Source organism: Parambassis ranga, chromosome 24, assembly GCF_900634625.1.
Source record: "Parambassis ranga chromosome 24, fParRan2.1, whole genome shotgun sequence".
NCBI classification, from domain to species: domain Eukaryota; kingdom Metazoa; phylum Chordata; class Actinopteri; family Ambassidae; genus Parambassis; species Parambassis ranga.
Window position 1 is genome coordinate 5,865,004 of NC_041043.1, and position 124,109 is coordinate 5,989,112.

At 42.7% G+C, this 124,109-nt stretch overlaps 3 protein-coding genes across 4 annotated transcripts; 2 read left to right on the forward strand and 1 right to left on the reverse strand.

The window, feature by feature from the left end:
* Positions 1 to 534: 534 nt before the first annotated feature.
* Positions 535 to 3,295, forward strand: dcph1 (damage control phosphatase 1). Its single transcript, XM_028396741.1, has 5 exons — positions 535 to 615; positions 1,018 to 1,123; positions 1,211 to 1,452; positions 1,575 to 1,740; positions 2,091 to 3,295. Exons 1-5 carry the CDS (start codon positions 554 to 556, stop codon positions 2,868 to 2,870), a joined length of 1,356 nt encoding a protein of 451 aa, XP_028252542.1. The 5' UTR covers positions 535 to 553; the 3' UTR covers positions 2,871 to 3,295.
* Positions 3,296 to 5,728: 2,433 nt separating this feature from the next.
* Positions 5,729 to 13,775, forward strand: esr1 (estrogen receptor 1). Of its 2 annotated transcripts, XM_028396738.1 has the most exons (10): positions 5,729 to 5,906; positions 6,028 to 6,453; positions 7,115 to 7,323; positions 7,837 to 7,953; positions 8,308 to 8,492; positions 8,576 to 8,729; positions 10,066 to 10,204; positions 11,092 to 11,225; positions 11,725 to 11,908; positions 12,058 to 13,775. In XM_028396738.1, exons 2-10 carry the CDS (start codon positions 6,158 to 6,160, stop codon positions 12,356 to 12,358), a joined length of 1,719 nt encoding a protein of 572 aa, XP_028252539.1. In that variant the 5' UTR covers positions 5,729 to 5,906; positions 6,028 to 6,157; the 3' UTR covers positions 12,359 to 13,775. The 2 variants fall into 2 exon arrangements, with proteins under 2 accessions (XP_028252539.1, XP_028252538.1); XM_028396737.1 differs by lacking the exon at positions 5,729 to 5,906 and having other exon boundaries at positions 5,917 to 6,453.
* Positions 13,776 to 14,250: 475 nt separating this feature from the next.
* On the reverse strand, positions 14,251 to 89,803 carry syne1a (spectrin repeat containing, nuclear envelope 1a). Its single transcript, XM_028397898.1, has 110 exons — positions 89,778 to 89,803; positions 89,540 to 89,693; positions 88,756 to 89,411; positions 88,328 to 88,507; positions 88,048 to 88,201; positions 87,791 to 87,949; positions 87,099 to 87,281; positions 86,887 to 86,988; positions 86,367 to 86,570; positions 85,859 to 86,066; positions 85,155 to 85,267; positions 84,753 to 84,958; positions 84,502 to 84,663; positions 84,137 to 84,416; positions 83,721 to 83,893; positions 82,570 to 82,879; positions 82,300 to 82,464; positions 80,967 to 81,326; positions 79,412 to 79,548; positions 75,424 to 75,601; positions 73,253 to 73,435; positions 72,995 to 73,138; positions 71,702 to 71,857; positions 70,643 to 70,807; positions 70,286 to 70,458; positions 69,966 to 70,119; positions 69,590 to 69,733; positions 69,097 to 69,261; positions 68,657 to 68,974; positions 67,660 to 67,815; positions 66,287 to 66,457; positions 63,088 to 63,414; positions 62,601 to 62,753; positions 62,316 to 62,483; positions 61,734 to 61,910; positions 60,504 to 60,650; positions 60,221 to 60,346; positions 59,918 to 60,094; positions 59,515 to 59,780; positions 59,245 to 59,401; positions 58,760 to 59,158; positions 57,024 to 58,628; positions 56,172 to 56,509; positions 55,934 to 56,078; positions 55,567 to 55,785; positions 53,859 to 54,148; positions 53,593 to 53,758; positions 53,314 to 53,469; positions 52,239 to 52,391; positions 51,525 to 51,707; positions 51,279 to 51,416; positions 50,826 to 51,011; positions 50,054 to 50,176; positions 49,782 to 49,964; positions 49,020 to 49,163; positions 46,808 to 47,038; positions 44,573 to 44,713; positions 43,518 to 43,631; positions 43,212 to 43,373; positions 42,600 to 42,794; positions 42,309 to 42,482; positions 40,270 to 40,461; positions 39,502 to 39,633; positions 39,019 to 39,119; positions 38,639 to 38,789; positions 38,402 to 38,530; positions 38,137 to 38,310; positions 37,834 to 38,049; positions 37,637 to 37,738; positions 37,432 to 37,551; positions 37,142 to 37,342; positions 36,878 to 37,051; positions 33,589 to 33,720; positions 33,308 to 33,504; positions 33,078 to 33,210; positions 32,812 to 32,994; positions 32,545 to 32,694; positions 32,289 to 32,465; positions 32,046 to 32,201; positions 31,820 to 31,975; positions 31,566 to 31,736; positions 31,335 to 31,468; positions 31,052 to 31,256; positions 30,166 to 30,348; positions 29,918 to 30,064; positions 29,647 to 29,801; positions 29,266 to 29,413; positions 29,102 to 29,196; positions 28,785 to 29,019; positions 28,425 to 28,619; positions 27,277 to 27,402; positions 26,091 to 26,246; positions 25,532 to 25,690; positions 25,227 to 25,393; positions 23,048 to 23,210; positions 22,465 to 22,652; positions 22,222 to 22,372; positions 21,674 to 21,856; positions 21,435 to 21,572; positions 21,129 to 21,320; positions 20,373 to 20,694; positions 19,373 to 19,506; positions 19,111 to 19,237; positions 18,811 to 19,022; positions 18,338 to 18,544; positions 17,981 to 18,109; positions 17,622 to 17,873; positions 17,442 to 17,531; positions 16,854 to 16,912; positions 14,251 to 15,262 (listed from the first exon to the last, which is right to left on the reverse strand). Exons 2-110 carry the CDS (start codon positions 89,642 to 89,644, stop codon positions 14,980 to 14,982), a joined length of 21,189 nt encoding a protein of 7,062 aa, XP_028253699.1. The 5' UTR covers positions 89,645 to 89,693; positions 89,778 to 89,803; the 3' UTR covers positions 14,251 to 14,979.
* Between the last annotated feature and the right edge of the window lie 34,306 nt (positions 89,804 to 124,109).

The following is a 124,109-nucleotide window of genomic DNA, read 5'->3' on the forward strand; positions in this document are numbered from 1 at the left end:
CCTCCTCCCCCTTTCCCGCCAAAACGCCTCAGGGGTTCGAATTCTGGCCTTTTCTAATAGGCTGAATCGATGTCTCCATGACAACTGTTGCCCCGGACAACAAGGGATGCTCGGGGTGCTGCCGCAACAGCTGAATGTCATGCGCATTGCGGCGACGCGCAGCACTGAGGAGTCAACCTCACACAAGAACCAATGTAAGACGTCAGTTATATGCAGTTAAGTAAGTTACAAGTAAAAAAAGCGACAAGATATAATTAAAATGCAATCACAGCAACATTCATGATAAATTTGCCAACATTGCACTTTACAGTTCAACCGCTAGATGGCAGCATCGTATCCTAAATTAAAATTCAACAGTAACAGAAAAAAATATTAAAACAAAATTATTTACTAGAAATAAAAGAAGCTTGAGGTATTCCGGGTAATTGCTTGTTGGTCTCCATAAAAACATACACGTCTATGTCGTTTTATCACGTCACGTTTTACCAAAAACCATTGTCCTCCTAGTTTTGTTAATAAAGTTTGAATATTTGAATCGTCTCCCACTGCTGTAATGATGGCGGCGGATCAAACTGTGCACGAAGTTCCCCCTTCACTGTCTGCCAAAGTAGTTGGGTATGTTGACATGTGCTTGAACGACTTTGTCTGTGTGTTAATTAAGATGTAAAACTACGGCGCTGCTTCAAAACGTCTAAATAACGTTAGCTTGGGCAGACTAGCAGTAGCATTAGCTGTTTGCTAGCTGTCGTTCACTTAAGTTGGTAACGACTGTGTATACACGCACAGGTGTGACGCTAACTCTTTGACGAGGCAAGCAATGACAAGTGTCTCATTAACAGCAAGTGTGTCCACATATCTACACCATTTAGTTCGGAATGATCGTTTTGTAGCGAAACATCCGCAAAGATAGCGATAAACTGTTGCTAGTAAGCTGGTTAGCTTCCTTGTCAGCCTATACTGTGCAGTTGCTACTACAAATTCAAAAGTACGAATTGTTGACTATCTTTTTCGCTACAGGTCATTTGCTTACTTGACTATAAGAGACCGATTGCCAACCATCCTAACTAAAGTTATTGACACCATACATCGCAACAAGAACAAGTTTTTTGAAGAATATGGAGAGGTAAGGACTGTTTCTGGTTAGCCGTATTCTGGAAATACAGGATTTATTTGAAATCTTGGTTGTGTCTTCTCGTTCTGTTTAATACAGGAAGGTATACATGCAGAAAAACAAGCGATATCTCTGTTGTCTAAACTGAGGAATGAGCTGCAAACAGATAAACCGGTGCTACCTCTGACAGACGACCAGCAAGACACAGAGTCTTGGAACCAGTACCTGCAGAGACAACAGAGACTGCAAGGGGACCAGGAGTCTGTCAGCTGGTTCAAGTCTCCCTGGCTATACGTGGAGTGCTACATGTACCGGAAGATTCAGGAGGCCCTCCTGCTCAAGTAGGAAGCATTTAGGTCTTTCAAGGAAATACAGTATTTGCTAAATGATTAAAATGAGTTACTGGAGAAGTTAATGCATATTTATTCTGTTGTGTTCTTCTTCTGTTCCCTTTTTACATCAGTCCCCCCATCAGTGATTTCGATGTCTTTAATGAGGGCAAGACTCAGAGCTATTTTGAGTCCCAGCGTGCTATAATGGCCTTGTGTACCTACTTAGAGGGCATCAAAAAGAACATGGAGGAGCTCTCCAAGAATCAACTGTTTGAGCATTTTAATAAATTTCTACAGGTCAGTATGTTGAGATGCCTGTATAAAATTGTGTTGTTTTTGTTGTTAGTACAGCATATTTTAGAGCTAGAAGGCTTTCTATAGAAATGTCAATGATTGTGACTATAACTAAGAGGAGGGATTCTTAATTCAATTAATTAGATGCTGTTATGTAAAGTAAAAAATAAGCTGGACACAGAATTCAGCTCTACAACTATAGAATTTGCTTCATATAAGCCATGAAGATCTATGCATAGGATGTCATGCAATGTATCTGATAGTTCAGTGATATCAAAGCTCCATATGTGTATTTAAATAAAAAATAGCATTTTGCATTGCTATGCAGTGACAATATTCATGTGCTTCTTCAGGCTTCTCTTTGGGGGAACAAGTGTGATTTGTCTATCTCTGCTGGCCAAGAGAACTCACAGAAGACCAGCCCGATAGAGTCCCTCAGCAGTTTGCAGCCCTTCGTCTTGGTGGATGACTCTAACTTGGTATGGTCAACTCTTATTTCTGCTCAGAGGCCTGGACAGACAGGGATGACCAGTGCCAGCAGAGTGGACATTGTACTAGACAATGCTGGTTTTGAGTTAGTCACTGACTTGGTCTTAGCAGACTTCCTGGTATCCTCTGGCCTTGCACGACAGATCCATTTTCACGGCAAATCTTTCCCCTGGTTTGTCTCTGATGTCACAGCTAATGATTTTCAGTGGACCATCAGACAGACCATGGCAGCCAATCACAAGTGGATGTCCAAGAGTGGTGTCCAGTGGCAGCACTTTGTGAAAGAGGGTGTGTGGTGCTATCATGACCATCCTTTCTGGACCCAGCCCCATGAGTTCTGTGACATGGCAGCTGATGCTCCTGACCTGTATGCCAGCCTGCAGGGGGCAGACCTGGCCCTGTTTAAAGGTGATCTCAACTACAGGAAGCTGACAGGTGACAGAGACTGGGACCACACAGTGAGCTTCAATGCGGCACTGCGAGGATTTGGGCCAGCGCCACTGTGTAGCCTCCGGACTCTCAAGGCCAATGTGCAGGTCGGTTTGCAGCCAGGTCAAGGAGAGAAGCTCACCTCCAATGATCCAAACTGGATGACCAGCGGCAAATACGCCATCATTCAGTTCTACAGCCAAAAGTCAGAATAGTAAGCCTGACCTGCAGATCCCATTGAGAAGATGTGGACTTTCAAGAACATTACCAGAAAAAGTACCATAAGCAAGAGCAGTGAAGTTATAGTTAAGGTGTGTTTTTGTTTTTCATTGTCAGTTAGCACTTAAGTTTGATAAGGAAGGGCACAGTAACAGAGGGACTGCTGTAGAATAATTATTTTCACATGTTTATTATCATGTTTAGTATGTCAGCACGTTCCATTTACGGTAAACCTGAAAAAACTAACAAATGCATCCTCAGAGCTAACATATCAATCTGTGTGCCACAGGCGTTTTGTAGGTCAATCCCAGAAATTAGCATCAGACCTATAAAAAAAAAAAAAAAATCACCTTTAGGATGTTTTTGTTAGCTTGTGGATTATTGCAGAGAATAAACCCTGTGATGAATGACTTCTATTACTGTCATGTTGTGTATAACAAAATAATCTACTTAACGCCAAAAGTAAAAAAAAGTTAATGTTCTGCTCTAAATAAATAGCACCATGGACGCATGGCTACAACATCACCACCACTGAGCTTTGCAGACTTGACCCATTTGACACAATGATAAAGAATGTCTTTGTAGTCTCATCTACTCACTTGTTGGACACTGCCAACCTTTTAAAGACACATAAAAGCCATGCATATCTGGAGTTTAGGACTCATTACAGCTGCACTTTAAAGCAGATCTCTCAGTGTTGAACACACTGAATTAAGTCGTAATGTTTACAGGTTATTGTAGATGGTGGTAATTTATGAGGAATACTGTATATTGATCTGTAGAGTGGTAAAACTTGCATGTAGCTGAATAGAAAAGTTACTGTTAATTCAGCTCAGCTTGTTTAATTCTTGCACTGGTTTTTAATTAATATGCATGGGTGAAAACCACTTTCAATTACGTCACTAATGCCACTTTAAACAATTCCCTGGAAGCAGCCGTGACATCATTTCAGGACTGCTTCCTCGGTTTGATAGGGGGTAAATTGTTATTGGAGCAGTGTAACAAAAACAGTGGTTGTTTTGTTTAAAATGCAAACCCCAGACATCTGTATCTGTGTAGACAAATGTTGGTGTCTTTGTGCTCACTGTTATGTCATATGAATCTTCATTGTCACAGTATTTTAGATATAATGCTTGTTGGATTCAAGCCAATGCTGCTAGAGAAAAATACATCTGTTTAAAAAAAAAAGAAGAATTTTAATAATTGACCGATCCTTTGCTTCCACTATACTTACTGTTAAATCACTTCAGTATCAGTACTCCATTTACACACACAGCCAAATGTAATGAATCACGTCTTCTACAACTGTAAACATGTGCCTGTATGAACCTAAAATCATCCATTAATACATATCTTAGATACTTTTAATAGTGTGATGTTTTGTCTTTATTTTATAGCAGTTGTTGTTTCCTTTGACCGTTCATTCGCGCACTCGGGTCAGGTTGGACCCCGAAAAACAGCCAACAGAACAGCTGGAAATGCTGCAACATGTGCATTACAATTCTCAGCTGGAAAACCTGAATGGCACAATTTTAGGCTGCTGTCATGCTTTGTGAATGTGGCTGCTGTTATGACAATGAAGTCAATTACTGCAAGAAGCACCCTATCTTCAACCATTTTCAGTCATTTAGCTGTTTCATTCGCTTATTTCCTAATGTGAACCATGTCTTTCATTTTATTTCAAGGGAAATGGAAAAAATAGAAAATTCATATGTTCAATGCTACTTGTTTTCCCCTTGACCTGACATGTCCTGAAAATTGGTGTGTTTACTTAGGAAAGATGTTGCACAGACAAGAGAAAATGAAGCTCTGTGCCATGTTTTTTTTCAGCTGTGGGGGTCGTCAGCAGCTGCATGTGAGCTTTTTTTTTCAAATTTGTAAATGACAATGACAAATTTAAAACTGTTTTTTTTTTTAAATAATTTGACTGGTTATGTTTATTTTTTATATATAATATTTTTTGTTAGAAGCATTTCAGCTCACAAGGTTGTTTTTTTTTTCACCTTGACTCCTGGTCCCAAAACATCCAAGGACAAAAAGGATCTCTGGCAATCACAAACCTGGAACCTCTGTGCTGTAAATATAAAAACACACATTCCTTGGATTATTTATTTCATTTATTTACGTCACTTAGTCTCTTTTGATCTGTTTACTTTATGTGTGGTTCTCTGTTTTATGTGAGACTTTGTGAAGCATTGGAAAAAAAATATAAAAAGGATTGTGTAATGACTGGCTGTCAGAATAAGATTTGACCTGCTTTGTTTGCTGTGTTGTGGTGACCTGGCACTTAAACACAGCACAGCTATCGATTTGGATACGTCTTTAATTTGTTTATCCTTTTTTAACCTTTCCACTGTTCCCATTGTGTCCAAAGAGCCCTGCCAGATGTCTGTGAGGCAAGCGGAGAGGAAGAGCGAGGAATCAAACAGCCTGTGTTTCCAAGCAGACACGAGGATGGCTCATGTGTGAGAGGTGAGTGGTGTATCATGGTAGATCTCCTTTTTGTTTAGGTTCGTTAAAAAATGGACTTGTATCTAATTTCCACAGATTTAATGCAGAGTCTCTGGTATGTTTGTCATTGTGGCTTCAAATAGAGAGGACATAAATCACACTTGTGTGTGTGTGTGTGCAGCTTAAATGAAGAATAAATACTCAAAGCCTTACAGCTGGTTTACAGCAGCCTTTTGCAAACCAGCTACAATGTTTTTGTTTATTATATTATATTTATTAAGACAAAGTTAAAGGGGAAAGACAGGAAAGTTGTTTGGAAATCACTATTTCTGTCCATGCTCTTTCCTGTGTCCCACCAGCACCCCCCCCCCCCCCCCCCCCACACACACACACACACACTTCAGTAAAGAGGTATTAAAGGAACAGAGGAAAATGCTCACCCGATGAAAAACTAAGGGAGGCAGGGAGGAGTCCTTTATTCTTTTGGCGCTTGGTGAGCTGAAGCTGGAGGCAGACAAAGCTTCAGGACTTGTTGGAAAGAAGACAGTCTCTGTTGTAAAGAAGGCACCCAGAGAGAAAGGGTGAGGAAAGAGTGAAGGCAGAGGGAGAGCAGCGTTCTCCTCCACTCCCCCTCTCAGCAAATGGGAGCGCAAGTCTAAATCATGTTGCTTATCACTGCTGTTGTGCTGTGATGTTGCTCAGGCAGAGCCCGGTGCAGAGCCGGCAGCCGTGCGGACCAGTACTCAGACCCAGGATTAGCCCAACCTCCTCAGAGCTGGAGACCCTCTCCCCACCGTGTGTCTCGCCTACACCCTGTGCCCCACTCAGTGACATGTACCCCGAAGAGAGCCGGGGATCTGGAGGGGTCGCCACTGTGGACTTCCTAGAAGGGACATACGACTATGCCTCCCCTACACCAGCCCCGACTCCTCTTTACAGCAACTCTACCAGTGGCTACTACTCTGCTCCTCTGGACGCCCATGGACCCCCCTCTGATGGCAGCATTCAGTCCACGGGCAATGGGCCGACCAGTCCTCTTGTGTTTGTGCCCTCCAGCCCACGGCTCAGCCCCTTTATGCACCCACCCAGCCACCACTATCTGGAAAGCACATCCACACCCGTCTACAGGTAAGGGAGCACAGTTTTTCTGTATATGGGGAGAAGCGACTGTTACTGCTCGACTCTCTCAGCAGGTATGATTCGCCCTTTGATTTCATGAATCAGTAAATAAACTTATATTAGTTATATTTTTTTATCCTCTGCTGACATTCAGAAATTAATTTCTCTGAATTGTTGGGGAGATTTTTTAAATTTGTTCAATTGTGATTTACAAAAGTAAAAGAAAAAGTGCCAAGAAAAGAAAAAAAACCTCTGTTTTCTGAATTATGGCAGTGCCTCTGCAGTAAAGCCCTAAAATGTTATCATAAAGAAACCATAATTATATAATGGCATCGCTTTTAATCTCTTGCTTTATACAAAACATGAGCATTATCTCTATAGAAAAGGATCAAGCCTTGTCCTGGTTTCTAATTCCAGAGATTAAGGTCTTTGTCCAGGACCTTGAGAAAGGAACAATACGTAAGAACAGAAGTGCATATTGTGTCCTTGCTCAGGTGGAAAATAGTACTCTGCTCTCGCAGTCAGCCCCTGTCAGATGAAAGTCTGGGCGCTGTTGGCTGTTAACATTTGCCAAAGTCTGCACAGACTATTGACTATCTAATTATTGTAACACAGTAGCCCATTATCTGTATGAAACCACAAAATGATCAGATTAAAATTCATGTTTTAGATCCAGTCACCAGCCGGTCTCCAGAGACGAGCAGTGTTGCACCCGTGACGAGGCGTACAGTGTGGGGGAGCTGGGAGCTGGAACCGGGGGCTTCGAGATGACCAAAGAGACGCGTTTCTGTGCCGTGTGCAGTGACTACGCCTCGGGGTACCACTACGGGGTGTGGTCCTGCGAGGGCTGCAAGGCCTTTTTCAAGAGGAGCATCCAGGGTAGGAAGTGTGGACAGTGGATGTAATCCTATGTGGATTGTTTTGTCACACTCTACAGTTTAATCAGAAATACTCAAATGTTTTAGTTTCTGTATTATCTTCTGAGACTTTTGAATTCAAAGAACATAGAGAGAAAATCAAAGTTTAGTATTTAAAATAATTTGATGTATCATGTTCTGCTTATAGGTGTTAATATGGAGATAAATAAGCCATTTTACTCGATTTATTTTTTCATATATGGTGGCTCTGTGTGCACACACACCTTAATCTTCTTGAAGGCTTAGTCATGCTTATAATATGCTGCTGTGGGATATTGATACAAAGTATGAAGAAAGACAGGTCATGAAGATCTCCATGGCGATGACAAAGCCAAGATGCCATGTTTTTAATTTTCTCCATCTCAGATTCATTTAAAATGGGAATAGAGTGTTCCTGCTACTAAATAATCTGAAACTGAACTGAATACCGGAGTGGAATAAGGGGGCTGAGAGTAATAGATTTTCTTCCTTTCAGGTCACAATGACTACATGTGCCCTGCGACCAATCAGTGTACTATCGACAGGAATCGGAGGAAGAGCTGCCAGGCCTGCCGTCTCAGGAAGTGTTACGAAGTGGGCATGATGAAAGGAGGCGAGTTACAAGATTTTACATTATTAAAAAAGGCTAATCCATCTTTTTTAATGCCAGTAAAATCATTGATGATGACCCTTTTTGTTTAAATTAGTCATTAATCAATCGTGTTTCAGAAAACATTGGCACAAATATGAGAGTGCTGGTGGATGCAGATAAGATTGAGACTAACTTTAACATGACCTTGAAGAGATTTCCTCTTAAGGAGTCCACCCACATTTTTGTTTTCATACTTCTTGAATCACTGCTCAGCTTCCACATGAACTTCACAGGACAGGATATGAAGTTATGAGGGAGTGATGTGTGTGTCTGTGGGCGTGTTTTGTTGTATTAAGCCTCTGCTGTGTGCTTTAGGTGTGCGTAAAGACCGCGGTCGTGTTTTGAGACGCGACAAGCGGCGGACTGGCATCAGCGACAAAGAGAAGGCTGCAAAAGACCTGGAGCAGAAAACGGCGCCCCCTCAGGATGGTAGGAAGCACAGCAGCAGCGCTGGTGGGGGTGTAGGAAAATCTTCAGTGACGCACATGTCTCCTGATCAGGTGCTGACCCACAGTGTTAGGATAGAATTTACTCTCTTACTTCCTGCTCTCTACATGGACTGACTTACCTTCCATGCCCTCAGGTCCTCCTCCTGCTCCAGGGCGCAGAGCCCCCCATCCTGTGCTCCCGTCAGAAGCTGAGCCGACCCTACACTGAGGTCACCATGATGACCCTGCTCACCAGCATGGCTGACAAGGAGCTGGTGCACATGATTGCGTGGGCCAAGAAGCTTCCAGGTTAGTGTGATTTAAAAAATAATAAAATTATTATTATTATTATTAATTATTATTAACATGGAGGCACAAGAATGAATAATCCTAGTCTTTAAATGATCCAAAATACAGTACAGTTAGAAGTAAAAAGACTGGAACTGATTTTACTAGCTCGGCCCTGTGCAGCCATATTAGACAGCAACTACAGACATACCACTGACATTGGTTTGCCACATGCTGCCTAAGCTTTGGCTGTATCCTGGTCAGAACTCAGTGCAGGTAGAACGCTTTTTATTGTCCTCAATGAACCAGATATAATATATATGATATGAGTTAATAATTCATCAGGAGGAATGTCTAACAGCTGTTCTACCCAACCCACCAACAATTCTGGTTTTAGAAACAGTCCTGACACACTGTCAATGTGTCATACAGTGTATGGACATGAACATTGATCCAGGGTAAACGGCTGTGTCACGGTTAAGCTTACATTAATAAATATATATTGATACATGTGTTGCTTTCATTTCTGGTACAATAAGTACATTAAGAAAGGAAGAGAACATAGGCTAACAGCTGTTTTTTCATGATGTTTGTTTGTAAAGGTGGAGCTCTAATCCTTTACTTGAACGTTGAATACTGAATACTTTGCACATGTCTGGCCTCCAGCTTGTGTGTGTAGCTACAGGTTGATGTTCTGATGCTTGTCAGACATAAAGCATGTGAGTCATTGGAGCATCATGACATCTGTTGTATGTTTGTCTAAAACGAAGATGCACTTTTAAAAGCTTGGAGTGAGTGTGACAGTGGCTGTTACTCTGTTTTGACTTCTTAGGCAACAGCAGAGATCGGAGACCTGTACAGTCAAAGCACACACACACACACACACACACACACATACACATCCATTACAATGGTAATTACAGTCATCACCTTTGAGAGCATTGTTTAGTCAATCTGCTGGCACCCCATCGAGCTTAAATGCACCATCAGTCACATCACCCGTTTGCTTTCTGTCACACAGAGCTGACAGCCTCTCTGTAAACCTGAGGTGTTATAACCTGCGTCACTAAAAGCCCAAAGGCACACAATTTTAATTACAAGGAGTCCCAAACAGGGGCACAATAGGAGTGAATTGGTAGTAATTACAGATGAAATGAGCCAGCTGAGTGCAATGATTGAAGGGTTTCACTGAATTTTGTGTTCAGAAGAAAACAACAGCATTAATGTTCTACATTCATGAGTGCCCTGAAGATAAGTAGAAATGACACTGACATGTCACCCCCTGTAGTTCCTCTGTCTGATGTGGTGTGGGTCACAGAGATGCTCCTCATCGTGCACCTGGCCTGTGTCTTTGTAGGTTTTCTGCAGCTCTCCCTCCACGATCAGGTGCAGCTGCTGGAGAGCTCGTGGCTGGAGGTGCTGATGATCGGTCTCATCTGGAGGTCAATCCACTGCCCCGGAAAACTCATCTTCGCACAGGATCTCATACTGGACAGGTAGTGAGGAGCACTCCTCTCCTTATTTTCTCCATCTTACCCTTAGGAGTGATACATCAGCATTGTAGATTTTCCATTTCACACCATGCCAGCCATTGTGCCATCCCAACACATCTGTCGCAGATTGAAAGACTAATTACATGTTCCCCATGGAGAGGAGAGCAGCCGCTCTCTACCTTGAAATACCCCTCATCATTACAGTGCTGAGCTGGCAACCAGGACTGAGATTTAATCAAGTCCTCAATGCGAGGAATGATGAAAAACGAAGAACTACGCAGGGAGAGATGACAGGGAGCGAGAGAGGACAAGAAAATAGAGGTAGTGGGAGACATGAGACGCGGCTGTTTTCTGCTCTGCAGGCACAGCCTGTTCCCTCCATTTCCCTGCGAGTAAACAAGCTGGCCAAACCACAGTATCTACCTCAGAGAAAGAGAGGAGGAGACAGTGAGAGGGGTGAGGGAGACATGCAGACAGACAGAGCTTTTACCCTCTGATGTGCTTGATGGTCCCATTTGATTCAGAAGTGTATTACAGAGTATTATCTCTGAAACCTGGCCCCTGTGTGAGTGTCCTCACCAATTGAACATGATGACTAAAATGCTGTGGGTCAGGGTTGATACATTCCCTTGGCTCTGTGCTGTCCAAGTTATCTTGCACTCCAACAACTGGATATTATCCGTCTTTCTATCATTTTTCAACTGTGCCGACAAATGGAATGTCGCAGTGATTTAGTCCATTAGTGGTTTATCTGGCCGCTCTGTGGACAGCCATGTCTGCAGATGAACTCCTGTTCCTCTGCTGCTGCAGTGCGGACCAGAGTCTGAAAAAGTTCTTGTGTGATTTTTTGTTTTGTTTGTCTGAAAGCCGTCTGTTCCTCTGCTTTCCAGGAACGAGGGCGACTGTGTGGAGGGCATGGCCGAGATCTTCGACATGCTGTTGGCCACTGCGTCCCACTTCCGCATGCTCAAACTCAAACCCGAGGAGTTCGTGTGTCTTAAAGCTATCATCTTACTCAACTCTGGTAAGACAACATGTGAGCTGTGCCTGCTGACCCCCTCCTCTGTTTTTACTGCTGCCTGGAAACGCTGTCGGCTTGCATCAGCGGCACTTCACTGCAAATAAAAAAAATAAAAGTTTTAATCACACAGTTTTGTTTGCATGGACATTGTGTCGCAGGTTTCCATCACAGTAAATATTGAAGAGTCAAACTACACCCACAGAGGTGTAGCTATGAGGGCGGCTCACACACAGATGAACAGAGTGTTCTGGAAAGGCCTGATAACTGTTCCCATGACAACATGAGACAGCACAGAGGGCTGGAAGTTGATACATTCTATATGGGAATCTGTAAAACCAGAAATAGGAGTAAGATGACGGCTGGTTCAGCTGATGAAGCCAGATAAACCTTTGATTATATAAACTCCATCTGTACTTAAAGCTTTATGTGAAGTAAGTCAGGTCTGTGTGTCACTCATTACTGAAGCTGAACGTGCGGTGAGCTGATGTTTTTTTTCGTTCAGGTGCCTTTTCTTTCTGCACCGGAACCATGGAGCCCCTTCACAACAGCGTGGCAGTGCAGAGCATGCTGGACACCATCACCGATGCTCTCATTCATCACATCAGCCAATCAGGATGCTCAGCTCAGCAGCAGTCGAGACGGCAGGCCCAGCTGCTCCTTCTACTCTCCCACATCAGGCACATGAGGTAAACTTAATGTGACCCGTGTGAGTCATTTGAATAATTCTGACTGGGTGCTTAGTAGGGAAACATAAATACTTCTGTTAATAAAAATTAAATAAAACAAAAATGGCAGCTAAAGGCTCTGAACGTTTGTCTGCTTCTGTTCCCTGCAGCAACAAAGGCATGGAGCACCTCTACAGCATGAAGTGCAAGAACAAAGTGCCTCTGTACGACCTGCTGCTGGAGATGCTGGACGCTCACCGCCTCCACCGGCCAGACAGACCGGCTCAGGCCTGGACCCAAGGCGACACAGACCCTCCCTCCTTCACCAGCAGCAGTGGTGGCAGCTCCTCGTCCTCAGCTGGCTCCAGTTCTGGACCTCGAGTCAGCCACGAGAGCCCAAGCAGAGCCTCCTCAGGTCCAGGCGTCCTGCAGTATGGAGGCTCCCGCTCTGACTGCACCCACATCCTATGAAGCGAAGCAACAGGTGAAGATCAGAATGAACAGGGTTCAGGGGGTTAAAGTTAAATGTGAATTTCAGGAGAGAATTATTTATAAATGAGGTGATTTTATAGCTGTTGAAGGAGATTTCCTCCTTTGAAAAGCTCCAACCTTCAATCTGAGCTTTATAATAGCCTTCATAATATCTGTGATTTTGAGTCAGACTCTAACAGCCTTTCAGCTTATTCCTTTATCAGCTTTGTTGGGTCATATTGTGTCGCTGTGTTAGTTATGGTGATTTAAAATGACAAGCAGCTAATTTTTCTGTTTGTGTCGACCAAAGTGCACTTCCTCTTGGGTTTATGGGGCTAATGGGCATTATTTTTACTTTTGCATTCAAGGGATGATTACAGACTTAAACACAAAATGACAGCGTCAAGCTATTTTGTGTTTTAATTCAAATGTTGTGAAAGACATCAGGTATGTTGTGTACACGTGCACAACAAAAATATTTTAGTGATCACATTATCAGCGGCTGAGGAGATAACTGTTAGGTTTTTGTGATCAAACTCTAGAGCACTGATTACCAAATGAAGGAAGCTTTATTGTCAGGTTAACTGTGCGTTATCCACAGCTTTTTGTGTACAGGAGGTTTGTTCTCTGTGTGTACTTGCACCTGTAACTTTTGTTTGGTTGGATTTACACACCTAAACAAAAGATATAAGAATGTAGATTTTCAGTTTTACAGTTTCTGGATTTGAGTGAAACTGAAGAAAGATCAGATGTTTTTTTTTTCTTAGTTTCTACACACTAAGTCTGATGCTTTGTCTATAAAACGTCTTCAGGGCCAAAGCAACATCACGTTTTATGTCCGACCAACAACACCAAAAACCACTTAACGGAATAAATATGGCTGACAGACCAGCTTAAATGTTTGCCTCCCTGAAGAATTAAATCAGCAGGCATCACTCAGTGTTACCATGGAAACATACCATTCTTAATGTTGGTTGACTTGGTGTCTTGTCTGACTAATAAGGCCAATCTGTTTGACTGCTACAGTGAAGGATAAAAAATGGCCCTTGACTCCATTTCATAATGTAGAATGGGTCGGGACATTATCTGGCTGAGACCACACCACCTGAGTAAACATCACGTTTTTTTGGCAGCATCTGGTTTGCAGCAGGACACAACCTTACCTTGTTTCACTGTGTGTCCTTCAGCCTCTCCTGGGTATTATGATTTACTGTTAACATAGTAAATTACTGGAATGATGTTCTGTGTGGTCTCTGTGACAAAATACGCTTTAACAAAAACATTCAACAAAAGGTCACAATTACAGTGTGGCTGGCTGTCACTTAAAATCTGAACAGAAATGTGTTTAAATCCAACCAAGCATGACTTGACTGTCATTTGTTTACTGTGCATATCAATAAAAACATCAATTGGGAAACCTCTTGTTCATCACTTTGTCTAGGCGCCAAAATCAAGCTCTGAATACAGAGGTAAACACTTCCTGTTTAATTATTTGCAAAGAGATTATTCGGCATTAGCAAACTGTACATACATAAATAACCATTTTCATATTTCATTTTTTTACAGGTTCTGTTTCAACAGCACTGTGACTCTCATCTCACCAGCGCAGAATAATTATCGCAGTTATTACAAAGCACACTGTTCTCGTGTCACAGCCGTCAACTTAAACACTGTCAGTGATTGTTTGGCTTTCATAAAAGGAGGGGACCTTCAAGTGCATGCTTAAACAGAAAAATAAAAAAATACCTGCCTAAATTCAAAGGCATTTCAAACAATAATATACAAATAAAAACAAGAGAGGAGAGCTCTTCCTCATATTTGTCCCACCTGATTAAATACTGAAATTAAAAACAAAGAAAACAGCCTTGGCTTTTTTTTTTTTTTAGGGGGGGTGGGGGGGTCGCCATCTTGGCTGGAGGGCTTCAGTGCAGTACCGTTGTCAGTGCTGTAAGTTCGGATTTTATCTTCATCATCATATGAAGACCTCATCTTTAAAATTCAGGTTCTTTTTAAAATGTGTCGCAAAAAAAAAAAAAAAAAAACATGAAGCTCATCCTTCAGAGAGAACTCCTGTTCAGTCATTTTGTCTGAGTAGATCTTCAAATGTGTCATTTTGGAATGAAACTCTTCACACCTAAGACTGTGAATGATTGCTACTCAAACTGCAGGCCTACTCTATAACATCCCACATTAAAGGTGGGGCTTTAGCTTACTCAATGCTAACAATCTATTAACACTAAATAAATAGTAGCAGCACTGGATAATATGGACAAAAGCACGGTTGACTTTGGCTCCCAACATACAGTATATAAATAGTGCTTTGTTTTTCAATGATTTCACAGGTTTCTTTAGAAACCTTAAAAAATAATATACACATTTAAGTTAAAATGACAGGAAGTATTTGGGGAAGAAGGCGGCGGGGCATGGGGGGGGGGGTCTCCAGATGAAGGTCCATTTTAGTCTGGAGAGTGCTGAGGTGAGAGAGTGGGGTGTGCAATGTTAGTGAGTCTTCATATCACCTCTGAGTCACTTCATAGTCTGATGCTTTAGGGCAAAGGTTGAGGAGGAAACATTCAGTAGAGTCCTTGGCAAAGCAGTAGGTAGACTGGGTCAGCTGCTCCTCATATGGGCGGAGGTCCATTGGTGTAGTGCAGCATGGGATGGAAGGAGCGGGCGAAGTTGTTGGCATGGTGGCAGCTGTAATCCTCCTCGGTCATGGGCACAAGGCAGGCCAGGCCGATGAGCAGCAGGAGCAGTAAGTGGACGGGGAGTGCGGCTCTGAGGACTCGCAGCAGGAAGGACTGGTTCTTGGGGGAGGGGGAGGGGGAGGGGGAGGTGGCGGCACTGTCTAGGAGGTCAGAACGGGAGGAAACGCATCCAGCGGCGCCTGGTGATCTGCTCCGGCTGCAGGAAAAGCCAGACAAAAGTTAAACTTGAAACTATTTGCACACAGCTGTGGTGAAACACCCCTTCATATCAAGCAGGTTCCTTAGTAAATGGTCACTTCACCAAAAAGACAAACATATCAATCATATTTTCCTGGAGAGCTTTTTGTTCATCTAGATCAAAACAAGACTGATAAAAAAACACTATGGACTACAGCTACATCTGAACATATGATTTTAGGGGGACTGTTCCTTTATGATCCAGCATTTCGGAGTTAAAACAGTCCAACTTAGGCTGTGGTTTAGCACAGGTCACTACACAAATGGAATCAGAGACAAGCTTATTGTTTGTGATAAAAGACAACATTTTATATTTATGATAATTTATAGACCACAGGATTTGTTCATCAGGTGTGATGTTGCTAATACTGTTTTACCCACATTTAGGAAAGTAAAAAGACTCAACAGACACCGAACAGGAAGTGAAAACACAATGTAGCAAAGAGACCCAAGTCTAACAGGGAGAAAGACACGTGCAGACACACACACACACAAAACAGACACACAAACAGGCCGCTAACCCCGAGCATTCACAGATATGGGGCTGAGGCTCATTTGAGGTGGTGTGTGTGTGTTGTGGGGGGGCGCTCTGGCTTAAGAGCGGACTATGTGAGAGTTCAATGCCACATCATTCAAAACAGAAGCAGGAGAAATGCTTCTCTGGAGAGTTCCAGTGTTGGTGCCAAGGCACGTGGAGAGGAACAGTATGTTCTTACTACAAGTCATCCTCACTGAGGCTTAAGGAGGGTCAGGCACACTGACATCCCTCCAGGCAGTTTCACTTAGTCCGCCATCCTACAAGACAGCTGCAGCTGTGAGGAGGCATATGCACTTCACATGTGTGTGTTCACGTTTTAAGGCTCACACAAGTGAGAGGTGAGCAAAGTGTGAAAAGTCTAGCTGAGTTTTCGGTAGGTCTGTGACAACAGAAATCACAGACATGAGTCAGAGGCAGGTGAGTTAAAGAAGTCTGGAAAGGAAACAGGAGAAAGTGGGAGTTAATGTAGAAGGAAGACCTGCAGGACCTAATGCATCATATCCTGCTGAAAAACTATGAAAGGAATGAAACGGAAAGGAAACGTGAGGAGGAAAAACAGACAACTGAGGTGGGGGGGCTCATAATGCCATCTAGTGGAATAGCAGAGTACTACAAAATTACTCTGGAAAAGGAGAAGCAAAACAAATGATGGGCCACAGTTCTTCATGAAGCCATTCAAAGCAGCAGGGCAAAGAGAAGCAGTGAAATCAAACATTTGAAGGAGGAAGGGAGCAGCCTGATGTAGGCGCTTCCACTCCGTTTAAGAGCTGAAAACATGGTCTCTAGAAGGAGGGATGATCATGGAACGCAGGGTTAAAGCCTTGAAGCAATCAAATAATTTTATTGAATTGAAATCAAAATTATCTAATAATTCCAATTATTTATCAATGAATAAAACATGGCTGATTATGATTGGCTGATTTGGGTTAAATGAATAGAAATCAGGCTTCTAGGCTGGTACAGCTGTGGTTCCATCATCATCCCGTGTTTCTAGAGTCCAGGAGAGAGGTACCTGTGGCGCGGGCCGCTCTCAGGGTGTCCTGGGTGGGCCTGACTACTTTTGCCTCGGGGCTGTACCGCATAATGAGCAGGGAGGGGTAAAAGAAAGAAAAGAATGTTTCAGTCAAGGGCAAATAAAGGCAAAGCCTCAGATGAGAGAAAAATAACAACATAAAGAGAGCCATAACATCGCTAGAGGAAAAATCATCAGCAACATAATCAGTGATGGTGACTGACTTTCAGAACCAAGAAATCTGGCTTCTCAAAGCTACACCCTGAACAGTTACCATTAAAAACAAAACATAAAAGATCTGTACATTAAAAAGTAGATTCTGTTCATGCATATTATAATATTCAACATCAAAAAGTCTGATCTCAGTGAAATGAAAAGCCAGGTTTTCTTGTGATATTTGGCAGATCCATATGATGTGGGGCAGCTCATACAGGGAAGGTGGGAGCAGTCAACAGATCAATTCAGACATGTTAACAAAAAAAAACATTCCTACTGCTAAAAACACAGGGGATGGGAATGGAGGATGGAGGATCAGAGGGGTGATGTTGCTTTGCTCCCCCTACTGGACACTATGAGGAGTAACATTACCAATCGTTTGCGACTTTGGACGGTCACTTCTGAACCAGAAGCAGCAGAGCCACACATTTCTGATTTTCCAACAGGTAGTAGTAAGAAATCCTAAAAAATAAATGGAAACAAACACAGTTAATGTAAAATTCATATCAAGTAAAACTGTCATTAAATAATCAAACTTATAGCCGGTCTGACCTGATGCCTATCCGTGGCCTCCAGTCGCCTCTCCAGCCCCTCCAGGTCTGAGCTGACCTCTCGCTGGAGCAGCCTCAGCCTGTTCCAGATCACATGGACCTTCTCCTGGGCCTCCAGGCACTCGCTGCCCTGAACCTGGATCTGTTCTGAGGTCTGCAGAGTCTGAGGTTTAGTGTTGACCAGCAGCTGAGCTGAAAGCTCCTGAAGAGACGACACTTTCTGCTGCGAGTCTTCCAGCTCACGCTTGATTTGCTGAGGGGTGATAAATCAGACAGAGGAGTCACCAACTGAGTTTGTGTTGTGATATACTGCACCTGCCTGTTAACACTGGAGACTTTAACCTAAGGCTGGAGGCATACCGTCAGAGTTTTGTGACAGGCCCGTAATGTTTCACGGTCAGCTTTTTGATGGACAGGAACCACTTCGTTCCTCCTGCGGTCGATGTTCTCCAACCACAGCAGCAGACCGTGACTCATCTCATGGAACTCCTGAAAACACACAATGTCTTTCTTACTTAGCTGAAAATCTATTTAGGCCTGTCATTTCTTGTAATGTAGGGGAATGTAAAGAAAGTATGTTTTATTTCAAACCTATGCTTGTTGCACTCATTGCGATGCTAAATGAAGCCTTTGTGGCAAACAAGTAAATTGTACATGTTGTTTTGGAGCCAATCCTCATCAGTAGCAGCCTGTCTCAGAGGTGTGTGTTTTCAGTACCTGGCACTGCATCAGCGCTCTCTGCAGCTCTTCTCTCCAGGCCTCTAGCGACACACTGAGCCGATCCCAACGAGAGTTTATCTCTTTCAGCCCGTCCCTCAGCTCCCACGCCTCCTCAGAATCAGGCTCTGATTGGAGGAAGTCTGCACTGCTCAGGTTGATGGACAGGACCTCTGATTTATGGGCATCCATCGCCTTCTGCAGCTCCTAAAGGGAAAAAAAATTATTCAAGATATTTACATTGAAACCAGGCCGAGGACAGAGGTGCTAACAGGCAGGAGAAATAGCTGAGGTAGATATGGAGTATTTATAGAGTAACATGAAAGATACTGAGGTGTGTGTGTGTAAAACGGTCAACACCTTGCACTCAGAGTCACTACAGATTAGATATAAAGAATGTCTTTCAGGCCTGTCCAGTTTCTTCGGCCCTTAAACAGTGCTGGAACTATCACACAGATATTTTGTACACCCACCTTGAGCTTCTTAATTCTCTGCTGGATGGTGTGTATGTCTGTGCTGAGATTGAGCCCTCGCAGCTGGCTGAGCTCGGTCTCCGACTGACCCAGCCAGGCCCTCATGGTCTGCAGATCAGCGATCAGCTGCTGCCACTGCTGCAGGTTCTGTTTGTGTCTGTGTTTGTCACTTAGAGACTGGGCCTGGATCAGCTCCCAGCGTTCGATCACACCTAGAGGAGGAATGATGTTAATACATCATGTGACCAGGCTCACATAGTGATATATATACATATACACAACGTATGAGTGCTGACCAACCTGCACTCTGTGTGTCTGTGGTGGTGGGGTTGGTGAGTCCTGGCATGTCGTCCTCATCTTCAGTTAGCTCTCCCTCTGCTCTCTTCACAGCATCTATGCTGCCGCGGCATTCTCCCATCAGACGCATCTGTGAGCACAATATGAGTATTTATTGTACATTTCTTATTTCAGACAAAACTGAGAACACATGCACAGAACAGATGTGATCCCGATGAGAGATTTAGTAATTTCACTACTGCTGATGAGCATGAGGAGGACTCACATAGCCCATGTACGTGGAGTCGATGTCAGGGCTGGAGCGGTTGGCGGTGGCTTCTCTTTGCTGGAGGTGATACCGTCCTGCATCCAAAGCCTGATCCAGCTGCCTCAGACTGGCCTCTAGCTGGCCTGGCTCACCTAAACACAAAGCATCAGCATGTCTTTACACAAGAGGAGTGTCCATGACAGTGCTTCTGTGTGCATGCAGCTGATGTAAAATGATGCTAAGGTGGCATGCATTCTGATGATGGCACTGAGGAGCAGAGCAGCAGAATCACACAGAAATGATATTAAATGTTACATGAATATGGAAGGAGTCGAACAAAAACAACATAACAATGTGATGGTTGCATTAAATGGTGGTGTCATATTCGCATGCAGATTTTTCTAGATTGTGGCACATCAGCGTGAATGATGCTGGTAGCAAAACATCTGTTAAAAAAAATCATGATTAAGCTGATGGCATGCTCTTCTGACTCATGCTGTTTCCTACCAGAGGACGATTTCAAAGTGTTCTCAGTCAGTTTTATATAGGCCTCTGGGCTCTCTGGAATAACTACATCTGGGAAGAGAGACATACAACATAAACTACAAATAATGTAGACTGAAAATGATCCTTTACCATGTGGTGGAACTGAAGCCAGAGCTCATTCTGCTTTTCATTTGAGAATCGGTTTTGAGTTTATTATTTGAAGATGTAGGTCAATATGAGACTAACTGGCACCTGTGTTCTAGAAACAACAGGACTTCGTTTAGGTGAGATAAAGATCAATTCTAACTTGTCTTATTTTAAAGTACTTTCTGTCTTATCATCTCTCCAGCATTAAAAAGTAATGCATATTTTTCTTGTCTGTAGAAACTCTTCACGTTTGCTCCTCTTATGTGCACCCAGTAACATTATTAGAACAGAAATTAAATATATCCACAGAATTATGTACCTAAATAAATAATGTGTTAGCAACAACATTAGCACATCATCCATCATGCAGTCAGTCATTACTAACCTGACAGTACTGTGGTTGCTGTCCTCAGATACTCATCTTCCTCCTTCTCTTGCCCTCGGCTCCTTTCCCTGTGAGCTCGTCCTCCAGGACTCTCCAGCCCTCTGCTGAGGTCATAGTCGTGGTCCCACTCCAACGGGATGGAGTCCACACTGGCCGGGGTGTCACGTCCCGAGCGGTCGGCTCGAACCAGGGTTGTTGTTCCAGAGGTCGATCGGCTGGACGTCCGGGGTAAAGAGGAGTCAGCGCCCCACTGCAGCTCCAGATCTCCGCCTTCCTCCATGTCCAGCTCTCTGTCTGAGCCATCAAGCTCATCGTCAGCCAGCTGGGAGAGGCAGCAAAGACAGTTTAAGGTCCTGTGTAGTGAGTGTGTGCAGTTTACTGGCTGTTAACACACTAACAGGGGTGTGAGTGTCTCCTATTCCTAACCATCTGTCAGTGTGAACATTTTCACTATGTCAGGGGTTGTTTAAAGCTTTGTAGAGCCTCAATTTACCCACAGTCAGTGAGGAATACAACTTCCAAATGCAACACAATTCTGTTTTCAAAATGTAACTTTATATGGAAAAACTACCTGTTTGTAAAGATTCTTAGTCATTCGGGTCATTTTTATTCAAGAGCTTAAAGCAGGGCACCTGGACTGGTTAGTTCCTTGAACCTCTTCTGAAGCTGCTTTGAGAAGCAGTCCAGTTACCCAGGTTCAAGATCTTGAATGCCTGTATTCTGTGTAGATTTCTGGTTGCAGTGATCTCTACTCACAGGCAGTCGTGTGAGTTTCTTGTAGTATCTGTCCACTCGTCCAAAGACCTCCTGACAGTATCTCTGCAGCTCCTCCAGCTCCTCCTCGATGACGGCAGCATCCAGAGGTTCGCTCTTCTCGATCAGAGCTTCGCCCTGCCTGAACACCAGCTCAATCTTTCCTGTGTTCAGGTAGATCTCCTGCTGGAATGCCTGCAAACACACATCATTTTATTTTTTTCAGAAAAACTCACTGCAGGGGACTTTCTGTCCTCACAGAAACAAATCTTGAGTGTTTAAGGTATTCAGTCATGGAATCTGTCTTACCCTGAGCTGTTTTATCTTGGCCTGAACATCACACTCTGAGAAGTGCTCTATGTTGGTGAGTTGGAGATCCATCTCAGTCAGCCACACCAGGATGCTGTCTCGAGCGGTCTCGAACTCCTCCCTCTGACTGATGAAGTGCTGTGTGAAGAAGTTTTCTTCTTAATACTTTGAGCGACCAACCTTGTTTAACACCTAGTTTAATGCATCGGTCACTATAGCAACATTTCAGACTTGTCTACCTTGAGTCTGCGTAGGATGGCAGCCACCCTCTTCTGCAGGTTATCCCATCGCCTGTTCCCATTGTGCACCATTTCTTTGAGGCGGCAAGAGGAGTCTGTGCGGTTCTCCCGGGCCAGGCGACGGTACTGCTTGTTGATGAGTTCCAGCTGAGTCAGGCACTCCTGCACCTGACGCTGGAAAGCCTGTCACAAAATGCACATATATATTTTGGTTTCAATTTTTTTTCACATGCATCCACAAAGAAAACAGATATTTGCTAATTTCAGTCCCTTAATAAAATCTACGTTTAGCAGGCAGGGAAACAAATGGCACTGGCTCAGGCCAGACAGTCAGCTAGCAGGAATGTGCACGTGCAAAGTGATGGACGGCAGCAGCTGAGCAGACCAGTGCAAACGAGTTTGAAGAAACATGACACTCATTTCTCTGTTTTCTCTACACTGCAGTGACTCTAGCTGTTCTATGATTTATAAATATCTGCATTAATGTAATCTCTGTGCAACTACAGCCCTAGTTTAACATTGTCTTAGTAAATGTTCAATAGACACACCTCAAACTTCTTAAGCTCCTCTTTAGCGATAGTATACAAAACTCCAGAAGAGTTAGGCATGGCTGCTGTTTTTTCTGATGTCTTTAGCCAATCCTCGAACCTGGAATAATCATCCAGGAACTTCTGCCACAACCTCCATGTCTCCTCAATCCTGTAAAGAAAAAAGGTTAAACATGGAGGGAGATATGACAAATATGTAATAAAATAAGACAAAATAAGACAAAGTAATCAGGCAGCACTGACTTAATCCTCCTCTCCATGGACATGGCACAGATGTTCCTCCAGCGTCTGTCCAGTCCTCTGGTGGCCTGCTGGATGGAGTCACACTCCGTTTCTGTAGAACAGGCATCACAGTCATGCAGCAGGACTTCACACAGGTTCAACACCGATGCCACACCTGTGCTGTGTTTTTCTATGTCCCTCTGCAGCTCCTGGAAAACATTCAGAGTTGTAGCATTTTGCATGTGTTTCTGTCAATGTGTTATATTAGAAAGCGAGAAATTTAATTCAGTAAATGCAACCTAATAGTGTACAGTCATCCGGCCAACTACAGTAAATCCATGTGCAAACTCTGCAGCTTTCTGCAGAGGAAAAGGGTCAGTGGGGTCTCAGAGTGTGGTCCAAATTTAGAGCAGCATCTTACAAGCAGGAAGTCAACCGATACCTACAGTAACACACAGCTAGCGATACATGTATGAGTCATGCTTTGACTTCCTCATATGCTTCAGTTACAGTCATTTTCCACCCACTGGGTCACATGGGGCTGATTTTATGTCGAAAGACACCTTACACGTGTTACCATGTGTGTGTATGTGTAGCCCCTTGCCTGCTGCTGGTTGAGCTTCCTCTGTATCTCCTGGTCACCACAGGTGTCATAGACAATGGGTCTGCACAGCTCGGTCTCAATGTGAGCAAGCCAAGAACGCAGGCTGCTCATGTTTTTGTCCAGCTGCTGCACTGCCACCAGGGTCTCCCTCAACTTCTTCACCCTGGAAAAAGGAAAAGGAAGTCAGTCTCAATACAGCAGTGAACAGCATGGGGCACTCACGCAGTCAATGTAAAGAAAATCCCATAAAACCATCTGTACACAAAAACATATAGCATATAAAAAAGTATGGTATCAGTGTGTTAAAGGTACAAGCTTTTGACCTGATAACACATGTTAGAGTGCGACAGGAGGACTTCTAAATAAAGGTCTGTATTTCAAAATAAAGGATGCACAGCTTAGTAATATGATATAGAAAAAGAAAATCTAAATCATTTTTAAAACAACAAACATGAACCATGAGCTGTGGAGTGAGGAGTGAGCAGGGAACACACAGCCTCACCTAGCATCTCTACATGCTTTGCTTTTTCAACGCTGTCCATAATAAATAATAAAATTAAAATTCACAAAGCAGCAGCTAATCTATTTCTATCTACAAACCTGAAGACCACTAAAAATATATGCATTCAGCAGATTTCATCAGCTCTTACTGCTTTTATAGCATTGGCGTGAAAAATATTTCCTCACATCTGCTGTGCATTACACACTACCTGCTATCAGCTCCACACAAGCTGTGCAAACTCCTAAATCTGATTTTAGACATCACACAGTGCAACCGATTGTAAGATACAGTAGACTGGCAGTTTAAATTAAAATTGGACAATATAATACGCACCCTGAAAGCATGCTCAGCTTTACAGGTTAGGTCAGAAATTCTCACACTAACTTTAACACTCCTGGTATTGTTTTGTGTTCTGGCTCTCCACTCTTTGCAAGTTAAACACTAGTAAGACCAGATCACTATTTAAACACAAAGCCCACTAAAATATATCTAAACAGAAACACAAAACAAAGCCGATGAGTCTAATGAAAAAAAAAAGCATCAAGTTAAATTTTCAAGATCATCCTGCCTATTGACATCGCAGTCACAGTCCGGCAGATCCTCTTCACTGGGGCATCCCGCCATATTATCAGTCCCTGAGTCCAAAAGCATGGGGGTGTGGAATTCCCAAAGACAACTTTAACGTCAGAAAGTAATAGCGTGTGGATCCAAACACTGGTCTCTTTCGTCTGGGAGCTCCACATGGGGACTTTCTCTAAACCCTGTCTCTACAGAGGGGGCAGGTTGTGGAGGGGTGGCACAAATGTGACTTATCAACTGTTGCTCTCCAAGGTTAAAAAAAGAGAAGCCCAAACAGGCATGTGTGTATGTGTGAGTGTCTGAGAGTGACAAGTGGTGCTGTTTCTAAAAGGAGACTTACAGTCAGAGGCATGTGCTGCAGAGCCGGGCTGTGTTGGAATATTAGAGTCCAAACACACACAGAGGGAGTGTCAAAGGCTTCAGGCTCCGTGCATGTATGCAAACTTTGATAGATGGTGCACAACGAGAACAAAAGTTTCCAGGAAAATAGTAGTAAATCCTTGTTCCAACAAAAAGTACTATTTACAGAAACCATTGATGAAATTGTCCAAAATTGCTTTAGAAAAGAACCCGTCCTTGTTGTTTTTCAGTTAAGGAAGGATATAAAAGACAAAGAGTGCAGCTGTCTGTATGAGGTCAGAAACAGCCCTGCTTTTTCCCTCCTCCGAGACAGTCCCACAGGGCAACAGCCGGAAGACAGCCGAGGAGGGGGAAAGGGCAGCTGGGGTAGTTAAGAGTCAAAGTTTGGGTCAGGTCACTTCACAACAAACACAAAAAGGGTTTAGCTTTTCCAAGTGAAGTCATCTAAAATACGAGAAATAATACAACATATGGAGAAAGAAAAGATGTGACTTTTAACTCTCAGCTTGGTCTGCTGAGAGACCAAAGAAGCGAAAAGTGAATCAGCAGCATTGTGGGAAAATTAATTTCCCATGGTTACCTGGCCTCACTGTGTGTGGTATGGCAGGGGTCAAGTGCATTACTTCGTTTTCTGTATTTGTCCAACTAAGGAACCACATTTTGGATTTGTGCAAGCCATGCAGCTTCCACCTGCAGAGACACCACACAAACACCCTTTCTCTTGTAATGCAAACCCACCTGGCTGCGATGAGGTCCAGCAGGTGCTGCCAGCGCTCGCTGACTTTGCTGAGTTTGTGCTGGATCTCAGCCGCCTTGCTGTCCTGGCTGGACTTGGCCAGACGCTCGCCCATTGCCTGCAGCTGCTGCTTGTTCTCCTGAGCTACACTGATCTCCTCCTGGTAGTCCTAGCAGCACAGATAATTTCCATCAACACACAATCCAAAACAGACAATCTAATAATACACATAATACATATGACTATACAGTTTACAGACATTATTTGTTTGCATTCAGGTATATATTTTTGTCGATCCTGATGTTACCTTGCGGAGCTTTTCAATCATCTCTTCAATGCCGATGTCCCCATTCTGAGAGACTTTGCTCTCCATCTGCGTGAGCCATTCACACAGCTCCTTGTTCTTCTCATTGAACACGGCCCACTCATTCAATTTCTCGCTCACCTGCTGCCTGCGCAGGGAAAGCTGAGGGGAGAAGTGGTCAAGAGAAAAAGACACAGTTAAGAGGACAAATATTAGAGGAATATGGCAGCAATGGACACACAAAGAGGAGGAGAATGGAAACAATTACTGGTCAGGAAAAGCTAAATAAAACATCACCAAAAACCACAATACAGCATAGTCGTCTCTCAGTTGTAACCAATCACATTAGCGCAGTTGGTGATGCCTGTCAAAAAGTACCATATCTATTTGCACTGACTATTATCACTACGAACTGGCTCTAATGTGTGTAATAAACATCCTTTATTACACACATTAGGTTTCTTTATTTTACATGTGGACGTATCACTTATTTTTAGGAGCAAAAAACAGTTAGATTAAATTACACACAGGAACAAAAACAGCTTGCATTGTGGGTATCTACCTGGTGGCACACCTCCTCCCACTGGCGCTGGAGCAGCTGGAGGCGTTCCTGTAGTACTGTGATGTCATCTGCGCTAACCACGCCCTCCAAGGATTCCCTCAGCAGGAACAAGGAAGTAAGATCATCGGTCCAGCCCTCCACACTGCTCTCCAGCTCCTGCATCCATGACATGACAGAAGATTATTTTTGACGAATCTAAAATTCAGAGCCTTAAAATGCAAAAGTCACAGAGAGAGCAGAGAGAGCATAGATCCATAAAGAGCAGCTGCCACAGTGTTAGAAACCATCAAACCGCAAACTGAAATTTCAGCAAGGTATGTGGCAAAAAGACAGATTCCTGCAATAGCATCAACACAACAGCAGCACATCACATCCAGTGAAAATAAAACATTCAAGGTTAAAAGCAGAAAAAAGGTAACGCATTCAACCTTGCATCTCCTCCTCCGTCACTGTGACGGTTTTGCTGTGGTACAATCATTTGTGGACCCAGAGAATGTCTCCATTACGCAACACACACAAAAGGAAGCACACACACCCCCATGGCTAACTCTCTCTCTTTCTCTCTCGTATGCGCATGCACTCTCTCTCTCTCTCTCTCTCTCTCCCCACCCCCTCTCTCCTCAGCTGATGCTATGTGCAGCTACTCACACAGCCCTTCTCTCCCCAAGGAGCTGAGGATGTGTCATGCATGAAACATGGCTGCATACTGCATGTCCAGTGGTAAATAGGAACAGAGGGGGATTATAATGTGTGCTTTCACACAAATATTTGAGCACTAAGGTTTAAGCATCACATCATCAGTCCTTAAAGGAGACTTTAAAAACATTACATGCAAAATAAAAAATAGCATTTATTCATTTTTAAATAAGAAAAACATCAGAAACATTATGTCATAACAGGGAAGCTAGCCTGCCTGACTACCAAACACACAAGGTCAAACAGCAGCTAGACAGATAGAGATGTTTTTTTTTCTCTTTTTTGTTGCCAGTCTGTCTGTTTATCTGTTTGTCCTCACAGCCAGATTAAAGAGGTAAAAGGAGGACATGTCTGGCTTTGTGGTGTGTCTATGTGAGAAAGAGAGAGGATCATGGTGTGTGTGTGTGTGTGTGATTACAGAAAAAAACAGTAAGATACTGAGTCAGGAAAATAATCTACAGGAAATGTGTGTGGACAGCATTCTCCTCACCTTGCATCTTATCTGCTCCGAGTGCAGCTCCTCGTGATAATCAGGCAGCGGCACAGACAGCTTTCTCTTGAAGGCCCTCAGCTTCTCCAGGGACACATCTATGCCCTTCTCACACCGCTCCCAGTTCTACACAGACACACCAATCACAGTTAGAGCGCACAACACACAAACACAGAACAGAACTTCTCATCCACAAAAGCTGCAATAAATTTTTCCTGCAGCTCAAACAGTGGTGTTACAATAAGGTGCTCAATCATCAACTGCTACACCTTCATACATCAGTTCAAGGTTCACGTTCACCACAGAGTACCTTATTATTCCAAAAATGGCCGACATAGCTCTGAACCTCTCAAGCAGCACAATGAGAATGACTCAGCAGAAATCCAACAGCTAAAGAAGAGAATTAACAAAGCTCCATAACAAAAGAGGGAGGTGCTGCTCTATTTTTAGAGTCTGAACAAGAGTTCAGCTCAGGATAAAACATATATGGTAAGAAACACAGCAAAGTAACATACCCGATGTAAAAGTCATGGCACAAGAACAGCCAGGGAAAGATTATCTACACTGGCTGTCTGTTATATTAACCAAAAAAACAGAGACAGCAAGTATGAAAACACCCTGAAAGCGTCTTTTAGACTGCGTCATTCAGTCCCCTTCAAAGCAGGTCACTATTGCAGCTAGCTGCTGTATCTGCAGTGTGTGCGTGTGTGTGTGTGTTTATATCACTGTGTGCCCTGGGCTGGCACTTGTGCCATTTTGCAAAGCTCAAGTGTGTGCAGAGATGCTTAGCTATTTATGTAAGGAGAGACGTCTGATCTGTCTCTGTGCTTCACTTCTTTTCAGGACTTAATGTGCAATGTTGCATAATTAATGTTAAAACCTGGCTTCACTGTCCTACATGGACAACCAGCCAGACTCCTTACACATCGGACTCAGATGGGCCAATGCCCTCCAGTGTAGCCTGCAACAACCTGTCCAGTCGATATGCAGCAATCTTTCAGCCAAAAAAATCAGAATGGTAATAGGCATGAGAAAAAGTAATTATGGCAAAAAAGGGACAATGGACACTGTGTATAGAAAAATGTGTTTAAAAAAACCACACAGAATAACAATAACATGCATCATCATTATCCTAGCTGGAATCTGACCTTGAGCAAGCCATGCAGCTCTCTCCTCTGCTGCTCCAGCCGGTGGTGGGCGTGTCTCCACCTCTCCTGAATCTCCATTAGCTCTGTCTGCAGGGTGGACTCAGCCTTGGCATCAGCTGACAGCAGTAGGCTTCTACCGGCTTCCACGGTAAGGATGTAGCCTCCTTGTTGCCTCTGCAGCACTCGCTCCCTCAGCTGGAGGAGCAGAGACATGGACAGAGGACAGAAGGGGTACAGGTTAACTAAGGGACTCTAATGTTGGAGACAGGGTGAGGGTTTATTAGAACAGGGTCTGGGGTATGTTTGTGTTGAGTGTGCATGATTGGTGGTAATAAGACAATAGTCCTGTATTCTGCTTACATGTATCTGATCTAATAGGGTTCTGGCCTGCTGCAGAGCCACTGGTTCGCCTGGCTGATGTACGTCTGGATCACGGGTCACTTCCTGAAGCCATCGCAGCAGCTTCTCTGCCCTCTCCCGGTAGTTCTGCCACTGCCGGACCAGACTATCAATGATACCTCTTCGCTGCTGGGCCCGCCTCACCACACCTTGCCACTGACTGCTCAGCAAGGCCAGCTTCACACTGAAGTCATCACTGTTAGTGGGACAATGAGAATGGATTGTTCTCTGCTCACAGTTTTTGTTTTCAAAAAGTCTGTATGTTTGTATGTGTTTACCTGTCGTCTACTTGTCCCTGGTCCAACATCTGATGTCCGTCACTGATGATGGAGTAAAGAATCTGCTGTCTGCTGAACATCTCTGCCTGGAACAACTGAAAGCATACACATATGAATGAAATACTGTGCACAATTTTTACAACCATCTATGAGCACACACTGACCTCATGGTCTCTCTGTTGATCCAGAAGACTTTGGTAGTTGCCTGAGATCTCAGCAGCAAGCTTCTTTTCAGTCTGAGACAGGAAGTCCATCCAGGTCTCACACTTCTGGAGGAAACTCTGCTGCTGGAGGACCATTGACTGCAGTTTACTGGGGAAAGACAGAGCCGCCATTAAAAACAACCACATTGGTGAAATACAGTTTAAAGGTAAAAAGACAGATCATACCTCACCACTACTGATTTATTAATGTTTGGTGGTTTATTATAAATGTATCTTCACAAATTCATCCGTTTGTAAAAACTAGCACATTTATAGTCTCTGATTCATCAGCGTTTGCAGTGCTGCTACAAACAAGTAAATCATGGTTTAGGTTTTAGTTACCTGAACCTCTCAGTGAGGTGAGCAGAATGGGTGGCCCAGGATCTGTTGAGGCTCTGCAGCTGCTGAACATCCCTGTCACTAACCGGAAGCCTGTACACCAACTCATTAACACGTTCCAGGTCTGGGGATAAACTACTCAGCTTCAACAGGTGAACCTGGTGAATATGACAGCACATTTTTAGAGGACATGCAGTCCAAATTAAAGAGAATCCAAAATATTCAATCAAAAAAACTTTTTTTTTTATTTTACACATAATGCAACAATGTGTACCTTCAGTTTTTCCATACGTGTCTGGACCACAGTGAGCTCTGGTGAACCCACTGGGTCAGACTCCTTCAGCACCTCCTCAGCCTCCTCAGCCTTACAGATCAGTGTGTCCAGCTGCTCTCTGAAGCCCTCACAGGCTTGAAACCCAGACTAGAAACAGTCAGACACACACAGAGCGTCAACACAAAAGTAATGGCCTATTTTTACATGGTTTTCTTCATATACTGGGGAGTATGTTTGTGTCCTTTCACCTGCAGTACTTCACGCTGCCGATGGAGGGCGTGCTCCAGGGTTGCCAGACGATGTGTGAGTGACAGGTGATCAGACTGGAGGGAAGCCCAAGAGGAGGCATCAACCTGACTCTTCAGCTGTTCCCCTAAGGCTTGCAGCTGCTGGAGGGACTGCTGCACTGAGTCCTGGTCACCAAGGCACTCCTGTCGTGACATCAGCAGAGGAGAACATGTTAGGAGATGCATGCCTGTGCAGCAGAAGGAATGCCTTTTCAAAAGTTGGTTTTAATCTTGTGGGTTTTGAAAGAGTTTCTATTTGTCAAAGCATGGCACATTTTTTCCAAACCCTATTCAATCCTTTTCCAAAAAGTCATGAGGATCAGTTTTTGTCTAATGCAATCACCATATGCACTGTGGGCTTTACTGACCAACTAAAATGGAGAGGTTTGCATCAGTGATTTAAAATATGAGACGGTTTGCTGTATTAGGCCTGTGTTTCTCTAGACATCGCCCAGTATGGTTCTATAAGCCCAGCATAATACTGGTGGAGCCCTGAGGGGTAAATCGGGGGGCTGTCTTTCCCTTTGCTGCCACTCTCTCTAAAGGCTTTTGTTAGATTCTGCTGTGAAACTACATTCAAGCAGACAAAAGGAAAGGGTGCAATTTGGTATTCAGCAGAGAGAACGAGGGCATGGAGGCTTTGTGAACCGTTACAGTGAGCTGACAAGCAGTTTAAGGACTAATTCCAAATTCCTTCAAAAAAAGAGACTAAGAGTGAGGAGGAAAAATCTCCATCTTATTATAAGCTGCACACAACGAGGATATAGTAATAATTTAACAAGAGACTTGGACTCTGGCAGATCACAACTACAGAAAAAACAAGCATGAAGCAAACATCTTTACTTACATCACAGTCCTTGATCCAGGCACTGCTCTCTTCCTCTGTGATTTCCCTATCAGTGGCACTCCTCAGCAAACGATCAGCACGTTCTTCCTGTTTCTGTACTGCTGCCACACACTGCCTGTACAATAACTTGTAGCGCTGCCATAATCCCAGCAGGGCCTTGCTGCTCCTTAGCTGCTCTGAGATTTGCTCTAGAAGCTGATTCCACCTAGAGCAAAGCATTCAAACACTGAGATCAACAAAGCATTTGCAGATTAAACCTAAAGATGCCTTTTATTATTATCACCTGCTGTTGACATCCTGAAGTGCCCTGTTGAGTGTTTCAGCCACAGAGGGATGACACTCAGTCAGCAGCTGATGAGTTACAGAGCCGAACTTCCTCAGACTACTTTCCTGTTTATCCATCTCCTCCTGCAGATTCTGAACAGCACAGACACATATAAAAATGTTTCAGGGATGTCCTACTTCCAGAATACAGAGGGCATATGAGGCAGAGTGTATTTTCTGCACTTCTCACCTCCAGATTTTCCACCTGCTGCTGTACTGCTTCTAGAGAACCATTAAGGAGGTGCAGCCTGGACACAGAATACCTCCCCTCCATCAGGTACCCATTAATCTCCTCTGAAGCTCGTCGGTACAGCGTCCATTGCTCCAGCACCGACCGCAGGCTTACCTTCATCTGACTTATCTGATACAGACAACAATGTGAGCATATATTTTAAAAAAAAAATCAGGCGAACAAAGGTCACATAATAAGTAAGTGGCGCTCACCATGTGGTCCAGATGGGCCCAGGACTGGTTCAGTCCTTTGAGGGTCTCCTTGACAACAGAGCAGGCTGCACCTTTCTTATCCTGTATGAGAGCATTTCCTCGTTCCTCAGCTTTCTCCAGATCCTTCTCTTTTTCCTTCACTAATTCTTCCAACTCCTGTTGGAAAAACATACTATGAGAAAGACTTTCTAAAACTGTGATGTACATGGGGTTGCTGTGCTCTTACCTGACAGTCTTTAAGTGCATTCTGCACTGATGCTACGTCCTCTATCCTGTGCCTCTTCTTCAGTTTCTCCTCCTGTAGTGTGAGCCAGGTTTTAAGAGCCTGGACTCCATTTTCATGCTCCAACCAACCTTCCACAAGTCCTTCCAATAGTTGAATCTAAAATACAAATACATTTTACAATGAAAAACACCTTAGAACACAACTAAGAAACAGAGTGACTTTTAACTTAAATTTGAACATCACCTTTTCACCAATGAGCCCCTGTAGTATCTGCCATCTTCTGTTCATAGCTCCTAGCTTCTCAGCAAAGTCTGTTTTGTCACTGCGTTTTCCCTCCACATCCTGACTGCTGATCTGAAGCACTGACTGGTTTACAAAGTCGACCGTCAACTGCTTACAGGTCAGATCGATGCGGAACCCCTGGGCAATAAACAAGAGACATCATGAGAATGTGATGACGAGTGGATGCAGGCTTTATACAGAAGACTCAGTTTTATACCTTGTACTTCTGTAGGAAGCTCTGGACCACTTCTGAGCCCACAGCACCCATAATCTTGTCCTGATCTTCCTCAAGGATATTCTCCATGAGAGAGATCCAGCTCATCAGTTCTGTAATGGCATGCCGTGATGCCAGCTTCTCCATCTGCAACTAAAAGACAACAGAAGACGAGTTATAACCAGACAGATCATTGTTCAATGGTGCTGCGTATCTTCTTAGAAGGAAAAAAAGCTAAGAGGTGATGTACAGCCTCTGCTGTTGTCCTACCTGGTGTAGCTTCTCTTGTACTACAGGGATGCGTGTCAGCAGCTCAGCCCACTGAGTGTCGATTTGGCCCAGTGCTGTCCTCAGACCAGCTGTGTCAACTCTCTTCAGTCGCAGAAGCTGGTTGCCTGTGCTTAGCACAGATGAACGCAAAGATGACTTAGCATCCACTTCTTTGGAAAACTCCTATGAGAAAGAACAGAAGTCAATGATAATAATAGAAGTGAAGTGCCATATTGCTGCTGAGGTAATCATCTACAGAAACTAACCAGGAAGGCACAGAGGTGGTCTCTAACAGTCTCAAGCTCCTGTGGTACTGTCACTGACTGTGTTGTCCAAAACTCTAGTCTGTCTAGAGCTGACTGCAACCAGTGGCTCAACTCTGCTGACTCGCTCCGGTACCTAGGATTTACAGACAGAACAGACAAGATATGCAAAGTGTTTTTACAAACTTTTTGCTAACTGACAGAGCCAAAGAAAAACTCAGAGAGGCCCTGACCTGCTCCAGTGTTTGAGTGTCGAGTCGAGCCGGTGCAGCTCCTTGTTGACCTTAGTGGTGGACGACAGCCAGTGTTCTCCCAGCTGTGTGAGCTGGTTCTCCAAGTCTGAACAGCCAACAGACAGAAGAAGCTTCTTACCCTCTTCCAAAACCTGGTAGAGTTGGGGCTGATGCTCTGTCAGGCTGGCCTTCAGACGCTACACAAAAGAGAGGTAGTGAGATTCTCTGTATTTATTTGAAGATATAAAGAACACGTGTCCAGCCTGAATAAAGAAGCTTACTTGGTATAGACTGATCCTTTCAACAAGTCTTTCTTCTGTCTCCTCTACCAGACCCACAGTGGGGATGCTACATTCCACTGCCTCCAGCTGTCTACACAGGGCCTGATAGTCTTCCACAAGCCTACTCCATGACTGTTAGAGGAAAAGGAAAAGACATAACGAGTTAGAAAAAAATAATTTGGTTGTACATTGGTATTTTCACGACCATAAGGCGCACCTAATAGCTGTTCCGTACTCCGCGAGACAGAGAACAGAAAACTCGCTCCACGGGTGGTAAGCGATAAAAAAAAAGTTCTTTTTGGCACGGAGGTACCATACTCTGCGAGACGTGTGTGTGTGCAGAACTCCTCATACGGCCCTCCTACGCAGCGCACCTCACACTAGGGTGACAATGCAGTTGTATTGTAAATTGTGAGCACAGTCGTGGTTACCTGGCCTAATGAGCTGATAATGTTCAGGGAAGAGGGCGCACAGCATGACAATAGATAGAAGATCAGTGTAGCTGACTGTAGCAGACCTCTGGTCTGTGTGAGTTTAACTCTGTGAACGTGTGGTTGACTGTCTGCAATAATACATTCCGTCTCCCGGTGTTTACTGTGTGCGAGCCACTGTAACACCGTGATCAATACTGGGATTAGTTTTTATATCACCACCTTTAGGACAGACACTCTGCTCTGTGCGCCATGTTTCTCCTTCCAGGAGCTGTTTGCCAGCAGCTCATCTAAACTGTCCATCCTCGTTGTACTTCCTCCTTCTGTCTGTGTGTTCTGCACCTGAAGCCCTTGCGCTTCTCGACATTCATCACGCCCACAATCAATTCCGACCAATCACAGCATGGTTGCCGCACAGCCTTGAAAGAAAAAGTTCTGCCCGGACCTTGTGCACAAGAGTGCGGAACAACGGGCGGTCCGAGACAAAAAATGACGTCATTTTGTGGGCGTAACGTCTGCATGGGGGAGGGAGTTCTCTGTTCTCGCGGAGTATGGATCCAATAGTCTAAAATTTTCTCAAAAGTTGGCCGTGCGCCTAATAATCCAGTGAGTCTAGTGTATGGGTTGAGTACCAGACAGATGAACCAATCAGATGGATAATACGTGATACGTACACTACGTATACTGGCAGCAATTCACCAATCAGCTGAACACTACGGTACACGCGCAGCAACTTCCAGCAGACTACAAAGAAAAACTGGCCAGCTTCCGCGCCTACTGCAGTGACAGGTCCCCCTTGTCCCAAACTGTGGAGAGAACGGGGACCAGCACGGTATCAATACGGACCACTGGGCACGAGAACTCAGCGTTTGAGGTTGTTCTCGGTTGCCATGGTAATGGACAGAAACTTCCGCATATGGAAGAGGAAGACGCTGCCTAAAGAAAAGTTTCCAGCAGGAGTCGTCGTTAAGGAGAAACGAGGAGACGAGGAGAAAATAGGAGATTGGGTCAGGGAGGTTTATGTGAAGAGACCGGATGGTTTTTTCACGCATCACCCTCGCTGCTGATCTGCGACTCCGCGTGCGCCCGTCTCACCGCTATCGTATATCGCAAGCCATTCATATCACATTCATATTTCGCCAGTACTTAAAACGCCGTTTTTACGTCGTACGCCGCAGAAAACGCCGAAATGTGATATGAATGGCTTGCGATACACCGCCGGTGTAAAAAAACCAGGTGAAGCAGATCAATTCAGAGCTTGCCGTAATCCCGGGAGGGTTAATAAACTCCAACCGCTGAACATCGGCGTAAACAGGGCGTTCAAAGTAAAGTTGCGAGCAGCGTGGGAGCGATGGATGGCAGACAGCGAGCACAGCTTGGCAGCGCCGGGAGAGTTACGCCAGCATATTATTTATTAATAACACACGCTGTTTCTCTGTCGCTGCCACCGTCGAGAGCAGTGGCGTAGGAAGCATTAAAAATGTGGGGGGGACACCTTCTGTGGGTGGGTGGTGAAAAAAAGTACATCAGTATATTATGAAATATAATATAATAATATGAAGTAGTTGCGATTTCCTGTGGATTTTAGCAGGTTGTTAAACTATTTTACCTACAGAAGTAAACACTTAATGACTATTTCAGAGACAGATTCAACAAAAACTCGGTGACAAACAGAAACTAATTCCAAGTGAAACAACAGTTTTGTCAAACATACTGGTGCTACTACACTAACAGCCTCCATATCTGAGGCCTTCTCTCATTTACAGAGACAAAAAACTGGAAAATCCCATAGAAAAATGAACCAAACTGCTTAATGCAGATAATACTGAAACACTAAAAATACTAACTTACAAAAAGTCTTTATCTTTATTTGCTTATAAATAAAGATACTTTTCTAAGTTGATTTAACATCAACCTAACATCACCTGGGGCCATGTGACAAAGCAGTAAGACTTCAGCATGAGCTGGACTTTGTGGGATGACACTGACGTCACCTCCTCCAGCTTCGACCAGCACTGACGGTTCTCTTTGCGGCGTTTTACGATCGCTCGAAGTAAACCACTGGCTTTGTTAGGTCCGTTACTATAGTAACGGTATTGCAGCGCTGTGGTAACCAGGAAAACATGGAGTGGATTTCAGCGGTGAGGTTATTCTCTTATGAACCAACTGGAACGGAGTTTTTCACGAGCAATCGAAACAGCATTAGGTGGAGTTTCCTACTCACTAAATGTGGGGGGGTCCAAACGGGCCGTTTTAAAATGTGGGGGGGGACACGTCCCCCTCTGATATAATGGTAGCGACGCCTATGGTCGAGAGAGAGGCTGCACCAGCTCTCCTCACTGATATCCAGCCGGTTTTTACTGAATCGCTGCTGATAGAGATGTCTTGCCCAGGCTTGCCCAGGATGCGGAGCGGTTTCCAGGGTTCGATCTCACATCACTGCAGCTCAGAGCACAACAAGAAAAACACCACACAGGCGCGGCAGCAAAACAGAAAATTGTACATACACATTTCAAATTGTTATGCAGAATAACGTGTCCAATCAGCTGCATCTGTATTATGTAATTGCAAGCTACAGCGCTATATGCAGCGAGTAATCAAACTACTAGGAACTATATACAAAGTCGTTCCTTCATAACAATAAAGTTCGACTTAACTCACTGTTTTGCTCCCGTTACCTTTTTATTTACGTACTGGTATGTTTTAGCATAGCATGCGCCTAATAATACAGAAATACAGAAATAGACCCTGTAATTGAGACTGCGTCTTATAATGCGGTGCGCCGTATGGTCGCGAAGATAAGGGTAAGTAAAATAAAAGTGCTTAGCATATTTCCCAATTAGCATTATTATTATCACCTCCAAAATGCCCTCCAGCTCCACTCCCCTCCTGTGGGCCTGTTTGAGCACACTGTGGGCTAAAGCCATGGTTTCCTCCAAGGCTTGGCTTTCCCTCTGTGCTACCAGACCAGACACTTTACTGTAAAATGTCTGAGTGAGGATCAGATGGCATTCCAGTCCCTGGAAAAATTCCTGTGTTCAAACAGAACAACACAGTGTTTGTTAAGAAGAAAGAAACGTTATTACATTCAAAAAAATGCTGCACCATTTCATCCCCCTTACTTTATGTTTGCCCAGTAACATCTGGACCTCTATTACAGATGCCACTGTCATCTTTTGGTCAGCCGCCATCTTGTCCTGAGCTGTGTCCACTAGGTCAGTGAGGTCATGGAGTGCAGCTTCATACTGAGCCTTTAGACAGAAGCCATGGTTGAGGCTACTTCGTCTGGATCCCACCAGGAGCACCAACTCCTCATATGCATCCTAAAAAAAAAGTAAAAAGTGACATCAAATATTAACTTGCTCGAACATTAGGCCCCTTCAACACATCATGGGCAAGAAAAGGGCATTACTTGTAATTTGAGTAGTTCTTGGTTGGAGGTTTGCTCACACTGGAATCCCTCTGCTCGGGTCTTTAGCTCAGCCACCCTCTGCTCAAACTCCCTCAGACTGTCCTCCACCTCTGACAACATCTACAAAAGACACACATATACACACATCTTTAGTGTCTTAAATATAATTTTATGCTTGTGTATCAGCTGTTTGTTGGCACTGTACCTCCATCTGTTTAGATGCAGGTCTGTCTGCAGTTACAGCCATCTTCTGCAGCAACTGATGCTTACTGTCAGTTAGAGCTGTGAACAGCATCCTCAGCTCATTCTGGCAAAGATAACAAAGCAATGTAAGGATAAGATCATAAAGCTAGCAGCCCTATTATTAATGCACATCCTGAATGTGTGGTTTAACTTTCAAACCTGGAAATTGGTGTGTTCCTGCAGCCTGTCCCTCATGTTCTCACAGTGTTGATCAAGGGCAGAGTACAGCAGGCCCATACGTTCCTGCAGACCCTCTAGTGTGTCTTCCATCAGAATGCGCTCCTCTGCTCCACACAAGCGGCCAACGCCCCCACCTAGTAAATCTCTGCACTGGTTCACCTCCCTGGTTATCTCCTTCAGGTGCTTATGCAGACCCTGAACAGAGTAGCTGGCATGTTAGCAGTCTTATTACAACACATTTTTTTAGAACTGCGAGTATGTGCTGTGATTGTTTCTTCCCACCTCTAGATTTGTGAGTTGTGTCTCTGTGTCCTCAGACAGCAGCACAGGACCAGAGAGCAGCTGATTCTCAGCAGCATCTAACCAGGAGGAGGCTGCTGATACAGCAGCATACAGGTCCTGTTGTAGTGTTGCTCCACCTAAAGCTGCTGCCAGCCTACTGTCACTGCCTGCTGCCTGTGAAGCAGAATAATGAATGTTTACTATCACATCAGAAAAACAAACAAAAATCAAAAAGAAAAAGAATCAAAGAAAATTATTGTTTCACCTCTAGGGAGATCCTTTCCAGAGTCTGGCTGCAGGCCTCAAACAAAGCTCTGGGAGAGTGAGAGTCTTGGCTGGCAGCCACGCCTCTGAACACCACACTAGGACTGGACAAACGAGACCGGTGAAGGACCTGCGAACAAAAATATATGACATATAAAGGAAGATAGGAAACAGGAATGAAACAATAAATCAGGGAAGTTAGCAAGGAAACGATAAAAGATCATCAATGGGCTCATACCGGGCTGAGCTGGTCTTGATCTAGAGAGTTAAGGGAGAGTTGCAGCTTTGTGTTTTGATCTTTACTAAGGTTCTCCCATCTCTGTCTCAGCTTGGCCAGAGGAGACAAGATCTCAGTTTCCAGCAGCACTCCACCAGGCACAGACACCTCACTGTGAGATTAAGAGGAGCTGCTGTTATTAGTGACTCAAACCATAAACATCCATTAACATACAAGCATCATAAGCAATTAAAATCCTTCCTGTCTGTTGTTGGCATCTTGTTGGCATCTTAAACCCAGCAGGCCCATCCACTTAAATGTATTATTGTGTTGGCATCAGTCAAATGTGGAACACACTATCTAAGTAGTGCTTTAATTATACTGAGACTGATCCAAAGTACCTGTCTCCATTGGGTGTGGCCTGTTGGCTCAGTATCTCTTCCCCAACACTGGCTACAGACTGTAGCAGCCTCCTCTGCTCCGCTACCTGCTCCTGCAGCTCCTACAAAATGTAAGTTACATTAGATTTACAGGGACTAAAGCAAAAACAATCATCTGACAAATGTTTAAATTTTCTCAGGGGACAGTGGGGGGGTTGCAGGTCTCGCAGGAGCATGAATATTTTGTGGGTCGCGGTCTGAAAAGTTTGGAAACCCCTGCTCTCTTGTCCACATTCAAACAAAGTCATTTTTTCCCACAACTCTATTTAATCCAAAGCACCAATCTCATTTTTGGCCTTATGGCCAGAGTTGACAGAACGTCATAGCGAATTAAAACTTTAATCCATGGATTTATCTATATAAAACATTTTCTCTGCACATACCTGTTAAACAGATATAATAGATATAATAAATATAAAACATGGAAGTACAGCTTGCTCTTACTCTCTGTCGAAGTAGGTTGTCATGGTGCTGCTGTGTGCGTGTTGAGCGGGCCTGGGACAACCAATCCTGGACATTAGGGCTCTGTGACAGAGATGAGTCTGGTTCACTATCTTCCTGCTCCTGCAATGAACCCTGGGTAAAAAAAAACACAAATGACAGGAGTAAGACTGAAGAAAATTCTACAAAGCTTCTGTAGCCTCTACAATAATTATAAAGGGATTTTGTTATGGAATATCATTAGCCACCAAAAAAGCATATTAAAGAAGACCAGAATCTTAATGCCTAGGCAGTCTTTGTAATTAATGTAAGAGTAAAAGTAAGCAAACAAAAAGGTCATGTGTCATCACAAACACACCTGAAACCATGCATTTAGTGTTTGTATGTGATGAGTTAGCATGCTTTTGTCTGGTGTCTGAGGCCCATTGTGAGACACACAGGCTGTTGTTGTTGGAAAACAGTGGACTGTTATGAAGAAGCATGAAATGACCTTTAGTAGTTTTTGCACAATACTACCATTGATGCTTTAACACAATTCAACAAACTGCAGTACAGCACAAGAACATGACACAGAAGCAGGGAGGAAGGGAAGCTGGAAAAATATGTGGGCACGAGCAGACAGGGATTATATACCATTGCAGATGTGTACAGACAGCTGTGAAGTGCAGATGTACTTATTCATTCTTACATGTAAAATGGATAGTTGTCTTTCCCACTTGCCAAGTTTTTCTTCTAATGTCTGAGTAATTTTAGGTACACACTGATTCTTACCTGTATGTCAACCTGTTTGTCCTGCAGCATCTGCTGCAGCTCCAGCAGGCTGTCTTTGAGGGAGTGCAGTTTGAGGGTGAGCTGCTCCGCCTCTCCCTTGGTCTCAGCCCGGCCCTCCAGCAGCAAGCTCTCACTGTGGACGGAGAGCTCGGATAGATACGACACTTTCTGCTCGATCTCAAACAGCATGTTCTGGAAAGGAAACGGTTGATAAAATGAATTCTCACAGCTATTTGTCCATGCTTAATATAGTTTGACAAGACCCTACTTCATTAGAGTAAAAAGGACCCTCCCTTTCCATGTCCAATGAGAATAGAAGGGGAAAAGGGGGATTAGAGTTGTATCCCCTCCTTTCATACAGTGACATAAGGGTCCTTGGCAGAGATGGGGAGGTGTTTTCCACAACAATAGAGTGTGCCCCATATAACTCTATTCTGTTTAGCTCTGTCACTGTTATTAAGCAGGACGGCAAAGAAACTCTTCTCTCTCCACTTTTTACTTCAAAAGCCTCCCGATGATATTTTTTGAATTCCAAAACATTTCTATGAAACAGCTTTACCCAAGTTTTTCTGTTCTGTTTTGATTGACACAAATTCACAGAATTTCTTACAGAATAATACAAAAAGTTAAGGCTCAGCAAAGTATTTGATTAAGCATAAGCCACAACACACTGTGCTTGAGTGGTTTTAAGCTGCTTACAGTGTTGAGTTTCTTGCAGACTTTTAATGTACTGTTCACTGAATACCTAAAAACATTCAATCAGTTAAACTAAACTGAAGACCTAAGAAAAAATCTACTTAGGTCTAAGGAAAACTTCTATCCTAAGCATAAACCTACATCTTGTGTATCACATTTAAAAATGACTTATTTTCTCAAAGCCCTTCATAGTTTTTGTTGCTACTGTTCTACTCTCTGCTGCTCTTGTTAAGGGTCCATTCCTGTCTGAATTCCTCTACTTCAGCATTTTCCCTTCCCTTCATTTTTCATAAACAGTGACACATCATGGACTTTCGAGATACAATCCATACTAAAATAATCTAAGCTTGCAGACAGTTTGTACCCCCTGGAGATGAAGCTCCGCACGAGCCGGACCTTAGACCTGAGCCTCACAGGAGGCATATGTGAGCTATAATCAGCTTACTGACTCCCAGCTGCTGCAAACACGCTTCAAATCACTGATTGCTTTTGCACAAGCAACACAACTAACATTATTACATCTGAGAAGCCAATTATAATGCATCAAAGGATAAAGGATAAAGTCCAGTTGTGATCATTTACCACTGATATAATGTTCCTGGACCTGCATGACTGAGCATCTTCTAAGCTAACAAACTACATTTCTATAAACAGTACAAGGCCTAACTAATTCAAAACTAAAACATCAATACTAGAATAACAGAGAGGCCTAAAGGTTGATTTGTGATACCAGAATATTTGTTCCTAGTTAAAAAAAAACCCTGAGTAAAACCTTTACAAAGAATCAATTCTAGCCACTGCTGCTACCATTTAACCAAAGCTGCTAATTATCCTACAGAAAAAGGTGGTGTTACCATGGAAACAATGCTTAGTGGTGTGTTGGAGGACTAGATAAAGCGTCCCACCTTAATACCAACCTCAATGTCTAAGTCTGCTCATATTTTCTTTTATTCTGAAATATTAAGTTAAAGTTCTGTGAACTTATTCTGTTCTTGTTCAGTTTTTGGGGATGAACCTTCCAGTTTGTGTGTGGAAAAAAATAACAACAGTCATTTAATACAGAGGGAATGGATCCAAGGATAGGCACTATTTTTAGAACAATGAAACTTGATACTTTACTTTAGTCTTTGATAGCGCTCCTCTAATAAAACAGATGAACACAAACCTTCATAATCTGTCTGGGAAACTAAGAAGACTTCAATAGCTTTGCTCGACTGTATCAGCTGAAAAAACTTTCAAATATCTGGAGATCTTAAAGTTTAACCTTGAACAAATATCCAGCTTAAAATCCTTCAGCACTCCGCCAAACATTCAAGTCTTTGATAAGAGATGAAATGTCTTACCTGGCAGTCAATGAGCTGCTCCTCCATGTCCATGTCTTCATTTTGAGGCTGAAGGGCAGAGCTGAGAGTGGCACGAGTGCTGAGCAGCCAGTGGTCGAGCTCCTCTGCCTCACTGTGGTAACGCTGCAGTGCCTGTTCCTGTCGCTGCTCCTCTAACTGTTCGCTTAGTTTCTCCTGTAGTGACAAACATGTTACGACTATCAGGCATTTATGCTCAGCAGCAGTTAAAAAATTAGGTCAGTATATATAGTGTGATGAAATATAAAATCTATGGGAATTTTGGATGCCCACCTCCAGAAGCTGCCGTTTCCCAGAAGCCTTCATTCGAATGGTGGCCATCCTTTCTCCCAGCACAGTGAGTGTAGACTGGAGGGCCAGTTGGTCCCCAGGCTCCCCATCACTGTCACTGTCTGCAAGCTCCTCAGAAAAGCACATCTGTAGCTCACCAATCTCATCCTGCAACATCAGGATCTCGTCCATCAGAGCCTAAACAGACAGAAATAAGAAACGTATGAGACATTAAAAAAAGTAGGTGATGAGGATTACTGCTGCAGAACAGACAGAAAAGAAGATGGTGAAGGAGCAGCAAAAGGGTGTTTGTCCAAACGGCCTGAAAGTACTGTTACAAAAAGGAACTGTATCAGCCCTAGCTGTGATGTTGGCATAGCAACGGAGAAAAGCGCCATGCAGTCTGTGCAACCATTGCACAGTCCAATGCAATATTAGACCCCTCAATCATTCCACTGTTTCCCCAGAGGAGACTGTTTTGTCATCTTTGTCTTTTTCACCAAGATCCCCATCAGATTACTACTCTTACAGTCATTAACTATATTGCTCCTCCACACAATTTGGCCAATATCTCTAGACCTCCATATTAATCTGCGCTCTCTCTCTCTCTCTCACCTGGTGTGCAGCCATCTGGCTCTCCGGGGTCTTGTTGGGCTCCAGGCCTTCATTGAGTGCCCCCTCGATGGACTCCATTTTGGTGGAAATAGACTGCAGAGACTCTTGGTAATGTTGCTGCCGCTCCAGAGCCTCATACAGGCTCTTCTGCTTCTCGCTGATCTGTAGCAAGAAAGAAATTCATGATTCCTAAGTTCTTATGATGTATTTGGTTTTGGCATATATTACAAGATTCAGACAGAATTTGGCTGACACTGATGTAGTGTTTGTTTACTTAAATTCATATCGATGATGATGATGACATACCACATTCTTGAGTGTCTCCCAGGATCTCTGTAGGTCATCAAGGTTAGCAGCACTGGTTTCCATAGATGGGTCGTAGAGTTCCTGGAGGGGCGCTCGGCTGAGTGTAGTTCGACCCTATGACAAAGACATGAGTGTGGGTTTCATTATTGTGTCAGGGTGAAACATACTAGTAACAATGCATTTCGACTGCCACGCTGTACATAGTGCTGACCACAGGTGATACTGTAAAGCAGCTGGACTAAAACTGACTCCCATCTGTTCCAGCCCTCTCATTAAACATTCACAGGACACCGCATTTCACTGGGACTCACACACACTTGAGTACTTCCACACAGAGGGCAATACAAAGTCAAAATGTAGTCCCAGTGAGCACTACGTAACACATGTGAGTTAGATTAGTTAGGTTCCTATTAGATTAGAGTTTTACTCTCACAGTTTCTAACTACCTTTGACCTTATTGGCTTCTTTCAACATTAAGGCTCAATGACCATGAGACAACTTGTAAATGTAGTATTTTTTTAGAAAATGACACATTGTTCTTAGAGCAAAAAGCAAATTGCTTCAGCAAAGTAAAGATGCAAACTGATAAAAATGGAAAAGCAGGGACTGCAAAGCAAATCTGCAGCTGTTTCAAACAGACAAGTTACTATTCATGATGGCGAGCATTGTTTGGAGGTGTAGAAAAAGTGGGAAGGGGTTGAGTGCAACACATCCACCTTAACAAGTAATATGGCCACATTCAGCATTATTAAAATCTGAGTGAAATGCAGTAGGGTAAGAATGTGCACTATGTGCTACACCAGCAGTAACTGTATCCATCAGTGTCACTGGGTACAAAAGCATCTTTGAGACACTGTGATCTGAAGCGCAAAATAGTGCAACCATTTATCTCAAGTCTAAATACTTGGTGACTCATCAATTCACAGGTTAAGGTGGTGATTTGTTATGAGGATTTTGAGGTGTAACATGTAAAATGAGTTGGGGTAGTATGGAAGCTGGGCAGGTGAGGTGGTGCTGGAGGGCTATGGAGGTTGCCAGGGTGGGGTTTGCAGTACCTGGTTAAGAGGAGCATCAGCGCTAGCCCCTGGAGAGGGGGAGCGGCAGGCAGGGGGAGAGGAGACCTCGCTGTTGGTGCCCTCCTCCCCTGACTCCTCTGTCACAGGAGAGAGGAGTGTGTGGCAGCGGCCGGCTGTCATCTGACCACACATACACACCGCACCATGAAAAGTACACACATCAAAGAAGCAGGTGGAAGAAAAAGGAGGGGGAAAAAACAGAAAAGAGGCCGATCAAAGGAGTGAGGAGACAGACAGAGGACAATCGAGAGGGAGAAGAGAGCATAAAAATTAATGGGGAGTGCAGGTTAGGCAGATTGCAGTGAGCACACGGGTATTGCTGATTAATTAGACAGTGAGTAATCAAATAGCACCGACTTGATCATATTACTGCAATTGACATCAAACACTCTGCTGTTTTTGCATTGGGAGAGCATTAGAGAGACATAATTCAGAACAGCCTTGCTTTGTGCAGACACCAGACTCCACTGACAATGACTGAGCCACATTTTTACAGGATACATCAGGGTAAAGGAATGACCCAAACCAGGAAGATGATAATCACATATGCAAAAAGTACACACACATTGATTATTCACACCACACACTCACTCACGTACAGTTATGCATTCAGAACCATATTACCAGTGTTTTTTGTAAATATTTCTATTTTAGTTTTAGCAGGAGTATTTCTCTTCAGTATAAGTTATAGTTATATACTTGTAAGTATTCATACAAGTATGCACATGTGAAAGCTAATGGACACTATCAGTATTATAACCACCCAGACTTAAACAAAGGAAAGATAAAGTACAGCACAGCCAACAGAAACTAAGAAACTACAGGAGCAGCTGTCCTGGAAGTAGCACAGTTGTCAGTGTGCCTGCATGCTTCACTAGAGAAGCAGAGGCGAAATGTGAGCCAAGCCCAACTGGGCTGCTTTTTGGCAGTTAATGCAGGACTCGGTCTACTAATGGAGATTGTTGTTATATAGTGAGGACTTTTTCCTGGGCTTTATGATGCAATGCGACGAAACAGAGAGCCTCAGCAAACCAGTGTTTGTGGCTAAACATAGTGAGATTTGCTGAAGCTGACACAGAAAGGTAAAAAACACTAGTCATGAAAAATGAGGGAACTAAGTATGTCTGACAGTAAGAAATCAGCCATTCATTTAAACACACAAACGCACACATGCAGTAATATCCTGTTTCCTTTGCCTGCTGAGACGAAACACACCACAAACAACACCAGCAGAGCAAAAAGAAAAGAAATCTGATTCAGAAAGAGAAGAGCCGATGAGACAGAGAGACACAGAGAGAAAAGTAAGGCAGTAAGTGAGAAAAACGTAAATTAAATTATCCAGCTGAGAATGAAATGTGATAGTAGGCAGACAGATTCAGGCTAATATGATGTGAAGGAGGTGAGAAAGAAGGTTTTACACAAAAAGAGACTGCTTAAACAGCAACAGTGGAGGAGAGAAAAGGATGAATGAAAAAGAAAAGGGTTATGGTATTTTGAGTGCAATACAAAAATGACGCAGAAGCAGAAATAAAGAAAATAATACCGACTAAAAAACTTCCAAACTTTTTAGTTGTGTGAAAAAAATTGAGGGACTTTAGTATCATGACTTTTCTAGTACATGATCCTATCAAGGTGGCATCTGAACTTCCTAAAGTAATTGTACAACAGGAGAACTGGTCTTGCTACAAATGGTCTTGCCCCCACAGATCTTAACTTTATCTGATCTGACTGAGATAACATGAAGAGAGTGAGGCTGATGAAACAGCCTGAATCCACAGAGGAGCTATGGCAATAGGCAACAACCCTACCTTTGATGTAAGTCTTTGTAAGAAGTAAACTAATAAAAAAGTATGAATTGTATCTTCAGAATTCCTTTGGTATCTTCTGTATATTTACCAGTCATGGACAACTGACCAGGGACACGTGAGGCTTTATTCATGGATTTTCATCCTGTTAAAAATGTCTCTGAACTTAAGACATCTCATCTGGTTTCTTACTTGATGATAGCTAATTACCGTATACTGAAACAGAATGATCTTTTAACATCTGGTGTGATCCACTGTATCACAGTTTGAGAACGAGTGAGAGAAATACAGAACGGTGAAAGTTAGACAACTCATGCAAACACACACAAACATATACAGGCACATGTAGCGTGTACGTGTGGAAGTCTGTGTGATTGTGTATATCCAAAAAAAAGGCTTTGCCACTCACCATGACGACAGAGGGGTGTGTTGGAAGCTGCTTGGTGGTAGCTGCTGTGGTGTTTGCCATACCACTGGGCAGCTCCTCATCACTCAGTTCCTCCATGCCATCTGAGAGGCCCTCCACTTCACTGACGGTCAGCAGCATAGTGGCGTGTTTGGCCTTCACAGTCAGCATCTTGCACTTGGAGTGGAGCGAGGCGATCTGCTCCTGGTAGCCACGGATCTTCTGGGCTAACTCCTGTCAAAACATCCCCCAAGAATCAGAAAACACCACCACCCCCAAGACCAGGAAAGTATGGTTCAGTCCGCAGTTAAAGATCAATAGTTCCTGGTTAAACACAATCCAGAGAAAAGGGGGTGGCTGCGTTGGTTCAACGTTGAATGTGGTGCCGGTATGAGGGGAGTAAGTGGAGCAGACGCATTTTCTTCTTTCCCCGGTCTCTTGCTTTTGGCTTCACAGTGTTGTAAGTGTAGACAGAGAATAGCACTGCCTCACTCTCTCTTTTTTCCCCCTCTCTGTGTCTCTCTCTTCTGTATCTCTGAGCCAATCAGAGCAGCACAGAGGCGGGTGACTCAGATCAGCGGTGAAGCCAACAGACAGGATGTTTGGTTGCGACTGAGACCCTTGCAGAAATAGTTCAAAATCCCTCAGACACTCCCTCTTGTACACATACACAAACGGCAGCAAAAAACAGGAAGTGATCTCACTGCCCTGCATCCCCCCTCCTCTGTTTGTCACTTCCCTTCTCCACCAATCCTAGGGGCAGATTCCTTTCACAAAAGAGAGCCTTATGGAAAGAGGGAGTGCTTATAGAAGAAGAATGACAGAGATGGTGTCAAATTACAGCCCTGCTGCCTGCCGGCAGGCTAGGTCCAACTCCTCCTCCCTCAATACTCCTCCCCTATCTACTCCCTCTGTCCCACAGATGGTCAATGCACTGATAATCAGGTCATGTGACTAACTGGGCCAGTGGAATTGCAGCTATCTGTTCAGCTTAGAGATCACACTTCAACACAACACTGCCATGGCCACTGACTTGATACCAAGCTATTGCAGCATCAAGAAAATATCTTCAAATCATGAAAGAGTTCACATGTTTTGAAAATATAAATATAGATAGAGACAACATCTGCCAGACCCATGCAGGAAAAGTCAAATAAAATTTGACCTGTTTTTGTGCAGGTCTTTGCCTCAAATACACTACACAGCAAGTGAAACTGCAACAGAAACCAGACACATAGCTTGAATAGCTCAGGAGAAGGCCATCTAACTATGTCATCTATCTGTGCAGATTAGATTTACATGGCCCTCTGGATTAAGGAGGAATGTGTGTGAGTAGGGACTGTAGCAGCACAGTAACATGTTCTCAATGTCAGTGTCAAAACAGGATTTAGTTACTTTGATGGAAAAATACATATAAAGTGGACATTATTTTCATATATAGAAAAAAACAACACCTTCAGTCACCAAAATTACTGAATGACTCAGTCAAAAGAGTTGCTTAGAACCCTGCTTTACCTTACTCACTAAGAGACAGAGTGTATTTCCTGCTGTCACAGCTTCTCCGTTTTTGACTGTTCTATACTGTAACGTACTACAGGAAATACATTATGACTCTGATTTAAAAAGCACAAGCACATTAATTTCTTAAGTGTCAACACACTGACTTCTGAGTTCAACAGAGAGTGATATTATTGCAGGGACACTAAAAGACTAAGATTATTATTTATAATAACATTAACAATATATATACATGTTTTTTTGGAAACATGACACTTGTATACAGTTTAAACAGGAACAGGGCACTAGTATGTTTCTATGGTTCTGAATTACAGTGCTTTCATAAAGGGGAACCTTCATTTGACAGTACAGAATTATATTTTTAGACTTGGGCCTTTCTGTGGGGAGTTTGCATGTTTCCTCTGTTCCTTTACCTCAACAGTCATTTTCTCATGAAATTGTGTTAAGCAGTTAGTGTAGCTAATGAATTGATGGACATTAATGCAATAGTTTGTGGATAGCCCTTCATGTTCCAACATGACAGAGCCTGTGCACAACTCAAGGTCATTGATTTACAAGTTAGCCATTGAAGAACAGTTAAACACTTATTGCCTAACCTCACACTTGCTTTTGTGTGTGAATCCATCTAAACATGTTTCCAAATCCTTTTCCTATTTCAGTAGGAAGATTGAAGGGAAGCATGTGTGTTCAGTCGTACCTCATGGTGGTGTATCTGAGCCTGAAGTTCCTGTATGTTATTGGTGGAAACGGGTCGGTCCTGAATGATGTGGTGAGCTTCTTCTATTAATCTCTGGAGGTTCTTCACTTCCAGTTCATACTGCTCATACTGCACCACAGCCTCCTGCCAAAGAGGAAACAGGACATCATAAAATGTGACATTATTGATCCCTAAAGGGAAAGGATCTTCTTTTCTCTTACCTCTCCAGACTCAGGGATCACTCCACAAATTCTACTATCATGTTGAGTCCTATGTGTAAAGTATATCCGTCTGTGTGTCCATATGCAAATTATTGTGTGGTATTTATTTATATGGAGAAACACCCTGGATTTTCAAATATGTATATGTATCATACTCAGTATATACAGGCAGGCAGCGACAATGTGTTTGGTAAAAATGTGGGTTAATTTAGATGTTTGTCCTCAACATAGTCCTTGGATGCCAGCTGCTTTGAAGGCTAATCTTCACTGCAAAACGAGGGCCAAAAGAAAACACTGACATTCCAAAGAAGGCATGCTGAGACAGTTCGGAGCAAAATTTCAACCATCCACCCCAGCAGGTGACAAACTTCATAATGTAAACGATATAAGGCTTGACTCAAACTATCTTGTATTAACACTATATCTTTTTTTAAACTGGATGGTACAAGTACACTGTTTATTTGTATATATAATTATAAAATTTGGATTTTATAAATAACAGATGATCATCAGCATTTACAATACCAAGACTGCCCTCTACCTGCAGGATGTTGCATTGCTGGATGGTGGTGTGCTGCAGTTGGCTGGCTTCTTGCTGCAGACTCTGAGCTGTACGGCAGATAGGCAGACTGGCCACCACCTCCTCTGGTAAGCGAAGGGCGCTCTGACACTGCTGTACCGCAGCCACCTGCTGCTTAAAGCTCTCCATTTCAACCAGCAGACGCTGATAGAAGCACAAAGAGGATATATAAGTAAAAAAAAGAGAGATGCTAGGTGTGTAATGAAGCAAGACTGTGTACCGGCTATATTTACCTGTCTCTGTGTGAGCTGTTCTCTGAGACTGAGCTTGTTGAGGTCAGGGGAAGCAAGTGTAACTTGGATCTGGTCTACAGCAGCATGGAGACTCTTAACCTCTGCCTCAAGACGCAGCATATCCTGAGAAGAGACATGGCATGAGAAAAGGGTTACAAAACTATAAATTGCAGTATAGAAGTATTTACATAAACTGAAAAATCTGTTTAAAATGTATTTTAACCAATCAGATTGAGCTTGATTAGACAGACGTGCATCTGTTTGAAAACTACTCATTTGCAAATTCTACCCAGATGCATTTCATGGTAAGAAAACTAAATTTCACGTCACTGCAAATTAAAGTTGTGCTCTGCAGTCTGGGCAAAGAAAAATCAAACTCACATGAGGAATTGTAAACAGATTTCCAATGCAGAATGTTATTATCAACAATCAGCAACAGATTGTCTTTTGGGTACCAGCTGTGTGGCAAACAGATTAGTGTGACAGATTATTGCAACACAAGCTATGACAGCGCATTTCATTATGATGCTGTAATGTAACCAGAATAACCATCAGGGGGCACTGTTGGACTGTGGCACTGTTGTGTTTTGACTCTGAAGCCATATGCACCTCTCAATAATGTTTGGATTTATAAAGTCACAAAGTCTTATTCTTCACCTCATCAGTAATAAAAACGAAAAAAAAAATAAAAAATTTGTTCACAGTAGTCTAAACAAACAGGCTGACAACCACTGATTTCTCTAATATTTTGCAATAGTGCAATTTACGGTACCTTTGCGGCATCCTGCAGACTCTGGAGGCGAGTCTTGGCAGTTTGCTGCAGCTCTTCTGTGCGTCGACTGAGGTGTTTCACCTGCTGGCTCCACCCTTCCGTCTGCAACACGTCCGCTAGCTGCCCCTCCCTCTCCCCCATGGCCTCCAAGTCACCATGGAGACCCCGACACTCCCGCAGTAATGCCTGTCACCAAAGGAACACACTGTAAATTACAAGCCACAGAAAGGAGCCTCTTCCCTTGCAATTATACTAATTAAGGTCGGCCAGTACAGTGAATGGTATGACATCTCACTGGAAGTTAAACATGTGTGAATATAATTAGTGGGGTATTTGTAGATTCAGTAGGTTAATGGTGGAAAGTGAAGTATTTATTTTTGTAAAAATTTCACTCAAAACAACAGACTTCTTATGCTATTTGCACTGCCTCCTGTGAGACTCATTAAGTCTTACCTGATGTGCTCGAATTTGCTCCTGCAGCTGGGATGCAGAGCTCCAGATGATATTACTGGTGACCAGAGCCTCAGCTTTTTCTGTCCAGCCCAAAATGAATGCCTTCATGCCCTGATATTCCTCCACCTTCCTTTCTGCCTGCTCAACAGTTAATAAGGAAATTGAGTAATACAACAAACCTTAACAAATCTCCATATCAATCAATGTTATTTATTAATGGAAGAAATATCTGAATGTGCATCTCACCTTCTTCAGTCTGCTGACCCTGTCCTGTGCCTGCTGCGTGGTGTGACGCTGCACCTCTGTCAGTTTAGCCACAGCATCACCCAGCTGCTTGCACAGTAGAGGGTTCTGCTCCCCAAACTCCTGCACAGCTACTCCTAACTCTGCCAGAGAGCAGCCACATGACTCACACTCTTCACAGAGAGCCTAGATAAGCAAGCACAGAGCACAGTAAACGGTGAACTTCTAATCCCAGGTGGTTATAAACAGTCAAATTTAGAGTGTATTTGTATAAGAATCAGCTTTCTCTTATAGCAGTAGTTAATTAAAATCTGACCACAGTGTATAGATGACAAGTTGCTTCTTTATAAGAGGCATTTGGACAACTTCTTGGCCCGGAGCAGTGATTAATTAGTCTACACATGTGGTATGTATCCAGAATGGCATGCTACTCCTTTAACTGCACCTTACCTGCAGGCCTTTCGGGTCTACAGATGGGCAGACTGGTAAGGGAAGAAAAAAAAATGTTGGGGGGACATGAAGAAGAACAGGAGGCATGGGGCACAAACTCCCATCTGAGATAGACCTCTCAAAAGTGGGTCAATGTTGGAAGGCCGAATTCAAGTCATACCATTCCAGCTTTCACACACACTCATTAACCTCAACATCTGCAAAATGAATAGCCAATTTAACAGAGGTTAATTGCTTGCTAATTAGTCAATCTGTCTGTTTGATTACTTGGGTCTCTTCTTTGGCCTTCTCCAGGTCGGCAGCCTTTTCTTCTAATTTCAGAGCAATGGTCTTTAGCTTTGCCTCGATGTCCTGAAGTCTGGAGCTGAAGTCTTCCTTAACATCTCTTGTCTGTTGCACCTCCCTTTCTCTTGCCTGCACCTAAAGTAGATGGCAGAAATACACTGGAATATTAATATTCTGTTACTGATAGTGGCAAAGAAGACAAACAATAACCTAAAAACACACATTTAATTAACTGTAAAATATCAACAAAAGCTGCTCATGGCACGACCACATTCACAAAAAAAAAATAACTTCGGCCAGTATTTATGAATCCATTCATGTCCTAAAACAAGCACCGTTTGTTTGTCCCGTTAAATCAATCAGCAACATAAGGGGAAAGGGATGACAGCTAGCTACTAGCTAAACCAAGCACAGACAAGGGACCAAAGTGTCATGGTCGACCAGCAGGCGCTAATGGAGCAAACAACGGATCTTCATTTCCCCGGGCTTCGCCGTAGAGGTAACAGAGAAACGGTGGAGCTTCACGGAAGTTTAATTTTAACTTTATTTTCCTTTTCTGCAGCCCCAGGTGTGAATGAAGGTGGCTCAGCTTTGTTTGGGGAATCAATGGGTGAGGATGAATCACACTCAGGTTCTATGTGAGTGTTTTCCTTTTACTGTATGTTCTTCACTGTCAGACAATATCAATATCTACTTTTTGTTTAGAACTGAACTTTGTTTGATACTTTTTCTCACTTATCAATACCACCAATCTGTTGACACCTTGTCCTTGGTCTCATGGAATGATAATGGTTTGGGTCACCCCATCAAACATGGTAAGGTTTTTATACATCTAAAGTCATTATAAGGCTGATACTATATTCCTACACCAAACATATTATAGCCACATATCAAACAAAATGTTTCCTGGGATGCAATTATTAACCATATTTTATTTTGTTATATTTAGTTATATTGTACACTGTCAGTTGCATGTTTTGTTTTAGTGCCTGGCAGATTTTGTTAAATGGAAAAAACAGAAAAATGAATAAACATAATATTTAAAAAAAATGGTCACCTGATCTTCAGCAGAGCCCAGAGCCAGAGTCACCTCGGCTAGCTGCATGCTAAGCTCGGAGGGCAGTCCAGCTTGGAGGTCCTGGTACTTGGACTGCTGCAGCTCTGTCATACGCTCCACGCTCTGACGCCTGCTGATGACCTCACCATGTGCAGTCTGCAATGCAAACAACATGACAACAAGTCCAAACAAGCAAGTAAGGCCATCATAGAAGCCAGAGGGTTGTAACTAGCTGACAAGAGCATTTGGTAATCTGTAGGTGCACATATAGGGGCCTACCTCCAGCTCCTGCAGCAGTGAGTCCAGGTCTGCAGTGGGACTCAGCAATAAGCCGCGAGTGTCTTGGATCCAGCCTTTCACTAAACCAAGCTCTTTCTCAACCTCCTCTCTCTCCCTTAACTCCTGATTGACCTGAGCCCTGCTGGCCCGTACCTGCAACACAAGGCTAAACAAGACATAGAAAAAAGGTCAAACTAAATAAAACAAAGAGAAAATGGCTCACCGTAAACAAGATTTTATTTTTCACTTAGGATCTCCTCAGTCACCTGTCATATTGGTCCTGCATGCTTCTGATCTCATGTAGGCACTTTGTGTCCTCATGTCCGTTTTGTGTCTTTTTCTCTATGCCCTCATCCTCTTTATCGTCCTCTCCTCGAAGGATGCGTGTTTGCTGCCCCAGCAGGGCTAGTATTGATTGCTCTCTCTCCACCTCCAGGCTGAAGGAATCATGGTACTCCAAAAGACTCTGAAGTGCCGCCCTGGTGGCTGCTTTCTCAACTGTGCTGTCAGGGATGCGACTGTGGAGGTCTTTGGACACCGAGTGCACCTTCTGCATCTAGGAGCCAGACAAACAAAGATTCAGCTGATGCAGATTTATGGTAAATTTTCAGATTTAACTGATAACACACTCCATTCTTTTGTGAGAGATTAAGATTAGGATTTGCTTAAGGCTGTTTCATACTCCGCGAGACAAAGAGCGGAGAACGCACTCCACGGGTGGTAAGAGATACAAAAAAAAGGTCTTTTCCGCACTGAGGTACCATACTCCGCGAGACGCGTTTTTGCAGAACTCCTCATACGGCCCGCCCACTAAACTATAAGGAAAGACTTTGCTGAGTTTTTTAACACACCACAAGGACTTGTGCCATGGCAAGAGGGCATTATACAGAGAGGGTGCCTGCAACAGCGTGAGATGTCCGGCGATGAGTTGTGAAAATGCGACATTAAAAGTAACAATAGCAAAGATTCAGTGTTTGTGCCTTTATGACCACATTTGCACATCTACTGTGTTCCAATATGCCTGCGATACTTCAAACTGTCCGGTGATGAGCTGTGAAGATGCGACATTAAAAGTAACAATAGCAAAGATATACAGACATTGTTAACGAGCCTATTATGCCCGGGTATGTAGGAGTATATGGAATGGTAATAACAGTCACCATCTGGTATGTGTGAATGGCTGTCTGGAGTTATTGGTGACAAATCACCCTTACTTGCCTTTCTTTCTTTCTTTTATTGCTCATCATGCAAAACCGGTAACCGGTGACCCTGTGCACAGGAGTGCGGATCAGCGGGCGGTCAGAGACAAAAAATGACGTCATTTTGTGGGCGTAACGTCTGCAGGGGGAAAAATGTCTTTGTCTCGCGGAGTATGGATCCAGCTTTACACTCATGATTAAGAGTCATGGAAAATCCAAGAATTGAGCATATTTAGCTAAATAGTAAGGTTTTATACACAAAGAATGAACACAGGCCAAACTGCAGAGGATGACATCATGTAAAGCTGAACAAAGGGTGTAACTGTTCCTTAGTCTGACTTCATTTCCTTTTTAGGAACAGTGTTCTGTGAGTATTCTTGGGAGCCAACAGACTCAAATTAGGTCAAAAGGCGGGAAAATGCTTCATGACACAGTGTTTTGGCAGGAGAAAGCCACTGGCTTGAAGCCTGGAGTTACATCACAGCACAGCAACTGGTATTCACTTGTTGCTATGTCCAAATTTGCAGACGCAACAACAGTTTAGTAGACTTGTGTGTTACTTAACTGCGGGGTCTCTTAGATACAGCTTTGCTGAAAGTTTAGTAGGATGACTGCAGGCACACTGGTGTTTGCTTTACATGGTTTGCAATATGTATGAGGGTAATGTAATGATTGACTCAATTTTAGCCAATGAAAGAAGATGAGCCTAATTTATGTGTACACAATATCTGAAATGCATACACACAGTATCAGGTTCTGTGATTATTTCCCTTGCCTTCTCATTGAAGTTCCTCCACTCCCTCGCTGTGTCCTCCAATGCCCTCTCCTGGGCTTGGGCCACACTGCGGAGCCGTGTCCATCGTTGCCATAGAGACGACACAGCATGACTGGTGACGGCTTTGCTGGATTCAGAGATGATTTGCTCCAGCTCTGTTGCACTCTCCTTTAAAGCGTTCAGAGGCAACTCCAGCAAGTCAACCTGAGCCATCAGAGGCTGCAGACAAACAATAACACAAGAGCCCCTTAATGAAAACATTTATACCAAGTGAAACTTTCCACTAAAAGTTACTCCTCAGACATGTGAGTCTTTTCAGTGTTAATGATTTCTATACGTCTGACCTTTCCGTCTGTTTCTGTCTCACCTGATATCTTTGACACTTGTCCTCTGCCTCGTGGACACTGGCGGCTTTAGCTGTAGTGAACATAGCCATCTTTTTCTCTAAATTATTCATCTGTTCAACCAGAATTTCTTTCTCATGTTGGAAAGAACTCCATAGAACACCACATCTGAGAATTGTAGAATACAAAAAGTTAAGTGCTGTATATAAAAAGCACACAACTTGGCTTCACATACAGTTGAAATACAGACACAACACACACCTCTCTAGGACTTCTCTGTAAGCATCCAGTTGCTGTTTGATGTCTGCGCTTCTCAGCTGCATTGCATGAACTTTTTCTCTGAGCCCACTCATCCCTCCTGCCTCCACAAAATTCACCAGCAGGGGATCCAAGGTACGCAGCTCCGCTAAACCAGCTGCAGAGCTTTTTTCTTGGACTGAAATTACGTCCAGGTCCTGCGTACAATCTGCCTGGTTCTCAAGCTCCACCCCTGAGCCGGCCCTCTGAAGCAGAGCCGCAGAAGAGTCCAGCCATTTCTGCACAAACTGCAGAGTTAAGTGGTGCCTCTGGACCAAGGAAAGAGCTTGATCTACAGCCAGCTAGAATATGCAGAAAGAAAATTAATTAGATTCATTTTTTTATCTAACTGCATGAATTTCTCTGCATAAATGTCAACAAGCATCATCCTGTCTGCAAACGGTACTATATGTCAGCTGATGTGAGTTTAACAATAACATGATTTAAATCATGTTAAATATATGATTTGGGAATACTGAAAGATCAAAGGTCTTTTCAAAGCTTCGGAAAGCACCCTATTATTTAACATAATAGGGATGTGATATTTAAACACTTTAAATTGTTATACATTAATAATACATTAAAACTAAAACTTTCACAGTATATCAAGAACTGTATTTTTAATGCTTCGACTCCCCAAAGGTTATTAATATTGATAATACTTTGAAACAGGAGACTGACCATGAATGATGGATCTGATTCATGATAAGCTGAAAGTGAAGACTAATTTCTAGATTTATATCCAATAAATGTAATAGCTGGCCAAACATAAATTATAAATTCTAAATATATAAAGGATAACATCTATATAATCACCTGTTTAGCACCAACTTCATGTTGAACTTCAGCTCCCAGCTTCACCAGTTCTTGCAGTTTCTCTTCGATGTGCACAGGGACGTTTTCCTTCCTACTTTCATACTTGTGCTTTTCTCTCATACCCAAGACATCCAACACCCTCAGCCCACTTTTGACTTCCTCTTCCATGTTTTTCAGTTTCCGCATCTCCTCTTGTATCCTCTCAGTTCTGACTTCTGTAAAAGTCAAAGGGCCCTTCAATTTGTCCTTAACTGTCCTCAACCAGTCCAACAGTTTCTCTCCCTCTCTTGTGAAATCGTCTTTCTTTGTCATGCTCGTTTCACTTTCTTCAACAAAACTTTTAACATCATGTTGTAAAGACTGCAACAACCCAAGCTGCAGGGTGGTTTCCTTGAAGTCAGTGGCATCAAACTTGAGGCAGAGGCTTTTTATCTGCCGGTTATATTCTTCAGCCTGAGAACTCGCTACATCCAAACCTTCTAGCAGTGAATAAAGACACAGGATTTTATCTATGGCACTTACTTTTTTGTCAGATTTTAGTCTGACCAGCTTCTCCTTTACTGACCTTAACTCTGAATCTGTCTTAGATAACATTCTGTTGTGTTCAACTATTATTTTCAAGTCATCATTTAAGTGTTTTATCTTCTGATCATTTCTCCTTTTCAGTGTCTTGTAGAGACTGACCAGCTGCTGGGTCTCCTCAGCTCTATATTGCTGACCCCTGCTAAGGAACCCCTCATTTTTACCATGAAGTTCTCTAACAGCAGGGCTTATATGGACTAAACTTTCATTTATATTCCTGTGTTTTTTAATTAAAGTTGCAACTTCCTCCTCTCTAATACTGATAGTCTGTTTCTCCAGATTGTCGAGCTGCTCCTGAAGCTCCTCCAGTGCATTATGAGTAATATCAAAGAAAGTGCTAAACTCCTTTCTCTCTAAAACGATCTGTTGGACTCTGTCTTTCTTCTCTTTGGCTAGAGCAAGGATGGCATTGTACTGCTGAGGCAGAGCATTGAGGCGCTCGTCCAGGTAGCAATGGTCAATCTCATTCAGAGTAGGAAGTATCTCCTGGCCTATTCTTTGGACAATAAGAAGGAGGTTCTCATACTCAGAGGCTTGTTCTAGAACATTTTGAAAGTTTAACAGTTGTGTTTGCAATTCCAAGCTATCATCAACACTGCTTAAATTGATTTCAGGAAAGGTTATGGCATCTGCTCGCCTCAGCCAATGGCAAGTCTTGTCCAGATCAACTTGGAAGTACTTCCTGGAGGTTAAGGCTTTCTCTAAGGTTGTCAGACGCTGGGTGGCCCTCTGAAGGGCCGTTTCAAAGGCCATCTGCAGTTCCTCAAGTCTTGCCAGGGTTTCTGCTCTCTCTTTGTCAGTTGCATCTCTCTCCAGCTCTCGCCCTTGAACCCAGAGAGAAGCCAGCTCCCTCTGGTAAGCTCGTAAGCTGCTCTGAACTCCTCGACACGCAGCAACCTGTTTGGCCAGGTGATCAGGAAGGAGTGCTATGTGGTCATCTAGAAAGGCCTTCCTCTCTTGCTGTTGTACCCAGGACAGTGCTCTCCCCAAGCCTTGCAGGAACTGTGTTCTCTCTGTGAAAGCCTGGAGAGCAAGCATTAAATATTATAAATTATTACATTTCTTGGACTGTCTGGTTTGAGTAGGCAGATCAGAGGGAATTAGACTCCTTATGGACATAATTAAAACTTAAATTCAAAAGTCCAGTTGTTTACCTTACTGAGGTATTTCCTCCTTTGGGCAACCCGAGCCCCCAGAGCATCGACCTCAGTCTGGGCTTGTTCAACAAGCTCCTGTAGGCACCTCTTCTCACTCAACCCCAGCCTGGAAGCCACAGCCTGTGCTTCACTCACCGCCTGACCAAGCAGCTGCTGACGGGCCTCCAGTTCTACACAAATGCTCAGATGGTCAAACAGGAAACTCTGGGCCAGATCGGGGGGTGGACTGGTTTTGAGTGCAGAGGTGAGTGCAGGCCGCTGTTCTTCCACCCACTCTCTGGCATCTCTTAGCTGGGCTTCCACTCGGGCAAGATCTTCAAGTGTCTGAGCGGAATCATGGATCTTCTGCTGAATTAGAGTTTCGAGCTGAGCCCAGCGCTGCTCAAGGTGACCCACCTGGTAAATGCAAAACAGTATCACTGAAAAATCTTTAGCAAATACATCATCATCATTACTTTTAGTTTCTGACCATCTCAGCATACCTGTTGTTTGACCAGTTCCTTGTCTAGAAGGCTAAGTCGAGGCAGGATGGCTTGTCTCTGGTCCCTCAGGTCTTCCAGAGTTTCTCTCTGCTCCTCTAAGTCGCTGGCAAGCTTTCTCAGGGCCTCCAGATGCTCACTTGTACTCTCTGTGTCAGCCCTGTCAAGTAGAAACATGCATGGATTGACATCTGGTCAGAACAGTAAAACAGTAGTAATAAATGTGTAAAGAAAACAATCAATGCATTGCACATTTAAAAACCTAAAGAATACCTGGCGAGGTAGTCCCATTCCCTGGATACTTGGTGGAACAGTTCCTCTACAGCAACTACACTCTCCTGGTACTCTCCACTTCGTTGCATGTCCTCCCCTCTCTGGGCCTCCAGCTCTTCAGCCCGCTGGCCCAAGTCCATCCATCCTCTTTTCAGTCTCCTTATCTCCTCCAGGACAGGACAGACCTGTCCATCCGTCAGCCTGCTGATGGCTTCATTCAAACGTGTTACCTCAGATTGTCTTTCCCTAATCTGTTGGAGGAACTCCTGCATAAAGATAACACACAGCAGTTTCTTTGATTAGTGATATATTTTTGCAAGAACAGTCAACTAACATATACAAACCATATACACATAAATAATATATTTTTTTAATTTATGAAAAGCCATTTTGTAATACAGACCTGTGCCTTGTCCAGTTGGTTCTGTGCAATTTTGGGCTCAAGTTCTGCAGGTCTCCTGGTGAGGTTCTGAAGTTGCTGCTCTGTCTCTCTCAGCTGAGTATCCAGATCTGCCTTCTGCTCGTCAAAGTCCCTCCAACTGTCTGCTACCTCTTCACAAATCATCATACGCTCCTCAATCTACATGTAATAGGCACAAAAAAACAATTCTTGATAAGGCATTTGGTCGCTTGAAAAGGCATTTGGTCGCTTGAAGAACAAAATACTTACAGCTGCAAAATATGGACACTGAGACCATGAACTGACCTGCAGTTTGACATGCTGGATAGCCGCTGCAGTCTCCCTGACCTTCGGCTCTGTCAAGTCACATGCTGAGCATACAAGCTGGAGGTATGTGCTGGCCTGTTCCTGGAGAGCTCGCTCCTGCTTCACCTATTTATTAACAGACATTTGATGCTTTTCTGACCAACAATTACGCTTTATCAACACACAATTTGGCCCCCCATGTAAAAAAAAAAACTAAACAAAACAAAACATAAAATCATGTAAACTGACTCTTTTTGAAAGGAGCAGGTACAGTCTTACTGACCTGGTGTAGGGCTTCCTCCAGGCTGAGAGAAGGATTTGTAGGAGGCTCCGGTTCTTCTGAAACAGTGCCCAGCCACACCTTGCACTGCTGCAGTGTGTCTTGTAGACTCACATGTCTCTGTAACTCATGGTCTAGACTCTGATACACCTGCAGAAAGAGAAATGTAAAAAAAAAATGTAGATGCTTAATATTCAGAAAAAAAATCAAAAGCAGCAGAAAAGATTACATACTGAGTAAAATAAACAATAAATGCATAGCTTTGAAGGCAAACAATGACAGGAAAGAAAGTCGTATAAATTAATTAATAAATAAATAATAAAACCTGACCAAGTAGGCAGTTATGCAGTCTTGTATTTAACAGGTGTTGAATGTGGAGTCCATGCCCTCCAGGGGAGAGCAAAACACCAAGGTCTGATTGACAGTGTTAATATGAAAGCCTGAAAAAAGGAGTAATGGGGGGGGGGCACTGGCATACAGCCCAGTGCATTTGGCAAAAGCTCTGAGGCTGGCATGGTGGCAAATGGCAGGCAGGATATTAGAGCTGCGTTGCGCTGGGACACAGTTGGCAGTCGTCGTAACACTGAAGGCGCAGTTGTAGAGAAGCCAGCAGTGTAGTGGTAAAGTGTGGCTGGATCACACAATGCCAGAAGTGGTGGTTGTGGAGGTGGTATCTTGGGAGGTGTGCTATGATGACAGAGTAGAAGTTGCCAAAATGACAGAGTGGGGCTGGATTACAGAGCTCGCCAGATCTACTGAATAGTGGCGTGTGACCATTTTTTGGCCCAACCATGAAAACGTAGAGTTGACAGGGGATATGCGGAGATTAATACGGGGAGATTGAGTTAGTGATTTTGGCTGGTGGGGTCTGTCTGAGTACGGCTGCTGTTGGGCTCCAGTTTGGCAGCCCTAATTGGTTGTGCCCTCTACACTGGCAGTGTCGTCTTAAGAGACTGGATTCAGTGTCAGAACAGGTTAAGATTAAGTGGATGCCTAGGCTGTTGTAATATAAACAGCCTTGATGTGTAGTCCATGTGCCTGCATGTGTAGCCACATGCACGACCATGGATAAATATGCAAAGTACATGCTTTTTATGACTTACATTATAAATACTTAATAACCATTTCACTAATTCAAGCAACCTCACACAACCCCCTCTCATTGACTTCTCCTCCTCATGCTCCTTCCTTCTCTCCCTCCCTCCCTCTTTTCATCTCCTCCTCCTCACTCACTCTCTGTGCTGTGCTACAGATGGCAGAGTAGCTGTCTCTGGTGCCTTGCTGGTGAGCCTGGACCTGCTGTCTCAGCCTGCTCTGCACACGGTCACTGCAGCCTTGTACCAGGTGGTCTCCTTGCTCTTTCAGGCTTGCCAAGCGATCCTCAAAGCCTGCAATTTCCTCCATGATGGCCTGTGGAGGATAAAGTGCCCAAGAAGATCATGTTAGCGAGTCTCCTGTGGAGATGTAATACAGGACTTGTTTGTCCATTGGTCAGTGACACAGGAGGTCAGAGCAGATTGACACCACACAGTGAAGTCATGTGGTATTAAACAGGCCTGATAGGATAGATCTTGAAGAAGACTGATGTGTATATTAAACTCAGCTGGTCTGTTGTACTAGGTACAAGAAACATTTACTACTTATTACTATTTATAGATGATGACAATAAGTAATCACAGAATGCTCAATCTGCAGAAAATAAACATCAGACAATCAACAATCAAATGATCAGACAAAAACACACTAAGAGCCTGAGTCTCTCCAGTTGAAAGCTCGAAAGCTACAAATACAGCAAACAATAATGTGTTGGGTCACCTTGTGCCTGGACAGATGTTGAGTGGCTGCCTCCAGGCTGCCACTCACAGTGGGATCTGGCGTCACCATCCTGCTAGACATCTGCAGCAGCCAGCGCTCCACTTCCTGGAGTTCATTGTGGTAAGCTTCCTGCTCCTTCACCTGGCCTTCCAGATTTTCCACATGAGTCTGGACCACACAGATCACACAGAGGTTAGTTATACTGATAATTACTATTTTCCTGTCATTTCCCCCGCATGTAAGGAGCACTATTACAACTATTGCCATCCAAGCACAACGTCTCACCAGTGCAGCAGTACACAGTCCAGTGTAGTCCTTTTGCAGTCTGTTCATTTTGTCTCTAATGGAGGAGTAGTTGACAGAAGATAGTAGAGCATCTCCCTTCTCTAACACAGACCTGATGGATCCATCATGGGACTGAACCATCTGCAACAGAGCCTGGGGACCAGAAAATCATCCTCTAAGACCATCCATAGTGTATTTGTAAATTTTGTGGGATTACATTTTTATTACCAAGGTTCTACTATATTGCAAATAATGTAATAAAGCACTACAATACAGTATGCATTCATCAGGATAAAAACCAATGCTACTTTGGTCAGCAGTTATAAAGTATATTCACTTTTACACTTAATGGGCTAAGACATGCAAGGTCACTCATGTGGTCCATTAAGCTAATGATATTCAGTAACATCTTGCAACATATTTGAATCCAAAGTGTATAATTACTGGCTTCAGTGCAGTGCTCTAAATCAAATTTATTCTGCCATACCTTATACTTAGCCAGCTGTGCTCTGCGCTGGTACAGTTCAGCTTTAGTCTCCACTGGGGTACTGAGCAGAGCCCTGGTCTCCACCAGCCAATGAGCCTGAGCCTTATACCGGTCCTGGAACTCCTTAGCCAGCAGTAATGCCCGTTCCAGGAAGCTGCGCTCCTGCCGGAGTCCTCCAGCAAGCTCCTCTAGCTGGGCAAGACGTGCCTCTACCTCTCCTCCTAAACCTTCTGCTCCAGCCTCATTAAGGAAGCCTGCTGCCTGCTCTGCACGCTCCCTCAGGGATTTCAGGAAAGTGTGACCATGCTGAAGCTCGGACTGGAGAGCCTGAGAGAAAGTAAAAACAAAAATACTCAGAATGGTTGCTGAATAAATGTTATTATCATTACTTTATACTAAATGACCTTCAACTTGGGTTTGCCTTTCAGTATCAGTGTGCCAAAAAGTGTAAAACACATCTTCTAGCATATAGAAATACAATGTATATCATGGTTTCAATCACATTCAACACACTATTACGGATTTCTTTGTCCTTAACCTTTACTACTGCCCCAGTCAGACAAGTCTGGCAGTGCGTTTGAAAAGCTTTGAACCCATCAGGTAGGCTGACACCTGCATGGTGAGATGTGGAGAAGCCTTGGAGGTCATGGTGTGGAGGAACCACAAGGAATAATATGAAAGGAGGACCCAATTATGAGGACCCATAACAGGCACCAGGAGCTGCAGGGGTTTCCAGGGCAACCACAACACACCTTTACATGGACACACACACACACACAGACCTCCACTCGATGGGATGCCATCTAGCTTTCATCATGGGTCTATTATTGCTTGAGTAGAGAGGAGCATTACACTTCAACAACCCCAGATCTCCTGCTACTGCTGTTGATAATATAATATAACAAGACCTGTCTCTGTCTGCACACGTCCATGCTCCCTACTTAATGTGAGGCTCCTTGCTTCATCATTCCAATAACAATGTTCCTGCTTTTTGACTTTAATGAGCCACAGTCAATGTATCTTAATTGTATACACTGTGTTCAGTGGTGTTGATGTAGTGACTCATTATCTCCACCTCATATCAAACTATCTGCTTTTATCTCACACCTCACATCGGCTTTCCTTCTTTACAGCACCACAGGTTGTCTATATGTCGAATAAAACCTGCAACATTTTGGAACTAAGGAACCTAAGTAACAATCCTCTGAGATTAGCTTAGAGTGGAGGGTTTTAAACCTGCTTTAGTTCATATTATTGCATACTGTTGATACTTTGATACAATATTAGACAGTACTACTCACTGTTCATTATGTACAAGCTCCTAAACACAGTGTGTACTTTATACTGGAGCTGTCATGTCAACCTCAATTACCCATCTCAGTTTCAGCATTCACCTGCTGTGAATGATGAGCACAGGGCATTCTTATTCTTAGTCTCCATCAGCTCACAGGCTCATTTATCCACTGTAATGTATGTACTGTGGCAGACAGCCATCTTCATCAGTTATGTGATCTACTAGTAGAAGAAGAACATCACTAAGGTGACCCTGTAGGCAGTTTATTAGTCTCTGCATTGAATAAGCCAACTTCAACAAAACTGCAGCACTGAGGCTTCATAGCGTATTCGACATAGATGCTATTTTTTTTAGCTTGTGTTAGTGCATTCATTATTTCTAATAACAAGACATTTTTAAAATGAGCCTATTTACTCTGTAGTGAAGGATCAGAGCAAATCAGGGACCGTGGCAAAAATGCCCTTGAACATTTATGAAATTAAAAAATATGGAGGGGAGGAGAGGGGAGCTTAATAATGAGGATGTACCCTTTTCTACTTTGCATATTGCATTGTTTACATTTTTTGTAGGAACTAGTAAGCCTCTTTAGCTGAGGGTTACAAAATAAGTGAAAAATACACAAAAAGGACCAATACTGTTAAATACATGGGACACATTAAATCCTTTTAAATTACCATATCTGCACAGCACTATTTTAACCACACTGACCAACCACTTCTGTATAGCTCACACTTTTACAGTACAAAAAAAGTCAACATCCAGCTAATGGCCCTTGACATAGCTATTGACTACAGGTCTTTGTGTCAATGTGTAATCATCCCAGCTCACTGAACAGCCCTGCAGCTCTCACTACAGGAGATGAGTAAGTGATGGAGGTCTTGTGTCTTATCAGCAGTGTTGGAGGGACACATGTGGCGGCAGCATGTCTTTAGTCCCTATGCAGAGACAGAGCATTGATCCCTGACACAGATTACTGCAAAGACCGCACCAGATGCTGTATAGTAAACATCTATAAATGTGTAGATATTGGTGTTGATGTGTGAGCAGTACACAAAGACAAAAGAGATGCTGTGGAGCAATACATAAAGAACTAAACTAAAAAAAAATTTGTGAAATCACAGAAGAGGTTGGAGAGTTTACTGCAGCTTGTTAAGTTAGCACAGTGCTGTGGATGGGCTGTAAGATACAAGGCAATTGCTATAGAAGAGAAAAATGTGTGTGTGTGTGATGTGAAGCAGTAAGGGCACCGCATCAATTACAGCGTCTGTGCCAGCAGGCTCCTGACACCGGCGCTTCTTCATCCTCTTACACACAGTGGGAGGTCCCCTCCCTGCTACCATGCTTCCTCTAAAGCAGCACCCGCTTTGTCTTCATAAAGAGCCGATCGATACACACATACTCATCCAATCCTTTACACACTCGATATGAACTATGCCAACCAAAGGATGGTGGTGATTTTCTTTGTATTGCAGCCTGTGCACAAGTAGGGCTACTTTTCTCTAGTGCCAATTTCACAAAAAGAACACAAAGAGAAACTGCTCAAATTATGCCAATGCTGTTATTTTTTCTGTCCAAATGTTCTGCAAGCTTTACAGGTGCACCATGCATATTTTACTAGCCAAGCATATTGTAGCTGCCAACGCAATCTGTACATTTGATGTTACAAGCAAGCATTTTTGCTGGCTTGGATATTGGACTCGTATGAGAGTATGATCAAATTCTCCACTATAACCTGAAGTTTTGCTAACTCATCAGTTTGGCATGGTAACATATCTGTGCTGATTTATTTCCCCCTGTTCACCAAAGTGTATTAAGCTCAATGCTGCCTCACTGTTTAAATTTAAAAAAATCCTGTAGCATAGGTGAATACAATGTGTACTACTTTGCTTATTAGATTGACAATACCTCAAGTTTTTTCATCTTCTTCTCCATGGCGACCCGGTCCAAAGGTTCAGCACTGTCAGATAATACTGTAAAGCTTTTCTGAGTCGAGCTGAGCCACTCAGTGAAGGATATGCAAAGGTTTTCTGCCTCTTCAATGCTCCTCAGCTCCTCCTGTAGCTGCTTGATTGTGTCCTGAAAATATAAGTACAGTATATGGTATATAGTGAGTATTGTTAATTGTTCCTTGGCAAGGTAACTACCACGAATTCAACACTTTTTATTTCTCATTTTAGATTTCTGGCTTATAACTCTTCAAGGTTTGGTCAGGGGAAAATTCAGGAAACATGGCCTGTTATCTTTTTTCTTTTAAGGTGTAAAATGTGGCTCAGCAGCAGCAACAGTGGGCACCAAAGACCACAAGCTCTCTGATCAGCCATCAAAACAGAAAATATCTGTTTTCCCTCTGCTCTTTCATCTACAAGGTGGAGTGGGGTTTTATGTTTTTGATGCATTATCCACTTGACTGAGATTTTGAGTCAATAATGCTATGAGGATGGAGAGGGTTTCTTACAGTTTTGACACATTATTCACTCAACTTGCAAATCCTGTGGTGAGAAGCTCCAATTAGCTGATAGTGCTGAGTGCACACCTTTTCTGAGGCAACAGCTTCCCACCTCAAGCCCATATGGCCCCCACTTCACGCAGTATAATTACAGGAGGCATCCGGTGGTATGAGAGGGATGATATGTTTCTGCATACATGTGTGTTGGCATGACTGCAAGTATTATGCATGCTTGAGTCAATTTTTGCAGGGGAAGAAGGGTGTGGGTAGAACAGAGACAGAGAGATGAATGTGCACATACACACTCAGATGTGTTACTGAAGGTGTAAAAAAATCAATGTAGCGTAGCAAAGCTTTTCCAGTCCCAGTACCGGGTGTGAGATTGCCTTCTGTAGCGTTTAATTACAGCCTTAGCCCCAGACCAGAGGAGCCCCATTGATTTTCCTTTAGTGGCCCCCACCCCTCCAGAGGGGCAGACAAATAAAGAGGCTGGATATGAGTATACAGAACAACACAGGCTGGGCTCATAGGGATAACTCTCAAAGAGACTTCAATGGGGTGTTACGGAAACAAAGTTCAAACTCTTGCTGGAATAAATTCCATGGTGAGAGAGCTTAACTATGTGTGAAAATGCCGGCAGTGGGCAGAGACCCAGTAAAAGTACTTCAGCCAATACAGAAAAAATATTTTTAACTTGTGATGAGTGAAAATTAATTGTTTTTGACTGACACATCCAGAGGACGGGATTATATACTCATACCGTATTTATCACATATAAAGCATGGATACCTGAACTACCACACATGAGAAAAAAAAGTTCAATGATTCTAACCTGAATATTAAGCAGCAGTGAATGGTAGCGAGCGGTGAGCTGGGTGGCTGTCACACTGACACGGCTACTAATGTAGGTTTCTTCCAGAACCTGCTGGGCCAGAGATGAGAGGCCATCGACTTCTCCCTGCCGTGCAAGTACTGCGTCAAGACACCCCTGATCACAAGAAACACACATGAATACATGAAGTAGCATATTTTAAAGAGGGACAAAGGCAAATAAATTGCTGGTAATAATCAACATGAAGTAACAGATAAAGTCACAACAAACAGATATTGGGCCCAGAGGGTCTGTGTGTGTACGTGTGCCTGAAATGCAAGGAAGGAAAATACAGAGTCTGTATCCTGACATTGGCAGGAAACACTCCAAAGGGAGGAGACCAAGACCAACTGCAAAGTGTCTATACCCCTGCAAACAAATTTTACAAAGCGAACAAAAAGAAACATTCATTGTGGCAGGAAAAATCTTATTTTTGGATTGCATATTGTTGTGCTAGTTTTGAGAGAGTAAATCAGGGCATTGTTTGGGATGTGACTGACAAACAAAAGAGAAATCTGAATCAAAGGAAGCACAATAATTTGACAGGGTTTATTTAAAGCTATTAGAATTCAGATCCAAATTTTGTACGTTGGGTTGTATGTTAGGTCTTTGTCTTTGTAACTTGTTAAGAAAGGTGGAGCTTATGTCGTATAATCCTGTAGAAAACATTGCACTGTAAACGTATGTCCTCCAATCTATCAGGTCTCTGAAAATGAAAATGTTAGAATTATCTGATCCATACTAAAACTGAGGAGTAAAAAATACATTTTCTATTTAGTGGATCGATTCTTGGCCGGGAGAACCAACTTCCTTCGATCTTCACTGGTTGCTTGGCAACTGAGTTTCACCAAATGGTGAAGAAAGCCTCTTTCTCAAACAAACAGTATACTATAATTGCATAGAGTGTTCCTGTCCTGAATATGCATAAAATATTCAGAGCAAATATCTCATGTCTGACCTGGAGTTTCTTCAGCTGAGTCTGCTTGGTGGTTCTGTCTGACCTCCGGTTACATCTGATGTTAGACACCTTCTCCATCTCCTCCAGCCACTGAGCCAGGTTTAGGAACTTATGGCCCATCTGCCTCAGTCGAGTTAGTGTGGAGCGCAACTGAGCCTGAGTCTCCTCCAGGCGGCTCTGGTAGGCCCCCCACTCTCGCTGAGCAGTGTCTAAAGCTCGGTCCTCAATCTGAGGCATACCCCAAGGGATTACTCTTTCTCTGCTGGTCAGCACAGAGGAGAGCAGCGACTGACCATGTGAGCAATGTTCCTGCAGGCTCTATGAAGGAACAAAAATGAGAAGAAGCTTCATGAGTTTAAATTCAGACTCAGGTTTTAGTGATGAGACATATAATGCTGGCTGAATGTAAAAGAATAAGGATAACTGTAGAGTATTACAACCTGTAGCTGCTGCAATGTTTTTTCAAGTGTATCCACATTTCCCTCTGGGTGGGACAGTGAAGCTAGAGAGGCCTGTTCCTGCTCTAGCCAGTCCTCAAACACATGCAACTCCCTTTGATATTCCTGATGGACCAGCACCAGGCCCTTGGCCTTACTGACAGCATTCTGCAGAAAAACAAACAAAAAGTGGAGATATTATTGAAACTCATTCAGAGGCATCTGAATATTCTATAACTGCATATAGGTGAATTTTAAAAAAGTTTGACAGAAAAATGTTTAACATATTAATCTGAAATTACATTAAAAAATATTCAGAGATAAGAAATTTAACAATGATTTTATATTCAGTCCCACACTACAATATTTTGGGGATAAAGCTGTTGTTCAATATTCTCATATTGAACAATGTGAAATAGGCATTCATACTCTATTCAACATTTATTATTCAAATGCCTGCGGAGAAAAAATAAAGCCGTATGTTGTGGGTAAGTACCTTGGCCTTTTCTTTGAGGCCGTTGTATCTACATTGCAGCTGCTGCACCTCCTGCTGGGTAGTGTAGTGTTCAGCCATATTGGAACCTTTTGTGGCAATGGTCTCCAGAGGACTGCTGTGACTCAATACTTCCTCATAGAGAAGCTGAAATAAAATAATGCATCATTGTGGTTTATCACAACTAGGAAGCCTTATTTTCTGAAAGGAGAAAAAAATCTGGAAAAACACCAATACAGCAAAAACATCCAATTACACCCATGCTTCTTTGTTTTGTGGATCTTTCTTGAAGTTTAATCTAAATGCAAAAAAACAATCTTACAACATCTAGTGTAATCTAATCTTTTTAAGGCTAGTCAATAACAGTGGAATATAATACCTTGGTCTTTCCCAGATTAGCGGTCTTATCTCTCATTTCAGAGTACTGTCTGTCGGAGCAACTAAGCGTCTCTTCAACCCGGTCCATCCACTGCACAAACTGACTCACGTCCTCCTGATAGCTGGTCCACTGCGACAGAGAACCCTCCAACTGACTGTGACAATCAACACAGCGAAGTTAATACAGAGCCAGTGTGTGTAAAAACATGCACACATTCAAATTTAATCGTCCCATTAACCTTTTGACCAAGTGAAATCTATCAAGGGAAACTAGACAGCTCCAGTCCCATTCATCAAAAGGCTGACAGATTGATCGGTCACCTTTTACACTGGATTGAAGCAGAAAGCAACGAGTCCCATGAGTCCTTGAGGTCTTGGATCTGTTTGCGAATTACTGGGACTCCCTCGGCTGATGTGTTTCTCTGTACTGCTTCTCCACGTGTCAGCAGCATCTTTAGCTGTATCTCCCTCTCTTGACGGGCTGCCAGTAGGGCCTAAAGAAAGGGGAGAAGAAATGGGCTGTAACACAAATTGTACTTTCCTCAATATGTCCACATGTTTATTAAAATACCACAGTTTCCCCATTAATCCATCACAGTTAACAATTAATATGTTGTGTGAATATTTGAGAATAAAGTCAGTTTTTCTGGGAAAATTGTGACCAACACCCATCCTCACCTCCAGCTGTAACATCCGGTCCTCCAATACGCTTTTGTCTGTGGTGGTGGAGATGCAGGTGCTGAGGACTCTCTGTGCTTCGCACACCCAGTCCTGGAGCTCCTTAAGTCCTTGAGAGAACAAACGGTGTTCCCCTACAATGCGCTCGATCCTGGAGGCCTTGTCCTTAAGGTATTAGAAAACAGCACTGTAAACACTTTTCTTCTTTTGGATTTGAGAATCAGGCTTGCACTGAGTTAAAGTTTTTTCCAGAGGAAAACAATAGTGTTTTCATTTTGCTCTGCTTGTGTTTGAAATGACAGTCTTATTGTTCCTCAGGCATCTCCAGAGACTCTGCCACCCACACATTATACACTGCTTGCAGTCATCATCCGTACATCTTTAGCATATGTGTAACTGTAGCACAGAGAAGTAAAAGTTGCAGTGACATTTCATTTGCTTTCATTCCTGTCTCTACATCTGGCAGAAAACAGGGTCTAAAAATAGCTACTGCTATCCAGCAAAGTAAATAAGACCCATTCATCATCACTTACATTGTCCCTCATTGTCCTGAGGTAAGTGTTTGTTCTATGATACATCAAATTAATCATAGGAGTGTGACCAATCTAATGAGAGCTTCAAAAAGGTCAGGTTCTCCAGCACCTACACATTTCAGCTGTGGCATTTTAGAAGTGCTTTAGTGAGTGAAGGTAAGATGCACACCCTCGGCCTTTTATGTTGATTAGGCTGCAACTGAGACCTTTTGAAGGTGGGATAGATTACTGTGCTCAGGTAAATTACTCTGAAACCCAGGACTTCCTTAGATTCAATATTCCTTGAAAGAGACAGGCTGATTAGACCAACTGTGACTAATGTACCAGAGAAGAATAATCCATGACATGGGAAATCACACAGTGAACAACACGGCTGGACAGACAGCTCCGAGGTGTTTACAGTAGTGTTTTTACATGAATCAAGCAAGGCACATTTCAGCATGCTGTAGCATTTCTGACAGAAGCACACATACAGTAAAGGGGCAAGAAAGAGGGTAACGGTGTTACTGGGTGGGAGTGGTGTTACCTTAGTTAGGTTGCTGAGGGCTAGGTACTGTGCTGACAGCTGAGAGACTCTGTGGACGAAGCCCTTGCCAGCTGCTTGTCCCTCCCAGAGACGATGAGCTCTTTCCCTCAGCCTACTTAGCTCTACCTCCCGACTGGCCATCTCTTCTAGCACACACTGTGCCAGCATGAAACAGGCGATGGAGGAACAGAGATGGAGCAAAGGGGGTGTGGGTGAGGGCAGTGTTAAACAGGCAGATTAGAAAAGATGGTTGTGTGTAAGCAGCATAAAAAGGGGGGAAATGAAACAAGAGAAGCAGGAGGTGTGAGAGGCACAAAGGGGGGAACAGGGGTGAGTTAATATGTAACAAGTACAGAGGAACAAGAACACATGGAGGGAAAAACAAAAGAAAGTACAATGTAACAACAAGCATCAGCAGTATTTCTCTTTATGTTTATATATTTGAACAGAAATGTGGTTATTCACTTAGGCATCACACAAGAGAACAAAACAGGACAAAGGCCTAATGAAACAATGTAAAGGCAGGGGGTACAGATGTGAAAGGTAAAGAGGATTTTGCCGACACAGGTTCAGACCTTGAAGTCTGCATGTATTGTATTGTACGTCAGGTGCTCTGGGAAGAAATATAATTGCTTGCAGGGGCCAGACAAAAGGCAACAAGAAGAAGTGCTACAGCGGGCGACAGAGTAAATACAAAAATAGCAACAATGATAAGGGCAGGGCTTTGAGATGGGATTGATATATTTTTCTCTTTTGTCTGTTTTATCTTTTTAACGCTTCGTGCCTCTCTTGCTTTTTTTGTCTCTACCAGACACGGCAGAGGCTGTTATCACATCCTGAAAAAAGGCCTTTTAGCCACGCAGCGCTTCAGCTGTGACAGAAGGAGAATTAATTAGATTTCTGGACTTCTCCTCTGACTATTGTGTCAAGACGCTTCTCTATTTTGATCCAGTGGTGCTCGACAAATGTAATTAGGTCCTTCTCTTTTCCCCACTGATTTGAAATTGTGCTTTAGGGATCCATATCTGATGGAGAGCCAAGTATTTAGTATCCTTGGGAAATTCCACTTAATATTCAATTTATGCTATAATGACAAGGGGTACGTGAGTAAAGACAAAAATGAGAGAACATCACTACTAGCAGTTGGGAGGAGAAATATTAAAGGGCATAAAGCAATTTCAATGTAAATGGATCCTACAGTATGGATTAGAATGCTTTGACAACACATTGGTACAGAGGTGGCCATGAAACACAGTAGCATGAAACCACAGGAGTAAGTGGGCTCCTACATACCTGTAGTTTGCTGAGTTCCTGTTTTTTGGCTGGAAGGTCATGTAGCCGAGCACTGCTTTCCTGAACTCTGGCCTCTGTACTGTTTAGCCAGTCCTGCAGGGGCTCAGCACTGGCCTCAAACTCTGTCATCTGGGACTGCAGATTCTGGGAATATGACATACTATCTTGACAAATACACCTTTTAATAGATACAGCTAACATTTGATTTTAAACATTAATGTTTATTTTGTATATTTTGGTGTTATATACATAACTGACCTTGAGTGCATCTTCTCTCAGTTGCAGGTTATTCATCAGGCTCTTCCAATCTTCCCGCGCGTTTGCGACTTTGGCCTTGATCCCCTCCACTCTGTCTTTGGACACCACAGCCATGAGCAGCTCCCCACTGGCTCCTACTGTACTCAGCCTGGCCTGGCCATTCTCCCTGTCACTCAAAAACTCCTGAGGGGATACAAAAAGACAAAGGAGCTGTGACTATTTAACACAGAACACAAACACACAAAGCAGGATGATGTGAAAAGGAAAAAAAATAGACTGAATGACTATCTTCAACTTCTCTTTGCCTTTCGCTTTTGGTGCAACAGCTGCTGTGAAACTAAAATCAATAGCAATTCTCTACATGGCCGACATATTTCCATGTTTTTGTGTCCCTGAACCTGACTTCATGAAAGCTATAATTACCATACATACAAAGTCATTACTAATTCCACATGCAGAGGCAGAAGGAGGGGTCTGACCCAAGGATGCAATCTTAGGAAAAAGCCAGTTAGACTGAAATGTGTTGGTTTTTACCTCCTCTGTAGCCACCAACTGACAATGTACACACATACTAAGACATGCACACATACGCAGCTTACACACACACACACACCCAGAGACCCCCCCTCCCTCAGAGCTGAGCTGATGACAGTAGCGCAGCAGGGACCACTCCACCATCTGTGCAGTCAGCACATCACTTACACACACTATATCTTCAGCCTCCTCACACACACACACACACACACACATTCAGGACAGTAGAGTCACACACAAAACCAGAGAGTGTGCATCACTGCTCTTTATCTCTCTGTCTATTTATTTTTGCTCTCTAAATTCATTCACTGTCCTTTTCACACTTATTACCATTCTCACCCTGCGAGTGTAACTGTATACCACCAATTAAGTGTGACACAATGGAAGCCCCTGCCCCTCCCAGGCTGGCCCTCCTAGAGGTCAGCCATGTGGAAACATTGTTCCACATTCCTCACCAAGTCAATGATAAATAAAACATGATTGCCTCTGTATCTGTATCTCCTACACTGCTATATACTATATGAAATCCCTCTCTTTTAACCTTAAACATAATTTAAAAACTTCTGAGGGAAAAGCACTCATTTAAAAGTGTTTTTTGGTCAGTTATTGTTGTTTTTTAACACTCTGTGAACTTTGACCCTGTGAGTGCTGATCAAATAATACGACTACAACCCTGAAAGTAAAATCAAGTTCTTATTGTAGAGCTCAGCAATATCCTACAATTCTTTGATGGTAATGTGGTGGTGGATGTTGGTCAGGTGTCTGGGAGGTAATTAACTGTCTGGAGCAGGGACGTAGGGACGTCTACCTTAACAGACAGGCACCTGACTCTTAGCCAGGGCCCTGTGGAGCTCTGAAGAGGCTGCCAGACCTGCCAGAATCTCAGAGAAAGACACACAGACTTCTCAGAAAGAGAAACACTGAGACAATTTAAGAGAATGGCAGAGACTCCTGCTGTGGAGCTTTCTCTTATCCCTTTTGGCTATGTGCCTATTTCTAGCCTATGCAGCCGACTGCCAGTCCCGTCACTCCAACGAGCTCACCAGACGACACTCAACGGTGGGCATGTTAACACAGACATCCCCTAAAGCAATCTCCCAATGAAGGGGATTGATTCTTCAACTGTTACATAATTATACTTTTTTTGTTGTGGCAACCATTGCTTAGTCCCATGCAAACAAAGTTGTAACGGTCAGCAATGGATTTAGCTTCATGCATCTCAATGAAAAAAAGGCTTTTATGACAACAAGCATTTGAATTTCATTGCAAATAAGACAATTACACTTCTTAAGTTTAAAAAAATCTATGTATGACCACACTGATCTGGATTCAACCAATATTTAGTGCCACATGATTTGAAAAAAAACCCTCCTCTACTTTCTATTCATATTTTGCTACCTTATGTCCCTCAATAATATAACAAAAATACGATTAAATCTGTAAGTTTGCTGTTCGGTGCCCGGCAACTCTGCTCTTTTAGGCAATGGAGACTGTATTTCCTAATTCTAAAACAAAAACCAAGTAAAGGCTAGGTTAGAGTAGTAACAGCTAAATAATCTGAACAAAAGACTGATCTATAGGTATTTGTGATGTGCTGCACACATACACAGAGCTGAAAACAAAATAATATATCTTACTTGGATCCTCTGCAAAGCGGTAGACGCCTCTGTGACAGTCTGTGGCACGTCGAAGCATTTTGCGGTGCTGATTTTGGCATTGACCAACCACTGCTGGAAGTCTCGCAGGGCCGCACGAAACCTCTGCTCCAACAAACGCTCCTTATTTTGACACTCCCTTGATGCACGAAGACTGAGACTGCAAGATAAAGAAGAAAGGGCCTAATTTGATGTGTTGTTCACAGGTTCAAATCTCCCATGAGAAGTGAACAAAGAAAGAAAGTAGCTACAGTACAACCACAGGAAGCTGCCTACTGTCCATGTGTTCATCAAAACAAAGAAGACACGTGCTTAGATACTGTCCATAGTGTGTGAGAAATGGGCAGGTGGAGAAATGGCAAAGTGGGTGAAGTGGAAGGAATAAGCGCTGGGGCAAAGGGGCTGGGGGAGTGGGGGATGGTGGTAAGGGGCACAGTGTGAGAGGGGGGTTGAGAGGCAACATATGATTGGGGCAAGAGTTCACAGGGGTGACAGGATGGAGGGAACAAGGCATGACAGCTCGATGATACAAGAAAAAGGGTGTGATGAAGGAGATAGGGCAGAGACACAGTACTATGTTTGATGGAAAAGTGACAGTAAAAGATGACCGTATTAAAGGGGCAGTCTAATATTTGGATTTGAGTGTTTTTCATCATCAGCAGCCTCTGCTGCTGTAACCATGTGAGTGTTGGGTCATAACTATACTGATGGAGTACAATAACACCAAGTAACTGCTTAAAGGGACAATAAACAGAATTCTCTAGGCTTGCAGTGATATTTATCCATCTAAATTGTTTTCATTTAAGTTGAAGATTTTAGGGGGATTTCTGCCTTCTCTCTAATTGAAGTAGATGTCACTTAGCGTTAGGGGCTCAAAGCACTACTGAAAAAAAACAGCAGTAGTCTCTCTTCTGTGTGCACTAACCCAGTGGTCCCCAACCACCGGGCCGGGGACCGGTACCGGTCCGTGGGTCATTTGGTACCGGGCCGCACAGAAAGACTGAGCAAAACATATATTTTTCATTATCTGAGTCTGAAAGCTGTTTCATTTATAAATCGATCAGATTCATCCGCCTGTGCCTTTAAGCACCTGCCCAGACGCTTGTCTCGGTCACGGGATACGGCCCCAAAATTAAGCCCACAAGCAGCAAAAATGAATAAAAAACAAACGTCTTTGGAGAGCTTCTTCGGAAAGGGGAAAAGGCCTAACGAGGAGACAGAAGAAGAGGAGCCTACCCCTTCAAAGAAAAAGAAACCTGCATTTAAAAGACTATATCAGGAGTCCTATTTAAAATACGGATTTATTGCAACAGGTGATTCTCACACACCAAGTCCGCTCTGAGTGATATGTGGCGACAGACTCGCAAATGAGGCAACGAAGCCTTCAAAACTGCGAGACCGAGCACCCTGCATTAAAAGACAAGCCATGGAAGAAAACATGAACAAGAACGACTGAAGCAATTAATGACGGCCAAAACAAAATTACGGAGTGGACTGGACATAAGAAACACGCTTCGGGTGTCATGTCTCCCATTATCCCTAGATGGGACCGCCTCATTGCTGAGAAAGCTCAAAGGCTCCCACTAATTAAGCATAAGAGTAAGTTGTCTCTTTATGCACTTTTTTTTCTGTGCCGGTCCGTGAAAGTATTGTTTTACATGATACCGGTCCGTGGTGCAAAAAAGGTTGGGGACCGCTGCACTAACCCATAATGAGCATTATGAGAATGCCATTAATGTTTACATCATGTCTGTCATCACTGGCAGATACACATGCCTGATCAGGTCATGATGTCTGTAAGGAAAGATTCCTTTAAACTTTTCTAATGTATTTTTGGAGCTTTGAGTACCACAAGCTTAGTGCCATCTAGTTCCAAGCGAAAACGCCAAAATCTCTCTGGTCAATACTGTACCAAGCAAGATATCACTATAGCCAGAATATGTGAATATTCCATTTTTGGCAGTAATTCTATGAACCATAATACTTTACAAGATAATAAGCAGCAGTGCAGCCTGTGGACACACATGTTGTTATTTGTGAAAAAACAACAGTATGTTTAGGATAAGGACATGAGAGCTACAATTACTGAATTTACTAAATTGAGATGGGTGGATCATGCATGGAAATATATTCAGAGATGCTGGGCAGTGAAACGTGTGTGGAAGAACAATTTTACATGAGATCTCAAGACATAAAAGAAAAAAATGCAAAAAATAAACCTTAAGTTTATATGCAAACGCATGTGTCTGCTGTAAATAAAAGAGATAAAAGAAAAAAATTGCACACAGGGGGTGAAGGTTAAAGAAGGGAGGGAGGGAGGGAGGGGAAGAAGTGATGGAAAGGATGACAGCAGGGAAAGAAGGTGTGCAGCTGTTTAAGCAGGAGTTACACTCCAAAGGGAGGAATGAAAAAAAAAAACACACACAAGACAATGCTACACTCACCTGTCCTGCTGTAATACAAACTCTGATGTGCACACAAACACCCTTGAGTTTTAATAGTGTGATGAGGGCATGAAGGGCTAACACAGTGGGAATAGCATGGGTGAAAAAAAACACTTTTTTCTGCTGTGACAGACAGAATCTGGCATGTGCTGTGAAAAAGAGGAGGAGGGGGGCTACTGCATTTTCCTCCTTGGTCTACTCTGCCTGCCCTGACTTTTTTTTCCACCATGTATGCTCATTCTGCTTTCTGCGGCACGTAATGCAGGACAGGTGCAAAGAGTACACAAGCCAAGCCTATTACAGACTTATAAGAAAAAAAGCTGTGCGATTGAGAAAAGATGCTGTTTTTGCCAATCAGCAGCCGAAGCTAATTAACCGCCACAGCATTTCTAATAAGTTGACCTCATTCAGTTTGTCTGCCAACAACTCTTAGTCACAGTGCAGCACGGTTTGTAACTGTATGAATGTTATTGTAGCAAAGTAAGCAAATCATTTGTGCTGCTGTTAAAATTCATACACAGATAGGTGATGCATTGAATATGTATAATTGTATGCATGCATGCACTGCTGTCCTTTTGAAAACGCTTTGTTCACAACAAGTGCTCAATGAAAAAGCACTTGAGGGTTCAAAGCAGACAATTAGAGCTCAGTAAACAGACTAAAGCGTGCAATGTATCAGTGTGGAAGAAAAGACCTTCTAAATATTTCCCTAAAAATAATTCAGTCTTGCATATCATTAAAGCAGAAAGACACAAATTCAGTGAAGGGGTGGAGGAAAGGAAAGGTGGTTAAATGTTGCTATAGCAACTGATGGCTTTGCTGCTCCTTGTCACCTTTCAACTTCACCTGTCTGCCACAAGTCACACCTCTGTGTTCAAGGTGGCCACACACATTTCTCTAATAAGCTCGTAAAAGTCAGCGGTTAACATGTGAGCTAAGTTTGGGGAGGACACTTTTGCTGTTTTTAGATCTGTTACTGTAAATCACATTATGTGTAATATACACATTACTTACATATAACTTAAAATAAGGCTCAGCTGTATAACTAAACAAAAAACTAAAATCTTTATAATAATAAATATAGTTTTCCATTGTCAATATAATTGAAAGCAATTCATTCACAACGAGTTTAGAACTAAACATTTCTTAAAAAATACCTAACTTTGCTAGCTAGAAATGTGTTATACACATAAAAGCTTCAGGAAGTCCAGTTAAAAACAAAAAAATACAACAGCATCAACAAGCAACACGATTTAAAAAGCAGACATACAGGAAAAAGAAAAAAAGCAGTTCATAAAAAAGAACTGCTTTCAGAACTCACAAGTATAAATACTTGTCCACAGCCTTTTCCTGATTCATCTTCCTGATGCTAAGGACTGTTCTAGCTCACAGTGCACTGGACTAAATGAGCAGAAATGTAAGATTATGTCATTATGACATGATTCTGCACATATTGCTACTTAGTTATTCTTAGAAGCACATGTCTCACATAAAGATGATGACTAAAGCAGGAAGACTCCTCTCACCTGTTGTGCTGTTTGATGAGCGCTGTGACCCGGTCTGATTGTGAGCCCAGGTCTCTGGAGTATCGCACTAGGTCATTCAGTTGGCCCTTCAACTTCTCTGCCATTGGCTCAGCGCTCTGCAAGCCCTCCAGTATATCCTAAACAACACAAAACAGACACCATCTGGCTCAGTGTATGTGCGTATATGTGTGTTTGTGCAAGTGTGTTTGTCAAGGAGAGACAAACACCCAATGGATCTGCATGACACCCTTCAATAAGTGCACTTGCATTCCTATTCACACCCTGGCTCTATCCGTTTCGCTCTTCACACACTCACACTGGCTCCAACACATACTCACAGTGCTGCCTTTACAAAAGCATGTCTGTTCTTCACGGAGTGTGGCAGGAAGGAGCTGTGGATAACGTTCTCCCGCTCTCCTCAACGTGCCTCACATTCTGCGCTCACATAGTCATAAAATCTTGTCCCATGAAATATGTACAAGCTCTCTCTCTGGCTCTCATTCGCTCTTGTACTGACGTATGACGATTAAACAACCCTCCCTCCCTGCTCCTGTGGACTCGTTGCTCTTGTCTCCCTTCCGTCCTCCTCCTATCGTTCTACTACTTTCTCTACCCTCCTCTCTCTCTCTCTCTCTCTCTCTCTCTTTTTCTCTCTCCCTCCTCCCACTCCCTCCACTTATTCCCTCACACACATTTTTCTCTCTCTCTCTCTCACTCTCTCACGCTCTCTCCCGGTGGAATTCAGCTGTCAGCCCTCACAGATGCAGAATTGGTTCAAACGCACACAAACAAGCGCGTAGCGAAAACAAGGCTGGACACAGGAAACAGGCTGGAGGAGGAGGAGGAGAGAGAGAGAAGAGGAGGAGGGGGTTAAAGTCCTCCTCTCTTTTCTGTTCTTTGACAACCCCAAATTGAAGAAAACTGGAGACAGGCATGGCTGAAGTAGCCTGGAGAACAGTGTGAGGTACATGCAGGCATGGCCTTGACAATACAGAGAAATTGTCACAGTATAAACATCCTGTGGAGGTTAGAAACAGAGCAGTAGGGGAGGTGAGGAGTGGAAGCATCTAAGAAATAACCCCTGCAGCAAAGAAAGACATCGCTACAGACTTCAGTTTTACTGAGTAGGGGCACAGAAAAAGAAAGAAAACAATACAGGAATGCTTGGGAGGGTGAGATAGTGAATAATAATGGCAAAAATAAACAAAACTGGGAGGGGTAGAAAGGGCAGCAGAGGAGACAAAATGAGACTGTAGCGTTCACTTCTTCGTCATTCCAGCAAAGCTGATTTACAAACTAATCTGTTTTTAGGATTTACAAATAGAATGGGTAATTACTGCGAGAGAAAAGCTGAATGCAGAGAATGTATGTGTGTAGTGTTTGTGTATTTTCCATTGAGCAACGTTAATGACCTTCTCTGATAGCACAGTATCGCACAGTTGCAACTGTCAGCTTTTACACTTTAAATATTCATTTATTTAAAAAAAAAGACTATTGTGAGAAAATAAATAATTTGGACATTATGTTGCCATCATGTTTGTTTTAATTATGCTACCTTAGCCAGCTGCCATCCCTCCACCGCTTCCTCGCCATTGATCCGCCCCTCCGCTTTAATCAACTCCTGGCTCCACCCCCTCAGACGTCCATCTAGCTCTTTTAACTCCTTCTCCAGGTGGGCAGTCAGACGGTCATATTCCTCTTCTGAAGCTGCAGCAGCAGCTAGAGCCCCCTCCAGGCTATCTCTGGCCCTCAGAGCAGCCCCCTCCCACTGCTCCAGAGCATGTGACAGCGCCCCCAGCTGTCTGTCAATGGCCTCGCAACCTCCTGCTGCTGTGTGCTCAGCTGTCGATGCTGCACTACGACGTACACGGCTGAGGCGGTCTCGGCCCTCCAGAAGTCGAGACTCCACGCACTCCTAAGGAGATAGGATACAAAGTTGCTACGGAAACTGTGGCAACAGAAACCCTAATCTCAGGATGCACAGTCGGTTCTATTTAAAGCTGCATGTATGTTCTTTCACTTGTTTTTTCCCCACTCCATCCACTTTGATTCTGCGTGATGTCTTGTATTTAAATTTGCCATCTCAGTGTTCTCTATTATTCTCTCCACCTCCATCTCTTCAGTATGGCTTGTTAGCACCTGGTGGGCTTTTGATGTGAAAGGCAAACACTTGAGTATGATGTGATAGCGCTGAGCTAGTAGATGATTTAAAAAGGGGGATTAAATGGGATTTCAGTGTGTGAGCAGACGGTTATGAACATTAACCTTGATTCTACGAATAAAAACGAAAACTAGCTTGTATACACAAGAAATTACATCTTCTCCTCTGCTGAAATGCTTCACGGCCTGCCTCTGCAAACACACATTTACAATGTGATAATTAGGACCCATGTGTAAAATTTAAATGCAAATCAATTCTCCGCTCATATTTTCTCTTCCCTGTAATTGCAGGATTATTGAACGGGGAAAAGTGGAGGCCTTAATTCCACTGCTTTTCCCTTTTACATGATAATAATCCACTGTACTGGCAGCAAGACATAACAGGAGGGATTAAGATACTTCGCTCTGATATGGGAACAAACTGAGAACTAATTCCAATTCTTCACATAATTTGCTCTCCTTCAGAGCAAGAATCCATTTAGATTTGATAGGTTCAGATAATTCAACAATCAGTCATCTTTACAACAGGTAATGAGTGTAACACTGTCATACTGGGTGAGGATTCAAAGGAATGACACACACTTGAATCACGCAGTCAGAGAGGTGTTCATTTAATTACACACTGTTTATTTTGTTAAACCTAATGGTGTACCTCACAGTAGGTGTTGTTGATTCTGATGTGTTCTTAGGTCAGTAGGGTAAAAAAAAATAGTGGCATTAGTTCTTACCCTCACTTCTGACAGCTTCTTTTTGATAGAAGCAGAGTCTCCTGATGTATCAGACCAATGCTGTAGCTCTTCTCCTGCGGTCATTAGCCAATCAGTGAGCTCTCTGACTGCCTCCAAGTACTCCTGGTGCTCCAACACCACAGCCTGTGCCAAACGTACTCTCTCCTGCAAAATGAAAACAAACAGTGAAGTTCTTCACTGGACTGGGGTGGCAGAAAATGGTCCAAGGTCTTTTTACTTTATCAAGGGATAAATTAACTCTCTTTGTACCTCCACCAAAGCTGTGAGCTCATCAAACTGCACCTGCAGCTGTGTGCGAGCACCATGGTTAAAGCTGGCATCACCAGTCTTCTTGAACAGTTCTCTAGCTTTTTCTTCCAGGCTCGAAAGCGCCATCTGGTGGTCCTCCAGGTCAGCAAGCAGAGCTCTAAGTCTCTCTAACTGTGAAGCCTTTTCTCTGGGTCCTGGTTGGGGTGTGAGAGGAGCACAAACCTCTCGCTCTACAGCCTCCATCCAGCCCCGCAGCTGGGTCGCACTCTCAAGGTATCCTCCCCACTGAGAGACGGTCCACTCTAAGCGACTAGAAAGAAAACATTTTGTTTTCTGTCTGCGGCTTGTACACAGGAACGTTACACAGTGCACTCAAGAAATATTTGTTACTTTTTTAAAATATGTTATGCCAATGTGGTTAAGACAAAACCAAAATTAAAACACTATTTATTGCATACACTATTTGACTGCCCTACACTTGAGTGTATTTTAGACCCATAAAGGGGGCAAAAAGGGGAAATAAATTCTCAGTAATACTGTCACAGTGCCTTAATCCCCTTTTATCAAGAGGTTCAAACACACACAGACACAAATACACACCATTCATTTTCTTTGCCATCTGTTATCCCTGCATGCACAAATAATGCCAACATCCATTCACTCACACACACACGCACCTCTATCTCACCTGCTACCCCTCGCCTCCTGTTATCCCTTTCCCCATAAAACACAAACACACCCTATGTGTGACCCACTGTTTGCCATCCACCATTTAGTCCCTAATGAGATCAATTTTTTTTCTAAGAGAGGCCATAATTGCTCAATTAAACACATAGACACACAAGCCAATTCCTGTGCATGCTGTCACACACATGCACGCACACACACACACACACAATACTTCTCATTATGTAGTCAACCTAATTGTAATTAATAGCATTGACACACAAATCTGTCATGATAGAAACAACCTGCCCCCAAGAGTGAGTTTTTTTGGCACACAGATAAATGGCCTCTTAAATGTCCCTGGGTAAATGTTTTAATGGCACAAGGAAGAGGTAAAAATCAAGAAAAGCCAAAAGTCTGGCAGGACTACTCATTTTGGAATTGGGTCACAGCTGGTATATTTCAGGCAATAATTTAAGTGGTACCTGTGGCAGCTCATAGCAGTGACAAGCAGTGTGGCCCATGCATCCTCCACTTCCTGTAGCTGAGAACGGACCACTTCCTGTCCGGTAGCACTATAGTTGCGCAGGGCCAGCTCACCCTTACCCATTGCCATATTCAACTTGACCTCGCCTTCTCCCTTCAAAAGCAGGATATCCTGTGCAAACAAAGTGGATTCAAAGTGACCTGGATTTACACACCGGGAATGTAGGATGAAAAACTTTTTTAAACAAACAGCCCCCTCTGGTGTTTACTGCTGTACATTGTTGAATAAGTAACAGGTCCATAAAAATCCCAATACTCAAGGAACCTAACAATCCCTTAATGCATTTTGTCTGTCAGGAAAAACAGCACAGTATAGTCCTCAATGTGTAGACTTCAACCCAAACCCTCCTCTTACCTGCACAGTCTCCAGCCTTTGCTCTAACTGCTCTTTTGTCCCCATGGTGCTGTCTACTGTACCCAGTCTTTCTTGGATTTCTTCCAGCCAGGCCCAAACTCCCTGGAGGGTATCTCCAAATGCCTGGCTCTCTTGGCAGCTTCGTAGCCTCTCCCTGGCTGCCTTTAGCAGGGCCTGGTATTCCATCTGCAACTGGCCTGTCACTCTGACCTCTCCTCCTGACCCTCGGCTTGCTTCAGACAGAGCTTGGGCCTCCTGACAGAGATGCTCGATAGACTCCCTTAAAAATTACGATTTTAATATATTAATTTTTTAAAAATATTTCCCAGCTGTTACACCCACACCCACCTTTAGACAGTACAAACCTTCTTGCCATCAGTTCCTTATGGAGGTTTTCCATCCTCTCCAGGTCTTCTGCGGTAGCTGGGGCTCCCTGCTGGCTTTCTGCCCCAAGAACAGGCTCACTCTTGAGGCTGAGATCCATTTGCTTCAGCCAGTTTCTTATAACCTCTACACAGTCATCAAAACTACAAAAGAAAATGAGAAGAAAGGTATAATTTTATTAAATTAAAATTCTCTTGCATAATTGTAAGGCATGACAGGAGTAAAAACTAACTTTTTCAGAAGGTCAATGCTCTCTTCTAAGTCTTGTTGGCACTGAAAGCAGCTCTCCAGATAGTTCTTCCACTCTCTCTGACAGCAGGAGAGACTCTCTTGGACCTGAGCAACTCCAGCTTTAGGCAGGTGGAGCTGGAGCTTTCCAGCTTCCTCACAAACCAGTGAGAGACGCTTCTCACCCTCTGAATTCCGCTCAACTGACACCTGTGGATAAGAATGCATGAAAAGCAAAAGTTCTGCTGCTAAATTGAAAAAACAAGGATTGCATACCCGAAATAACAAGACGATATCAACAAGTGACTTAAGTTTAAAGGCCTGAATGAGATTTCAGTTTACCACAAAGTTAACTATTTAAGAGAAAGTGAAAAAAGCATGTATAATAGTGCATCAATAACAGTACCTTTAGCCTTTGTATCTTTGCTCCAAGAACGGAAACATCTCCTGACTGGTTAGAGCATTCTTTGAGTTCCAACTTCAGATCTGTGAGCCAGGACTGGAACTCTCGGACGAGCTCTGCTTTGAATGACAGTAAGAAGAGATAGGGTAAAAGAATTTCTATGTAACAATTTGAGAAAAATGGATGTGAGACAAATAAAAGTGAAAAACAAATTAAAGCGAAGAAACCTGAAGAAGAAGAGTGTGAAAAGGAAATGTGTTGAGGCAGATGGGAAGTGTGGGCGTGTCCACGCTTCGCAGTGAAAGGTTGCCTTGGCAACAAGCCTAAAATGAGTCCCTCGAGAGCAGATGTGATGAGAGCGGCATTACTCTCCGAGGCACAGGTGTGTGTCGGAGCAATGAGAGTGCACAAGTGTACCTGAGACTGTGTGTCAGTGGAGTGTGGGTTGTAGTGGGCGGACTGAGTGTGCTCTGGGGAAAATGGAGGATAATCAACAGCAAATCTGTTGCACAGTAACAGCAACTCATGACATTGCTTTGTGTAATAGTGCAATGTTGAACTGGGTGATTATGGGAGTTTAAGAGCTATTAAAATTCTGATTTCTTTTATCAGGGAGGCTACTTTGGGGTTACACTCATCACTTGGATTTATGGTAAAGAAGATGAATCAGGAAACATCTTGAAATAAAACAGATCAATCAATCTTACCGTTAAAATGGAGTTGTAGCCCATCTTGCAGGTTGCCCCTGGTCTTGGCGCAGCGTTGGGCCACAGCCTCGGTTCGTTTGGCAATGGAAGTGAGATCAGATGAGAGACGTGACAGCTCCTGAGAGGGATGTGACCGGCACAGAGCTGTCAAAGCCTCTCTAGCAGAGTCCATATCAGCCCTCTGTTGCTGCAAAACGCTCTGCAGGTCCTATAAATTCAATACAGTGAGAAAACAAATAATTGTATGTTCATTATTACAGCTACAGGGATTATATCTCTTTATATATTTGTATTGTAGAAATTCCACAGAGCAAGAGTCTCCACTCATCTAACAGGGATCATTGAATGTTTCTGTAATAATAAATACGACATAATAATTTGTTGTGTCTTTATTAAATGTAATATAAAGTTCTTTAGATGATAAATAATGCAACAGACTAGAAAAAGGGAAAAATAAAGTAGAACACAGAGTTCTTGTTCTACACTGAAGGAAACAATGGCGCCATACCTTAACTGTACCAATGTCTTCAGGGGAAGTTGCTTCACGGAGGTCCGATAAAGAACCCTCAACTGCCTCCAGCCGCTCGGCCATCTGGGACATGAGGTCCTCCAGTCGCTGTTTCTGGAAGCTGAAGTAGGTCAGAGTGTGTTTGGCCTGATTGTACACCTCCTGCGCATGGGCTATTTTCTTCCTCAGATCTGACTCCAGGACCTGGTTCAATTAAATCAGTTAACAACCTGATGTGCAATGTAAAAGCAGTGACCAGTATATTTGATTTTTTGTATATCAGGTTGATTTATTCACAGTTATTGACTTCACAACATCTATACAAATAATTTACACTTTAAAGGGGACCTTTGTGTTGTGCAGTTAACATTTACAAATCACTTATTTTATATATAGGAAATAAAAGGAAATTCTTAAACAAAACAAAAAATGTTTCATTCAATGTTAGTGTAACACTAGTTATAATTAGCATTTAATTCAGGTGTAATATTATTAGTATTCTCTTCCCCACCATATTCACCTGCATTTGTAATGGAGTCTCCTGCAGTTTGGCTCGCTCCTCCAGCTCTGTCACTCTCTCCTGCAGGACATCCAGCCTTTGCTCCCTCTTTTCGACCTCAGCCTGCAGGTCAAGGTTCAAGACAATGAAATTACATACACTGCCAACTCACCGATTATTACACCATCATTATTCATACACTCTTTCATACAGACGGCCCAGTAGGCTCTGACCTGAAAGGTGCCAAGCTGGGCCTCTGTGTTCTTCTTGTCACTGAGACTGGTGACGGCATCAGTGAGATCAGCAATGGAGGTTGAAGCCCACTGGTTGAGGTCCTGTTCCATGGCCTTGAGGTCATCCCAAAGTGCCACACAATAGCCAAGTCTTTCTGTGTTAGTTTGTATTTTCTCTGAGACCTGAAAAAACAGAGATCAGCAGTCTATCTGAGTGCAGAAGAGAATGCATCTGATCAATAGCAAAGGATGTGATGTGTATATTTTTCTCACTGTAACAAGGGATGGTATGTTTTACTGGGAGATGGAAGGAGCGCCTTAATTAGTTTGACAGATGTGGAAGTGAGAAATGAGAGAGACAGAAAGGCAGATAACCTGTCTAGACTTGTTTATTTTTCTGTCTCATTTGTGACAGCTGAGCAGCCAACTAAATCCCAGAAGAATGGAATATGGAAAAAGAGAGGAATAAATATCATTACAAGAACAGCGGCGCATGTGTTTGAAAGGACTGGATTGTGGACATTATGATTGTTTTTTTCACAGGCACAGCAACAAAACAACAAATACGTTGATGGTGTTTATAGTCATTATTTCATCTTCAGAGAACATTCATGGACAGGTTATGGAAAGTGATTTCTGTTTTCGTGGAGACATTTTTATTAAGTCATGATGCAGCACTGAGCATCACTCACCACCAGCCACTGGTCTCTGAGCATCTCCATGTCTCTCTGAATTGAGCTTGTATCTGAGTTGGGGACCTTCTCCAGCTCTCTCTGCAGATCCTCCACTGTGCTAATAAGCTGATCCATATCGTCCTGTTTTCCTCTCAGCTCAGCTTGGACAGTCTCATGCTACAGGAACAGAGAACAGAGGAAATTACAATGGGCCACCACTAGGGGGCAAGATAAACTGGAGGGGATGTATATTAGGAAAAATAAAAGGTTCTGACTCGTGTGAAAATCCTTTTTGCCTCCTGAGCAGTATGGTTGTGGTCAGGCAGACTGTGAGCGACGGCCTGAGCATTCTCCACAGCCGTGGTAAGAACTGACTTCAGGTGCTGGAACTGGCGGAGAAGATCGACCACAACTCCACTCTGTTCTTGACTGAATGTGAAAAGAGAAGGTCAAATGGAAATAAACACTATAAAGACAAAAACACAGACAGCAGATTTTTTTACATTTATTTTAATATGTATGATGTATTTGACCCTTTCCAATTTAACTCCTTACTTGTTGATGAGGAGACTCCTTATGTTCTCCCAGGCTGTCTTAACCAGGGCAACCTCCCTGAGAGCTTCTCCTGCCAGCTCGCTGTCTCTCTGGGCCAGCTGCTTCCCCTTCTCTTCTAACCAACACTGGGAGTGCTGTAGAGACTGGAGCTCATCCTCCAGCTGGACAAAGAAACGCAGCCTGAAAGAAATAGATGCAACAAAACAATGGGGATTACAAGCTTGATTCCAACATAATATGTCTCATTCTCCATCTGTGGAGTAATTTGGCTCATCTGTTTACAGTATATTTATGAGCAGTTTGGCATACATTATTAACCACACACGCCTGGGCTTCAGCTGCTCATATCTACTATACTAGCTACTATCTACTCACTGATAGCTACCGTGTCAAGTATCCTAGTATCTCAATCGTTTAAATGTACATACCTGTTTTGAAAGGCCTGTACAGAGCTTTCCCTGGCCCCTTCCTGTCTTGCATCATCTTCCAATTTCTTCAAATTCTTCATCACCTCCTCTTTCCTCTCTCGGAAGGAGCTCCACAAAGCACCCAGTGCATCTGCTTCACTTTGTCTCCATCCGACACCCCTCTGTACTTCTTCCAGTGCCATTGTTAGAGCCACTGCCTGACCTCTGCAAGATGTTCTTCCCTGAGGTTGGCTAACATCTTTTGAGCCTCTCCACTCTGCTCCACACAGATGCAGGTGTGCCTTGCTCAGCTGGCAATCGAGCCTGACTGCCTCAGCCTCAAGCCTGGCCATGTCTTTAGCCACTTCCCCTATTCCTTGATGCAGCTCTTCAGCTTTGGAGCGGTCCCAGCTTCCTCTGCCCTCCACGGCCTCATGAAGGTGGCGTACTGCCTTAGCTGCTGCCTTATGCTTCTCAAAGAAAGGCTTTAACTCAGACAGGCACTCTTTACGGAGCAGCAGCAGACGCTGAGATTCACTGAAGGGTTGTAGACAGTCCTCTCTCCAACTTTGAAGCTGATGTTGGGCCTCGGGTGTTGTAGAACTGAGCAGGGAGGACTCCCTATGATGAAGTCTCTCTCTCAGTGATGAATTCTCTTGTAATTGTGCCTCATTAGTCTGGAACAAGATGCTTCCATTTATATTAGCTCAAACAGCAATCAATATAAACTTGCTTATGGTAACTACTACAATATACAATGCCTACAAATAACATTATTGTCAACAGCAAATGATTGATTTCTCACCTTCAGCTCTGTAACTGCAGCCTCAAGATTAGCAATATCAACCTGGGATGAGCTTCTCAGGCCGGACAGGAAGTTTTCACTTCTCTGGGTGAGGGTCAGCAGCATCTGATCAAACTGCTCCAGCTGCTCCAATTGCACCTCTAGCAGCTTTAATCTACAGCAGAGGCAGAGGATAGTTGTAGAAATACAATGCATGCACATGTAAACAAATATAAACAATCTAGGTTATAAAAACAACCTGTCTGATATGCTGTTCTTCACAGAAGTGCATCTCTCCTGTAGCTCTGTAAGATCGTCACTGAGCTCTTTGGCACGAGCTTCAGGTGCTGTGGGGCACAGACAAAGCCTGAGATTCACAAGACCCTGGAGAAGAGCCTCATAGGACGGTGCCTCCCCCAGCATTTCCTAGACAAATAAATACATGAAAACTAGGCAATTCAAAATCAACTCAGATAAGAGAACAAAAGTCTTTATCTGTGAATGATTTTACCTGCACATTTTGAAGTTCATTTCTAAGCCTTAATTTGTCTGCAGACAGCAGCTCGGTGTCTGGGCAGCACACTGATTCACACCTATCCAGCCAGCTTTTCATGGATGAATTCTCCTTTTCATATCTGTAGATACAAATATTGAAATCAAAGAAAATATAAGAAGCATCATCTATAGAAAGGAATATATGTTGATATATAACATCAGATGAAAAGCAGTAACAGTCAGGGTCAGACACAGAGATATTATGTGTGTTATTTTTATCAGACCATGTCTCAGTATCAGTGACAAGGTCATGATGGGGCAACCATATCACACCACAGCACCCAGTGCTGTGAGTAATCCCTTATACATATGCCTGCAGGGGAGAGGATGAGGTTGTCTACACAAAGGCATACATGATGCACAGACAGACACACATAAACCCAGCTGAAGCTTAGCTGCACAAAATATAATTGAGTGCATTTTAAAAAGTCACTGGTTGCATAAATACCAAAAAGAAAGCAGCAAAGCTTCAGTACTTTAAACAGCTACCATGTGAGTGGATCATTATTTTCTTCTAATGAATAAGAAACAATCACTGTGGTGAAAATCTATTGTGTGACAAAGAAAGTGATAAAAAGAAGCATATAATTAGAATAGAAATGCAATGGCTGACAGGGGGACAGACAGATTGTGTTAAAGACAAGATCTCGCTCTGCATCACACCAAGATAGGAGAATGATTCAGAGAATAAAAGAGGAAATTGGTAGAGAGGAGGATGCAGCTGAAAGAATGAATGCACAAGAAATGGGAAAAATAGCAATGTTTATACAATCAGAATAGGATATGTGTGTGAGCAAGGAACAACGCCGACAGGGAAATTAAACCCTTCATCAGCATTTCAACACACCTAGGCTTTCCCAGGATGATTTAACACCACCAAGAGTGGGAATAACTGATGTTTTTGTTGTCAATATAATACAATCTTTACCGGATAATGAGTCAAATAACTTTAGTTTTGCCTTTTTGTTTGTTTGAAAAATAGATGTGTACTAGGATTAATATTTGTAATGGTCCACTGTTTGACAGAACTGCATAAAAGTAAACATATTTACTGTTTATTGTACCTTTGCCACAGAGCTAGAAGGCTCTCTAGTGTGGATTGCTTTTCAGCCGCCTTTCCAATTAACTGTCTCTGTTGCTTTTGGAGGTTAGCCACCTCTTCCTCCAGCTGGCTGCCCTCTCCAAGCCTCTTTGTGGCAGAACACAGTGCCATTAGCCTGGGCTTCAGCTGCTCAATGCCCTGGCAGACCTCCTGGAGTAAATGGAAATGAACTTTTAATCAATTCAGCAACCAAGTAAACCCTTGAGAAAGTATCAGATCGCTACATTGGTGTATCATACCGGCTTTAGTGATGTCTTTTTTTTCTTACCATGTGGTCCTGGAGAGTTCTGTAGGTCTCTGATGATGATGTACAACGTGTGATTGGACAGTCCAGTTTTACTTCAAGATCAACAAAGGCTTTTTTGACCTGAATTAAGATAAACATGTCAGTTATATTTATGGGTTAAAATTGTTGTCTCATTAGATATGATGTGTTGCAGCGAACCTGTTCAAGGTTATCATTGCATCTCTGCCTGTAGGAGGCACTCTGATTGAGCTGTGCACCGAGCTGTTCTGTTCTCCCTTTCAGCTCTTCCCAGTACCGCTTCATCTGGATAAGTTGCGCCCGGATGCGTCCGGCTTCTCCAGGGGTCAGGAACCTGGACAGGGCCTCACAGTCAGTCTCCATGTGGGCCAGTGCTGCCCTTCTCTCCTCTAATTGTTCCCCCATCACCTGGAGAGAATACAGTGAGAGACCTAATTGGAGGGGGAAGTGCTCTTTCAAGAGGCATATGTTTACACATCTTCAAGTTTTGTCTTGTTTAATGTTTTCTTGTTTTATGTTGATTGAAGATTGACAAGGCTCTGATCTGGCAAGCCAAAATTATATTTTGATAATTTTTATTTATATCCTGAAAATTTTCCTTTTAGGCTAGATTGAACTTTAATCTTAATAACCTCATCTTAATCATTTTACACTACAGACAGAAGGCTAGACAGCATGTGGCTTATTTTTTTTTACACATGTGTGATTGATGCATACATATTTGTGAATTTAGAGAGGATTACTGATGTGGACAAATTACTACACCCAATATTGGCTAGTGACTGATCCACCCATGTGATGTGATAAAAAAAGTAAAGCACACTATAAAAAGGCATGACAGACAAGGAATATAGATTGTACATACCTCCACAGTGCTGATGTGTTTGTCTAAAGGATCTGACGAGGAGGTGGGGTTTATGGCTTCCAGCTCCTTGTCTTTATCATTGATCCACACAGAGAAGGCCTCTGATTCACCGCTGAAGCGCTTCCAACACATGCACATCATCTCCAGTTGGACGACACTGGAGGACAAAAGATTAGGCAAGAACTCAAGGTCATAATGTAGGATTGAGAACAGACAAACACACATAATACATCAGTGCAGACAGCAGACAGACACCATATGCCAGCAAACTATCAGCGTATTTTAATAATGTCATTTAGTTTAGTCCAGACTCATTGCAATAACTTTGTACTTGCATGTCCGCACTGGGATCTTTGGGGTTCATCTCTATCCCTACATTTCTTGTCTGTATCACGGCTTACTACCTATAAAAGCTTGGTCTCAAATTTAAAACTACTACTTTGTTACAGAACAGTGGATTATAATTAAAGACGCGGCTGGGACATACTTCTTGTTGAGGTGGTCTTGAAGTTGTGTGACTGCTTCTCTGGTAGAATGGGCCTGCTGCAAAAGAAGAGACTGATTCTTTGGACCGAGCTGAATATCTGCCGCCTTCTCCAACAGGAGATCTGCTCGTATAGAACATTCCTCAATTCCTGTGAAGAACTCCTGAAGGCAAATGAAAATAAAAATGTCTACACAGTCTGAGCAAGTAAAGGCAATTTAAAATATGTATACATGCATACACACACCTTGGTACGGTCCAGTTCAGCTCTCAAGCTGTCTAGACTGTTGAAAATGAGTTCCTTTGGTAGCTCATTGTTAGTATTGCTAATAAAACCCCAAACGGCTTCTCTCTCTGCTTCAAAATGTTCCCAAGAGCTCAGCATTACCTTGAAGTGGTAAAAGAAATACAGGGTAAATTATAGTAGGTGCAAGTTCTAACTAAACAATTACACAAAAAGGTGATTAGAATATGTGGCATTATTTAATGACGCTCACCACTCAATGTCTAATCATTTCCATAATATTACAACTACTAGATCTTTTTTCTTTACCTTTATAGCATAACAACAGCATAACCCAAATTTGACATTATGCAGAATATTTTAATCAATTGTAGGACAATGATGCAAGTCTATAAACAAGTCCCAGGACAACAGACAAATAAAATTAACAAGCCACAAAACTATCAATATCTGGTTAAGTATGGACCAATCAATGATCACAGCAAGGGTGAGTGTGTAGATAATCAATGATACTGACACAAGCAAACATTAGCTCACTGACATGAGAAAAAGTCCAGGCTCTGCCTACCTGCAGATTTTGCTCCTTTGTGTCTGATTTGCGGTCAACCTCACAGAAAGCTGCTTCCAGCTCCTGCAGAGACTGACTGAACACCTCCCCTTTCTGCAGCTGGTGGCAGTGGGACACCAGAAGCTCTGCCTCCCTCCTGTTAGCATGCAGGTGTTTTAGGTGTTGCTGTAATCCACACACACACAAAAGTATTATGTCAAATGTCAGATGATAACACCTCAGTTTACTGTAAAAACTTCTCATAACACGCATCTGCGCTCTATACACCTGGTGAATAAGGTAAAGTTGTTTGGCCTCCTCCAGGCCATCAGCATTCAGAATCCTGCTTGTCTGGTCCTCGGCCTCCTTTTGTGCCCTCAGAACCTCCTCCAGAGTAGCATGTATCTCATCCCTCAGCTCATCATACTGGAGCCTAGCAGATCCCTCTACCCCCATCTGTGGCAAAGAAGCAAATGTTTGATTAAAAAAAAAATACAGTTGAATGTTTTAGGACTTATCTGGAAATACCTGACAGATGGAAGTAAAGAGCGCCCGCAGGTCAGTTGAGAGTTTGGCCAAGGCTGTTCTCTGTCTTTGCACTTCCAATTCAGAGCTGACCTCAGACAGTGCTGCAAGGCGAGCCTTTAGCCACAACAGGCTCTCCTCTCGGGCATCCACTGCTTTTTGCAGTGCCTGGTATTGATAGAAGCACATAGAAAAGAAAGCAGGGTTACTGCTTTTGAGTGATTGAATCATCATCTGTGCCTATTGCTGCAAGTACAGGGTAATGACTCACCTGGACAGCAGCATCAACTTGATCCTGATGACGTGAATTCATTGCTGTCTCCCTTAAGAGCCGCATTTGCCTTCTCTGAGATGAGAGCCAATCAGAAAGTTCACAGAACCTAGAATGTGGAACAATGAGCACTCACTTAAAAGTCATCAGATATGCTTTGACAATGTTATTTTTTTTCTTTTCGCTCATCCTAACCTCTTATTCCACTCTTTCCATTTATCAGGGTGCTGCTCCAGTTTAAAGTACGTGTTCTTTATTTCCTCTGTAACCTCTTCTACAGCCCTTCTGGTGGAGTCAAGCATTCGATAAGCCTGGTCGTTGTCAGGTAGCTGATGACACAGATCCTCCATGTTTCTAATCCTCTTCTCACACAGAGTCAGAGGTCTGCGTTCCCTGAAGAAAGTCTAAAGATAAAATTGGAAATGTTGAAATGTGGGAGGCGCCAAAATGCCAATGACGACAATGTTAAGTGATTTTGTCTTTTTCTGAGTCTCAGTTCAGTCTGTTTGACATTTCTAACAAATCCAAGGCTCACTCTGTGCTCTTTGATCACTCGCTCACTGGTGCAGGTGCCTGACAGGGCTTGCATTTCTCTGTCCAGCTCGGCTCTGCAGTCTTGCAGGATCACAGCAACTCGACATCGCTCCACCTCCACCTTTAAACGAAGCAGGTGAAATGGTACCTCACCCTGAATATCCTGTAGAAAAGACAGAGCATTGGAAACATAACAGTTTCAGAGGAGATGGTGGCCTTTTAATCTACCTAGTATATAAAATAGACAAGTCAATCAAAGCCATATATCTTCCTATAGTTACTACCTTAATGAAGTATTGGCTATGAACCTCTAGAGATTCACAATAATTAGTTAGAGTGTCAAGCATGCTAACCCCTGACCTTCCACTGTTTGTGCAGCCTCCGGACAGTTTCTTGCAGTCCTTGTTGCTCCTCCTGTGGAAGGATGTCTGTCAGTTCGTCACACGCTTTCAAGAACACGCTCAACACCCGCTGGTCTAACTGGCCAAAAAAATCCTGCATCAAAGAAACACAAGACCAAAAAAGAGAGAGAGGCAATTCAAAATTATTTTAACTCCAAGATTAGCATTTTCTCAATTTATTGTAGCTGAGCATTTCAGATATGATCTTACAGTGTGTTTTTTCAGTAATTCCTCAGGATCTCCAGTCTCTCTCAAGCAGCCCTGAGCTTTCTTTAGCACTCTCTCCAGCTCTTGTCGTGATTCCTCAAACCTTCTCCTCAGGCAGTTGTTGGCCTCTTCCTGCCGTCTCCATTCTCCGACCTCCTTCAGCAAAGCCTGAGAGGATGGATGGTAGGTCGTAGTAATTGTAATGTGTCTCTTCGGCAACACGGTGTAATTACATTATTTGTCACACAAGCAAATGAAAAATGAGACAGTCAGATACGTCTAATCTGTCTTCAGATGCCTCCTGGCTGTTTTGATTTTTTGTAATTGTGTTAATATAATCAGGACTGTGGCTAAAGCAGGGTATGTGTGACATCCTAGAACGTGTACACAGTATGTACAATACTGTACTAACCTGTGCTGAGCCCTGTATCTCAGCAACTCTCTTTTGCAGCAATGACAGGTCGAAGTTTCGGAGCACCTTACTAGTGGAGAGCGCCCTCTGCAGGGTGTGGTGGTTCCTCTCAATTACAGATAGACATCTCTTACAGCTCTGCTGCTGGTTTAACAAATCCTGAAACAATTTAACGAACAAATGCATGTAAACTGTGTTGATAACAATATGATTTAATATATATGAATGAAATAAGACCCTTGTAGGATTCACTTAAATAATTTCCATCGTATCTAACCTGCCACTTTTGCTTTTGCTGAGGCGGTGCCTGTGAATCGGGGTCTTGTGAAGCAGAAGTGATACGACTTGCCCGCTCCAAGGCCTGGTAAAAAGTATTGATGTGTTTCTCCATTTCCTCCAACAGGGGAAGAAGAACATGACACTCCCTCACCAGAGGCGGACACCGCTCTCTCACCTGAAGACATTTAAGACAACCAATAAACAAAGACACAGAATGAAGGTGTGCATTTACACTTACCTAATGTAGATAGGTTTAACTAATGTATCATGTACAGCCTTAAATAAATCATACCTTGCTCAGTTGACTTTTGGCTGTTGCCATAGTGGCCATAACCCTGGCAGCCTCATCCTGTGGTGCATCCTTTGCAAGGAGCTGAGCACTGCGGGCTGCCAACTTGTATTGCGTCTCCATGGCAACAACCTTTTGCTTTGTATTCTGAGATGAGAGAAGCAGGTAAAGTGTCATCTTAAATGTTCTTAAACTAAATGATCCTCCTTTTACAAGTGCTTATTGAAATGAAAACTACCGATCATGTTTGCCTATGACTGTCACTTGGAAACAGTGTTGACATGTTGCTTTTAGTAACTCTGCATGAAAAGTTTAACATGCTGCAAATAATAAGAGGAATGTTTTGAAGCTGCAAAACAAGCCTGTGTAATATTAACTGTCTACACCATTTCTGACCCTAAATGCTGATAGTACATCCAGAAAGCTGCACTTCTCTGCCCCTCACACTGTGATTGACTTGTTTGTTTTCCTCACCTCCACATCCTGCAGAAAGGATCTAACACTGAGGAAAGACACTTGAATGGGAGCATTGAGCTTTGTTTCTGCTGTGTCCAGCAGCTCCTTCAAGGCCCACACAGCCTTCAGGTGGTCCTTTCTCCACTTATCCAACTCATCTGAATGGGCATACTACAGCAAAGACAGCAAAAACAGACTGTGGAGTAAATCTATGGAGAGATACATAACTGACATACAGGATTTTTTTGGGTGGAGAGGTTTTTATTTAATACCTGTTTGACTTTAAGGAACAGGTCTCTCCATCGCCCATTCAATAGAAGTAGCTGTTGCTTGAGATCAAGTGACACAGTCTCATCACATGTTTCAATAAGAAAATTCCCTGCATCGTTCATGGCTGCATGCTGATCCATCCGGTGGCTGAGATTCCTGAAGAACTCCTAAAAAGACGGACAAAGGAAAAAAAAAAGAGACACAAAGAAATTATGAGAAACAAAGAATGAGTGTCAGAGAAAGAAAAGAAGAAAGCTTATCAAAAAAAGAAACAAAGCGAGGGATTCAAAGAAAGTAACAAAGGAAGCACAATAAAAAAACTGGGGTAATTAGCCGTCTAATCCTTGGTGGGGATGTGAATCAGTGGAAACCATGGCAACGTGACAACTGGAGAATCCTCTGTGGCTTGTTGTAAGTCACAGAGATCATTTGATACTTGAGTGGAGACTACTAATAGGATTCCACTAAATGCTTGTGACCCAAACATTTATAAGGTTGGGTTTCCTGCAGTATTAGGAGTCATACCCGTTTAGTGTTTTCTGGCTGACTCAGAGCCTCCTCTGCATCCTCCAGCCAGGCTTGTAAACAGGCCACAGTGGAGGTGTATCGCTCCCAGTTTGACAGCACCTCCTCAAGCATGCTCCTCACACTGCGTACTTCCATGGACAGACTCCTCCATTGTGTCACCACCTCCCGCATAAATCTGCGCACTCCCATCTCACCATCATCCACTACAAAAGAAACATATGACAACAATGACAGCTTCAATAACGAGAACCAGTGAATGGACAGCTGCAACAAGTACTGTTTTCTGTGGCTAACAACACTTGACAATTGACTGAGGTATGTACAGAATTTTAAAAGACGAACACCCTTTTTCAGTTACAAATCTTCAAATTTTTCAGTTTGTTGGATGACTTGTGGGATTTATACTCACATCAACCTTAATCTCTGCTACTACATTGTTTAAACAAAGGTAACACCATTTCATTTTAGAGCACAAGACAGATGGAAACCATTTATATAGAAACACCAGACAAAGAGCATATTGAGACTGATAGAGCTACACTCCATTGCAGAAAAAATATCTGACCCCAAAAACTCACTATTGGGAAATGCATCATCTGTGCTTGTGTGGCTTACTTTGGTGCAAAGTCTCCACAGTCATAAGTCCTGAAACACTGATAGATACTGCTGAGCATTGACATAAATACACCAAATAGCAGCTTAAAATGGACATTGATCGGATGTCAGAATCAATCCACTTCTCCTTCTGTCCTTACTCTTGCTCCAACCTCAACCTGAGCTTTTTAAAATAAGAAAATAACTTCCAATGCAGCCAATCAGAGAACCTAATGCTAACTACAGTACCAGCAGTACTTGGTGGTGCATATTATTTATGGGGTGGACCAATCAAACCTTAGACATCCTGATTTCTCACTCACACCTCGCATCTCTGCTATGCATACCCTAAAGCAACACAACCCCAAAAGTTAATGAAACCAACAAGCTAGCTCGGTTTGAGCCCAGAGACTGGCAGAAGTGGAGCAGCCCGTAACTAGCAAATGGGGTCGTATTCCCCACTGAGAGATGGGAGTAGAGGAACCTCATTTAGCTGTAGCCTGCAGACTCTCTTCTTCTATCAAATTGTAAAACCAGTCAGGGGCACACTAAGAGCTCCTGAAAGAGAAAGCCTCATTGGTTATTGAGTTCTTGAATTGAGAATCAAGTTGAGATGTACTGTAATGTTCAATTGTCAGGTAGTTAGTGTCATTGAGATTATGTTTGGTGGTATAAATTCAGCTTGTATTGCACAATATGATGTTATAATGTATCACTGCTGGAAATTGATTACTTAGACTCTACACAGAAAGGATCCTTACACTCCCTGGCTTCCACTATATTAAAAAAATAACATTTTATTTTGGTATTTCAGAATACATATGATAAAACTTAGCAGTTCACATCTCACCTGAGCAGTCAGCATTGACATAGGCTTCTGCAGATTGCTTCAGAGACTGGAACAACGCCTCATATGTTTCAAAGAAACGCTGCTTCTCCACAAATGACTGATAAAGAGAATCCAATAGGACAATATATTCATGCTTGAAATGAGAACATTGATAATGACATCAAAGTAAGACTTATTGCATATTCAGTGAGTTCACTGTGAAGTAATGATGAAAATAATAGGATAATGCCATATCATAAATTGAGCTTACAATATAGCTGTGGAGCATCAGTTCTACGGATTCCTGTTGGCCATATTTGATGATCCAGGATTTTAGTTTGGACTCAGCTAGACTAAGAAAAGCCTGCATGTGGTGTTTGTTCTCCAAAAATTCCATTTTAGCCAGGTGGATGCTGGACGATGTGGAGACAAAGTTCATCCTACAAAAGACAAAGTTCATACAGGTCATCAGACAGCTTGACCCTGAAATGCTGCTGCTCCCTATAAAGAAGAATTTGAAAGCATCATTGTACCGAGTTAGGTTGGTATTGTAATAAACAAAACTGTTTTTGTACTCTGGGTTATATGTTCTTCTCAGTTTCGTGTTTTGTTTACCTCTCAGCCATGTCTTGGAGCTGGTCTGGGGGAATAGGGACTCCATCAACACTTCTGTCTTTATGGATTTTTTGAAAGACCTGCTGGTGACTTTCTAAGTTCTTCAACACATCCTGCACAGCAACACAACAAACACAGAAAAGTATACAAAAAGATTGAAAGCAATAACCCCACCCCCTTTAACATATTTGTATTTGCATATTTTCTCTCCGTGTGCTAACCTTGTGCTGCTCCAGAGCTCTGTGTACAGTGTTAGCAGTGATGTCATGTGCCTGCTGGGTGATAATCTCTTGTCGCAAGGCTCCCTCAGCCTCATGTAGCCATGTCCCCACCAAATCCAGAGGAGCTGGCAGAGACCTGTCCAGCTGAAGATGCCAGTCCAGGAGCTGAGAAGCAGATGCAGAATAATTTATGTTAATATTTGAAGGAAGATAATGGATGACACGCTTCTGCATGGCACATAAACATTTAGAGCTCTCAGGGGTCATATGTTACAAACTATCATCGTGACAACTTTGCTGCCTGTTTCTCTTACCCTGTTGGAAACCCTTTCCCAAGCCTGTTTGACCAGAGCCTGATCCACAGTCAACATCCCTTCTCTCTGAGTAGACTGCAAAGCTCCCTCCACCTGCTTCCTCCTCATCTCCAACTGGACACGCACACTCTTGAACAACTGCAACAACAAAACATAAGCAATTCAGAACAACACAAAAACTATACGACCATCAGAATTAATGTATTCTCAAGCTCACACCTTCACTCATTGTTATCTAATCAGACTCATAAAATCTGCATCTAATTGCTTATAAATACTGTCCTTCAGTGTGACTTCAAAGACCTGTGCAAAGAAAAATCACACATGCTGCTGAATATGGAATGTATCCCGAGGCTTGGTGGAATAAGCCGAAAATATGACGGCTGCCATCTGATCTCCACTGTGTAATGCCACTGATTAAGCTAATAATAGGAGCGTCTGTGCTCAGTGTGCCCAGTTTAAACTGTGCACACACCCAGACACACACACACACTAACCTGGTACTGTTGAGCAAGACTACCCTCAGTCTCCTGAGCCTCCGTCGTGTCTCTCTCCAGCTGGTCGAGCCACATTTTGAGCTCCCTCAGGCTCTTTCGCTGCTCTCTCTTTAGGAGGCCAGGATGGTGGAGGGGTGAATGAGACAAGGAGATTGGGAAGTGCAAAGGGGAGGTAAAAATCAAATAAAAAAGGGCAAAAAGAGCAAAAAGACAAAGAAGAAAGTGTTTAACTGGACAGATATTTCAGAAGTAAACAAAAGAAATAAAAGGATGGAGAGGTAAAAGAGGGGGCAAATCATGTACTGTTGAACATGTCTTTTCCTAATCCTCTGTGTCTCCCTGTAGGACAAAACGTAAAAAATCCACAGCTGCCAAAAACATTCAGCTTAAACAGGGTACTTTATCTAAGACCCCCTACGAACATTTCAATGGATTTTAAGTAGCCGTGACGATAATGCTATGCTGCTCAAAAGCTTGTGTGATAGACTATTCCATTTGAGAGCTGTTCAGTCTCAGTCTATTCAGTGTTATCGCTTCACGTTTGCTCCTTAAGAGGAAGCCCAAACTTTATTCTTTGTGACAGCTGAGACAGTAGGCTAAGTTAATTCAGTCTACTATGTGCTATATCTGTCATATTGTAATTAACATAAATTCTACAGAATTCAATTCACTAATTCTGTAAACTAGGACATTTGTTGCTTTTGTGTAAAAAACACAAAGGACAATGGCTTGTTGACGTTTAGGACAAACATTAGAATGTGAGCACTCTGAAACAAACTGCATGTGAACACAACAACCACACAACAAGGACCAATCTGTGTTATTGAGGACAATGAAACACAGAGTGACACACGGGGCAGCACATCACAGCTCTGGGCACCTTAAAAAACAGGAAACCTCTATTCACAAGCTTTCCATCAAACAGGCTGTATCAATGCAAAGTGCCGACGCCAGAGGCTTTCATTGTCATGCTAATGCACCCAGGAGCCAAAGCGCGAGGTGGTTACATCCATAAATGGTAATATCACATCTTATTATACTGGACTTCCTTTCGTTATCATGGCTCAAAAACCTCGGGGCAGGAATATCACATCAGGTAAGATAAAGAGCTAATATTAACATACAGGCTCTAATGTTGACATGGAAAAACAATATTTAATCTCATCATTACAATGTACAGTAGGCAGTGATACAGCAATTTAATAGAAGAGCCAGACAAATAAGCAATAATCAAATTTATATGGAAACTACGTACATTGGATCTAATTGCTTTAGAGTGCGATACAATGACTGAGCTTAAAGTCCCTGCCCATGGGGCCTTAAGTTACCAAATAACCTACCTCCAGCATTTCCTCTATGTCGCGAGGAGTCAGATCATGCTGTAAGACAGAGACCAGCACAACAACGACAGGAAAGCAGTCACCACAAAACACCACAGAAAAACACCACCAAAAGACAAACGAGAGAGAGAGAGATGTAAAGAAAACAGAGAGACATCAAACAGACACTGACGGACCTAGAGTAAGCTTACTGCATCACACGGTATTTAGAATTTAACACAAACCAAACATTACTGTTGGCATCTTAAACATTTATGCTGCAGAGAGTGAGAAGACAATGATAATGAAAGGCATTAGCAGACTGAGACAAATCTGACAGCTGTTTACCTCTTCTTCTGGCTGTCCTTCCGAGTCGCTCTGCTTGCGGTCAGGCTGATGTTTCAGGAATTGTGCCACATACGTCATAACAGATTTCTCATCTGGTTTATCTACGTCCACATCTGAGGAATAAACCGAATTGATATAATCAGAAGTCAAATCAATTTTTACTCTTCCGCAACAATTTCTTACATAGAGAAAAGACATGGTAGCTGATGAGAATAGATTTGAGTGAAACAGACAAAAGGTGGCATCCTAAATGAAGACAATCAGTATTTCAGATGATCAGTGTCCATGTTTTGTTTGGAAGTTCCACCATGCTGAATCTTATGGCCTAATGGACCTTAATTATCCTAATGTCAAGCTTGATTTGTCAAAGTTCATTCTGAAGGGCAGGCGTGAAGGAGCACAGATGGTGTTTGGCAGTGACGTAAACATCTGATGCTGCAGCCGACCCACTATTTATTTCTGTTTTCTGAAAATCAAGGACAAGCTACTGATTTCCACTAATAATTAACTTACATTTTTTAGCTGTGTGGAAAAATGGCCACAGAAAGAAATGCAAATATCTATAAAGATTTGATCCTGTGATGTTGTAGGAATGTGTCTGGCTACATGTTAGGCTGAAAATGAAAATGTCTTGATAAGAAATGTTATTTACCCTCTGGGTCAAGAATCTGTGGAATGCCTAGCTCAGTCTCAGCCAATAAGAACGCTTCCTGCAGATTCTCTCTATTGGGCCTCGCCCATACTCGCTCCATGTCAACTAGATTAGGCCGGAGGGCATGGATAACTGCAAAGAATGCCAAACCGGTACGCCAACTGGGGCCAAAGTCTTTCACCTCAAGCCCTAGACAGCTAGAAAGAACAGAAGATCACAAGGTCAGAACAGACAAAGACACGTTGAAGAATATGCTTGTAACCAGTGTATGTATCAGTTTGGTTCTGAAAAGACTATTAAATACAGGCTTCATACTTGGTGGCTGTCTGCTGAACCCATCTCAGTAATGCCTTTTTGGCTCCACCCTGTATTGGAAGGAGGGGTTTCCTTTTCACAGGTGGACTGGTGGTCTCAGTGCTGCTGGTGGAGCTGTCCAGAGAGGAGGTACTGCTGGACAAGGCAAGGAGTGCTGGTAGGCTACTGGTTAGCTCCTCAATCTGTACATGAGACCAGGAAGAGTCCGTTAATTATTGATGGTTTCCAATACATTAATATATTTTATCTTTATTTGGACAACAATCTCAACATGTAGTTTTTGTTTAGATTATATCCTATGTCAACTCATTATATGTGGAGGATTTATTGTTGTGCACATATACGCATAGATAAAATACACCAATATGTCAGTAAGTGAATAAATACCTTGTGTCTGGAAACAGCAGACATTTACATGTGCTGTTGTTGCTAAGAGACTGCAGCATTGTGATGAAGTTCTTGTCAATTTGTGTGACATGCCTGAAGTAGCTGCTGCTCATTTTCAGTGTGGGTGCTTTGACTTAACTTTTAACCTCAATGTACTGAGCGTTTTGTAAAGATATTCCTGCTTTCCAAGTCAGTAATATGTTGTCATTGCAACATTGATGTAGTGAACCATTATTATACTTCATACCATCTTACTGTAATGCATCAGTTACCTGGAAATAGAGGATAATAGTCCAGACCAATCCCAGTACAATTGATGGCCGTCCATCCACAATGTCTGTGGAGTTGATGTTCACTAACTTGATCTATGTCAAAACACAATGTCAATTAGAATATCTCATAATCTCTCATAATTCCAAACTGAAGGTCTGTTGAATCTGTCACATAAATGTTTTCATCAGATGAAACAATGTACTGTATGTAATCACTAACACGACTAACTATTGCATATCCAGGACAAACCAGTACAGTTACTTGATGAATACTAACCGGAGATCCTCTGTAGGCAGACTGGGGGCAGACAAGAAGAGGGAGGGAGAAGGAAAAGGGAGTAGGAGAGAGAGCATGCTGTTAGAATTACTTTAGATGCATTTGATTGAAAGCGAATGCCTCATTGACTGTGAGATGGCAGATAGTGTTGCATCTCTGAGGTGAGATAACTCGAGTAGTTGGCGGAGAGGAGAGATCTATCAACGCTACACAGCCAACAGGGATTATATCCAGCAGAGATGGACAGAAAGAAAGAGAGGGGGCAGAGAGGAGCAGGGGAGGGCTGTATCTTGTGATATGATGAAGTATTTTATATTATCACACAGAAGGTTATATTTACTGAGGTTCTGCAGCCCAACAGGTCATCATATATTAATGCTTGCTGCTCCATATAGGTGAACATGCATGGCAGAGAGATTGGGGATAGGTGAGGAAAGTGTGGGGATGTGGGAGACAGTTACTGATAAGAATATGTGCAATACATTTATTCGTATTAGGAAACACAGCAGGCTAACCTGGCAAATCAAAACAGCAGTGTGAGGCCAGAATGAAAATGTTTTCTGATCATGCAAACAAACACACACACTGAAAGGTAGACAGGGAACCATATGATAGCAATTATAGATCTTTCAGAGGACAGCCAAGATTCCTCTCTAGTTAAACATAATGGAACTGTCTAATAAGTCTCACCTTTGACATTTTGTGCAGTTTTTATATGTGCACAGAGGATTGTTGATGCTTTGGCAATGACAAGGATACATACAGATCCCCTTTACAAGTCTCTGAATGAAGGATTGAGTCCATGAAAGGATACAAAGATTCCCTAGACACTGGAACAGTCGTTTTTTTTCAGGATCTGATGATGCAGCATCCTAGAAATGCAGCCTAGACATTCCATGTTTCCTTTTCAGGATGAAGGACAATGAACCCTTGTATGTTTTTTAGTTGTGAATAAACTAAATAGGCCTTTTATGTTTTTATCTTGAAAGTGAGCCCACCATAGAAGGGTATTAGAGTGGTCATTCAATCTGCAACCTTGCTGCTAGATGCCACCAAATTGTACACAGTAGACCTTGAAGTAAAAAGCCAACATTTGCTTGCCCCATCACTCTGTGCTATGTAAAACTGTGACATATTTTTCTTCTGTCACTGTGTAGCCTTGAGGGAAAATGGCTAAATGATTATGTCCTGGTTGGCATTACAGCCGAGAATGTTCATTGTATATATTACAGGGGTTTTGACAGTTCCCAAACACAAGCTATAAAATGTTTAGCACTGCGATGGGGCTGCACACTTATTTCAAGACAGACATAAGAGATGAACATGTATGAGACTACAAAGCTATTCGACAGCTAAAGCAAAATGTAAATACAGTATAAATATATACAACAGATTTACACATAGAGCATATTTACATTTAATTTTCAACCCAGTCTCACACACAGACATAAAGTATGCAGTCTGGAGTCTCATCTCCAGACTGCAGATTACGAGTGTGGGATTTACAGTTTTAACCCTGTCACACTTGAGGAAGACAAATCAATGTCCCTGCAGACACCAGCTCATACTTGTGGCTTTATTTATGTATATCCAAGGACAAGCCAGGCAAAGCTCGGAGAGTGGTTTGCTAATCTCATGGAGGGGCAGTTGATGCATAGATGATCAAATCGCAAACGATGCAGAGCGGATTTTGATGTCATTCTGACAGCAGTTTTTGGGAATGTAAAACATGCTGCGTGTGGTAACAAGTATAGGAAAGTAGCTTGGGTAAAAAAATTACTCAAACAACTAATCATTTTTAGACCAATGAAATGTGGATAGCCTCAGATTTACAATGCTACATCATTGTGGAGAGTAAAACCAGAGAACAACCGCTTTCAAGATAAATGAGAGGCGTAGGAAGGGGGAGAGAGTGAGAGGAGGAAGGGGAAACAGGTCACACGGGGTCAGGATTCAGTTTTTGTGCCCATAAGGCACCAGAATGTGCAGGGAGAGAAGTGAAAAAAAAACATAAAAAGAAGACAGTGAACTCTTACCTTCCTACCCTCAAGAAATTTCAGAGCTGTACCAATGTTGGCGACCCAGTGGATCCTCTTTAGCTTCTTGCCCTGCTCACATGGCTGCAAGTAAAAAGGGTGAACAATAGAGATGGAAGAAGAAGGAAAGTAAAAGTGTGATTTATAGATTTTGAAATAATGTATAAAACACAGAGAGGTTCAATCACAGCTGTTTGACTATAAACAAGAAGATCAATAGGACATAGGCAGCTTAGACCTTAGGCTATATTGGCTGGCTAAAATCCTCAAGCTGTGTGTGTCTTTGTCTTCTGTGAACTCTGATCTGTCCTTGTTAATCTGGGTCTTCCTCCTCTGTTCAAACATCCTAATAAAACCCAATCAATAAGCATTTCCATGTAATTGTGGCTCATTTCACATTCACAGCATCGAGTCTGTGGCTCTTTTGACCCTGTCTGCTGCTATATAAACAATAAAAAATAACTGAATTTCTCTGTTATCTGAACAGTCTGATCAGCACAGTATGATTTGGTGAGATCAGAGGATATGGGGTTTTTGAAGTTTGTGGCCAAATCAAATGCAGTAAAAATGAACAGGAGGCTCACCAGTTTTTGTCCAGAGAGGACTTCCAGTAAGGCCAGCAGCATTACACCATCCTTTATGTCTTCAAACAGGTCTGTCACCACCAGGGGCGGGACTCGCTGTGGAAGAACACAAATAACATTATGGGATACAAGTCAAATAATTTCAAAAGCAGTGTAGGTTTGGGCTTTTGACACAAAAAACACTTAATGCAAATGTTGAAGATTGACATCAAGGTACCTGGAGAGACATTTCAAAATACGCAGTTTACATAAATAACTTATGTTTACATAAAGTGTTTTTTTTTTACCATAAACTCAAACAAAGCCTTCTCAGTTTTTCTGGAATGCAAAGACCTGGGATTATAGTGCTAATAGCTCTTGCAATGTACATAACACTATGAGGCAAGTGTTTTTCTACACATTTATCCAGCATGCATGCATAAACCAGAATACAATACATATATTGAACTGTAAGACATTCATTTAAACTTGTGAAACATGGATAAATGAAATCCTTATAAAAAAAAAGAAGCTCCAAATAGTTTTGGAAGAGCCATGTTCTTCTGACAGATTCACCCATAAGCAACTCAGCAGTCTCTGAATGGGTCTGCAAATCCTAAAATATGCTGATGATTTCAAACTCTATCCTTCCCATTGACTTCTTCCCTGACCTGACACAGACTTCCAGACTTAAGGAAATCCACATATCTCTGTTTCTTGCAGACGCCACATCAAGGATTTCTCTTAAAGCACAGTCACATGCTGGGGCTGAGGAGAGGTTTAGAGGAGGAGTGGAGGGGGGGTTCAGACGAGCAAGCCATTCACAGGGAGATTAGCAGCAAAGGGAGCGAGTGAGAGAAGAGAGGGAAAGGAAAAAGTGGAGATGTGTGCACGAGTGTGTTTTCATGTGCAAGTGGAGTGTGTGTGGGTGTGATGAGAGAGAAGCATGTACAGCCCCAGTATAGTGAATCCTTGAGAGCATTTTAATTCAGCAGCAAGAGTGGCAGCCAGAAAGATGACAGAAGGCAGAAAGAGAAGGGACACTAACCTCACGTCTTTCAAAATTAATTAGCAAATACAGTGGCTCTTCTCACTAATTCCTCTTCTAATGTTATTTCATGGCTTTGGATATTACAATATTCAGACAGCCTTGTGCCAGTATCATAAAATGACAGAAGAAGTGCTTACAAATGCCCTGCTCAAAGGGATAAATAATACCATGAGCTAATTGAAGTTAAATTTACCTATTTGTTCATTATAATCCTAAAGCTAATGAGGAAATTTCAGACTAATTACAAAATAAGAAAGTCATATTCATTTCCTCAGCTCTGCAACACGCTCTAAAAAAATCACGAAGTTAATGAGCTAATTACATATGAGTGTCTGGGCCATAATTGATTGTGAGCTGAGGAGTTTCAGGAGGAGCTCTCATGTTATTCCCCTGGTGCACTTGACTCGGTGGATTCCCAAAGATCAACAGCATGAAAGACATAAGGAGGGGCCAACACAAAGAGAGGATCTGAAGGTGTCATCTTCAACTGCAATACTACCAAGTTTGAAGGAACATTATATATTTTCTACTTTTCAAACCAGTGGATGAACCTAATAAGTAGCACCACATTTACCATCTAAGATTAATGTGTGGGCATTTGCTAATTAGCTTTTGACACTGCTATTGACTGTGAGTCGCAAAACAAACAGGCCACAAGCATGCAGGGGGAAAATTTAAAAAAGGCTTTATCAGCTGATGCACATACTGCACAGCACAAATTGCACAGAATATGTCATCCACACAATCCCCCTATATCACCCAAAAACGAAGGAGGGAGCAGAGAATTAAACACATAGAGAGGAGCTGGGAGCTTCACTTACAGCCACTATAATCTCTAAGAACACTTGGTCCACTGATTACTGTACCAAAGCTATATATATATAAAAGGCTTGAGAAGATGATGAGACCTCTGTCGTTCACACTGGCCAATTCATAATTAAGCTTTAACCTCCTCAGGAAGGATTTGTCAAAATGGAAACTTGGGATGCGCTCACTGAATCCCACACCCCCCAACCTAACCGTCCCACTTGTCAGTCCACTTCTCCAGAGTAATTTAAAGGCTTGATACACTCGAAAACTGCGAGTATGCCTTTCTTTGCAGAATTGTGAGGCAGGCAAAACTACAGCCCACTGAGGGACTATGTGGTCTAAACAACCTCTCTATTGAAATAAAAGACAAAAACCTGACAAATATACAGCCCTGCTGCTCTCTTAGTTTATATCTTTGGTGAGTTAATCTGGTGAACTATACTCCAAGTAATGAGAGTCATTAATCTTCTGTATAAATTACCAGCTCCAATACATCCCTTCTCATAGAAAGTCTTTATCAGAGCTCGTAAGACTTCTTTTGTTATACCTGTGGAGTGGAAAAGTAAGGGGGAGGGGAGTAATGGTGAAAAGGAAGCCCTCGTGCTACGTCTCAGCTCACCTAACGATTAATCACACACCTTTAGGCACTGAATTAAAGACCTGTGATAACTAGAGTGGCCTAATCATCTGCATAGCTGAGGGCATGATCTATCCCTCAGAGAGCAAAGCTAAACCAACTGGTTAAGCTTTACTGTCTATTTCCCTCCCTCTATCCTTCTGTCTGTCTTACTTTTACACCATTTTCATGTGTCTGTAAATGGTTATACATGTCAGAATAAAGCCTATTTTATCCATACTTTCTATAGAATGGTGTCTTGGTGTCTTTGTATCTAACTATCACTATCTACTCATCACAAAGATCCCTGAAAATTTGCCAAGCTGCTATGACTACCGAGGCATTTTTGAAGACAAGTATACGCCAATCAGTGTCACTATGGCAACGTCAGGCACCGGGTGAAAGGGTAAACAGTTTCATGATGGGTGAGGAGGAGGACAGCAACTATGTAATTTGATCAACTAGGTTGGAACAGAAGTGTGGGGAGCAAATATGGTTATCTCTTCCAATGGAACTGTGACGGTGTCACTAATCCATTAATTAGCTGGATTGGTTAATTAAAGCAAATCTAAATGAAAAATTTACATTTCCAAGATCTTTGGTTAGCTGGTTTATTGGTATGGTCAGTGATGCTGTTGTACAGAAAGCTGGAGTATGTTACAGCATCTGTATTTTAAAGGTAGTCAGTCCTCAGTTAATAGACATTTGGGAAATATTTTTGTTTGCATTTTTATTCGAGGTTAAATAAAAAGATGGATGCCACTCTCATGCCTGTAATGTAAATATTTACCTGAAGGGAAGCACCTCTTTTTTCTCCCTACCTCTCTAATGATCTTTAATTAACTTCCTAATTAACTTATTACACCTTCTAGCCCTCTGTAAAATGGTAAAACTGATGGTTTTCTTTTGGAGTCCAGCGAGCTTCCCCCCCCCCCCCCATGTCCCCAGTCTTATGCAAAGAATGGGCCCCTTGACACTGCACTGACATTGACAACACATGTGATAGCTAAATTTCTGTTTGTGGTTGACTTCTTAAAATTGAAAGAAGAGGATACACTAACTTGCCAGCCAGCTACTGGCACAGTGTGGCTAAAATTATGTTAGAGAAACCTGAGTTAATCACAGCTCATGTAACACTGTTTCAGTCAAATTTAATGTAATATTACATGTAAAGACTTTTGATAATTGTGTGAGGAAAGTCTGACGTTGTGACAACCCTTATTTTAAGCTAAGCTGTTGGATCCATCTACATATTTAAGATGTATGTAGAAGTATTAATCTCCTCGCTCTCAGTAAGGAAGCAAATAAGCAAATTTCCTAATGCTTAATAATCCAGATTTTTGGGAATCCACTTTGGCATCGCTCTAAATTCTCATAGTATTTTCCAAATCCTTAAAACCCAATTCTCCATGACTATGAAATAACAAAAGGACCACACCACAGCTCTGTTGCAAGACATAAATAAATAAACTATGACTTTACCTTAAATGTTGTTAAAAATTCATTTAATCATTGTGCTGTGTGTAATTTTCTGCTGGCATGGTCTTGAGACGCAATATTTAGTATTACGTCAAGGTTTATTCCCTTCAGAGTGCTTTTCAAATGAATTTTCTGCTCCACGTCACCGCATTTTAAGGCCTCCACAGCTGTCGTGATCAAAAAGGAAACCTTGTGAGGAGCGTCACTGATTGAAATAGCACTTAATTGTGTTGCACTGTGCCATATTTGCCTTGTCCACCCATTCCTGACACCCCATTTAAGCGGTAATGGGTGAAACTGAGGGGCCTAATGCCGTATAATATAACAATTACAGGCATGCGACTGCCCTTCAGCTGCATAAAGTGTAATTCTTAGTGTACAGATATATTGTTGTCTAAGTACGCTGAAAAGACGAATGAAGGGCAGGTCTTATATAAAAACCATTATCCTCAGCAATCTAAATTGGCCCATTTTGAGATAGAGAGGTTACTAACATATAAATTACTCACTGCGCTTGCAGGAAGGTAATAAATGCTGTAACTTGATAGTGATAATTACAAAACGAGTAAATCCTTGCTACTAGCAATACAAGATTGGAAGAATAGAAAAAAAAAGAACAAGAAAGGCATGCAAGCAAGAATAACTGTGCGTGCGGTCTTAGCTGGCACAGTCGGTCCCATGACCAGCTCTACAGTGTGTTCTGGAAGTGGAGCAAATGTCACTGAAAGCAGAGTGAATGGAGTAAAGTAAAGTCATTCAAAGTAGAGGAGCATAAGAGGAAGTTTTCAGTCGACACACAACGAAGAGACAACACAATGCTGGCTGCAGCAGTAAGAATCAAGTAGACTCTCTTACCTTTGCCAAGTGGGAATTGATCCATTTTGTGAATGTTCTTTTCTGCACTGCCTCCTGCTCATCTGCAAAACAGAACCCAGATCATCATCATGTTAGTCGCATGCAATAATAAACAAAGAAGGGATTAAAGTCTTCTCATTGTGTACTGTTGTGAGAGATGATTGTGTCTGTAGGGCTGAATAGTGATTCTAATTAACTGTGATACCATTGCTTTTTGTCAAACGTGTGCGAACACAGTCACACCAAATCATGCCTTTCACTAATGTTCAAAGAAAAAAGCATTTGACATTTACAGATAGCATTTTAACTTCTCTTGGAGTGTGGACAGAAAACCCTGCTTTTAAAAATGCCCTTTATATGACAGAGGGGCAGTGCTTCTTCCTGTATCTGCCATGATCTACGAGAGGGTTTGATTCGTTTCTGAACACAGTTCATACAGCCAACGTGTTGGCTTTGCTCAGTGATGCAATTAAACCAACCTTTACTCAAATGTAATAATTTACCTATACATGAGGAGGGACACTTTGAGTCTGAGTATAGCAATAAAGGTCATTTAGCAAAGAAACAATCATTAGTATGTCTGTAGTAGCTGTAGTAACTTAACTTGAGGACAAGGCAATAAATCAAGTTATGTGTCTTTCATGTGCACGTGTAAGCACATGTGCGTAAACATTTAAAGGGTGAGGAAATATTCTGGACTGTTTCTACAGCTGATAACTTTATGTGCACCTGCCATTTTTTTATCCCATTTAAAATCACTTAACACAATCAACCTGGGATTCAAAGGATTCCAATGATGTACACTGACAAGCACTGTGTATTTTTTCTGTCTGTCTGTGCAACAGAGCAATATCCTTGAGATAAGCATGTTATCAGTGAGAGAGGACATCTGACACAGTGCCTTCCTCTACCTTAATGAAATATGCTGACGGTTTGATTACACACAAGTTGGTTAGTGTGTCACCGGGTACTGTGGGCAGATGTGAGAAGTAAGGTGTGTGGGTGTGTGTGTGTGTAGGAGACTGAAATAGAGGGTAACACTCATACATAATGCAGATACATTCACGCATAGTCATACGTGCCACTGAGCAGGTCCCCATTCTATGAATTAATCTTTTGATTGGGTCCAGGAGTGATCAAATATTGATGGGCGGTAATATTGGATGAGAATGAAAGACCCCCCCCCCCCCCCCCCCCCAAAAAAAAAAAAAAAAAAATCCTCATGTGCGACAGAGAACATGTCTGCACGTGCATGGTGCCAGCCTCTCAGTCTCAGGGACGGGGTGACTTTGAATTGTGCACACGCACAGTAGCACTTAAGCACACACACTCACATTCTTCAGTGTAACAAAGCCATCCTCAGTAAGCAAGCCTTACAGCACCATTTTAACACAGCTGATTATCTCCTGTATCATTAGTCTCATCCACAGCCCCTGACTACCCACTTTGACCACCCACGGTGAAGATGACCTTAATGAAATATCATTACAATCTAGCATCTTTGCTGAGGAACTGTAATAGAACTGGTTCACAGATAGAGAGGGACTGGAGTACAAACTTATTGCAAATTGAACAATTGTCAAATATTTCAGAGTAGTCTATAAAAAAAAACTCGATTGCTTATCTATTTGGCAGACAAGCAGGCAGCCGGCAGGCAGAATGTGTGGTTTCCAAATACAGATGAGCAGGAGGCAGATAGCCACAGGGTCAAACAGAGAGATAAGGAATCAAACATTTTGACAGTCATCCCGCTGTGCTATGACACACGCAGTGAGTTGCTACTTGTCTGCTGGGAATGCCTGCTGCACCTGCTGTTGGCTCAAAGCTCACACACACATAGGCAGGCAGACACACACACTCTGCCAAGGTGGAAACGCCCCCTTTAAATGTGCCCATTTCCCTTCTCACATACTCGCAATTCCCAAAAAATCTGCCCTGCAGGGAACTCTTAGTGAAGAAATTACACTGCAAACTGCACACACCCGTACATTTAGACACATATGCACTCACAGGCACATACATTACATACTGCAGTGCCACGCTACATCATACACCGGCATACACACACAGCTTTCCCTATCATACTTGCAAAACACATAACACATACTTGGCTTCTTTTTTTCTGACTCTCTGTCTCAGTAGGGCACACACAGCCATGCACCCACACTGCCCCACTTACCGCGAAGGTAGTGGTAGAACCCTGCCACCAGGTTGAGGGATGTGTTCTTTTTCGGGGAGGCTTCACCCCCTACTCGTCGTGCCATCTTGTACACCAGACTACGCTCAGATCTCTGCCTGTTTTCATGAGGACGTTGAGAGGACATCCACGAAACGACCTCGGTGACAGGCAACACTTGCCCTTGCTCCTGCCCTTGCTGGCCCCCTTTTTTGGGGAGGTGTCTTGAGAGCTCCCTGGAGCCCTGGACCCTCTGAGATGACAGTGGCGAAACTGTTGCTCTGATATAAAGCAGTGAGAAGGGTATAACGTTCCAGTCTCTACCTTCACCTGCTACGATCTGCTGTCCTCTGTCCTGTCCTGCAGTAATGGGCTGCAGACTCAGTCAGACTCAGTGTTTTTCCTGCCTGTTAAGCAGCTTGAGAGTGTGATGTGAGAGTACGCGTGATCCAAAGACCGTGTGTGTGTGTGTGTGTGTGTGTGTGTGTGTGTGTGTGTGTGTGTGTGTGTGTGTGTGTGTGTGTGTGTGTGTGTGTGTGTGTGTGTGTAAGCGCTGCGCAGTGCCGGCTTGCCTCAGCATCAATCTTTCTTGCTTAGTTCCCTTCTCTCTCTCTCTCTCTCTGTCTCTCTCTCTTTGCTTCTCCCACACTCTGCTGTACCTTGCTCCTTCCCTCCCACGTTCTCTCTCTCTCTCTTTCACTGGAGGCTGCAGGAACAATCCACTTCCCTCCACTGGCCAGCCAATCAGAGCCTGTGGGAATAGTGATGTCACAGCAGCCCCGTCCTGATGTGAAAAGGGAAGAATGAGCTGTTGGAGGTGGGTTAAAGGGGACCATTTAGCAGGTTAGTAGGGGGAAAAGTGGGAGCTGTACTCTGACAGTACCATACACACATGCTGTAACAAACAGCATCAGGACAGACATGCGTCATACCCCTCTCATTTTTCTCCATCTCTGACATCCACACAGATACCATGCAGTGCACCAAAGGCATGTATCTTTCTGCTCTACAGAGCCTGCAGGGAAGCAGACGATCACTAAGGGTTGTCCCGTCTGATCTGCTGAAACTGTACTCTCTTCAAACGGGCTCTGCTTTCATCTCAACCACAGTCACAAACAGTACATCTGCCTATTTGTTTTCACGAGGGGATGGATTAGTGGATGGAACAGAATACAGTGGAGGGAATGTGCAGAGCATACAGAGCAAGATCATAGTTTGAAGCTTTTTTGACAAAGACAATGAAAGAAAAGTCCAGAACAAAGAAAACAATGCTAACCGTGCTTTAACCTATATTTATTCTAATTTGAAGACCTATACAGACCTCTGCTTGTGCTATTACTGGTAACTCTTTATAAACCAAGACAAAAACAAAACTAAAGACAATGGCAGTATTGTTTGAAACAGTCTGTAACTGCAAGAATTATGAGCGCTGATACTGGGAATTGGACTTAAATGAACTTTTGTTGTAGAGCCAGAAACTACCTTGTCTCTTTATACACAGCTATCCTTTGGTCTCAGAAGACTTGAGATAATCCATGCATAGCCGTCTCCTCATGATGTTCTTGCACAGTATTTGTTGGGCTTATGGAGCCTAACACAAGTGTTGCATTTTATTACATCTTCTCCTTTTCACCATCTGATTTGTATCTCTGTTTCTGTCTGACCTATGCCTCCTCTTTTCCTGCCTGTCCGTTTCCCTAATTTTGGCTGACTAATACACACACACACACACCACATATATGCACAACATATAGCCAGTGTGAGCTCTGGCAATTTTAAAAGCACTAGCCTCCTCTTTGAAATCACATTCAGAGAGTTTCCTGGAAAGCAATATTCACTCTAAAGAGCCTGGTGGGTCTTATATCAGCCTTAAAGATGAAAGGACCATTCATCATTTGTGTGATTTTCCCTTTTGTTCTTTGGGTTCCCCCCATAAGGGATTTTAATTATGAAAGTCATCAATAACCAATGGCAGCTGTCATCCGCTATCTGTCTGCTGATAATCACACCGCTGACACTCCTCCCTCTAACAGCCCTGAAACCGGGTGTCATAATGCAATCCTGAGCCCATACCGTGGACATGCCTTTGAAAGGACTGTCTGTCAGGGTCTGTTTCACATTTCTGTACATACAGTACTGTGTATGCGTCGTAGAGTCCATGCGCATACAGGTATTATAGATAGGGAGAGTTCAAATAAATACTGGTGCAGCCCTGTTTTTATATTTACATATACATTGCCTTCACTAGTCGCTCTAGACTATAAAACCTAATATTGTACGTCTGTGGAAAGCAAAACCCTTTGGGGCTTGCACACTGTACAAACTTACAATCCTGACTCAATAGAATTGCTGCAAGAAAATCTATTGGACTATACTGTACTACTGCCAGAGAACAATCTATTGTTCTTTACATAGTGCTGTTTGTGCAGCACTAGTCAGCCCACACATTATCAAGACCATATTGACAGATGCACAGTTTGTTTCCATTCATTCCTGCCTTCCTGTCAGGTTAAAGGTGTTGCGACAGCACATTAACACAGGAGAGCTACGCTTAAATTTAGAAGTGTAAGGGAACTATCCAAGGTGCTGAACCCAAAAATTAAAAAGCTTTTAGTGTTATTTTAAATAACAGTAAATTTACAAGAAAGAGAACAGAACACGGAGACTAATTATAGCTGTGCTAGAAGTCCAAATACTCGTTTTGTTCATGATTTACAAATCGTCTCTATTTAGTGTAAAAAAAACAAAAAGTGAGAAAGCTAAACTTCTCTGGTTCATAAAAATAACCCCAGGACAAAATCAAAACATGATGGTGAGGATTCATGGGACCTATTAGGCTTCACCATGGGAGTAAAGAAAAACGCAGAGCGAGCAGGTGCATACAGCCATACAAACACACACACACACACACATAGGATAGGATGAGCCGAATAGAGACAGAATCATTTTCCTGTCTACTGTATGTGTGGGAATAAACAAACAGACTCCCTTAGGCTGCAGCTCTCAGGAGTCTTCCAGCTTTTCCAAAGAAAAAAAAAGGAGGGGGTTGGGGGTTTAAAACAGACTGTACCTCAGCTGGTCTGTATCCCTATTGGACCCCTTGGCAGCCCTACAAAACACCAGATCCCTCACTGAGGTTGTGGAGGTTGGACCTGGGTCAGAGCATGGTGCTCATACAGGTATGTCTGCAGGGTGTGAGGGTTCATGTGGAGAGGAGGAACAGCCTTTTTCAGCCATTAAAACAAAAACAAACGGCCTCCTGGAGATGGAATAACTCTGCTTCTCCTCATATTGTAATCTGCTCACCCTGAGGATATTTGGGTTTACTCTCAGAGCAGCCAAGACTTCTTATTTAGCCCTATGAGGATGGTATAGAGACACAGCGCCACCTAGTGGATAAACAAAGCTTTAATTATTGTTCTCTTTGTGAGTGCCTGGCCTAAAGAAAAACTGGCTAAAGACACCAAGTTGAGGCTGGAAAATGCAAAATGGACAAGCTCAGCTTTTAAAATACAGCCTTCCACACGACCCTGCCTTGCACTAACAGCATTTCTGATCTCTCTTAATCTATTAATGACTCCACAACTCACCAGTCATGATTAAGGTCGGTCAGACGTGGACAGGCACTCCACAAGGTCACTCCGATGTAAAGTATTAATTTAGTAATACACAGATTCAATTATATTATCTCAATATTATTCATGGGGTAGACCATTATAATTCAAGCTGGTATTGATTGCTTAGAATGTCACAATGGAAGTGTTGATGTCTCTATACAGAGGCCTTTTAAATTTTTTTTTTGCAATAATGCGTCTTCCATTGTAGTACAACATTAAATTAATATGTCTGTTTAGCTAGCACTAAATGGATGGCTGTGTTGTTGCTGGAGGTACACTGTAATCTAAAAAAACATACATCCAACACATGAACCCCCATCCCCAAAACACACACACACACACACACACACTCAGTGATTTCACAGGTTTTGAGAGCTTTTCTGCCCCTTCCAGTGGCTTATTTATCCACTTCCTGAATCCAGCTCTTCTCTTTCACCCCAACAATCCCTAATTAAAAAAAAAAAACCTTTGCTGCACTTCCGCAAGAGTACTTTAGCCCAAGCATCAGTAACACTCTCTGTAGCACCCTCTGAGCACCTCCACTCAACCCTCACATGTCCATTCAGCCTATCCATTCACCACCCCACTTCACTTACAGCATATTTTTACAATTGTAAGTGCTGAGACGGAAGTCCAAATGTCAGCCCATTAGCATACCTAATTACATTTCAGTAATAATGACACCACATTAAAGAGAGTACGAAGGGGGAACAAGTCAAAGTGATTATCAAAACAACCCCTTTCCTCTTTCAAGCACTATCACTCCCTTTTCAGCACCAGATGTGCAGTGGAGGCACTTTGTCGATGAAAAAACGTCCAAATATCCCGTTGTTCATTAAAGCCGAGCCACTGATACAGTAATTTCAGCAATTTTAGCACCTGCAGTACTGGCACAAAAAGGAATGAAGCAGATGAGGAAGATATGTAATCATAATATAATAAGAGACAAACAAAACATTTTGAGTAAAACTAAAATAAAACAAAACATAAAATAAAGTTTGATCAAAAAAAAAAATACTGTCACAAAATGCAAACATTTATCTTCATCAATAATTTGCTGTATTTTTCTGACAGAGATGCTACGGAGACATCAGATATATCCTGTGGCAAATCTGTGTTACACTGAGCTACAGTCTTATTTCTCCTTTTTAATGGCTCCTTTATCAAGGAAAATGCATTTAGCTGAACAAAACCAAATTTTAACACCTTCCACAAACAGACTCTGCATGCGGCTAACACAAAGCATCCATTCCGCTGGAGGCACCAGGGGTCATATCAAAGCACTCAGTGGCACTGAGAGCATTACAAAGACTCAATTTGGCTTTGAAAAAATATTTTCAGCTTGATGTTTCTCTGCTGCTCTCCATGAGCATGTGCGTGATGATTGTATGTGTGAGTGTTTGTGCCTGTGGGATGTTTTGTGTGTGTGCGTGAGTGGGAGTGCAGGAGTGGGTCAGACAGTCTAAGCTCTTTATCCAGGTTCAGTGGCCCACCGCACATTACAGGGACGAGTGAAGTGAAAGGACTGGCGTCAGCACACTAAATAAATCACTGTGACCAGAGCAGTAAATTCAGTTATAAGTCTCCTCTTTGCTATGAAACAAAAATACCGCCTAGACCTGAGCCAAAATCATCTACAAAATCCTGTTGCACACAGCCACTTGAATGCATTTATGGCTATCCAGCTGGGGTTGTTTTCTGCCTTATTAAAAATGGATCTAAAATCAAATCTTTTTGCAACCAGCGGCAGCCTTTTGTCTCACAGAAACCACCTGTCCAATTTTTGATGCCACTCTGTAAAGGTGGGTATTCATTTCCTTGAACTATCCTTAAACATTTTTTTTCCACCAAACATTCTTGAATTATTACAAGCAAGGAAACATGGTTTGTTATATCAGGTCGCAGGTTGTGTTTGTGGTTGCCTCAGAAGAGAAGGGGAACATGTGTTGTGCCTGAAACAGGAAATAGCCTTTCATAGATAACAGCATTTCCATTGCTTTGTTTGTCATTGAAGGCAAATGAAAAGTGATATTGGACCCCTTCCCCCTCGAGACATGGTGACAACTGAATCCAGCAATAAATAATGACACTACATATGTAAACGCTAACAACATGCCAATTTTTATATCAGCATATCATACACAATCATATGATTGATAAAGGATTCAAACAGGCCCAGGTGTTACTTTGAATGTCAGTGTTATTTTCTGTGAGCGACAGATGACTTGAAAATATCTTTCTGACATACCCAATCCTATCTGGTGCTCCTAGCACATTAAAATAAAAACTTTCTTATTTCACTGTTAACTCAGCTATGCTGAAATGGTCACATTATCTGACCATTTGACCTCTCTAAGGGCAGGGCTTCACAATCTGACCTCTATTTAAAAAACCTTCCGAGTGCTAAATTTACAGCCAAAGGCAAAAATTCTCCAATCACTCTGTGACAGCTAAAGAAAAGAACAGAGGGGTCTGTGGGTGAAGATAAGCGAATGCATGAGACTCGAAGAATTACAGAGTGATGGTGAAGGTGTCTCAGGGTCAAAAGCTCAGGTGTCAGGATTTTATCGCAAAGGACTTTTGTTTGGTACATCCATCAAAACTATCTGATGCTCAATCTGACAGAAAGCAGCCCAAACAGTACAGAAAAGCTGCAGGTACTGTATCATGGAATCAGGGTGGCCTGAAGCTATAATTTTGCTCCTGCTTTAGGTCCGAAAATTACTCTTTAATCTATATGTCATTGTCACAACTCCTAGGGTTGCATTTTATCTGTTCATGAAGAAACAAACTGGTAATTTATCCATTTCTTCTGTTTGACTTGACATTGTTACTTTGCTTCAAGTACATAATGCTGGAATACACTCTGACCTTTGTGAGGATGTGACATTCAAAGATGGTCTAGAGTGGATGATCACAATGACTTTCCATACTGCATGGGTGGGACCCTCAGTGACCTAATCTAGTGATATGTCACTCAGACCCTCATTGACTGTCAGGTCAAAAGAGATTATAATCTGGTCTGCAATAGAAGCTGTCACTGCCGCTTGCATCGGTTTAACACAAACACCCATTAGTATATGGGTACACACACACACACACACACATCCATTCCATTTTATCAAACATAATGCACTGTTGTAAAAGCAGAGTCTAAACGAGACATGGCCAATAAGCCCACAGGGTGAAAAAGGCCTGTGCTGGCTGTCATGCGACAGCCGCTATGGCAACAAGTCACAAACACAATCTGGAAAGACAAGGAAAAGAAGCAGCAGAATAAATAACAACTCATGCTGTTGCTCTGTTCCACCCTGCTCCAGTGTGACGGCCTTGAAGGCTGGCACTGGGTCCATTTAACCACTCAGCTAAACTGCTGACTCCCTGTGGTATGACAGGGACAAGAGAAAAAAAGCATCACTGCTATTTTTAACACCGGTTGTTTCTGTGTCTGTGTGTAAGTCTAGGCACATGTGTGTGTGAAGCCATGGTATCCACAGCCTCAGACGATAAATGGTGGTGTCACAACTAAACAGGAGGCTGGCATGGCTCAAGGTGACCGTCTGCTTGGGCCTTCCTTGGCTGCAGCCGAATCATAATGTCGCCCCTGGCAACAGGATGTCACCCTGGCTGTGTGCCAACCTTAGGATGTGTGCCAGGCCCACTAGCAATCAGGAGCTTAAAAACTGATGTATGGGCTTGCTCTTCTCTCCTGATCTCTATCTGAGTCTCTCTTTCTTTATTCTCCCCTGTTCATCCGGGCTCATTTTCTTGCTTTCCCACTGCCTCTCTCATTCCCATTTTCATTACTCTCAATATGGGACTCATGTGTTCTAGATGTGCTGACCTCTGTTGCCCTTGCCCTTTACCCTCTCCCCTCTCCTATTCCCGCTCAGCATCCTCCTCTACAAATTAAATTTAACAAAAGGCTTATAAAATCTCAGCCACATATTAGTTCTTAAAATGCACTCACTCTGCTTTCTACAACTACCCCCAAGCCTGAACAGACTGAGAAACTCAATCTGTATTGTCAGATCAAATGCAAATTGCCAGTACAGGATTACATACAGCCCACACAGAGAAAAATCTAGCAGGTGCTCCCAACACAATGAAACTCAACAAACTTGTCTGCTTGTCGGCTCACAGACGGTAAAACCCAGAGGCGTAGGAGGGAACATACACACTTCTGCTGCCCATAAACAGAGAAAACAGGTGAGAAATTGAAATCGGAAAAACAGTGCATCGCTTTTCTCATTAATGAGAGACAACAAACAGGCAAATTCAACAGCATATGGAGGAGTTCAGGCTGGGAGGTATTCAAAGCGGCCTCGCCGTTCTCTGCCATATGGTGTCACTAATTGCTGTTTTTTCACTGCAACAGAGAGGTGTATTAAAAGAGATGGTTGAAGGGAGAAAAACACAGGCCCAAAACTGGGGCAAAAGTTTTGATTGTTTTGATGTTGGCATTGAGCATGTACTAACAGCTTCCAAACTGTAGCCTGGAGGTGTTCATTTCATGGTATCTGGTGATTTGTGGAATGTGGCTAATTTGGGAACACTGCATTCTCTTGAGAAGATGAGTAAAATATGTTAATCCAATCAGGCTTTACAAGACATACCTATATTTATATTTATATTATAACGTCTCAGGTTATAGGAAATTTGATTACCACCATTTTTTCCCCAAAATACATGAACATGTCTGAACAATTATTACACTCAAAAGATACACTTTTCACAACCCTAATAAATTAATGGAGCGGTAACTAAAACAAAAGCTGCAATGAGTTTGTTTAAAGATGTCATTTGGGAATACCGGTACGCTTTTGACTACATGATATCAGACAGACGAGGGGCATGTGTTTATGTTGTGTTCCACACATGCTAAGAGTTGTTTCATGTGCAGGCTAATAAAAACAAAAGCGTTTCTCTTTGATTCTTACTAAACATTTTGATGATATTATCACAGGTTCATCTTGTCTCCCAGGAGATGGATGGCAACTGGAACATCAAACAAAATGTCTCATGAAATTAGATTCTGCATGTACCATGTAAACAAGCTAATTTGATCACATATATAGAGGGAAACAGATAGCATAGAGAAAAAAAAAGGGGGAAGCCACGCAGAACCCAGAGGCAGTATGTCAGACTTACAGTATATCCCAAAGAGAAGTCAGTAGCATTAAACACTCCCTATGTGTCTCTGTGGTAAGGTCTGAAAGGCTGAATCATAAAAGCAGTATTGTTCCCACAGACCCTAAGACCATCTGCCTGTAAGGATAAACAAGGCAATAAGACTTCTCTTATCTGAATAGTGTACACGTCACAAGACATCAACAATAACTGTTGGTGAAATGGCTGTTAGTATTAGATAATGGTTACTCTAACTGGTGTGAACACACCCCCATAAATAGGTCTATCTATATGAATAGTGTTGCAGCTGCATTATTTATAACTCATTAATAGCCTAGTGTTAAATAAGACTCTGTTATGTATCTGTAGAATCATTTTCTTTACAAAAACAGCTTGTCAGTATAAATATTTTAGACAGATAAATATCTCTACTGTAATTTCTTCAAAAAGGAACAATTTACACTACTGCATTATGACAAACTATTTAATCCTGGCTGAAGATCCGTCTGCATCAGTCTGTTTTTGCACTAAAGAGACAGCTTGACGGAAGGCTTCTAAAATTAGATCAGTCAATGTACAATTGGGATTCAAAGTGTGCCCCCACACCTGCACACAGTGATGCAGAGGAGCCACGTGGCCTGGTGATGCTGTTCTCAGCTTTCACAGTAACTGCCACCTCAGAAGCCACACAGGGAGCAGCCATATTGAATCTCTTCCTCTACTGTCACCTGACTTTCCTCCTACTTTGCAAGCATCATCAATCTGATCCTATCAGTGAGGAATCTGTGATCTGGTCACAGAGAGATACTGTTTTAGGTATTGTAGTGTTTCATGCTGAAGTGAAACAGCAAAAACATGACACCCCCCCCCCCCTCATTATTGGACTTTTTGGATGTTGGAATAAATACTGATATCAAATACAAATAGGTTAGTGGTAGATTAGGTTAGACACTGTCTAGGGGTTATATTGATATATAACTGTGATTCATTTCAGTGTTACGGAAAGTTATTTGTTCAGCAGGCTGTATCACTGTCCATAATAAGCCCTCCTGCTACAGCCGGGTTATGCTTCATCCTGTCAGCTTCTCTGGGGATTAGCTTTGCTATTGTCTGCTTCCGTGTCAATCCGCACACAGAAAAACACGCACACACACATGGATAAACAAACGCATATTGTGCAAGCAGGTAGGTGCACGCATGCAACAAACACACATGTAAACAAACCCTGACTCACTCAATATTATCTGTTTGTCTCTTTCCCACCAAACACAAAGAATAAAAGAAATATGACATACTTTATAATTCTACTTATACACTAAATACAATTCCATCTCTTTTTCTTAATCACAAGAAAAACTCCACCTTAGATAAGCAAAATAACTAA

Coding starts and splice junctions, on each gene's coding strand:
- dcph1 (XM_028396741.1), top strand. CDS start 554: ATGATGGCGGCGGATCAAACTGTGCACGAAGTTCCCCCTTCACTGTCT. Junction 616..1,017: donor CTGTCTGCCAAAGTAGTTGG/GTATGTTGACAT, acceptor TTTTCGCTACAG/GTCATTTGCTTACTTGACTA. Junction 1,453..1,574: donor CAGGAGGCCCTCCTGCTCAA/GTAGGAAGCATT, acceptor TTTTTACATCAG/TCCCCCCATCAGTGATTTCG.
- esr1 (XM_028396737.1), top strand. CDS start 6,017: ATGTTGCTCAGGCAGAGCCCGGTGCAGAGCCGGCAGCCGTGCGGACCA. Junction 6,454..7,114: donor ACATCCACACCCGTCTACAG/GTAAGGGAGCAC, acceptor TTCATGTTTTAG/ATCCAGTCACCAGCCGGTCT. Junction 11,909..12,057: donor TCCCACATCAGGCACATGAG/GTAAACTTAATG, acceptor TGTTCCCTGCAG/CAACAAAGGCATGGAGCACC.
- syne1a (XM_028397898.1), bottom strand. CDS start 89,644: ATGCTGCTGACCCTCACCCAGAGAAGTGAAAACTTCCTGTCCGGCCTG. Junction 66,458..67,659: donor CACTGCTGCTTAATATTCAG/GTTAGAATCATT, acceptor TTATATTTTCAG/GACACAATCAAGCAGCTACA. Junction 33,721..36,877: donor AGCTGGAGGGCATTTTGGAG/GTGATAATAATA, acceptor TTCCTCTAACAG/TCATGGAGTAGGCTTGTGGA.